Genomic DNA, 144,179 nt, shown 5'->3' with positions numbered 1-144,179 from the left:
CCTGCTCTGTGAGCTGCTCCCTGCGGCCCATGTCCTGGGCATGACCCTGCAGAGGAAATCAGTTCAGCCTGTTGGGAATAACCACCCCCTTTCCTACCCCCCCCCCCAAACACACACACATACACTGCATCCTGGCTCTGGGCACAAAGAGCGTGGATAAAGGTGACCCTCCGATGTCGCCGTGCACCCCACAGCCCCTGGGCTCGAGAGCTACTTCCACCTCTATCATATCGTCATCACCTGGCCTTCATTCTGCAGGATGTTGTCCATCCCTGTTACGCCTTTCATTCTATGTCACACATTAATAACATAGACACAAAGGTTTGCATGCAAAGACACAACTGTGAACTAAAGTAGCACTAAAGCAATTGGGCATGAATCATTTTTATTGAATAAAACTAGATGATAAACGTTTCTTTAATAATTTAATGATTATGTAACAGTGAAGTGTCGTGGACATGGAGAGAAAACAAAGATCTGACCTTTTGTCAGTGTCAGTGTGATCATCCAACAGCCTGGAGTTGGAGAACTTATAAGATTGACCGGCCTGATGAACACAGCCAGCTAGCATGAAGTACAGAGTCGTACTTCATACAAGCTGGATGCCTTTGTCTGTCTATCACAGCCTCGGGCCTTTCCTCTCACGTACAGGGTGGCGATTCAACCTGAGGTTTGCATTAGAATAGGAGAAGGATAGCTAATTTAATTACCCGCCATGAATGCACAGAGATGATCCCATATGCAGAGGCAGGACTCCTCTCAGAGGACTCCCTCACATCCTCCAGTCTATGTCCAGAAGTTGGAGAGCCAACTGAGGATGTGACTGACATGTGCCGACCCACAGGTCAGCCGGCTGGGCTGAAGAGGTGCATTCTGGGAAGCTTAAACCAATCTGCTATAGTGACGGGGGTTGAGGTCTTGAGGGGAAATGGGAAGCGGGGTTGGTGTCCTCTATCTGACCTCATGTGAGGCGTCTCAGAACCAAGAGCGTGTTAGCACCAAGTCAGAGTCCAGCCACAACATAAAGACAAGTGGGAAACCAATCTGACACAAAAAGACCAGTTTCTCTTAACAGGGGGTAGAAGCTGTTTTGCTTAAAATTCCTCTACAGTGCTTTGCAAGAAAAATAGAACAAAGAAACGGAAAAGGTTTGCACTGATTTGGCTGCTTGAAAGCTTGAGATATATGTATCATGGCAACTCAATTTACCCCCCGTGACCTTCAAACGAAAGACGCTTTTGGTTTGACTGTGTAGACAAACTAACAGTGACAAGTTCTGCACCCTTTGTTAATTTAAATTTGGACACAGTTTTCCAATGACTGATTTATCATACAGTATTTTCTGCTCTTATTGCAGTTTTAGAAATTAGGAGCACTTGTATAATTTGACACAGGACCCTAAAGACTGGCAAGACTCAGAACGTACAACCTATATACAATACTGCATGAGCAGTCACTTCACTGTTTTACACATTTACTTGTTTAGCATTCATTTAAAAAAATTGTGTAATCAGTGAATTTCTCTATCAGTTAGCAGCACATATTATTGCACGGCTTGATATTTTAGCTGTTTCATGAAGCCCCTGCAAAACATCTGCACAGAAGTCTTATTTGCATTGCAGACTTTATTTCCATTCATTTCCTGTAACTCCTTTCTCTTATGTACTGACCCTAATGATGATGTGTTTTTATTTAAACTTTGGTTTTCTCTGCACCTTTATTTGTTCCATACCGAACCTTTCTATCACCACTCACACTCCCCAACTTCATCTCTTCATCAGCCTCATCAGTCTCAGCAGAATCATTAGCCACCGTCACCACCATCAGTGTCTGGACTCCTTAGGTGGATTTATGCTGTTCCTTTTCAGTGTAGTTGCCCTTCGATCACAGTCTTCCAGAAGAGACTAACTGCCAAAAACCTTCTGATGGACTAATTATCACACATCATCTGCAGTAATAAACAACAGTCATTCACTTGTCTCTCCTGCTCTTTTGCACTAGTTACAAAAGAGCTCAATAGAAAGCTTGGCACAGCAGCACAGCAGAGTATGTGTATGTATTATGAAGTTCAGTCTGTCGTGATGAATGTCTGTGCTCAGACTGGCCCTTAATTAAGGACAGACCGGTAAGTTAGTGCCTTGCTCCTTACTCACAATCCCCAGTGATTCTGTAAACATGCACCTTGGCAAAAGCATCTCGATGCTTTAGCTAGCTAGGTTCTGATTCACAGACACATGCCTGTGCTAAAAATAAATTACATTTTACACTGGACAGGGATCTGTTGATGAAAAGGTGACGCATACTGATGGGACTAGACTACAAAATTGCTTTCAATTTCCATTGAAATAAATTCAGGCCATTGCTTTTGTTAACTGGTGGCATATGTGGGTAAATATGTTGGGTTTTTTTTAGAACTACAGATCTATCAAAATACCGCTGTTATCCTTGCTCCTATCTAGGCTGTTATTGGTCTCTTTAAGTCAAAAATAAACTGATGTTATGTAGAGGTCATCCACTTATTGATACAACTTAGCACTTCATTAGAAATGGTCATAGAGAGTTATTTGCATGAAGTGGAAACAGCCTACATGATAGCCCCCTGTGTTTGTTTGTCTTGACTATGACTTGCCAAAGTTTTGAAATTACGGTAATGAATTGAATGAATTTATGAATTAAATTTATTTTCTGTGTGATTTCTGCCAAGATATAGAAGGGACAGATTAGTAAAGTGTTCAAAAACAAACAAATTGGAGGATTGTTTCGTACTAATCCTGCTGCTGTTCTTTTTGTTTTGAAGTTCATTGAATTTTTGTTATCTGGAGACAGGACATGCACCTTCTTCCTCCTCAGGAACTACTGCAGGTTTCTGAACATTTAACCATCTGTGGCACCAAGACTTTGCCATGTCCATGCAGGACGTTATGAACAATTCTGTCCATTTGTCAGGTGTCAGAGGGCAGTGCTATCAAAATATTTTAAAATAAAAGTAAATATAAAATAGTGTAGAGATATATTTATCATCTAAAAATAGTTTAAAAGTTTTTTAGCCATTAAAATATTTCACAATTGTTTTAAGTTTTTTATAGATGTAAAATTTTTCTTTAGTATATTCTTTATACATTTATTATTTACACACACACACACAGACACACACACACATGTGCATTTGTATACCTGTGTGTGTTTGTGTGTACATATACATAGATTGGTTGAAATAAAAATCTTTATTTTATACTCACCAATAAATAAATTGTTTCACATTCTTAAAAACTAGAGTGAAATATTAGGTAGAACCAGCCGTCTGCCCTTTAATTGTGTATCCACGCTTATGATCAGCGTTACTTTATTCCCATTATTCTCCAGATATAAGATCGTTTTTTTGGGGGGGTGTTCGGGTCGGAAAGAGCTTTTCTAGTGTTTGACATTTACACACTTTAACGGTTCGATTCTTCTCAAAACAGGAGTTTGCATTGCACTATAGTAAATTTAAAATAAAACGAAATGAAAACATGAAACATTCTATTTGACAAAAAAAAATTACATATGGTACTTTTTATGCACCTTACTGTGACATTCATGGAGGAAAATAAAAAAGAACAGAGCATCAACTCTGAAACTCAGCTAAATTTAAATTAAAAAAAAAAACAAACTTACCTACCTCAAAGACAGACAAAAATTTTACTAGTAATGTATTATTTTTATATGTATTTATCTCCTTAAAATGTGGAGGAATGCTGTTTTTTTCATTTATTGCTGGTTTTTCCATTAAATTTTCATTTTTTAAAGAAAACTTTAAAAAATAACAAATGTTTTGTCTAAATGTAAATTTCTACCACCTTATAAAGTTTGAGCTTATTTTTTTTAGTCGTTATTCATCCTTATCGAGGAGACTCGCAGACACTACGGTTTTTAAGAAGAACTACTCTTGTTCTGGATCATTGTCGCGGGTTTTACGGGACTGACGGACAGACATTCAGCAGCGGCTCCGTCTTTAGCGCAACATTTAAGACAAGGAACTGCTTTCCTGACGCACTGGACTTCTTCGGTGATCGACCTCCTCTCTCTCTCTCTCTCTCTCTCTCTCTCTCTCTCTCTCTCTCTCTCTCTCTCTCTCTCTCTCTCTCTCTCTCTCTCTCAGGATGTCTGTCAGTTTTATCCTGAATACATACAGTACTTGTGAAAACTGACTATGTATATACACAGGAGTTTTAACTAATTCAACAAACTTTTTCTGCTATCGTGTTTGGAAATCTAAGATGTTTAATGTTTTAGAAATTAATCGTAATTTTTAAATGTGCTTTCCAGTGCTTGCAGCAGTAGATGTGATGACATAGATAGATAGATAGATAGATAGATAGATAGATAGATAGATAGATAGATAGATAGATAGATAGATAGATAGATAGATAGATAGATAGATAGATAGATGGATAGATGGATAGATGGATAGATGGATGGATGGATGGATGGATGGATGGATGGATGGATGGATGGATGGATGGACGAACGGACGGACGGACGGACGGACGGACAGATCATTTCACCAGTGTCAGTGAATGGCTTGTCTTCAGGAACAGGATGAGTCGGGATGAGCTGGATGCCAAACCCCCCCGGTGCAGTGAATCTCTTTGTTCCTGTCCAATCAGACACAGCTGTACAAGCCAAGCACCACAGGGATAGACGGGTCATCCTCTCAACGGATGCTCCAGTCCGTTCTGCTACTGGTGCCCTGAGGGCCTGGGCACAGGGCATGACCCTCCAAACAGCCACCCAGGCACTGGCCACAATGCCCCCTCCCCCACTTCCCCCATGACTGACTCATCCTTTTCTTTCGTTTGTCTGGACTGGATGGACAGCAGAGGTTTGGACTCACCACAGCAGGCGACATAGAAGGTAGCTTACTATCAATGATCCAACAGCAGGGAACATTGACCAGCGTGTATTATTTGCATGCATCATTTAAGCACCTGTGACTTTTCTGTTCTGCATCCTGTCCATTCTAATTCTTACACAAACATTTTGATACGTACGACTCACACATCACCTTGAAAAGGAACTCCTTGTGAATGACATCAATCACACATTGAACATTCTGCTGTTAATTGTAATTCCTGTAGGGTTAATGCGGCTGAAACTGGTCACAAAACGTTTTACAAATGGCAAGAGGCGAGATCTGAACAGGAACTCTGACACGCCTGAATGAAGCAGTCACAAGTCTGCTGGGGATGACCAGCAAAGCAAATTACATTTGAGTTCCACCAAGAAAGGACATATGAGAATTCTGCCTGTTTTGAAAACGAAAAAGCAAATGACCTTGGGGGCTGAAGTGGCGGAATAGAAAATAAACTGTTTAGAATTACTCTTCACATTGAGAAATAGGAAGCAGCTGCAAAAATCCGAACTTACTCAGATGATTTTTCTGTGATTTGGAAAAGCTTTCAGCAAATCACACTAACCTCTAGGCTCAAAGAGCAAAAGCATGAATTGTAATGTTTTCAACATGTCTGTACTTTTCAAAAAGAGATATTGGAGGTTCAAGTTAAAGTGAAATTTTTTTTGTGAGTCATGGAGAAGAAGTCCTTCGGCAGATTCAAGAGCAGAGGCACAACTGAGATAACTCATGGTATATGACAAAAGCTGCAAAGATTAAGGGTTTTAGGTAATGACAGTGAAAGCTGCAGAGGACCAGAAGTGCCCAAACACTGTACTAAATGACACACTGGAGACTCCGTCTGCACCAAATTTCAGAAAATCTAATTTATGGGTACTTCACAGCAGCTGGATTTGCACTTCCGACCAGAGGATACTATTACCAAATAAGAGGGAGAGGTTTCTGTGATATGCAGGAATTTGCACACTCTCATTCTTGCTATCTTTTTCTCTGCAACTCATAAATATTCAGTACATCACATAAGTAGTTGCACAAATGCACCCGTGCAAAGAAGAGGTATGGTAACTTGTTTTGTATTTTTCCACTATTTCGACTTCTTGATTTTTCTTTCTGTAACTGTAAACCCATAGGCCAGCCAGTTGTACATGAGTGGCACTGAAAGGGAAATATCAGTCATTTTAACTGCTAATACATATCATGGCTCAATGGATCTTTTGGAGCTAAATAACAGAGTGACTTGCAAAGCCAGACTGCTAAAACATTTATCTGTAATACTACTTGGATCCACAATCTGGAGCCCCTCTGCTGATTGTAAATTAGAAATCCACTTTCAGGATGGTAATGAATAGAAAATGCACATTTAACCAAAAACCCAGAATCCCTTCCATGTATTCTTGTTCATTCGTTAGAGTTGAGATGTTACCCAGTTTAAGGACACTACTGACGTTTTCTTCTGTTTTTAATGAACAGTAATACATATCTCCCCCAATGTAAACCAAATTTTAACTGAGACAAAGAAAAGAATTTTTGACATCTGAAATTCAATGATGTATTCCAGTAAAGATTTTAATCCCCGCCATGGAAAGTCGAGTCAGCCATGAACACGATTTGTTTCCCAAGAGCCACAATTCACTTAGTTGTTTAGGGAGTGTAACCTTACAGAAACCTAAATGGGGGGAAAAAAACACTGAGTTTGGCAAATGTACAAGATTTTTCTCTATCTTTCTCAGTCATAGCTTCAGCACTTTCACATTTTAAATAACTCATAAAGTGTGCCTATAATTACAAAGTCATTTGATAATAACAAAGTCAGACTAAGACAAACAAGCTGATGTTCCCAGCCTCACATTTCAAATGCCTTCTGAAAGCCTCTGTCAGATCAAAACCAACAAAGCAGCAGTTCTTTTAGATTTAAATCATCACTAGTTTCAGGTATGCTTGTTCCTCCTTTGTCAGAGGGTTTCTTAGTATTGTGTGGAAATCAGACCGTCTTTGCCACATATTTGTCAAATGTTAGGATAGTGGAAGTGACCATTATAACCTTGGTTTGGAGACCTGACAGTGAACTCCCAGACAGCTTCCCCTCCAGCCTCTACAGGCCCCATTATCTTACTATTGCCTGGGGAGCGATCACCCCGGTTGCCCTCCCCTTTTCTCCTCTTCCCTTTCTCCTTCTCTTTCACTATGTCCTTCACTCTCTCTCACTTCCTCTTCCTTTCATTTTCTCTCTCTCTTTCTCTTCATGCTCTCCTTACCCAGTACTTTCAAGAGCTCCCTGTGTCACCAGACTGATTAAAACAAACACTGACCCTATTTTGGTATCTAATCCAATTGCGCTCTTTTTCTTCTCACTGGCCCTGGAGCATGCAGAGTATTAGGTGTCCTGGGAACCCCCCTTTGTGACTGATCTTAGATTTCAAAAGCTCAGGAACATCACATACGGTTGCCAAAGACTAAATAAAGCCTTATTAATATTGCTGTAAGTATTCATACGTAAACAGGACTTGGCATAAATTATGATCCAGAGCATTCCTGACATTGGATTGATAAAAGACAAAACTTGCATGTGTATATACAAGCCTTGCTTGCATGTCTCTATGCTAGCTTTATTTTGTAAGGGATGAAAGTGCAGATTTTAGATAGCGGAGCCTGCTGGTTTGGTGCTGACTGGGGGGTGAATGAGAGAAGACTGCTGCTTATTGTTTTATTAACAAGGCCATGTTGGCCTCACCAGGTCAGGCCTTTACCTTTGACCTCCAAGGAAAGAGACTGGAGAGCCACGGCCTGTGGGTTTCAAACAGCAACTGTGCTTGAATGAAGTCTGAAAGTGTTTCAACAAATTAAATTATTTTTTTATCATCTCGCTTTCAAGACTTGCAATAGAGTTTTAGTTTGCTTTGTGTAATTTTTATTTATTATATACATTTTTGTGTACGTTTTTAATTGGGGATTGGAACATATTTCTGGTACAGATATTCATTTTATGCCGTAGTTGCAATGAGAATAAATGTTTATGACTTGCTACCTCTAGTTCTAGAACAGCACTGTGTGTGTGTGTGTGTGTGTGTGTGTGTGTGTGTGTGTGTGTGTGTGTGTGTGTGTGTGTGTGTGTGTGTGTGTGTGTGTGTGTGTGTGTGTGTGTGTGTGTGTGTGTGTGTGTGTGTAACATCAAATATGAAACATTAAATATCAGTCGGTGCATGTCCAATTATGAAACAAAAAACTGTCTGTCTGAGCCAGAACAGTTCAGTTGAAACTGTGTTGGTTGGGTGGAGATGATGAAATTACAGGCAGCTTGTGTTTTTGAGCTGTCGTAAGCGAGCAGCAGCAGACTGACATTTGTGATGTGGAAGTGGTTTCAAGCTTGTTAGTAGTAACAGTGACATCAATAACGCCATCTAGTGGTCAAACATTATATCAATCAGGACGTGGTCCTGTATTTATCCAGTGTTGTTTCTGATTGCAGATCAGTGAGAACAAACGTTTTCCTGTACTTTTTCAAAGAACAGATGTTCCTACATAAAATATGCCAATTAAATTCTCCATATTATTAGTAAGTGCACTGAAGAAGCTTTGGATATTTCACGATTAATAAAATATAACTTCACATATTTTATCAATTGCTGTGCTTAGTAGTACATTTGGAGTGTATATACTTCCCATTTCATTGCATTTGCATTTCTATGCTGGTAAAGTTCAAGGTTAATCAAAAGGTTATTTTATTTATATTAGTAGGTTTGGTGTGCTGTTTAAAAAGAAGCATGGAATTTATTTTGACACACACTTCCTGATAACGGAGACAGCAGACACACAGGAGGGAGATTATTTGTCCATCCTAATGTTAGTCATTCTGTTAGTAACACACATATGTATATGTGTGTACAGGCCCGTGACTCACACACGCACGCACGCACGCACGCACGCACGCACGCACACACACACACACACACACACACACACACACACACACACACACACACAAGGGGCCTGTAAGCATGCAGATGAGAGGTAGAGCAGTGAGCAGCTCCTTAATGGTGAGCACCAATGAGTAAATTATAAAGGGGATGGTGTGTTGCTCAATGACACCTCGGCAGTGCTCAGGAGGTCAACTGACACCTCTCAACTGCCAGCTCACACTTTGAAATTTATTGGCCAACGAAGGCCTTGAACTGGCCACCTTCCGTCTCCAGCCCAAGACTTACAATGAAACACAAAATAAAATAAAAAGTGCTACAATAACGTTACAAACAAACAAACAAATGAGAAACAAACCAATAAACAAACAAACAAACAAACAAACAAATATCCAATAGAATATGCAGAATGAGATAACTATATGGCTAATTTATTCTCTGCATCTCTGATATACTGTAAACTTGTCCATTCACCTTATTGACAAAGATAACTGTGCAGAACAGAGTCGTAGATAATTGAAAAATGTCCTGAAGCCTGAATATGTTTTTGGTTACCCTGGTCATGGTTGAAATCGTATCATCAAAACCATGCAACATTAAAAAAAAATCACATTTTCTGAAAGCACATGTACAAAGAGCCAAGAGAGTAATAACTTTATGCAGATAAACATCCTGTCAAACAGGCACCTTCAATGTACAAAAACCAGCTTTGATTATGGCCAGAAACTGTTTCGTAGGTTTAGTGAAATATGGCCAATTTTTACCCTCTTATAATAACCATTTGTTTGTCATGACGAAAACCTTGGAGTTGCTATTCCCTAAAACTTCAGTAGGCGACTACAGGTTGAAATATATGACAATAATCATTCCAGCTAATGGCCGTGGACCTCAGAGCAAAGGCATTTTTTATTATAGAACCCAGAACTGTACATCAAACCCAGAGACTAGCCAGATTTTATGACCAGGTCATTTCACCCTTTACTCTGTTGTTTATGGGTTTAATGGTAGACTGTTGCCAGCTTTCATGGCTGCAGTGGCAGACTTTAACTCATGCAACGTGCCACCAACCCCAAAGTTGAGTGTCTTTACAGCGAGAATGACACTCTTGCATAATAATTTCAACCTTCCTGTAAAATCACCAGCTTGTGAAAACGATGTTAAAGTTCATTGTTACAACTGTTTTTATATTTGCTCCAAGCTGCAGGAATGCTTGAAAGCTGTTTTTTTTTAAAGTTCACAGAAAAGGGATATGGAGCTCTTCCCTGTTTGTATTTGAATCAATTATGCAATAGGGTGTGAAGAAAACAAGACAGTAAGTGGAGAAAGATAGAAGAGATGGGGTGGTGGGAGGAGAGATTGAGCCAACAAGCAGTGGGAATTGATTTCAGCCGTGGAACAATGGCAGAGATGAGGTAGTTTGTCTCAAGGAGACAGAGACAGAGAGGAGGTACGCAGACAGAGCTGTCTGCTGATGGAGGTGGCAGCCAGCTGTACTCTCTGTAGGTTTCATCTTGGTGTGTGTGTGTGTGTGTGTGTGTGTGTGTGCACCTTGTTAGATTCATATCTCATGATAACAATAATAGCACAAGCCACTCTACTCTCTTCTGCATGAGAAGAAAGCATAGCTGCTTATTTCATTAAAGACTGAGTATTTCAGTATAACATCACCTCGTTTGTCATGTCCAATATTTTCAAACACACTCTGCTTGAGATTCTATAACTAAAATGAACCTGTTTTTAGATTCAGCATGCTGTTGGCCCAGAGTATTTCAGAGCCTGCAAGCAAAACAGTTTCCTATGGCACGTTATGTTAAGCATCCCCTTTTATAACTGAGAATCATTTCGGTGCTGCAGTGTTTCCTTAAATTGAGATGACACTTGCATTTTTATTTAAATGGATTCTATTTTTGTTCTTAGGGTTAGGGTTATGGGTAGGGTTAATGGCTCTCACTCTTGCTGATGGTACATAAAAGCTGAGTGTGTGTCTGGTGCTGGTGTCGTGGTCGGTGCTCCATGTTTCAGCCCAGATGGCGATGCCCTATGTCCACAACTGATGAGGACATGCAGGCAGGGGAGGAGATTGTAGTAGTTTTATATAACATTTATTATACAAACTTTGGTGAATGTTCATGAATATTTTTTATTTGTTCAAAGAAAAAAAACATACTGAATTAAATTATAAAGGACAGTGGGGCTCCGCCTTTTCTGACCACATCCTTATTGTTATTTCTTTCTGCATCCTAGTGATGCTCGAAATATTCCCATCATTCACGTTATTTGCTGCTGTCATAAATGTCAGCAGTAGAGGGCGCAATGTTATTACATTGAATCTTCCACAAACAGTTTTCACCAGTCTGAACCATTAGAGGCATCCAGGTGACCACAGAGTATGTTCTTATAACCTAATGCAACCAAATCAACAGCACATCTCTCAATTCTACCTTTAGTAAGACGTGCTGATTACTTCAGGTGGTGATTCGACAGAAAGGTGCTGATTTGAATATACTGTATGTGCAGCGCCACTAACTGCAGTCATAAACACACATCTGAATTCAACTTTTTGGGAAATTGACAACAACAACTGGCCAGTATAGGCTTTCTAAAAATGGAATACGTGGCAGAGTAATCATACAGGTGTAACTATTAGTTAGTTGTAACTCTTATTAGTCATACAGGTGTAACTAATAAAGTGTTGAGGGTAAGGTGTGTAAATGATGCACAAACTAAACAGCAGTGCATAAAAAACATCGCATATGGACAATGTCTGTTTTCTCCATTTGTGCTATCATGCTTTGTGGAGGAATACTTTTCCAATAAAATTGCAAGAAAAACACTTTGATTCAACAGCAAAAATGAAATCCACACAAGCATTTAATGCAGCAACACAATCTTTTGTCTTTCAAATATAAATACTATACTTAATTTTAAAAAAATTGTGTTTCTTTTTTTCCTCCCAATTTGGGGCAGCTTAGTATTAACTCATAAATCTCTAGACAGAGCTGACCGAGTTATCAGGGACAGGCGATCACCAGTGATTTATTTGGAAGCGGCAGTCTTTAAAGCATACAGACCGATGAGATCTTCACCCATGAATAAAAACATCACACTACACAGGAGCTCTATAACTGGGTGACCTAATCTAAGCCTGGACTCCTGCAGATATTTGGATGTATTACATGCTGTGGTTAAGCCTAACCAAGAGACAGAGGCATAGAGACACAGATGTTGTCACACAAATGAACACACCCCAACACAAATGCATCCTTACTGTCCGCAGGCAGTGTAGATTTATGACAGTAATACATCTGAGTCACTGCAGCCAGGGAGAAACATTTTGTTCACCGTCTTTTATGTGATTACATAAAAGATGGTGGGTACTGTGTCTTTAGGCGCTGTAGTGTAGTTTGCTCCTGGCTCCTGTCGCTGTGGATTAGTGACTGTGAGGTAAATGTTCACCATCTGAAGGCGACAGGGCCACAAGTTGGTGGGTTTAGTTATATCACATTACTGTGTGTACAAATGGTCACCTGATCACAATGGTACAGGTTGATTCAAGGTTCTGTCTTTAAGAAGATGGAATAAAGCTGTATCTTTACATTTATTTAAATGTCAGTTGCTAGAAGAGCAGCAGCTCCTATTCAGGTGTTCTGTTTCTTCTCCAGGAAACCTGCATTAACACACATTAATACCTAAAGCATTAGTTTGACATGATCGATATTATAAGTTTGATTTCTTCTCATTTCTACAAACTAGTTGGAAGTGTTTTGGCACCTTTGTTAAACTGTCTAGTCTCAAGTTGCAGGAATCTCTCAAAGATTTTATTTTTTAAGACTCATACCAAATCGTAGCGCGACAAACATTACAAAGAGGCGAATTCACCAACACTTTCCCCGTGATAATCTGATACTGGGTGGGAAACGGAGGTCATGATGAGTAAGCTGTCATTGAATATTTTCAGCGTCTAACATGCTAGTAGCACATTCCATCTCAAAATGTTCTGGTACTTGTGTCTGAATGACTCCTCTCTGGACACTGATATAACCCCTTGAGTTCTCCTCTGAAACACAAAACTGAAAAATGAAAATAACCGGAAAACAATAGCATGCAAAAAGTAGACAAAATCATCCAAACTTTCCAGATTCCTATTTAACGAAAACAGAAAACAAAAAGAAAGAAAGAGAGAAAGAAAAAAAGAAAGAAAGAAACAAGCAAACAAACAAACCAATTAAAAAAGCAACAACAAACAAACAAACAAATTACATCATTTTTCTAAGGGATGGGGGGCAGAGAAACAACAGTAAAACAACACCTGTAGCATGATGCCATTAAAGAGTTATTAATTCTTCTTTTTACGACATCCTCTCCTTACATAAAACAAAAACCAGGCACGTTCCTAATTAACAGTTCAGAGATCACATTCTGCTCAAGGGACCTCTACTATCACTCCAGTGATCCCCTTGCTGATGTGTTCTCCCTGAAAAAAGAATTCAATACATAGCAAGACACTTACACACAGATATAAACATTTATATGGTCATGCTATGTAGTACAAAGAATAAAGGAATATAAAAGAGTAAATATGAGATAAATTATATACATTATTCTAACATTTCCCTCCTGTTTATCACATATTTGCTCAAATCCTCACATCACTGCATCAACTTCTTCATAATGATTTTCAGCTGTCAGTTCATTTTTATGAGCACAAACACGTTTACACTCGGGGATCATATTTTCACGTTTAATTCATAATCCTCACTGTCATCGTCGTTGTAGCCATCAGGAGCGAGCAAAGGGGTACATTTGAGCCATGCTTTCTTCCATAGGCAAAATAGCTGTGGTGATCAAATGGTTAACAAGAGAACACAGACAAGGTATACAACAACATCCACACAAAATCATAATTGCAGTGAGAACTGCAATTGAAACTAAAACTGAGGTCACTGAGGCTCTATACTTGCCAAAGGCATTCATCCATGAATCCCACATGGACGTGTCAACTCCAGAGTGTTCTTTCATTTTGCCATTGAGAGTCCTAAGTCCATCTATAGCTTTGGTGAGGCTTCCGTCAGCAGCTGTGTTATTGGGGATAAAAGTGTAACACCCCTCCCCAAACATAAAGCAGACCCCTCCCTTCTCCGCCAACAACATGTCCACGGCTATTCTGTTCTGGAATGCCATAAGAGAGGTTGCTGATAACTGATTGTAAACAGCCTCAAACCCACTCTGTGTCCAGTTCCCCAGTTTTTAAACATTAGTGGATGTAATTTATCCCGTCTACGCTCTTATTAATCGTACACCACCAACAAAACAAGGAATCAAACCCTCCTGCTACCTGATCAGCTAATTTGTTGCACTGATGGCATCAATATAAGTACGTTCATTATAATAAAGTGAACGTTTTTGCATATGTATAATTGGGAAGTCACCACACCGCCACCAAATAGCAGCTCTTACACCAGCTTGTTGTGTATAATTATTCATTCTAGGTAACTATGTTGTTACCATAGTGCTATTTACACACAAAAACAGGGAAATAAGGGTCAGATCCCTGGGACCAGGCCCACAGCAGTAACCCTCAACAGGATGTGTTAAACAGTGTGGCATCTGGGGGCCATATTTCACCATCAGGAAGAGAAAAGGTCAATCTAAGTTGTTCTCCTAGATGACTAAGGGTTACTCTATCTTTAAAAATGTAGCCTCTTCACTACGACCAGGCGACCAGTACTGGGTTGTAATAAGAGCTCTCCAATCAAGTCGCAAAAAGTCCTATCCTACCATCCCTCCTGTTGAAACATGTTTAACACCATGGCTCAAAAATAGTCGCCCATTTGTATAGGTTTTTGGGTAGGATAGGTTTATTGCTGGGTCATACATAGATGTCTTTTCGCAAAATTGCTCCATTCTCTTTCCAGATTTCTTGTTCAGATTCAGGACTTTATTGTTGCATTTCTTTTAGCATTGCGTCATCTAAAGTTGATTTTTCTTTTGTAGTTAACACATGAATCTGTTCTGCTACGGCTACTTTGTCTGTTTTTATCTGCAAACGCATACCCTCTGTATAAATTGTCATTTATTATTTTTCATTACTTTACATACTTCAGTTAACACTTCTACTTCAGTTGCTTGAGCTGAATAATTAGACGCTAAATGTTCGGCTTTTAACTACATTATTTTATTGCACCCTCCTATCAATCATGTTTAGTGCCATCTTCAGGAAGTGGTAACAAAGGAGCTGGATTTAACGTTGTGCACCTCTCTATAGTCAGATGAGGTTAAGATAACAATGTTGCCATGCAAGACAGATGTCTTTCAGGTGATAAAAATGTCATACTAGTCTGCAGGAGCAGAGCAGAGCCAGCATGTGGTACCCTCAAAATCAAAGGATGAAACAAGAGTATCGTAGCATTTTTTTTTCCTCACAGCATGGATACTACAATGACTACTTTAACACAGTGTGGCAATGCACATGCCACACTGTCCAATTTAGATGAGGCATACGCTATTGGCTTCATTTTATCTCCATATTGTTGTCCTAAAACTGAGGTCATAAAATGACCTTTACAATCTACCATTTGAATAAAAGGTTTACTGTAATCTGGCAAGGCTAGATTCCAGTGCTAGATAGCAAAATTTGCTTTATTTTACAAAAGGCATCTTCAGCCTCTACTGTCCATTTTAGAGGTGATGTTATTTAAGGTTTGCATCAGGGATCAGCTCTGAGCCCCTTCTTGTTCGCTATGGTGATGGACAGGCTGACAGACGAGGTTAGACAGGAATCTCCATGGACTATGATGTTTGCAGATGACATTGTGATCTGTAGTGAGAGCAGGGAGAAGAGGAGGAGAAGCTAGAGAGGTGGAGGTTTGTCCTGGAAAGGAGAGGAATGAAGGTTAGCCGCAGTAAGACAGAGTACATGTGTGAGAATGAGAGGGACCCAAGTGGAAGAGTGAGGTTACAGGGAGAAGAGATCAAGAAGGTGGAGGATTTTAAGTACTTAGGGTCAACAGTCCGGAGCAATGGAGAGTGTGGAAAAGAGGTGAAGAAGCGTATACAGGCAGGATGGAACGGATGGAGGAAAGTGTCAGGTGTGATGTGTGATAGAAGAGTTTCAGCTAAAATGAAGGGAAAGGTACAAAACTGTGGTGAGACCAGCGATGTTGTTTGGTCTAGAGACAGTGTCACTGAGGAAAAGACAGGAGACAGAGCTGGAGGTAGCAGAGATGAAGATGCTGAGGTTCTCTCTGGGAGTGACCAGGAAGGATAGGATCAGGAATGAGTACATCAGAGGGACAGCACATGTTAGAGGTTTTGTAGTTAGCATACAGACAAACAGAACAGAATGAAACGGATGGACAAAGACCAGGTAAAGTTGTCATTAGCAGTGACGTGCAGTCAGTGGACAGTCTTACCTGCCATCATGAAAGAAGAAAAATGGAAAATGGAAGAAATTAATTAAATGGTTATATTTATCTAGTAATGTATATTATAAAGTTATTTTCCATGTAACATCACCAATTTTATATTGTTTTACTCAAAATCACTGAATTTTCACATTTACCGCTGAAATACAGTACCTGCCAGCTGTGCCTCACCATGGATTGAGCAATGACTCGACTAGCTGTGCTGGCATTCCAAACAGTAAGACCATAATGCTATCTCTCTATATGTCGCTATTAAAATATTCAAACATGTTTGCTATATGAAGTAAATTTTCATAGTTTAGCTAATGTATATAATGTGAAGTGTTTTTTTGTCAACAACTGCATGTGTGTAACGTCTTCTTTGAGTTGAGCGGTCCTTAAACGGCTGGAAAGAGGCACTAAGTGCGGGATGCAGTTCTCCTGCCTCATGGTAGGGGGTGCTGGTGATCCTAGGAATTCTCCTTGGGACTTCTCCACTGCAGAATAAGTGACAGCAAGCTACATTCTATAGTCAGCAAGCCAAGTGCAGCCGTTTTTTTGTTTTTTTCCACTCGCCTTGCCTTACTATATAAATGGAGGATTACATAACTCAAAATTTTTTCGATGCTTTTGTTCAGAAGGAGCTGTGCACTGACCTCATTTATAAGTAAAAATAACATAAACAAACATGTAGGTAAAGACATAACAAGCTTCTTAAATCAAATGTGCGTATTTGTGTCAAAGTTTGTATGTTTAAATAATTCTGCTATGATGAGACTTTAAACATAACCCACTCACTGTTGCTAATTAACCTCTGCTGCATAGCGGTCACTACAGAGGATGGCTACTAAAACATGACTTTCTCTTTGATGTATTGGTTTCTATGGTGGAACTGCATATCAGCCTCTAGAGTGCTCTCTACTCCCATAGTCCATTAAGGTCAATTCAGTGGTGAGTCAGTGTAACTGAGAGTAAATTATCTCTGAATCCAAGATGGTCGCTAATCAGCTCCATCTGCTGACCACTGCTAGCATATCCTGTCAATTCTTCTATGCTTAAAGAGCCGCAGTGGTAAAAAAAAGAAAGAAAAAAGATGATATGCAGTAACATCCAGGGAAGGATATTATCTGTTTGAAATCTGAAATTTTTATGTTCAAGATGTAGAAAATCACAATTATCTGTGTGTCCATTGAAGTGGACTTTGTGCAACACCCAGTATATTTTTTAACACGTCATGTAATTGTGTCAGTGTCTCTTGTGACTGTTTGGTTGTAAGTCAGTGCATAAATTTTGTATTTATATGCTATTCATTTAAATTATAGGTTTTTGAGGGGATTAGCAGTAGTTTGAGTTACTATAATAATTAATTTTATCTTATTTAGATGTCAAACGCAGCAAAGAATGAGGCAGCCTACAAAATAGTCAAGGAAATTTCGTGTAGCTCCAATGAATATAAGTGTAGTGATAACAGTGATGATAAGTGGAAGAAAGGAACAGCGGCATAGGAATTGAGGATGATGGAGATACAGACGAATCCAAAGGTGTTTTTTGATAACTTTTGCAGCATTCCACTCATCGACGCCTTGAAAGACCAAAGCATCTATGGCACAGGTACATGTAGAGCAAACAGGCTGAATGGAGGAAATCAGAAACTCAACAGTACCAGACAACTGGAAGAAATGGGAAGAGGAGCTTCCTGTGTTGTCACCAATAATGAAGCATTACTGTCACATGTTGGCTCAAAAGTCCAGTGAGGTCTTGTCTTGTGCTGTCCAGTTTCGTGAACATGTTGCCAACAGATGGGTCAAGAAAGAAAAACTAATGATCATGGTTCAATAACCCTTCTCTGTGGCCCTTTAAAATCAACACCCAGGTGTGGTTGATCTTGTTGACAAATGTCTGTCAATGTACCCCAACCGATGTTGAAACCAGAGGTGGTATATCACAGTGTTTTGTTTTTGGTTTTTTTGGATGTGACCATCGTCAATACCTGGTGCCGCTACTTGATATACGGTCTTGAAGAGATGAGACTCCTCTTCAAAGCTTCTGTGGCTCATGCACTGATAAATAGTGGCACCCTCCAGCAAAGCAAAAGAGTGGGACCCCACCACCTGTGATGCAGAGAACTGTCACCAAGGTAGCTTGTGAGGTCAGGGTATCACTGAGGTGAAAAATGCCAACAGATGCCATGATGCTGCATTATACGGAAGACCAAATGCATCTGCATCCAATGCTGTGTACCCCTCTGTGCCCTGGATGCTTTCCAGACTTTCATATAGCCTAGGTGTGATGAACATAGGAGTGTATGGAGATGCAAAGATTAAAATATCAGTGTTGACATTTCCAACAAATTGTTGAAATAGAACATAAGTTCCTTCATTTAACAGTAAGTTCAAAATGCTTTATGTTGAGTGCTCAGGCGCATGAAGTCCACTGGAGTGGACATGTTTGTAACTTTATGAAAAAATAACATTTTTTGGAAAAAAAAAAAAAGTTGAACATTGTTTTTCATGTCCTAAGAAGATTAAAAACAATTGAGAAAAAAAAAATCTTGACCAAGCCTTTCATGGTGCATGCATCAGAGGGTTAATTAATGTGAGAACTTAAATTGTCACGATCAGTTTTTCTAATACAGCAAAATGAATAATCTAACTAGAGATTTGAGCAGTTTTGCAAGACAGCATATGCATGTCACATTCTTACTCAGAGCTGAGCCCCCTCAGGGTCCATTCCTAGAAATCTCCCAACCCCCATCTCTGCTTAAAAATATTAAGCTGCTGTGTGGATCTATAATAGTCGTGAATGTTTTTCTGTTTCTAATGGTCAGACTATTGACAATACAGTAGAGTATTATTCAAGCTTGTTAGTCATCATATCTCCTCAATGAAATTACTAACGCCATCTAGTGTTCAGACACCCAGTACGTGATCCTGGTATTGATAAGGTGTTTTTTCTGATTGATGGTCAGTGAGAACAAATTATTTCTTCTATGTTTTGAAAGCTACATGGTTGAAGACTACATGTTCCTACATGTAAAATATGACAATTAAATTCCCTACATTATTAATAAGTGTGCTGATGAAGCTTTGAACATTTCACAATTAATAAAATGTAACTTCATGCATTTTATCAATTGGTGTGCTTAGTAGCGCATTTGGGGTGCCACTTAGCACAGAAATTGATAACTGTGCAGAACAAAGTTTTGCATAAGTAAAAAATGATCCAAAGCCTGAATATGTTTTTAGTTACCCTGGTCTTTCTGGTATCATCAAAATCATGCAACAACAAAAAAAATCACACTTCTCTGAAACCACATGTACAAAGAGCCAAGAGAGTAATAACTTCATGCAGCCAGATAAACATCCTGTCAAACAGGCACCTTCAATGTACGGACACCAACGTTGATTTCGACCAGAAACTGTTTTTCGTAAATATTTAGTAAAATATGGGCAATTATTTCTACCCTCTTATAATAACCATTTGTTTGTCATGACGAAAACCTTGGAGTTGCTATTCCCTAAAACTTCAGTAGGCGACTACAGGTTGAAATATATGACAATAATCATTCCAGCTAATGGCCGTGGACCTCAGAGCAAAGGCATTTTTTATTATAGAACCCAGAACTCTACATCAAACCCAGAGACTAGCCAGATTTTATGACCAGGTCATTTCACCCTTTACTCTGTTGTTTATGGGTTTAATGGTAGACTGTTGCCAGCTTTCATGGCTGCAGTGGCAGACTTTAACTCATGCAACGTGCCACCAACCCCAAAGTTGAGTGTCTTTACAGCAAGAATGACACTCTTGCATAATAATTTTAACCTTCCTGTAAAATCACCAGCTTGTGAAAACGATGTTTAAAGTTCATTGCCACTGCAATTGTTATATTTATTCTAAGCCTGAAGGAATGCTTGAAAGCTGTGTTTTAAAAAAAAAAAAAAGCTCACGTGAAAAGGGATATGGAACCCTTCCCTGTTTGTATTTGAATCAATAATCCAATGGGTTGTGAAGAAATCAAGACAGTAAGTGGAGAAAGATAGAAGAGATGGGGTGGTGGGAGGAGAGATTGAGCCAACAAGCAGTGGGAATTGATTTCAGCCGTGGAACAATGGCAGAGATGAGGTAGTTTGTCTCAAGGAGACAGAGACAGAGAGGAGGTACGCAGACAGAGCTGTCTGCTGATGGAGGTGGCAGCCAGCCGGAGTGTATGAGGGCGTCTGAGCAACTGAACGATTTATCACCGCTACCGCCATCCTTGTTACTGATGAAGACATGAATCTGAACGTGAATCAGACAAGAGAGAGGGACAGTAACAGAATACCTCATCCAGCCATACTGTACTCTGTATGTTTCCTCCTGGTGTGTGTGTGTGTGTGTGTGTGTGTGTGTGTGTGTGTGTGTGCGTGTGTGTGTGTACCACAGAGTAACAGCTTAAACTTATCCTTGTCTCCACCTCATCAGATTCATATCTTATGACAACCATAGCACAAACCACTCTCCTCTCCTCTGCACAGCTGCTTGTTTTTTTTCTTGACTGACTATTTCAGTATATAACATCACCGAACTTGTCAAAGCCAATATTTTCAGACACACTCTGCTTGAGGTTCTGAAAAAAACAAACAACTTTTTTTAGATTCAGCATGCTGTTGGCCCAGAGTATATCAGAGCCTGCAAGCACGACACATTATGGCACATTATGCATCCCCTCTTATAACAGAATCATTTTGGTGCTATAGTGTTTTCTTTAATTGAGACCACACTTACATTTTTATTTAAATGGATTCTATTTTTGTTCTTCCTCTCCTGTTAGTGTCAATTACAGGTTCTGCAGGAGTGAAAAAACGTCTCTCACTCTTGCTGATGGTACACAAAGGCTGAGTGTGTGTCTGGTGCTGGTGTCGTGGTCGCTGCTCCATGTTTCAGCCCAGATGGCGATGCCCTCCCTCCGCAGTAGGTCTCAGCACCCTCTCTCCAAAAACTGAAGAAGACATGCAGGCAGGAAAGGAGAGTGTAGTAGTATTTATATAATATTGATTGTACACACCATGGTGAATGGTTATGAATATTTATTATTTGTTCAAAGAAAAAAACAATTTGAATGAAACACGTTGTAATATAAAGTGGGGATCGGCTTTTTCTGACCACTTCCTTGTTATTTCTGTCTGCATTCCAGTGTTACTTGAAATAATTTCACTTCTCTTTAAATTCACATTATTTGCTGCTGGCATAAATTTCAGCAGTAGAGGGCGCAATGTTATTAAATTGAATCTTCAACAAACAGTTTTCACCAGTCTGAACCATTAGAGGCATTCAGGTGACCACATTGTATGTTCTCATAATCTAATAAATCAACAGCACATCTCTTAATTCTACCTTTACTAAGACGTACTGATTACTACGGGTGGTGATTCGGCACTTCAAAGTACTCTTTCCATCTCCCCATCACAATTCGGCAGAAAGGTGCTGATTTGAATGTATGTGCAGCACCACTAACTGCAGTCATAAACACACATCTGAATTCAACTCTTTGGGAAATTGACAACAACAACTGGCCACTGTAGGCTTTCTAAAAATGGAATATGTGGCAGAGTAATCATACAGGTGTAACTAATAGCTGTAACTAATAAAGTGTTGAGGGTAAGGTGTGTAAATGATGCACAAACTAAACAGCAGTGCATAAAAAACATTGCATATGGACAATGTCTGTTTTCTCCATTAGTACTATCATGCTTTGTGGAGGAATACTTTTCCAATAAAATTGCAACAAAAACCATGTTGATTCAACAGCAAAAGTGAAATCCCCACTAGCATTTAATGCAGCAACACAATCATTTGTGTTTCAAATATAAATGCTATACTTTATTTTTTTAAAAATAAAGCTGCCCCAATTTGGGGCAGCTTAGTATTAACTCATAAATCTCTAGACAGAGCTGACCGAGTTATCAGGGACAGGCGATCACCAGTGATTTATTTGGAAGCGGCAGTCTTTAAAGCATACAGACCGATGAGATCTTCACCCATGAATAAAAACATCACACTACACAGGAGCTCTATAACTGGGTGACCTAATCTAAGCCTGGACTCCTGCAGATATTTGGATATATTACATGCTGTGGTTAAGCCTAACCAAGAGACAGAGGCATAAAGACACAGATGTTGTCACACAAATGAACACACCCCAACACAAATGCATTCTTACTGTCCGCAGGCAGTGTAGATTTATGACAGTAATACATCTGAGTCACTGCAGCCAGGGAGAAACATTTTGTTCACCGTCTTTTATGTGATTACATAAAAGATGGTGGGTACTCTGTGTCTTTAGGCGCTGTAGCGTAGTTTGCTCCTGGCTCCTGTCGCTGTGGATTAGTGACTGTGAGGTAAATGTTCACCATCTGAAGGGGACAGGGCCACAAATTGGTGGGTTTATCACTTCAACATATGCACAAATGTTCATCCGATAACAATGGTACGTTTTAATTAAAGCCTCTGTCTTTACGAAGAAGGAAAAAAAGCTGTATCTTTACATTTATTTAAATGTCAGTTGCTAGAAGAGCAACAGCTCCTATTCAGGTGTTCTGTTTCTTCTCCAGGAAACCTGAATTAACACACATTAATATCTAAAGCATTAGTTTGACATGATCGATATTAAAAGTTTGATTTCTTCTCATTTCTACAAATTAACTGTAAGTCTTTTGGTATGTTTATAAAATTGTCTCTCAAAGATCACAGTCTGGTGATTTCATTCCAAAGAAATGTTTAGTTTTCTACTTTTTGCAATGCAGAAACAAGTTGCTTATTATACTAAAAGACTAACTCCTACAAAGGCACCAGTCAATGCTTGTGTAGCATATTTTCATATTCACAAAGAGAACAGAACAATCAAACAAATGTGATATTCCTGCTGATATATTAAGTTGTTTTTCTATTTCCAGAACCTCCTCCTGTCCTCGTACACCCACACACACATGCCAGACCACCACAAGCACTGATGGAGAAATTTAGTAGTTTGAGCAACCTTTCATAATGTAATATTGTTTATTGAATGATGAAAGAAGTCAATACAATATGAACATGTTTTGGATGTGAAGAGTGCGTGTCATTCTACAGAGGCCCTGCACACATCAGCGGTGTGAAGTGATGGATGAATGATAGATTTCTTCATGCAGTTGAATGCTTGACAGAAATATCTGAAACATCAATTAAAGTGGCATAAATCTGTTTTTGCTGCTAGTGTTCTCTGACCAACTGTCACCTCTCCATCTCATACTTTACGACGTCCGTAGTAAATTCAACCTCCCTGTTAAAAGTTTCCTTGTCTGTTTTTCTGAAAGGGGACCAGACCACTTTAAACTCAGCCTCCATGAGATCCGTCTGAACAGTTAAATGCTGTTTCTCACCTATAAATAAGCCTCTGATGCTGAATCTCATGCCAAGCATCACACCCATCATCCATCATCAGCTTTATTCTGTATTTATTGCACCACGTCAAGGCAAATCTTTGATATTGATTCTTCTCCTGCACATTCATCACAAGTGTCGATACTCCTGTCTGTCCTCTCTCGATCGTGACTTCTGTGCCAGCTCCTTTGTCAAGGGAAGGGGAGTGAACGTCGACCAGAGTGCTGATGAGCCTCCTGTTATTTGAACAGCAAGGATGGACAATTTAAAGGAAATAGGCAGAGGGCAGGCAAGGAATACTGAATGAGATATGTCCTTGAACATTATAGTATGTATAGGACATATGTGGGGGGGGGAAACATCTCTCTATGAAGAGGGCAGCTGCCAGACAGACTTCCCTTTCTCCTTGTCAACAGAAAAGCTGTAAATGATCAGCAGATTGACGTCTCTCCTCATTTCTTAGCAGGACTCTCATACCCAGAGGTGTCTGGGCAAAGGTGTCAGTGCTTTGACAGGGTTAGGACTGCACCATCAATAGCAGGCAAAGGGGGAGAGCAAAGAGGAAGCTAGATCACGAGTGCCAATGAGGCTTAGCTGCTCGGCAACACCCCCCGAGACACGAATCAGATTTAGGCCACTGGTGTTCGTCAGCATGTGTTATTGGTGACCTGGCAACCTGCGATCCCCAGAGATTTGGAGATGAGAGCTGGAGCTTTATAACGATGGTGAATGGGAACCGCACAATATTATTTACTATGTCAACATCACCACCATTAATAATGTCTCCCCGATACAAAAAATACCACTGAAGCAGTGTGGTGGCACAACATGTAATCTCCCATCTGTTCCAATGCAATATTTCCCATCCAGAATCAATATTTGATAGTGTACTTTCAAATATTGATATGGGGGGGTGTCTGCCTCATCTCTATTTACTGGATTATAGACGTAATAAAATATTTGTCTGATGAGTTGTTAAGTCCTTATATGCAATTAAAGTACAGTACATGTTGGATCCAAGCGCCTCCCTGCTACTTCCTCCTCCACTCACTGTGTGAGCCGAATAAAAATAAAATCATTCAGCTCAAGGTCAAGATGTTTGAGGTCGGACCAGAGCCGATGCTGATTTGAAATTCCCTTTATCAGATGAGAAATGTGTCTTTTTTCAAGCGCATCCCTGCCTCATCCCACCTGTGTATATTCATGGAGGTGACCACCACACAGGACACACACTTCCTGCTGCTGCATCATTTAAAGTTGCAATAAATGCTACCAGTGGAGTCACACACATTAGAGGTGACGAAACACCAGCAGGAGACAGAGGGGTCCAGTAGCTCATTCACAGACATGTGGAACAACAGTAGTTTGAAGGGAGGGAATGGGGGGGGGGGACTATAAATGAAAGAAAATCTTCACTGGATGAGTAACCGTCACATGATTGGTGGTTGCCATGGCAACTGATCCCTGCAGTCAGCTCTTCAGAACGAGTCACATGAACGATATGAAGGGGAAAGGGAGGCACACTGTGCATACACAGTGTGGGTTGATGCAGTCATGCTGGTGTGTGTGCGTGTGTGTGTGTGTGTGTGTGTGTGTGTGTGTGTGTGTGTGTGTGTGTGTGTGTGTGTGTGTGTGTGTGTGTGTGTGTGTGTGTGTGTGTGTGCGTGTGTGTGCGTGCGTGCGTGCGTGTGTGTGTGTGTGTGTTCTGGGAGCGTCTTGTGATGGAAATAAAGATTTAGCACATGTTTTAGGATTATTTTTTTTTTTTAGAACTCATACCAATCGTAGCGTGACAAACATTACAAACAGGAGGATTCACCAACACTTTCCCCGTGATAATCTGACACTAGGTGTGAAACGGAGGTCATGACGAGTAAGCTGTCACTGAATATTTTCAGCGTCTAACATACTAGTAGCACATTCGATCCTGGTACTTGTGTCTGAATGACTCTTCTCTGTACACTGATATAACCCCATGAGTTCTCCTCTGAAACACAAAACTGCTAAAATGAAAAGAACAGGGAAACAATAACATGCAAAAAGTAGACAAATCAAAATAATCGAAACTTCCCAGATGCCTATTTAGCAAAGAAAAGAAAAAAACATAACATATTTATAACATTTATAATAACAATATTAATAGTTACAATATTAATATTAACAATATTAATATTATGTTTATTATTAATGCAGTATTGATATTTTATTATGATTAATATTAATATTAAAATAATAATAATAATAATTATTATTATTATCGTTATTATTATTATTATTATTATCATTATTATTATTATTATTATATACAAGATAATTAGTGTCTAGTATGTAATTAGACTTGCTGGGAAGCATTTTAAACCAGTCCAAGCATCAAGCTGCAGATTCAATCATTCGCTTGATTGATCGCAGGCTACCTATGAATGCTCTTCATCACCATCCTGTGAAAACTGCAGATGTTTGTTTGGTGGGATTTTTTTATTTATTTATTTTTTCAAGTGATGACGTGAGCACGATTGGATGAGTCAGACCTGCGTCAGACTTGGTCGTGACTTTCCATAGTAATTTCTCTACCCTCCTTGGCGTTAACATAACCACGTGGGAACTAGATCTGCGTGCTACTTTTAAACAGCGCTGCAGATCATCCTTAAGTGACGTAAAGAATCGCAGGGAGCAGTTACCTGTACAGTAACCCAACTTGCATGCGTTGAGCTTCTGCGTCAGACTTTACGCGCCACGCGTCCTGTGTGACTGGAAGCTGTTATTTCGCATCTCATTGCGCGCAGAGATGCTGCACACAGAGACGGTGCCTGAATGAAGATAGCGAGCATCACTTTGGATTGCTACTGCCGCTCGGACAAGCACGTTATAACGCGTTGTGCACACTATATAAAGGTAAGAATGAAGCTCTGTTTCATGTTTGATGAATACATTTTTCGCCCGAATAATCTATACACTAATTTACCCTTGCTTTCAATAAAAAAAAATCTTTAAAATGACTAAATGTGGCGACAATACGCTTTCACCTCATTACCTGACATCTGGTTATTTCGCAAAAACATTTGACGTCGAGTTGCGTTCTTTGCTGGCGGTGTCTCACCGTAATTTCCACGCTCGGCTCAAATGATAAATTACGCGGCCACAGATCACCTGACTTGGTGTTGGCATCTCCGCATTGCTGTTTGACCCTAGGTTTGACCTTGCCAGGGCGTTTGAGGTTATGCCCACGTTATGGACACACGTGTAATGCGTCTGAAACATACAAACATGATGGAACTATGGCTGCGCAGGTGCCGTCTGTACCTGTCAGACTACCCGTGGCGTTTAGTATCGAGCACATCATCATTAATGAGCTGTGTCCGACTAAAGATGATATTTTCCTGTCACCATTTTCCTGACATGAATCTGATCGTGATGACTACCTGATCAGCGCAGCAGCAGATCCCATCAGCAGAGCTTTGGCACATTTTGATCATCACATCTCAGTCATGTTAAAGCAGATCCTGTTGGGTTTTTATTTTCTGCATTAGACCCACAGGGAATATCACGTCTAGCCATTTGAGATTGTAAGAGAAGAGATAGGCGACCGGTGACGCGCAGGGATGGGGTTTCAATTTGACTGGAAGAGCCATTGCTTAGCAACCAGACCAGATAAAAGTGAGAGCATCAGAGAACCTTTGCTGTTACATCATCATCAGCACCAGCCTCTCCTTGAAGAATGACAAATATACAGTTCCACAAATTTGTGGCTGTGTTAGCACCTCTTCTATTTCTTTTATAAAATTAACCATTTACTTCTCTTTGTTTGTCAGCACTCCAAAATCCAAACATTATATAGTCTTTGTATTCTTTCTCATTGTTTCCTGGACAAGGACACATTTCTTGTCACTCAGTGTGCATCGATCAGATGGGGACTGAATTCTGAGTTACTATCTGTACAGACGTCTCGCGCTGCGTCCTCTCCTGCTGTCTCTGTTATGTGCCATCTGTGAAATTCTGCATCAATCTCCAAACCTTTGCTGCACTCAATTAGAAATTCATGAGAATCCAATCGGCCATTTTATTTCAACCGGTCATTGTCATCCTAGCCCCCAAAATGTAATCAGGACAGTTTGTTACTTACTATAGCAGTTCTATTTATGAGAAAAGTAGAGCGCTGCTCCACATACCCCACACCCCATGTGGTCCACGCATCTCTACAGCGCTGCAGCTCGATCACATATTCACATTTCGTTTGCAAACATGTTCCATGTTCTGAGTGTCTATTGATGACTCAGCGTTGTGTAGTTGTAGTCTGCTTTGGAAAAGTTGGATCCTATTGTGGGATGTGCGTAGAGCTCCCAGCCTGGGAGCTGCTGCGTGTCGTGACTGTGGAGGCTTAAGGCCACTGTTGAGGAATGTGATGTGCGTGCTGCTGGTGCCGCCTCTGGTTGGGCTTAAAGTCCAGCTGACTGCAACCGTTCCTGAGAAGTCACCGTGAATAAAAGCTGAGGTCTGATTTAAGTCGACTGCCTGTGTTTTCTGATGAGAGGCCTCCTCTCCAGATCAAACCTCTCTGGCTTCTATTTTCTGCTTTTGAACTGCTGCAGTCTGAAGTCATGCGTCATCACTGCAATGCAACTAACTCGAAAAATCTGTTTTCAAACTTTTTTCAAGTATCCTCACCTGCTTGTTTGGCATTCTAATAAGATTGTCTGCATCATTCATTGTTTAGTTGACCTTTTATGTAGTTAGTTTATAGTAAATGTTAAGGGTCTCACAATGATTTCACGTGGTTTCAAATAACGTTCCACCAGATTCATTGCTTTAGTCATTTTGAGTGTTTCTTGCTTGCAGCTATAAATTTCCATTTGAGTATTAATACATTCTGCATTCACCGTATTTCCTACTGTTGTGAAGAGGAGGTGGAACAGGTGAAGCAAAGAGCAGCTCCATGAGCAGCAGTGCTATTTACTGAAATACTGAGTTTACCCAATACAGGGAGCTGATTTTACACATCCCAGCATAAATTCCTGGTTTTCATGAGTACTGCTGCATATGTGGAAGAAGCATTAAGAGTGGTTATACTTTTAGTGATGCCATTTGAGTCAACACTGGTTGGAACTGCAGACTGCTCTCATGTGTGTGTGTGTGCGTGTGTGTGTGTGTGTGTGTGTGTGTGTACGCGTGCGTACGTGTGTGTGTGTCTGACTCTTGTTTTATAGCACTGCATGCTGGCCTTCGGGAGTGTTATAATGTTACAAGAATGCAGTACTCTTTATGTCTATTTTTGGCCTGGATACTACCAGTACATAAAGCCATCTCAGGACCAGATGTATTGAAATCTTGGTGGCTCACTGTCTGTGCTAAAACTGTAATCTTTATGTGTGAAAGACAATCAGACTTCTTTCATGTCTGACCCAGCAGGTTTGAGTTTTTCCCTACACAGGAAGGTTCCCATGCGGGACGGTGGGATTGATGTGTTAATTTCAGACATGGTTTTCCTTATGGAATAAAGAGCATTAATGAGCACCAAACCACCACATGCTTTCATTAATGCACTAATAACTGTTGTATTTCTTTGTAATTGCATTAGTTTTATTGGAAACCATCAGACAGACACACTTCTGTTTATGTTGTTCACATGACCTGTGCAAATGGACTGTACTGTTAGATGAATTGTAATTCAATCTTTGGGTGTCATTCACCATTCTGAAGTGGATCAGTGAAATTCCTCACTTGTGGCTTTTAAGTGGTGTATTTTTACAGCCGTGTGAGAATACTCTATACACAGTACATCAACAATATGTTTATCTGACTAGCAAACACAAAAAACAGACAGAACATTGAACTAAGATTGATAAATATTCCTGTTTCTGTATTTTTAATTATTCCTATAAACCTTAATTCATTTTTTTCTCTATGCTTCACAGATTTAACAGAAGAGCACAACTTCCTTTGTGTGCTCCCTCCTGGTCTCACTGCGGTCCTTCTCCCTAGGCTGTCTTCCTCCCCTCCACCACCCTCAACCTGACGGAGCTCCTGTGTCGTAGCCATGCCAAAGAACACCAAGGTGACCCAGCGGGAGCACAGCAATGAACCAGTCACTGAGTCCGTGGCTGACCTGCTGTCCCTAGAGCATCCCATGGACTATAAGAGCAGTCAGATGAGCATGGGTCTGAGTCCCGGCTCCACAGCTCCAGTGAAGGCCCTGTTACCCTCACCTGACCCAGACGCTGAGGATGGCCGGCCGGCCTGGAACAACAAGCTGGAGTACATTCTTGCCCAAGTGGGCTTTTCTGTGGGCCTTGGTAACGTCTGGAGGTTTCCCTACTTGTGCCAGAAGAATGGTGGAGGTATGTAGATGGAGGTCTGCTCATATCTTGGTGCTTTCTCACAGTTCTGGCCTGTTTACATAATTGTAACTTGACCTTTTGTGTGGCTCAGTGTGCAGAACATAACACTCTTCAGATTTGAAAGTAGGCTCTTATTTGAACCACCCGTGATGAACATTTTGTCCCCCTGTGTGCTGAGTAACTGCTAATGACGAGAACTTTTATGCTGAGTCTATGCTAATCCTCAACGAATTGAGCTGCCAGACGGGTGTATTCAACTAATCAAGTAAAAAGCTAGATGTTAGGCTTTTGTTTGGGATCTGTATTGGTATTTTCCTATCTGCAGTGGATTCCACAAAACTTCTCTGTGCCAGTGAGTGATTTGCGAATGATTTGTTCCACTGGCTTACGTGTTCAGCACAAATTTATTGATGTCAAAATGCAAACAGAAAACCTTCACTTGTACAATGACAGAGAAACACTTCAGGAATAAATTGATGGTCCTGTCATCACTTTACAACATTCTGTCATTGGAAATATGTTTTTCATTGTAGATTTGTAATCAAAGTCTGACTGAACACCAGACAAAGGAAACTAGTAGACAGTTTCCAGTCTGCCCAGACATTATGATCTGTGCTGGAGAACCCTCACCCCTCTCAAATTGAAGCTGCGGTCATTTCATCTACAGCCTTCTCATTTGTTAATAATTGCATCCAATCAAATAGTTTGTCAAGTAATTGATGTTTTTTAATCAGCTCATTTTGTTACAAAATCAAAATTTCTTAAAATTTACCACAGTCATTCTGAAGAGGATATGAAACTGTTCAGGCTGTTTCAGTTGTGGATTGCCCACATGGGTTAACCTAACACAAACCCGATCCAATCACGGTACCATCGGGCAACGATGGGGAGGCCACAGGGGAAAAAAACCCCCCAACCCTGACTCCAACCCTAACCTAATCCCTAATCCTGACCCTTTTCCTGCAGTCTCTAACATGTAAGTAACACTAACCAATAACATGGGAAGTATCTGAGAGCTCACACCAAGCAGGATAGATCCTTTATTATCAAGTTATCTTTAGTTAGTAAACTATTTAACTAGGGTTCAGTTGTCTGACCGGAAAAGATCGAAGTATGTAACTAGCAGTATTACTGGCAGTACAATAGAGAATTTTTTTGGAACCACACATCCTCTAAGATATGTGCTAAATAATTCCTGCATTCAAGTGAGTCTAAATAGTAATATCTGCAGAAAAGATACTAATCCAGACTGTTTTCTTCAGACTTATAAGACACATCAAAGACAAGTGAATGCAGGCAGCAGCAGTCAGTAACTGTAACATCTAACATGAGACTGTGTCCTTGTCTCTGCTCTCCACGTCTCTCGTTCACCAATCCAGGGTTTCACCATTCGTGACATGAGCAGTGCTTTTGGCCATGTCATTTGTTTTACTGCTGAAGCAGCTGTCCGTCAGCCTGAGGCTGTCCTCTTGGGCTGTGGATGGTTATGTTACCATGGTGCCCTTCCATTTGTGACATCATCACGGGGGGATGTGAATTATTGTGTTTAAGTGCCTGCTTCTGTCTCACCCTCCATTGTCCCTCTTTCAGAGATGGTCAGCTCTGACAAAGTGTTGAGTGGAGGCTGTTAATGATGAGGCAGAGAGAAAAACAAAGTGTGAAAGAGACAAGAGGAAGTGGAGGGAGCGTTTGAGTCAGATTAACTGTATCTGCTGCAGTAATGCTTTGTTCTGTGTCGCAGGTGCATACCTGGTCCCCTACTCTATTCTCCTCCTCCTCATCGGCATTCCCTTATTCTTCCTGGAGCTGGCGGTGGGTCAGAGGATTAGGCGTGGCAGCATTGGGGTCTGGAACTATGTCTACCCACAACTAGGCGGCATCGGAATGTCCAGTCTCATGGTAAGTACCATCACGGCCTCGTTAGCCAATGAGACCAAAAACTGGAGCGCATTATGCACTAAATGTCAGTTGTGACTCGTAAGGCAGACGACTTGAAGTATTGTTCATAGAGGATTGTCTAAATAAAGCTCAAAAATATGAAAGTGCATTGCTGCCCAGCCATGTCAGTGTCAAATGGACGAACTAACCAGTAGTTATTGGGAGATTTTTCTCCAAAATATTTTCAGACTAGGAGAATGACCAACCAGGAATGACTTCAAGTGGTCTGCTGCTGTGTTCTCTCTCACCTAATGGAACCTGTCCCAGCAATACCTGTGTGGTCTTCATACTTTAGTTGTTCACCCTGTAGTCTGGTGCACCCTGAACATTAGTTGTTTTTTTTAATAAAACCATAGCAATTTTTTTGTAAACGTGAAATAGGCTTTATCTCACATGCAGTTGTTATAGACACCTCATATAAAGAAATATGATTCATCTGCCGTGATCAATCACTTATATGTGATATGAAGGTAACCCACTAGTGTAGACTCCATGCCAGAGGTAATTATTGCACACATAGTCAAGCTTTGCCATACGAAGCCAAGACCCTGAAATACTAAATCAGTTTTATGGGACTGGTTCTGTATCTACTGTGCCAATTTTCCCACTTTCCTTCCTAACACTTAACACATGTTGGACATGCCGTGTGCTGAGACAACAAACGTGTAGTGAAGCACAGACTGCTTGACTCCGTCTCCCGGTTCATTTTTCTAACACTGTTTTACAGCCAGCAGCGCACAAAGACCAAAGTCATCATGAGTATCCATCCTGAACCATCTTGTCCCCGTCCCATCAGCATCATCAGCCTAAAACGCAATCAGACACTGTCTGAGTTAGTCATTCAGTAATGTACGGCTTCCATCCTTCTCTATTAGCTCACCTGATTCATCAAATCTGGTTAAAGAGATGTGAGAGAGACCCATCCAGGGTCAGCGAGGCATGGATGCCTGGATGTGACATCAGGAGATTCAGCAGTTATAAATAGCTTTTGATGAAGGACCCCAGTCTCCAGAGCTGAGAGCAAACAGCTCAATAATTCATACACACTCTGACTTAAGATATATGCTCAGCGTCTGTGTGTGTGTTAAGCATTCTCCTAAACACGAGTGCAGACTGTTTGTCTATGTGCTGCTTGTCTCTCTGGTGTTTGTGTTTTTATTAGTTGTGTGGTGACACGGTGACTTTTTTTTTAAGAGTGATAATCTGAGCTGCTTTCTCGTACTCTCCTTCAGGTGTGCGGCTTTGTGGGCCTGTACTATAATGTGATTATCGGCTGGAGCATCTTCTATTTCTTCCAATCTTTCCAGTATCCACTGCCTTGGGCTGAGTGCCCCATCCAGAGAAATGGAAGCCAAGCCAGTGAGTGCGCAACACAATGCCCTGCACCCCCCATTTGCAGTGCATATACTGTATATACATAAAGAAATTATTATTTACATACATATTGCACGAACGAAAATACACCCAGGAGGCAATGATACTGCAAAGTCCTGCTACACGATTGGCAGTCATTCTAACAAAAGCAGATGCACACACACACACACACACACACACACACACACACAAACACACACACTGATCTGTCGTAGGGCCGTCAGGTGGTAGGACAATGTCGACAGTGTCAGCTGGTAGCTTGTGACTGAGGCACATGCAGATTTTGGCAGCATACAGAGCTATTTATTCATAGGGCAGGACTCCTGAATGCAGCTGGGATGCTGTGGAGGATTTAGTTGAGGTAAATGTAAGAATGACATTATGAGATTATGTAGTTTTGCTTTTGTTTTTTGGGGTGGGGTGGGGGGTGGTGCTGAGGAAGCAACTTCAATGACTTAGAAAAGTAAGATTTTGCCACAAAATGTAACAGATTTACAACAAAATAGCAACAAAACACAAAAGAGAAGATGCAAGATTCCTGACATGAGAGTTGGATTTAAAAATAAATCATTAAGTCACAAAAATAACTGGACAAGACAAAAAAAAAAATCAGCATAACTTCTTCGACATGACACAAACAGGAAGTCTTCAGGGACCTGAGACCAGCTGGCAGAAGCTGTTTTACTTATTATTACTACTGTTAATATCACTTGGTTTTTCCAACAAAGCTGCCTTTGCATGATCGCTTGACCTTCATAATGACTAATAGTTGATGAGACATCATTGCAACATCAATTTTGACCCTTAAATGAATCCATAAAGTCTAATTCAAATCCATCGCAATAACATTTGTTATCTCACTGTAATTAATTTTTCATGAGCTCAATAGATATAATTAAATTAAAAACAGGATATTACTTGAATCCAGACCGTATGTTTTTGTTTGCTAGATCTTACTGAGATGTTATTGTATCATTTTTGGCCAAGCATTCTAGGCATAATCCATAAAATTTGAAATAAAATTTTTATTTATACAATCACATAATAATAACAAATGTTTTCAAGAATTCCAGATCATCAAGATCACCACCGTAACATAATAGATTTTTCCTTGGGCTATGGTCTGCCATCCAAAGAGGAAGCACCAGCACATTAGTAGCATACTGTAGCAATCAGATTTTGACCTGGGAATATAGTTGACGGTAAAAGAAATGAGTGAAATAGCAGTGAAGAAAAAGTTTCTTTGAAGACATTTTGGAGCCAATTTTAAAGCTGTCTCTTCACGCAACACACAGATATCGTAGACATACATGTAAATCAACTAATCTAAATTCACATAAACTTCTGCACACTGTTTGTATTTGTTGTATAAGCATATAAGTCTTAAAAGATTTAGAGTAGTTACACATGACTGACAAATAATTTTTTTATTTTAAAATGTTTTTAAAATGTTTAAGACAACATAAAATGTTAACCATGCTCACACAGTCACATCACATGCTTTTATATTTTATTGTTAGATATTTGGCCTCATTTCAGTTAAAGAAACTGAACAAAACTGAACAAAATATGATTAAAATATGTCGCATGTTTTTTAGTCTTTGTCATTTCATACTGGGGTTTTGACATGCAGCTGTATTAATGATTGTTACATACTGTTTTTACATGCTGTCCAGAGTAACGTAAAGCGATTCTTGTCTGTTATGTTTAGAACAGTTTGAGGCAAAGAGTGTGGGTGATTTGTTCCTGGCGGCGTGTAAAGGCTTCACAGGCTATAAACAGTTATTAACTGGGGTTTCACTATGGGGCCAAGAGTTATTTTCCTCCAGTTAGGAGATAAAGGGTTCCGAAAAATTTGTGAGCTTAGCAGTAAATGAAGTCTGTTATTACTTGAGTTGAGTTGAAATTCCTGTGTTCTGTTTGAAAGTCAAGACTCGAGGCAAGACTCAACCGCAGCAATAAGGAAAAGGAACGTCTCCTGTGCTCCCTGGAAACTGAACAGGAAAGACTGAAGTAGCTCTTTTGTTATGGAGGTTATATGGATGAAATGTCTATGCTATTAGGTTGCTGCCAAACCATCCCTTTCAGTCAATGCCAGCCTTTGTATGAGCAGCAAATTGATATCACTGAAAGACAATGTTTAAAAAAAAAATTAATGCAATAAATATGGATAGAGGGTTGCAGATTAGTTCTTTAGATAAATGTATTTGCTGTTGGACTTTATAATATTCTTGAGTTTTTGAAAATGCTGAGATCGCTTTTGTAACCTTTGTCATCCCACTGGAATCTGACTTCATTAATTCAATTTAAACAGAATTGAATTGAATTAAATTGAATCGTTTCTAATGTTAGTTAACAATTTGAATGTGAGCGTAATGAGCAGAGCTCCAAATGATTACGTACACGGTGACTGAAAATCACATTTTAATTGAATTGAATGACACACACGCACGCACACACGCACGCACACACACACGCACACACACACACACACACACACACACACACACACACACACACACGCACACACATACATTATTCCCCGGAATGAAAGGTTGCTGTAATGCATCATGTAGTAATTTAGCAGCTCATGCAGGGAAAAAGACTGCAGACGTTTGGTTCTGGCTGGAAACACATGTTTTTTAAAAAATTAATTCTGCAAATATTTTATGAGGAAAGAAGTACTAAAGATTGAAGTAAAGCTTTGTGTTCACACTGACAGATTGCTTCACTTATTTTAAAGTAACTCAAAAATAAAGTTTTTCTGACTTGATAGAAAAAAGAAGAAAGAAACACTGACATCACAGGACATACCACAAGACATACACTACACTAACAGACACATGCAGCACTAACAGGACTTATATACTAAACTATAACAAAAATATAAACAGTGTAAAATTAAAATATAAACAGTATAAAATTAAAAAATAAACAGTATAAAATTTGATTAAAATATAAACAGTATAAAATTAAATTAAATCCATTCAACCGCGTGCATGGAACAATAAGTGAATAAGTGAACAATAAAAACAAAAACAATAAGTGACTGAACAATAAGTGAAGACATCGTGTGACATCGCTGTGATTATAGAAATACGGGTTCATACTTTTCATCTAATTTAAAAGGAAGACATTAAATTGTGTTTTTAGTTTTTATGTAACTGTCTCTGGCGATTTACAAAAAAATTTATCTGGTGGATAAAACCACAGAGAGACTGGTGTCCATTGCTGATGTTACATATACAGGAAGACTCTGCTGTTGCTGAACTATTTGGTCCATGTCCCTCTCTCTCCTTGATGCTGCTGTAGTGGTGGTTCCCGAGTGTGAGAAGAGCTCGGCCACCACTTACTTCTGGTACCGTCAGACTCTCAACATCACCAGCTCCATTGATGACACGGGCGGCCTGAACTGGAAGATGACCCTGTCCCTGCTGGTGGCTTGGATCTTGGTCTGCCTGGCTGTCATCAAGGGCATCCAGTCTTCTGGGAAGGTACGGAGTTTCCATGGCTTCAGGGCCGTGTTACATTACACCATCATAAAGGACTTTGTACCACTCCTGAATAAAGATGTACAAAATAAACAATTTGAACCAAAGCTTCTCTTTAGAATTTCTGTTTATGGATGATTCATCCAAATGTGAGTGTTTTGATAACACTCTCTGGTCAATGGTGCAGCGCTAAAGCCGGTCACCAGCACTAGTTTATTTTTGGATTTCATCTATAATATGGCAGAAAGCCACATGCAACATTAATGAGCTCAAAATGAATGATGCAAAGACCAATCGAGGATAGCGATAGAAAATGCGCTGTTTGGCAACAACATGAACAACATCCTGTAATCTGGGTCCAGAGAGTGAGTCATAAACCTCAGTGCGGCAGCCAGTCCACATTTCCAACAGCAAACTGCGCCGATCGCCAGGGTTTGTCACGGTGCTTTAAACACTAAAACTACTGATCTAATTATCACAGTCACAAAGTCCTACAACCTTTCCATGAAATGCTGCAAGAAGGATTTTTGGCTCATTGTTCCAAATTTCCAGGAGTTTCATACGCATTTGGCGAGATTTCACGATTTCGGTGTCAAAGAAACACAAAGCAGTTTGTGTGTGTGTGTGTGTTTCTCCCTCCTAGGTGATGTACTTCAGCTCTCTCTTCCCGTATGTGGTGCTTTTCTGTTTCCTGGTGAGAGGTTTGATGCTGAGGGGAGCGGTGGATGGCATTGCTCACATGTTCACCCCTAAGGTTAGAGACAAAATGGTGGTACACAAAAAAAAACCAGTCATAAATCAATCAATCAATCAATCAATCAATCAATCAACCTTTATTTGTATAGCACTTAATCACATCAGCAGACATTTCAAAGTGCTTTCACAGACAGAGAAACCCAACAGAACCCTCCAAGCATAGCGACATATTATTATTATTATCAACAGAGCTGTTCAGATCCATCCATAGAAAATATCATAAACTTCCACTTTGTGTTAAGTCTCGTGTTGATGTTGCCCTCTATTGGTAAATATATGTAATTACATAAGAATCAACTGAGACGTCACATACTGTAAAAAAATATTTCCTCTAGATTTTTTTCTCATGATGTATTTTATAGTCTGCTGACATCAGATGTTAAAGGGGAAGGACAGACAGAGACCTGGTATGGTGTTAGTGCTCTCTTAATAAATTCTGACTTTACTGTTAAAATGCAGCTTAAAAAATAATCTTTTTGACTTGCAAAAACCCATTAAGGATTATTAAAAGCAGCATTCAGTAAGGAGATGAGCTAAAGCAAGAAAATACATTCTTTGTGGTGCTTTTTAATGAATATTTTTCCACATTTTATTGAATATTTTTCTTATTTCTGTTCCCACAAATCACATGTGGGATGTTATTACAAACACATGTTGCATGGTCTAGAAATGTGTAATCCTGCAGAAATTTCTTTTCCATTCAGTTATCAATTCCACACTTTCCTCAAGTAGTAAATATGTATATTGAATTACAGAGACATAAAATCAAATGCAGAAAACACATGATTTCATCAGTGGTAGATAATAATATGAATATCTTCTTCAAGCCACAAGACCATCAATATTTCTTAAGGGTGAATGATGATGATGACAATAGGATGCAATTAAATCTTTGACATTTTTTCCTTATCTTTTCTCCAGCTTGAAAAGATGTTAGAGCCACAGGTATGGAGGGAAGCGGCCACACAGGTCTTCTTTGCTCTCGGTCTGGGTTTTGGCGGCGTCATCGCTTTCTCCAGCTACAACAAGCGTGACAACAACTGCCACTTTGATGCAGCGCTGGTCTCCGTCATCAACTTTGTTACCTCCATCCTGGCCACTTTAGTTGTGTTTGCTGTCCTGGGGTTCAAAGCGAACATCATGAACGAGAAGTGTGTTGTTGAGTGAGTATGTCACACAATAACACGAGCTGCCCGATTCTCCTTCTCCGTTGGTCATTTGTTAAGATTTTTCTGTTTTTTCTTTTCCCATCATCATGTGCAGAAATGCAGAGAAGATCCTGGGTTTCTTAAACTCTGGTGTGCTGAGCAGAGAGCTCATCCCTCCCCACATTAACTTCTCTCACCTGTCAGCCGAGGACTATGCAGAGATGTACGGTGTCATTAAGACGGTGAAGGAGGACGGCTTCGGTCAGCTTGGCCTGGATGCCTGTGTGCTGGAGGACGAGCTCAACAAGGTCAGACGAAGGGAGAGTTCACAATCCAAAAACAGAATAAGACTGAACATTATGAGAAGCATATTTGTCTAGGATGCAGTTTATGTTAAGAAATAATGCATAGTATGTAGTTATATATTGTACAACAAAAGGAGATTTGAAATACCAACTTGAGCAAAGTATTGTTTTCTGTCGCAAAAGTAAATTAATGAAGCAATAAATTTGATAATTTAATTGCTTTAGTCAATATTTTTAGGAAATCTTAAAAGGTCTAATAACTTAAATGTGGTAATGTGATGCTCTGTAAGATAAAATAAGCAGCAGACAGCATTTAAAGTTCTTTGAAATTGCAAATAATTAGTGTTGACTTGATTAAATGAGAAAATAATTGACACATAAATCATTGCTGAAAATAATGGCTAGTTGCAGCCCCAGTTTTGTCGACCGAGTCTGTTATTATCATAAGTACAGGAGATTATTGTGCCTATGATGACTGCTACACAGATGAACACACAATACAGAACATCAGCTTCATCAGTGAAGAAATCTACTTCACAGTTTAGGTTGCTTTAGGCGACACCCCATCATCTCCACTGACACAAGTGATTCTGATTCTTGTTGTAATCTCACTGCAGTTCTTCTCATCCAGAGTCAGTCAGTCATGAAACCTCAACATTTCTTCTCATGGCTGCTAATGATGCCACCCTGTTGTCACGGGGCAATAATCCCAGTTTAGGGTCGTCATTTTCCATCATGTCCAGTTAAACTACCAGCCTTGTTTTTTATTACAGATGGTTTAGAAAAGGCATCATTAATGCTTTGCTTGTACCTTGCCTTTTATGTTGTTGACATCAGCTGCATATTTAAACAGATTGTTTAATATAATCTACAGGTTTTGGTACAAACACAGTCACCTTGACTGTCTTCTCTTTAGATAACATATTTCAGTATTGGGATTTTCCAAACAGGATCACTCTTTTGCTTTGACCCTTGTAACCCTCCATCTCATTTTCTCCATCCTCCAGGCAGTTCAGGGCACTGGCCTTGCATTCATCGCCTTTACAGAGGCCATGACACATTTTCCTGCCAGTCCATTCTGGTCTGTCATGTTCTTCTTCATGCTGATCAACTTGGGTCTTGGAAGCATGATCGGCACCATGACTGGCATTACCACACCCATACTGGATGCTTTCAAGATCCGCAAAGAGATCCTGTGTGGTGAGCTGCCTGCCTTCAATATATAAACTGTAACAAGATTTACAAAGAAATACACGGTTTTTAAATTAATTTTGTTGCATCCTCTTTTTGTGTATAGTATCACAAATTCTTCAAACAATATCGAAATCAAGAGATTAAAGAAATTAAAAGATTAAAAAATCAGGAGGAAGTCACCAAACGACTAAAATTAATGCAAATGAACCATTACCACTGTCATCCGTGAACATTTCCCTTATGCCATATCAGATAGTCATCCTCAGTGATAGTTGTTTAATAATCAAGACAACAACTCCCATGATCCAACAGTAAATTGCTCCATCATCACACTTTTTTTTTTGTTTTTGTCATTGGTTTGATTAAGAGACCCTTAGCGTTAGAAAGTACAAACAGCAGGTTTGATTACTCATTTAATCAAACCCAAATATTTTTTATTTGATGAGATTTATACTTGGCGATTGCATGATTTTCACTTCTTTTTCTCAGTGGTTTGCTGCATCATAGCCTTCCTGTTGGGTCTGCTGTTCGTGCAGCGTTCAGGGAACTACTTTGTCACCATGTTTGATGACTACTCTGCTGGCTTGCCTCTTACTGTGGTTGTAATCCTGGAGAACATCTCCGTTGCCTGGATTTATGGCACTAAGAGGTAACACAAGTTGACTGAAGTCATTTTTGGACATAATTTCAGGGATTTTGGTCCTAATAAACATTTGCCGGCTGTCTTCATTTTGGAAAGTGCTGTAATATGTGATCTGTTATAAAACTGGGACACTGTCCTCATTAAATCTGAGTAATTGTTGCCACACTTACACCATGAGCCACTATATTATTCCAGGGTGAAATATTTATGTTTGGAACGAAATTAATGAAGATTTAGACTTAAATTTTTCCCAGAAAATGAATTTTAACTACATTTGTTCAGTCTCTGGATTCTCCTGTAGTACCTTGTTGAGCTTCAGTGTGTTGCTTTTCATGAAATGTGAAGTAATCAGGAGGTTAGTGTGAACTCTTTCGCTGACATGTACATTTTCTTAATGATCAACTTGAATAACCTACAGTCATCATCAGGTTGTAATGACCTTTTGCCCGATACCTTTTGACAAAGTTTTTATCACTCTAGACTTTTCATGGTGTTTAGAACTGACTAGTAAATATTTGCATCAATTTGTGATATGGAACAGGCTGGAGAGTCAGGACGAACACTAAACAATCTGGCAGAGAGCAGAAGGCTGAGCTGGCTTTTGAAGGGTGGCGACAGATTGGGGAATGGCTGCAGGTGTGAGGAGGAAAGCAGGTGCAGGGAATGAACCTATTGTAGATGAGGCAGGATCTGGAATGATATGACATGTTAGGAAAAGAAAACAAAGAAAAGGAAAGCTTAATTGTCCGGAGAAATGACAGCCTTTGCTTTATCTCGCCATCAGCACCATCTTGGAGAAATTCACCTCTGGTGATTCGTAGAAGAAGAATTTATATATGTGCATTAGGTATTACAGAGAAATAACTGATTTTCATTCATATTTCTGACAACCAATTAATAATTAATAATTTCAGGAAATACACCAAATAACTGAAACAAATGAGTCAATTGAAGGAAACACCCACAGTTGATGCACACAGTAACATTTGTCAACTTTACTTAAATTCCTCGCCACTTAACTTCATTTTGTTTGCAGGTTCATGCAGGACCTGGAGGACATGCTTGGTTTCAGGCCGTACTCCTTCTATTTCTACATGTGGCGGTACGTGTCGCCGGCGGTCCTGGTTGTTCTCATCACTGCTACTGTCATCGAGATGGCCGTCAGCCCTGCAGGATACAATGCATGGGTGGAGAATGAGGTCAGTTTTAAGTTTGTCTCATGATTACCCGTTTGTGAAAAAAGTTGGCAAGCACCACACTTTACAAATGCCTTTCTTTTCTTTCTCCTTGTTTTTTTGTTTCAAACTCTTCTGTTGCGCATGTTTTCAGGGGGCAGAGCGTTTCCATAGCTACCCACCTTGGGCTTTAGCCATGGCCTACGCCCTCATTGTGTTGGCCATGCTGCCTTTACCCTTGGTCTACATCGCCCGACGCTTCAACCTGATCTCAGACGGCTCCAACAAGCTGTCCGTCTCTTACCGTAAGGGCATGATGAAGGACATCTCCAACCTCGAAGAGCAGGATGAGCAGCGCTTCATCCTCAGCAAGAACCCCAGTGAGGCTCCTTCTCCGATGCCTGCCCACCGTGCTTACCTGGGCCCTGGCGGCACCCACGAGATGACCAACACCAACTATGGCACTAGCACCAAGACAGGCTACCAGAACATCGGCTCGCCTGAGTCTGAGCTATGATCCACTGAGCTCTTAGATCCTCCAGTCTGTTAAACCCTGGCGCTGCACAGAGAGGGAAACAGGAAGAAAGGGATGAAAAGAGGGCTTTAAGGAAAGGAATCTACTGCCTATTATTGCAGCTTTCATCACACACCTTATCCCCCAGTGCTGAATCTGTCTATCCTCCTATTTTTGCTCCATTGCTTCAGGTGTGTGTTTCTTCTCTTCTTCCCCACTGTAGGATCCAAGTTATTAACTTTTTTTCAATCCCACTTGTAATGATGGGATCACATGAGCTCAGGCGTCACCAGATACGATGACCTTTTTCCATCTGTTAGCAGATCACAAGGGCAGATATAGATGGACACGGTTGAGCGTAGAGATCCTGAGTGCTGTTACAGATGGAGTAAGGTCTTGCTGAGGTGTGTACAGCATTAAATTGGTTTACGTTACTGAACCACATGTTCACCATGTTCACCAAAAAGGTTATTCTCATTATTTCTGTGTTTAAATGTAAAGGATTGTGATTTATGGGGATAAGATGGAGGGAGACTTGTCTCACATGGCAGCATTTCATATCTTAACAACGAGATTATTACAAATACATCCATAAAAGAATGTAATTAGTGATTCTGATAATGCAAACAGTGTTATAAGCACATCTCATCTATTTATTGAGGTTATCATGCATCAGCAATAACAACCAGTCAAGGTATGGTCCTCTGAAAACTGGCTCCCCTTCTGTCCCTGCTATCCCTTCTGATGTAGAATAATATAAATATGTGTTGTGCTTTAGTCTGAGATGTCAAAGTGAATCACGTGTATATGCTGGAGTAGTGCAAAATGTGTGAACACTTTTCATGTCTTCTTTTCCACTCCATGAACACAGAAGCACAGACAGACGCTGTGACTGAAGTTAAAGAATTCCAGAGCCATAGCACAGAGCCACGCTTTTCTTTTAAACAACCTTTCTCTCTGACAAACAAGTAGTTCCCAGGAGTCTGCCAAATGCCATTCCTGTGCAGTTCCAGCTGCATCTGGCCTAGACAAAGCCTTTCCATTTTCATCAGTCATTTCAGTTTTAATCAATGCCTTAGAAGGACAGAGGTGTTTGTACACTGCAGAAGAGGAGCGGGGTGTTTTGTGAGCTTTGTTTTTGTCTGTTCACATGTAAAAAAGGCAGACCTGAGAAGAAATGTGTGCGCCCAGGCACATGTGCATGTGAAAGTGTGTGTCAATGTACTGTTCGCTGTTGAGTAAGAGCTCCTGGTGACCCTGCCTCTTTAAAAATAGCTGTGTTACCCAAGGGAAGCTGTGGCAAGGCAGCACAGAGATACAGATCCTTTCCTGATGTGGAGGAGGAAGAGGAGAGTGGACACCTCGCTTTGTCTGGTCCATATGCATGTCGCTGTTTGTTCAGCAATACTGAGATGATACATTTTATCATTCTTCGACACTAGATGATTCCATGGTACACTGAGCAAGGGGTGCTCTTCATATATCATTGTCGAGAGGATGATTTTTGGGCTAAATTGCTGTAAATTCTTCAACATTGTTTCAGAAGCACTGCAATCTACAATTTCATGTCTTATTGTGGGAAAACTGAAGCCTTTATTTAATTTTTAATGTACAAATTTGTGTGACAATGTACGTTTAGGGATTTAATGTGGGTATAATGTGATATGTGTTTGTAATATGTTGTAATACACATATTTGACCACTAGAAGTCAGTGGAGCAGCAAATAAATCACTGTCCATTTGGCTGCCCCTCCCTGAGACAACACAAGCACTTGAGACTGAACACATTTAGCGTGAAGCACAGTCAGTCACATTGTTTGGTGCCTAAGCAGCATATATGTTGTCTATTTGCCTTATATGTTTTTTTGGTTTGTTTTGGGGTTGTTGTTGGGTGTGTTTTGGGTTTTTTTGGTGGGGGGGGGTTGACAATGTAGTGCATTTGTGTGAAGATCGGACCAATATATTGTCTAATTCACTTAGAGCACTTTAATTATGTTGGCTAGAGACCCTGGAGTTGGTTTGTTCAGTACAGATTCAGCAAATGCTTTACAGAGTTTACACATCACGACAAGAATGTTAAAATATAAGTACTGAGCAATATTTGTAAGTGTAGAGAGAGAAGAGAAGGCTAAATGTCTGGTTTCTTAATTTACATTTAATTAGATTTTACTATTATTTATCCTAAAAGAAAAAATGTTGATGCATTAATTGTGACATGTGACCAGGCGTGATATATGGGACGGTTTGTATGATTCTATATTGAAGGGTTGAACTACTGTCATTAATCTCGTTACTAGTTTTTTATATCACCTTATACATTATTAAAAGTTCAAATAAAGGCTTCAAATAGACAAAGTCCACACTAAACATAATAAAAGGTATTAAAATGACTCTGTGGACGACCGTAAGAACAAAACAATAGAAAAAGAATTGGATAATTTCACACTTGTCTTCCTTGAACCACAGGCAAGATTCTAGTTCCCTTCTTAGATTTGTTGAAAAAAAATTTTTAAGACATCATTGTTGAATATGTTTCAGTTTATCATGCATAAACATACACACACAAATTTGCATGTACATATACACACCCAAAACATTTTTAGCCAGATAGCTTGCTATACAGAATGTCAGCTGAATGTACCACCTGTACTCACGGATGGGTTGGGGTTACAGTAAAGCACATTTAGGAAAGCACAAAACAGTGACAGCTTCGAAGAGTTTCAGATCGCTGTGAGCACCCTGTCCCACCAGTTGATGGGTTTAAAAACAGTTTGGGTGAACTGGATAAAATCACTTAATAAACCTGCACAATGAAATGCACTGTCATCTTTTTTAAAAATGCACCCTTTGTTTGTTTTGCACGTATACTAAAGCTACAAATTGATCTGCATACAAAGTGACGTATGTCAACCTGAGCTGCTACTGATGTGGAGGATCCTGCACACACACAGCACAATCAAGACTCCTGAGTTCATGCAACTTCACCCTCACATTTAAACGCAACACTTAATGCACAGGGTTCACTCATTTCTTTACTCTTTACACACAACTGCCACATTGAAAAGCACTATTTATTCTGCACACAGAAAAATGTCTCATCATATTGGGTCAAAAATCAAAGGAGCTATTTATGCTTATTGTAAACGAAGATGTCAGCTCCAGGGTCTCTTTCCATTTGTTGACTGTGTTGCATTATATTCTACCAATTCTAGAACTTAACTGTTAAATTACTGACATCAACTTGACGAGTATAGATTAATAGTGGAGTTAATTCTGTGAAAATAGTCTTTTTGTGACCAAACAAAAATATTTATAGTATTTAAGACAATTTATTCTGTACATATTGATGTAAATTCTTATAAAGTCCCGCTATCTATAGTAAGAATATATATATACTTGATCTGTAAATAATAATGGTATATTTTTAACTATTTTTTGATTTTTGTACTGTAGGTAATGTTACTTTGGTGTTTGTTGATTTCTGGTGTTCTCAATCAAAATAGTTGTAACTCTGTTGGAGTGTGTGCATATATAAGTGTGTGTGCATGGGTCTGGGTGTGGGTTTGTGTATGTGTGTTTAAAGTAAAAGTATATGTAGGTTTTGTTGTATAAATGTGTGTATTCTTCCGCCTCTATTTTCCTCTCTCAGTATTGTGTGCTTTTGATGGGATGCAGTAGGTTAATCCTGATCCTACATTGAACTGGAACCTTGTTGTAAGTTGTCCCCTCACTGGAAGTGCCAGTGGCTTCCAGCACAAAACAAGTAACACATTCAAATGAAATGTTTATCCATAGCAACAAGTAGGATTCTTCTTCAGTTTAAGGGAATTATAGATTGTAAAAACATGACGGGAAATTAAAATCATTGGTTTTATGAAACATATCATTTTGCGTTTGTGTAATTTATTTTGCTTCATGTGAAAATCCAAAAGGTTGAGATTTTTTTCTCAAACTAAAGTAATAAATAATGGGCTGTGCGTACGTAGGGTTCCAGTAAAGCAGGATTTGCTTTACTGCTGCCAATGACGATGATGATGTTTAAGTTTTGGCGACACAGATTCTGTGTTTTTGTCTTTGTCCTCCAGGCTGTGTCACACTTCCTCTGAAGGACTTCAAACCTTTTTATATCCTGTAAACAAAACGTTTCCCACCACAATCTTAACAGATGAGGTACCCGAAAGGGGCTGAGGTGGCTTGATGATCCAATACAGTCTCTGCATACTCACTTTAATAGGTATTCCACCTGCAGATCTTTATCTAGAATCAGCTTAATCAGCCAGGCCGCTTCCCATTTTCCCACTGCCCCACCACCTGATCCAGGAAAAGACTGTCGGAGGACATTTTTCACACTTTGAGCGGCATTTTCCTGGCTGCTTAGGATTGTGTGGGCTGAGATCCATCAGTCATATTTTCACATGGCTCTTTCAGCTGCTGTCAGCTTCCACACCAATGGCCAGATGGTTGTGTGTGAGGCCTGTACAGGCGACTAACCCGTTAGACACGACAGCTCATTACTGTTTGACCAGCTATTCTCACTGCAAATAACACTGAACTTTATCAGCATTTTCAATGGAGAATGCAACATGACACTCAGCAGGAAGAAATACTGGGATTACATGCTAAGGAGATGCAGTGTGTTTTTTTAAGCACATACATATAGATATAGAGGTACAGATAGACAGCAGTCAAAATCAACTGGTAGGTACTGGTACAGCAGGTCATTGAGAGGTAGCTGTTTCTGCTCCCTCTGTTTTTTCCTGTTGTGCATCGCTTCATTATGAGCTGTAGGGGTCAGGCATCTGACAACGTGAATGGAAGAAATAAAGGATGAGATGATTTCTGGAAACATCTTGAAGTGACCAGAAACATTAGTGTGATCAAATAGATATTAGGATGATGCTCTAAAACAGTCATGGTCATTCAGGGTGTAAATTAAATAAGTTTCAGTTATAGAACACAAAAGCCTTTATCACAATTCATTTCACAGACAATATCGTGTGCAGAAGAGCATTGAAATTATCTTGTGTTCATGTCCTGCTGGACCTCAGTGCACCTTGTCTTCCCAGTTAGATGGTTGAGGCATCTAACCGTTGATACCCACCAACGACCAGCTCCTTTAAAGAACTGTAATTTTGGCCTGAACTATACGAAAAGAGAACATTTCATATTTCACATCAAGTTTATTGAAGAATACGAAATTCCTCTGAACTGACAACCAAGATAAAGCATCCTGTTTTTACCAGAACAGGATTTACTGATCTATGAAAATGGCTGCTAATGGATAGAAAATAAAGTAAGTCATCATAGAATATCAAGATAAAATGCTCCATTGAAGAGAAGAAAATATTTTTAGATGCGGAGTAGTTTTTCGTGTAAAATCCTATCTGTAAAGTTGAGAGGTCAAAGCTAAACAGGAAGATGGGGAAAAAAATGGTAGGAAGAGAAAGGGAAAGGGTAGAGGTCAGGAGAGGTCATCAGAAAAACAGGTTAAGCAACAAATCCAGACCACAACAATTATATCTGTAAATCCATTGAAAAACCAGGGCTTAAAAAAACATGTTCACATGCAGTCCTCAAAATGAAAGTTTTTCACTCTCTGCGTGTGGTCCACAGAAAGCAAACTATCTGAGTGTTGCATTGTAAAACAGAAATATAGACACTGATAAGAGCTGCTGCTCTTAAAAACATTTAAAAAAACGTATCATGTCTACAGAATCGTTTTCAATCCATTTCTCAGCTGGGGGATATTATTATTGTCGTGTGGTGAAAAGACAAGTTCCATTTTGTCAATACTCAGATGGCTGATGAGGCTGATCTGATTGATCACACAGAGGTCGTCTTTGGTTGCTATGGTTTCAGGTATACATTACAGTTCTGAATTGAAGCTGCTTAACATTTGGTTGTGCTCACACCTGGCACATTGATGTGGAGGAAGATCTTGAAATCTTCACTTGTGAATAGATTGGCTGGATTGTGTCACCTAATGATCAAAAATGCTGCTTCTGGGACACTTTCATGCTTCACTGTAAATTTATCAAAAATAGCAACAAAAACTTGTCCTCCTTTAGAGCTGAGACCAGATCATCTATAGATCTAACGTCATGTCTAATACTGTAGTTAAAAGTCAACTGAACCAATGAAGGTATATAAGACCTGTCTGTCACCTCTGTATATTGTAGAGTATAACTTTATTTAACTTTATTTCCATCAGGGAAATTAATTTGTAGTTATTATCATTTAAAGATGTTGTCAGGTCACATCTTGAGAGTTATTTTACCTTTGAGTGATAAATCAGTAAAAAAGTAAAGTCTCCGATAATTTTACCTGAAGTGAGATGACTTAAACAGTTAAAATCATAGGTTTGGTATTATAACACTACTCTGGTTTGTGTCAACATCAGTTGGTCATGTCACTGAGTATAGGTAGATATCACCAAGTGGTTAACTACACTTGCTAATGTTGTTGGGTAATGTTGTTGGGTAATTCTTCAGTTCATTACACTAATAATTCTCACTATCTGAAAGAGTTTCTTTGTGAAGTCATGTTTCATTCAGGCCAGAACAAGTGTTCAGCAAAATCAATTACTTCTTGGAAAAGTGTAATGGATGTGAGTTTGGATTCAGTATGACATTAGTGATATCAAATTAACAGGATAAGGAAAGAATTCAGGATAAAACAGATTTTTGAGGTTAAAGTCAAAATATGTCCCAAACAAACAAAATTGGTTTTTTTTTCTTCTTTTTTTTCTTTTCAATTTTGTCTTTCTTAAAGGCCACTTTATAAAACAATGGGAGCTGACTGTTTGAGTCAACACAGGCTCACGAGCGCAACATTTGAGGATGTACTCATATCAGTGTCTAAGATAATTCACAGTTTTTCTGCCTTAAGTTGTTCTTTATGCTGTAATGTAAAAAAAAAGGTCTTTGAATTATGTTGTCTAACCTAAAATATTAAAAGTAAACAAGATATTTTTTCCACAGTGTGCAGAGAACCACACACAAACTTGTGACAGAATAAAACACAAATTTGCAAAATACATCTAAGCATGTGTATCTTTTCGTACTGAATAAGGAAATGTGGATGCTTTGGACCTATGCTTGGGCCTGCCCTGTAAAATGTGATCCATGAGTTGGAAAAGTCCTGAATCCAGTCTGGTACCCATTATATATGTGGGCTGTTTGTTTTTGCTGAAGAACAGCTAGTTCCAAATATAAATATGATTACTTTATCAAAGTCAGATAATTCTCCCTCATGCATTCAGAAGTTACTCTGAAGTCTGCAATTAGTAAACAGACAGAAATATGAAATATTTAACAACTTCACATTGTACATGACAGAAGACTTAAAGACACTACAATATGTCTGATGAATAACGGTGGCGCCTTAATGATTCCCAACCTACCTAGGGATGGCTTCATCACTAATGCATTAGCCATTTAGTGTTTGCTGGCCCAGTCATAAGGGATGATTGGACCCATTCAAGCATTCTGCTGGAGTGCAGCCCTAAACCCACTACATAATGACGGCTGAAGAGCAGTGGGCGCTGATTAGACTGCTCCTGAGAAAAACACATGTTCTTATTGATTTCACAATCATACTGTGACTTCATTATATACAAGTAATTATGGTGCTGTGGGACAGATGGGTTACAGTGTAGATTTATTGAAAAATAAATATAAGCCTGTCATGATAACATGATATGCATTTTTAAGGAAAGCAATAGTACCTAAAAAAAAATATTCAGAACATCCTATTTTTCACTCTTACTATTCTTTTTTATCATTATTCCCCTTCAAAGTGTTAAAGGAAATGACCCCATGTATCTAAGTGGGCCAGGCATTTCATGGACATGAGAGGATACAGTGACGAGCAAAACGCTCATACTAATGGCTGTGTTATTTCCTGCCTGTCTTCAGGCATAATTGTGAGGCTCTTACTGTATACAAGACACTCCTCCCATTACTCCCTCTCACATGAAGTTACTAAATGGTAGTAGAGAGCTTTAAGGGAGACAGTCGACATAACAGTTAAAAGTTTCTTAAAACTTAAGTGCTGCTTAGCTGGCTATAGATTTAAAGTAGAGATGGATACTACAGTAGAAGTGTCACCTAAATTGCATTGCTCGTCACTCTGATAGATGATGTTGTGTGCAACTTTGTTCGGAATGCGCAGATTTTCAAACTTTGTATGCACACATCAAATGATCAGCAAATGTAACACGATGAAGATTAGGGGCTTATCGTAACTTACTTAATTTTTAATTGTGTTCAGGAGGAGGAACATTGTGTTGTGTTGAATAAAGTCAGCTGGACTAGTAAAAGCTTAGATGTTTCACATCTCATCTAAGAGACTTCTTCAGTTGGTGGGGGCTCCAGATGATTATCCTAATGGGAGTTGTAGGTCATTAAGTCTCAATGAGGGTATTTAGCATAAAGCCCAGCAGACACATCATTGTCATGCTATAGTTTGGGTGGTCACTTTAGTCACAAACCCACTTGTCCTGGTGTGCAGCACAACAGGGAGTGATGTCCATTAGCAGCCAATAATATAGGAGTCTACTGAACACATAATGTTTCTGCGGCAAAGGGACATTCCCTTGAGGATAGTTTACTGAGAAATAATTCCCCCGCTCTTCACAGATCATTATGTCTATCCAGCTCATGGGGTTGGGCTTGGTTATTATTTTGGGTTTTGTCCTTATGGTCAGCAGGCTTTCCACTTTATTCACAAGCATTAAACCCCATGAGTGGTAGTGAATATTGCTTCTATCTGCTGCTCTAACACTCACAAAGCTGTAAATACACATTTGGTTTCAGTTTAAAGTATAAATTCTGATTTATCAAACCTTTGCTCTCATTCCCATTATTTCAAATCCTTTTTTCAAATGGTTATGGTAACATTAGTCTCACTGATTTTGAGAGGCTTGAAATGTTTTACAGCAGGGTGGGACATACGAGCATCACTATTGTCGTATACTTGGGAAAATATAAAGATTTGATTAACATAAAATCTTTTCTAGGAGAAAAATAAAAGCCTGAATCTTTACTCTGCTTGAAACTATCTTCTGATCCAAAAAGGGAAAAACAAATAAATAAAATAATAGATTGTCTTTTATTTTACCATATAAATGAACATGAAAATAAAATCACAAAATCTGTTCAAATCTCTCACATTTTTCTTTTCCCTGTCTGGTTGTTTTTAAAAATCACACGGAACCACAAAGTCATCCATCCATCCATCCATCCATCCATCCATCCATCCATCCATCCATCCATCCATGATCGCAATCATTGTGCATATCGGGGTCACTCACGGGTCTGCTGGAGTTGGCTATGGGTGAGAGGCTGGGTACACCCAAGATAAAACACCAGTTTATCACACAAACACACACACACACACACACGCACACGCACACGCACACACACACACACACACACACACACACACATACCTTCACACAATTTGGTGTGACCAATTCACCTCAGCTGCATGTTTATAATGAGCTTTCTATCGCTTATGTTGGCATATACTGTATAAGAAAGTCCACATACAGTAACCTGTTACTGGTCATACCCTAAATAGCTTCCTCTTAGAGCCATAAAAAAGTGAGCATTATTTATTCCACTGGGTTATATTCCACCAGGGTAGAATAGAGGTCAACATAGGGCATTTTCAACAATGTTACACAGATGAATGAAATGGTAAAATTGCTCCAGCTAAGCCTTTCTCCATGGAAACTGGGTTCAATATCGTCATGACAACCTCCAATTCAGGGGGAAAAAAGCAAGGAATAAGAAACAATAAAAGGGGACCAATGAGGGATGACAAGAAGATCCCTGACAGATTCTCTCCTCAACTTCCAGCTCCACCTCTGTGAGCTCATTTTGTTTCATGAATCACATTTTTTTACAAAATTGTCAATCACCTATCCTCTGGCCGCACCTGAATAACTATTGAAGTTATTCAAGTGTGGAGGAAAAACTCCGAGCTACTGGCATGATGACTGAAGTGTTGATAGAGTCATCAAAAAATGGCTTTGAACTAAATCAGTGAACGGATGCAGCTGCAAAAAGATAGCCTCCAAGCCCAGAGACATAAACAAAATGTGAAAATCTGAACATCTAGATTTCCACCTTCACCCAAAGACATTGATTGTTATTATGTTTGTGGTGTCGTGAACATTGGTTAATGTTTTTTTGTTTTACTTAACAAGGATAACACAGATAATTCAATATTTCTTCATATTGTATGTCCTTTGTCAACTTCTAAAACTAATTAAATTGGAGGTTTAAAAATCAAAACAGCTACAAGCAGTGATCTTGAGTTTGTGTTCTAGCTATAGCCACAGAGGAAATTGGACTCAAATATTACAAGCCTTTACTTTAAAGCATAGTTTTCCCAAATTGCCCATTCAAAACACGAGTATGGGAATCAGCAAACAGTCCAGAGGAGAAGTCCAGAGTATGTCCAAAAAACAAGCTGTCATAAGATGCAAAGCTTCAATGAGCTGACACAAAGGGACGGGAACACACACTATCAAAGCACAGGGTGAAGGTGACGACGCATGAGCAGGAACAAGGAGCAGGAGCAACGAGCAGGAGCAGGAGCAGGAGCAGGAGCAAGGAGATCTAAAATGAGCAGAGGGACTAAAAATGACGGTAAGATATTGGGCATGATGTCTGAAGAGCAGGTTGAGGGATGAAAGTCTCTGAATGTACCACACAGAAACCTTTACATGTTGATATGAATGTCTGTCAAGCACAAGATTTGGTTCATTTGAACCCTTACATTATAGAAACCTTTCTTCACTACTGCCTAATTTAAAGGTTTATGTTTTCAGATGTGTCCCCTCCAGTCATCCAGGATTAAAATACTTTTGTAGGTTTCTTTTTTTACAGATATGGTGTCAAGATGGACACATAAATCTATGTGTTAAAACCTAGAAAAACAAACACACCATCTGCTCCAACACAGAAAATGAGAAAAACTGTTGACCATCCCTTTAAAACCCTTCAGATGGATCTTGTTTATGAGACAACTCAAATTATAATCAACAAAAATGTGTGAACACTACCTTCAGATAACATTTATTTATATTTCAGCCAAGGCAGACAACAAGACCCTTTAGTTTTGCCTTAATATTTTCTTTCCTTCACACATTTGCAGTACTAAAAGGCCGGGTCTGCTTTCATGTTTATGCATCCTTGATGATTTAGCCTCGACGTGACACCTTGACCCCTCCTTTTCCTCCTTTTATGATCACAGATGACTGCGATACCTTCCTCATGGGCAACCACAGTAATGATGATCACGCTGTGCTGAGGTGAGAGGACCGAGTTTCTTTGCCTGTGAAAGAGAGGGAGGGGAGGATAAAGGCAGCCGAGCTGTAATTAGCATTGCCTGTCATTCCAAATCTCCATGGAGATGTGTTATGTATGCCATCTACATCTTTGGCACATAATCGTGGAGGTGCAGGAGAGCGGGAAGAGAAATGGCTGTGAGTGGCGTTACACGGCTTTAAGCAAGTAAAAGATCGACCGCTAGACAACACCACCATAAAAACCATTCACGGCAGAGCAGCAGCAGCAGCAGCACGCAGCTGCAAACTGTGCTTCTAATGGAAAAATGTAAATTCTATAAACCAAGCTGTGAATGAGAATAAAGAAAGTGACATTAATGACGAGATTTTATCTTCAACACCAGGGGGGAAATTTATTATATTTTTATTTTTGCATAAAACACATGCCTGCATGACACATCACATAGACACACACTCACACACCTCTAACAATTTAATTCCATCACATTCACCTATAGAATCTATCATGATGACTTGAAACTGATGTGCTGTGTGCTTTTCCATCACATTAGACTATATACAACAGGGAAAGCTGGAGGGCTATAAATGCGACTTATCAAAATAATATTTTCATTTTAGGATAATAACTATTACCTGATGCATGTTCATATACAGGTGAAAAATTGATTTGAGGAATGATCCAGAATATTGCACTGAGCTACGTGGAGTAGGTACAACTGTGCTTATACATAACAACGGACCTGTAGGTCAGATAGACACAAAACTGAAGTGTAATGAAGATGAAATAAACTTTCCCTTTTTTATTAAACATAAGGCCACAATGGTAGACTGTGATGAATATATTATGAGTCATAAAGAGAAAGAAGCCACACTCCTCCTTCTTGGTTTGTGGCAACATGTCACATGGTTTCTACAGATCTGACACAACCAGAAGTGTAAAGGAATAAATCTAATCACAATACATCAGACACTTAAACTCCCATCGCTCGACATGAAGCACAAGTAAAACTGATGACATTGCATGTCTATTTTGTACTACCATTCAATTACTTTAAAGGAGTTTCTGTTTGGTCCAACTCAACCAGCATCAGTTCTCTACAGCTAATATATCAGACAATACTGTTCCACTTCTTACTGTACAAGGATTTACAAACAATGTGTTGCCTGAGCAGCATTCATATCACATGGTTTCTCAACCCCCCCCCAAAAAAAATAACAACTGCATTTTGTGTTTTTCGTCAGCGTTAAAAAGCACTCACAGGACAGAGACTGTACGATCAATGAAAAACGGACCTAATCCCAGTTCACAGTAACAGTTTTGCTGTACAAACCTATATTCACAAGTGTTTGCATGTTCTCACTTGACTGTTCACAACATTTATGAATGTGACACAATAACCTTTGTCATTGTTTTGGTCACTTTTTTAGATCCAAATGGAGAGTGAACTTGGTTTTGTATATTCCCCCCAAAAATTAACATCACATTAACTGATGACAAGCAAAGATGTGGCCAGATGAGTAAAACCCAGTCGCTTCATGTTAATGCCTCTAATAACTTTGTCACACAAAAAACATAATTTTGACTGACAGAAACACCAATCAGAAACACCTTTTATCTCTCTCACCAGCTTCAAACTGGTGAGAAAAACAGAAAAAAAGACTAATCTGTGATGTGGAATAAAGGATTTCAGTACTGGCAGAATATTATTCATTTCTGTAAAGGCCCAGCTAGGACATTTCCACTGAATGTTAAGCATATAAAGTTTTCAAAATGCATCATATAATGCTAGATCATGCAATACATGCAAACTGCTGTGACATGGAAATGAGTGTCCAATTTGATTTGGTACCACAGGGTTTTGGATGTATGACTGAGACAAAAACAAATCTTGTCTTGAGTAAAAAAAAATTCTGATTTGAAGGTCCTTCAAGAAAAAACAAAAAACAAAACAAAAACAGAGCTCAAGCTCTACACAGCGAGTTCATGCTCTTTCTCCTCTTCATAACCTGTCAGGTCAGAGTGTTGACCTCTGGCTGAGCGTAGCTTCCAGTAGCTGCCAAGATGTCTTTACAGCTCTCTGTCACAAAACACAGAAGATAAAAAACATTTAGTGAGAATTTAAAAACTCAAATAACAGGTGTGGATGTGAACTTTACATTGTGTGAAATGAAATGTCTGTGCTCAATCAAAGCAGATCCTCACTGGGCAGCGTACCAATGAAAAGGAAGCAGCACTTTAAGAATATTGTCATTATGGTTCATTCATTCATTCATTTTCCTAACCGCTTTTATCTGCTGTAGCGAGGAGCTGGAGCCTATTCCATCTGTCTTGGGGTGTGAGACGGGGGAGACGCCAGTGCACCGTAGCATTATGGTTCAATCCTTTCATTTTTAATAATTTCCTGCCAAATATTCAACCTATACGATGCACGCCAACCTGTCTCTATAACTCTTGGTGATATCTTAAAGTAAAAATTTTGTGTGACAGAAAAACCCAAGTGAATTTAATTTTAGAATGATTAAAAAGAAAATCCCAAAACTTGAGACTTACTTACATACTTACATACTGCAGCCTTGTAGTACTTACTGATCGAATTATTTGGAAATTTTACTATTGCTTAGGTTTGCCTGGTTCTAAAAAGACGCAGTTTTCCTGAGACCACTATGAGACCACAGGCTTAGACCACCTGTGTTGTTAAATGAAATGTTAAATAGAGTCACTCGGAAACATTGAGGCTCATCTCAGCATTTCTACTGTGTTTGTCTGTGTATCCGCCTGCTGCTACCTCTCAGCAGCACTTCAAGGTTTTTGCAGGAACCATTATGCACTCACCGTACGGAAGCGAGCCGCCAGGTCACACTGGTGAGACAATGTGCCTTTGGGCAGCCCAGGATGCTGGTTTTCAACATATACTGTAAATTGTGACAGTGGGTGCTAACCTTGTCACAGTCTCTCCGTGACAACCTTAATGACTTCACATCATTTTGCTTCTATTGCATTTTCTGTCAGTGATAATAATCTGATCATCTTCAGACCTGCTGCACCCATCAGTCACGTCTTCTTTTCCTGCATTCTGCTCTATAATACTATTCATCCCTTGCATCCTGAAACCGTGAAATTAAGCAGACACCATCCCCTATTGGTAGAGCTCTGAAGAGCTGAGCTAGAATGCTGCAATCTTTTTCTGTCCAACCTGTACAAAATGGCTGCAATCACATAGGCAGCCTTTTACACGTTGGTCCGGTTTTTTTTGTTCCATTGTCAGACAGCTGTGAAAACCCACTTGAACCCTTTTTGTAGGTGATGCGAACAAAAATGCATCATGTACGTGTAATGTTCGCTAACTTATTGACCGGGTGTCATTAACTACGTACTCACCAGACACAGGACTCTGAATTTAATTACCACATCTCCTCTCTGTCATAAATATTAGCTTTGACATGTTCTGGCTTTCCTCAGCTTTGGGTTGTTTTTGTCTCTACAATCAGAAGACAGCTGGCTTGGTAATCTTGCAAGCTGAGCAGATAATTTAAGGTATTATTAGAAAAATCAGTGTGAAACAGGCTGTGAACAATTTGTGTTTCCCTCTTTTTGTGTATTGGTGACTGTAGAATTTTATGAATACTGTATTCTATTTCACAATTTCTTATCCTTTCAGCATGAAAGGAAACATCCCTTCTTTGTGACAGAGATCAACCAGTTTTTTTGGTTTTTTTGTTGTTGTCATCCTTCAACATTGCAGAAACACAAGAAATTTAGGAATTGACTTCTGGGACATATAAAAACATCCTTTCTTGTAATGGGTTGTTGAAAAATGCTTGGGTATACATTCTCAGGAGCGAGGTTACAGTAAGTGCCTCATTTATGTGTTGTTTTTTCCTCAACAGTGACGTGATAATGAGCTTTGGTAGAAAAAAAATGCATGTCTGTTAAGTGCAATTTTGCAGGAAAACACCTTCAGTGTTGTTTGGCTGTTTGCAGATGGAAGTCAGGATGTTGACTGGGTGGGATGTGTGCTCAGGATGTCACGAATGAATCCATGACTGCTAAATATAACCGCTTCTTACAAGGGATATTGAACACAGGGTATATTGGGAAGTTCAAGAATGAGTTCTAGTGAACAAATGACAGAATGATAGTCAACTAAGGAACCTTTACTATCTTCTGACATCACCCATTTGAGAGCTCTGAAGTCAGAATTTCAAAACATTAGTCATGCATGTTAAAAATCTACAGTTCAGTCATCACTCAAGCACGTCTTCAAGCAATCAGGAGGCCTACAAGATTTAATCTACATGCCTGCACACAACAGATTGTTATGTCTCGTAACTACTGTCTCTGATCTAGCAACTCTGGGTGAAGATGGCCATTCAAGAAGAGCCCCTTCACCGGGTACACACCGACAGATAGATGATGCAATTAGGACTAAAAAGCTCTCCCATTGATTTCCGTTTGATCTGTCCTGTGAATAATGACTACAGACTGCTTTAGCTGTATGGGTTTAAAGCTAGTGAAGGGGAGTGAGTGCAAACAGAAGTTTTCTCTCACCTTCTGATGAGTCTAGGCAAATCTCTCAATGATTTACTGCAAACACATTGTTTATGAAGTCAGACAGCAAGAATGAACCTTTGCACACAAAGGTTTTCATCTATATTCCTCATGCTATTCTGTCATTCTCACCTGTCACAGTGAGCTGTCACATCTATCCAGTATCTGCCCTCCCACTCCAAATGCACACCTGATCTTCACAGATTTACAAACTCCTTCATTCATTTATTCATCTGCTTCTGCAGAGTCATCAGCCACCAACACTAGTGATAACGTTGGTGATGCCCTCAAATATACCTTTCATCAACTATGATCATCTGGTTGAAATGTGCAACAGCATCAATCTACTTTAAGACTGACGTTGTTAAGGAACGAAAAGACCTACTGAAATAAATATTCCTGCTGAGAGTTGAATGAGATTTGCATCAATCATTTCTTTAACTGTTTTGGATCTAAATCAACAAACAAAAGTGTTGAGTAAATTTTAGCAGTTGTGGAATATTTTATCTATTTTCCCTTTGGACAGAGCCAGGAAAATTTTTCTGGAGTATTGCTATAATGCTATTTCATTTACAGAGTGATCCATTAACCATAGAATGGCAGAAACACAACAAACATTCGTAACGTGTAACTCACCAGTGTGGACATTGGGGTCACCAGAGGTCAGGAGGAAGCAGGTGGCCTCTTTCTTGGTCTTGTCTCGTCCTCGAGAACACCGTAGGGACCATTTTTCACTCGGGGACAGTGGCTGGGTCAAGCTGCAACCTTCCTCCTCTGAAAGGGCTACATTTGCATCCCCATTCTGTTTGGAGTCTGACAGGAAGACAAAAACAAATGGTGACGTAAATGTCAAAGCTTTAACAAGGGCTAGCCTGGGGGCCCAGACAAAGACAGAGGTATATTGCATAACGTCTATATTTTTCTGTGATGTAATTTAATTTGATTGAGATATTATAGGGAGTAATTTGATCCCGGTGTGCTTCTGTCTTTATGGCTCTACATGGCTCATCTGTCAGACAAACCATGAAAAGCATCAGGAAAAATGAGACTATAAATATTCTGGCTGGTTCTATCACATTTTGACTCAATGCCACAAAATATTGACCACTGATTAAATGGGTTAAAACAAACATATTTCTATTATAAGCCTACTGAGTAAAGAACGTAAACAGCAACATGAAGGGTAAGTTCCATCAAATATACCAGAGGCAGGAACAGTATTTAGCCATGCAGGTAGATTTAGTAGGGTAGAATTTCATACTTACTTACTTCATACTGACTTAATGTCCTACTTATTTATCTATGTATTGTGTATTTATAGGGAGATATACACTATGCAAGAGCTGTTTGATCCTAGAAATGCTGTACTTAAGCAGATGCCAGTTTGCAGCACTCATATCGACAGGAAGTGAGTGTGATTTTGTTTCTACTGTTCACAACACAAACAAGAATCACTTACTATATTGGATTGGCATCACAAAACATTGATCCCTTAAAAAAGATTCATTTATACACTGTACCTAAACTTTATGCATGGTTAGACACAACAGCTATGAGAGAAAGCATTTTTCTGTAAATTGGATGAAATTACCCTTTGTGGTTTCATTCAGACCAAATTAAGAGTTGTCATTGTGTAGCAGTGTGGGAGGACACAACTGGGAGACTATCATCAGTTGGTTTGTAAACCCTGACTGAAACTCCGAATAAGTTGTAAAGAGCTTTAGCAACATCTAAAAAAGGGCCAAATAATGTATTACACCCTGACCTGAGCGGTTCCTGCTGACAATCTCCTCAGCAGCCAGTGGGCACGTGTCACTCTGAGTGCTGTCTCTACGGGAGTTTGTTTCTGATTTCCCAAAGGAGATAGAGTCGGTCGGGGCATCTGGGTTCGGGTTGTGCTTCTTCTTCTTTTTTGGAAGTTTCTGTTTGGCCATAGCCAGTGAGTAGTACATCCCAAAGTTATTGACAATGACAGGGACTGGCATGGCGATGGTCAACACCCCAGCTAGGGCACACAGTGCCCCAACCATCATACCCAGCCACGTCTGAGGATACATGTCTCCATAGCCCAGAGTTGTCATGGTGACTACCGCCCACCAGAAGCTAATGGGGATGTTCTTGAAGTGTGTGTGTTTGGAGCCCGTAGGGTCATCAGGTTGGACTCCAATTCGCTCAGCATAGTAGATCATGGTGGCGAAGATTAGGACACCCAGTGCCAAGAAGATGATGAGAAGAAGGAATTCATTGACACTAGCCCTCAGTGTGTGTCCCAGTACACGTAGGCCAACAAAGTGCCGTGTCAGCTTGAAGATCCGCAGGATCCGAACGAACCGCACCACACGGAGGAAGCCTAACACATCTCTGGCAGCTTTGGATGACAAACTGCTCAGGCCCAACTCCAGGTAGAACGGCAGAATGGCCACAAAGTCAATGATGTTGAGCGTGTTTTTGATAAAGGCCTTCTTGTCTGGGCAGCAGATGATACGCACCAGGAATTCAATTGTAAACCAGACCACACAGATGCCCTCCACAAGGGTGAGGATCGGCTTGGTAACCATTGATGACCTCTCAACCTCCACTGTATCATTTCCCATCACAACCAGCTCCGTCCGGTTCTGCATTTCTATGAAGGCTTCGTGAGTCTCCAGGCAGAAGGTGGTGATGGACACCAGGATGAAAAAGAGAGAGACCAATGCAACTCCCTGCACAAGAAAGAACAATTAATAAACACAATAGCAATATGAAATCAAAAACCAAATCAATAATATAATATCAAGTTTTGTTTTATTTGCTTGAAACGCTTTAAATCAAAGTTTGCCTTGTCAATTCAAGCTATATGTAATAAGATAAGAGATAATGAATGAATAATATATTCCTTTCTTAGTCACACAGTGAGGAAATTGCCATTATTAGGACAACATAAGTGGGGTAAGACACAGTTATACAGAAGAATAAACACTCGACAAATAAGATAAATAATAAGAAAGTAAAGAAGCAGTAAAAAGACCTGCCAATCAAATTTGTAAAGCAGCGCCCTTTTAAAGATAATTCTCAGGACGAGGCGTCAAGTGTGTCAAAGTGTCAGCAGTTTGTCAAAAAGCAATGAGCACGCTGAAATTGAAGCACTAAAGTCATCCGCAAAGAAAAATGACAAAAAGTGATAAAACATGTATTGTGATGGATCACTGTGAAACTCTCGCATAAGCAAAAGATCCCAAAAAGCGAATACTGTATTCTTTGAACTCTGACTAGCTCAATGTTCAAGAGAATAACTTGACATTGAATGTAATTTAAGTGCACAACATACATCCCTAAAACAAATAAGCCTCTTATGATATGGAAAATATTTTGTAAAAAAATCACATAGTCCAAGTGAAACCCAAGAGAAATATCAAATATAATGTACTTGCTTGTAGATCCACCACCATTGTCTCCTCATGACATCATATTACCTGCCCGCATAAGATTGATGATAGTAACAATCGGCTGTCAGATAAGGAGCTGTAGATATCATTTGTTTTTACAAGTTAAAAGTGCAGTGTGTCTACAGGAGAGTCTGGAAAGCAAAGGATCATCCATCCATTTTTTGTAACGTTTACCCTGTGCAGGACTGCAGGGCGGCTGGAATCTGTCCCAACTAACCCTAGGCATGAGTCGGTCGGTCTGTCTGTCTGTCTGTCTCCTGACTGAACACAATGGCTATGCCTGCCTGTGTTTGTGTTAACAGCGTGTGCTAACTCAACTCTGATGTGTCTCCATTGTTTACTAAAGCCAGGATAAATTGCAATGCCTCTCCAACCTTTCTATTCATCCAGCTGGATAAATATGTACATGAGCCTTGCATGCACTTTTCAATATTCTCCCTCGGGGACTTGTCACATACAGTATAATTCAGCTTTAGAGTGTTAGGCTGTATGATTAGAAAAACTAATAAAGCATGTAATATTCAATAAGGGCACGGATTCAGTAAGGACCAAAACAAAGTACATAAGAACTGAACAGTTTATTGAGTTTAGGGAGCTGGACAAATAGGAGCCCATATTAAAAATGGTAAAATGTAAGAACTTGCCTGTATATAAATATGCAGTTCACTGCATATTATGTACTTAAATAAGGATAACCTTTCATTCGTGACAAGCTCCTTCAGGTTTTTTTCTCCTGAGACAAGAAGAACTGAACCACAGAGTGAAAAGCCTGAATTCGATCCCAGGAGGAGGTTGGGGTTCCCCCTGAAGGACATGGTTTCCCTGGACATCACTGACAGGACGGTATGAGTCACAGAGTAAATCACAACAGCATGGAAGCAGGACTGAAAACAAAGACTTATTAATCAAGCACATTCAGGGGCTGAACATTTATCTACACCTGTCTAAGTTTATAGCCAGTAAATAATCTGTTTATTCTTATTCTGCATATCCATGACCAATTCACTGTAATTCCTTATTCTTCTTAGGCTACATATAATCACATTATTCCCCTCACTATATTTACTCATTATACACATAGAGTACATACAGAGATATATTTATTGAGTTAGCTGTTACTATTCTTGGAAAAATGGTATTATTAGAAGCTGCTATTATTTTTGTTCCAAGAAAAATAGAACAATCAAGAATATATCATTTGCATCGGTCCATGGCATCAACTTTTTGTCTTATTTAATATATTTTACTAAATTTAAATATGTTTGCCTTGTTTATTTTAGGGCTGATACACAAGGAAGACACTTTCATGTTTACAGTGCAGTAGTTTACATGTTTAAGTATCTTTGAGCCCAAAGCACCATGATGTTCATGCAGTGATAAAAGTCATTCTGAAGCCAGGTGAATATTAGCAAATGTACTTTCTTTCCTTGGAACACAATTGTAGCTTCAGTGGGTTGAGGTTGATAAAATCAATACAGTATATAAAATTATTTTACTATTATCATTAATAGCCATTATTTTTTCAATACATTTTTTTCTAGTGTATATCTTTCTGCAGCACACTTACCAGCTACAGATGTCTGTTCTTTTGCTGCAGTAACTATAGGATCAGCAAAGCCATATGTGAAAGTAAAATGTCTTTATTCTACTATGTTTGTTTGACAGTTACATGAGCTTCAAAATCAGTTTTAATTTTCATTAAGATTTAAAACGTTCATTTGCCTTGATTAACTGATGGTGTTGCCAGCGGTGACTGATCCTTCCTCCTCTCCTGATGAACACTGATCTCTGACCTCCAGTGACTAATTTTTTTGTCCGCTTGGGGTTTGGAGAGAGAAGCTGTAATTACAAAAGTGTCAAATTATCACGGTCTCAACTGATGTTGGCGACTTTTTGCAACTCATAGCTGCGTCTTTTCACATACAGAGACAGCTAAAAATAACACTGATTTGCAGTTGTCTCTCCTGCAGCTAATGACGGTTGTATCTGACTGCGTACTTTATCTGCAGTTTGTTTCTGATCAGTTTATGTACAATATAAAGACAACACACAACAATCTAAGGACAGTGAGCAATAGAGCCAAGAAAAGCAACTACAGATATTAAACTGCATATTTCTTTTTCCTGATTGTGAACACATTGTTTATATAAAAGCAATGATGCTTTTAGTAAAGGATCTGAATGCTCCTTCCATCATCTTTGTCCTTCATATGAATAGCCAATAAACATTCCCATTGAAATAATGAATGATTTATACAGGTGTGATGGGCCCTGGCCCTGCACAAGTACACTTCAGCTCAGTCTCTGAGGATGTGATGCCAAAACACTGGCGCCTAAAAAGACACCCACGAGACATTCATAAGGTCATCTGGTGTCAGAATCCAGACTGAGCAGAGGTCCCCCAGAGGGACACCCACCAGGTCCCAACTGGGTAAAACAAAGTCAGGGGGGAACAGGGCATGATGCACAACAGGCGTAGGTGCTGCGTGTCTTCGCAGCATCTGAACAATCCCACCCAAACCATGACCCGCAGCTGTTCAGCATCACACTTTGTTACTGACACGGACACGCTATATAGAAAAGGCTCAACATGCAGCCTGGCGAGAAGTTCACAGCTGCAGACACTCGTGTTTCCTCAGAATTCATGTCACACTGATTCATGCCTGAGAGGCAGAGCACCTGAGGACAAAGAATAATTAGTGTCCACCAATCTGCTTGTCACGGCTTGGTATCTGTAGAGTCATTCATCATCAAACCTCCATATGAACCAGAAACAATGGACACAGCCACCCCAACCACTAGAAAAATGCAAATTGTGCAGAAGTGGATAGACCCTAAAATCACTCACGGCAGAAATCAGGTTGAAATGAGTTCAAGCAAACTGCAGAAATTTGCAGTTTGCTCCAAAGTAAAAAATCAGACTGGAAACATGAGACAGAAATATAATAGTATTATTAATATTAATTAATTATTATTAAGTATAAAAATAATGAGTGAATATTTAGAACTGCTCAGCAGTCAAAGACTTTCAAACAGCCGGCCACTAGAAATAATGACTGTATATATTTGATTAATATCTGAAACCTGCAGATATATTACTGTACATAAAAAATAAGGGGCACCCAGAGCTCATTGTTTTCCTTTCCCTCTTGAATATAAATGGACTTTCTACAGTACAATCTTCACTAATGACAAACCTGCAACTTCAGAGTCAGTGGCTCAGCGCTGTGTATGAAAACATTGATGTTAAATGTCTTCTAGAAATGGAAAAATCCCAATGTTCCCTGAATATTCTCTTTGAAAGTAAGATGACATTCAGTAATGTGTATTTATGGGGTGTGTGGCCACAAAAGAATTCTGAAAGTCTGTGCAGACTCGGTAAAACAATCTCCGATCTCATGACAACACGTCTATTTTCAGCAAACAAGCAGCAGCATCAACAACTAACTGAATCAACACAGGATTAAATCTGCGTCTCTCTGAGAGTTTCATGTTGCAGAGGTCTTATTAACGAGGCTGAGCAGCTTTGATGATGTGCGAAAACTCAAATCCTGTGTTGTGTTAGCAGGAGAAGCAGAGGAAGGTGTTGAAGCTGTGAAATCCAGGAGAGGAAGAAAACATTCAAAACATTCTTTTATCAGCGGTGTCACATTGATAAAATATGATGTGTGAGAATAAGTTTCATCAGCAACCAACAGCAAAGCAACTCATTAAAGAATGCAGAGCTAAATCAATTTTAAATCAGTGTTAGCTGTTGAAGATGAGGTGATGTCAACATTTAACCTTTCAATCTCTGACTCTTTATATAATCTATGACAATTAACTGAACAACTTCTAATTTGACATAAAACTGGAAAGAAACATGCTAAGAGGTTGAATCCAGGTTCAACATTTCTATCTACATTTTGCTGTTAAATATTTAGAAATGTTTCTTATTAATAAATGGATTTTAAAAAATGAGAATATAGATTTCAAGAGTCCCACACATCTCAATGAAGACAAATTGGATTTTGTCTTCATATGGGTTCAAGTAAGGTGTTGGTTATTTCCTGTGTGAAAAGACATTTTAATTGCTCACCAATGACTTAAGTCCATCTTCACAGCACTGATTAATTACAGGCAGCCAGGCAGTGAAATAAATAACACCACATGGAGAAGACTGAAAAAGTAATCTTGTCGAATATACCAAATTTTAGAATAAAGCCCAGCCACCGCTTCATGCAGCTCTTAAGGTGTTAAATATTAAATAGCTTAGTGTCACATATTTCTCTTCATTAAATAGTCGTTTAGAATTACAGGTAGTTATTAAATTATTAAAATATTAAAACCTTGGCCTTGTGTCTAAAACATTTGATGTATGAATGAATGAATGGCATCTAATGCGTAGGCTAAAAAAGGTTTTGGAATTGGTTAGGGTTAGGGTTAGGGTTAGGGTTAACCCTAACCTTGTCAAGTTTGACTAATATGTGAAGGTTATACAAGAATATTTTTTCTGTAAATGGAGTTTCTGTTCAAGCAGAAAGGATTTTACTCTTTACATCTCTGTACCATCTCTGTTGGTATCCTTTCAGTAAAATCATTAGACCAATAATTCAATTCTTTTACCAGTAAAACATTCATTTAGAATGGACTTGTGTACCCTGACAACATTTCCTGTTCTGCTAAATGGATTCTTCCCAGATTTCAATCATGTGTTCCTGTTGAGGATTCCCTAGGTCAAGGCTTGGAGATCGGAAGGTGGCCGGTTCAACAGCGCAGACCAAAAGTATGGAGTGTAAGCTGGTAGTTCATCTCCTGAGCACTGCTGAGGTGCCCTTGAGCAAGACACTGACCCCACAAGTTGGTTTTTTGGGTGCTGTGTGACTGCTCTACAATCCTCCTCTCCCAATTTGTATGCCTACAGGTACCTTGCATATTTGTGTGTGTGTGTGTGTGTGTGTGTGTGTGTGTGTGTGTGTGTGTGTGTGTGTGTGTGTGTGTGTGTGTGTGTGTGTGTGTGTGTGTGTGTGTGTGTGTGCGTGTGTGTGCGTGTGTGTATAAATATATGTAAATGGCCACCCAAATTCACAACATCCTTTAATGGGTTCCTCCATGCTGTATTTAACCATTCTACAAGATGTAATCGAAATCCATCAAGAATCTCTGGTCTAATCATCTTAACATCAATCAGACTAAAGTGATATACTAACCCCTGAGGGGGAAGCACCAATACGAGCCTGTCAATGGCTAAAACAAGCCGTTTCATTGGCATTGTTCAAGGTCTAAAATGATTACAACACCCATCTGTAACTACAAGACATCTATACACCAAAATAAGAACAAACAAATCCCAGCTTTAAAATCAGAATTCGCCTTTAACGGAACAACTGTATACAGTATGTTTCCTAGCTTGGGACCTGACCTGAGGTCTGACACTTCAATACTCTGACTCAGTTCATATTTGATGGCACACCAGGATAATAGAAGCAAGGACATGACAGTTTGGTTAAAGTTGATGGGGACAGCTTTAGTTTTGCTAATATTTGGTTGCACAAATATTGGAAAACTTTTGTGTGATGTTCTGCACAGAAGTCAGGGAGTTCATATTGAGTCAGATGTCTGGAGTTGAGAGCTCTTAGTGATTTAACACCATCTGACTGCACTGAACAGTATGGTGCAGCCATATGTGATCCTCTCATGTCTCTGAATTTGTAAGTGGTACCATACTTTCACAGAGATGCAGCTCCCATCTGGGTTGATGGTGAGAAGGATGTGGCTTGAACGATGAGCAGATTAACGGTCGTCCTGCTTTCAAGAATCACATTACCTGAGCTGTTGATGTCTAAAGGCCATAAAGGTAACGTGAGTCCCAGAAAATGCATTCTGCATCCTTTCAGAACGCACACAGAGTAAACATGTGTACATGGCTGAAGTGGAAATGGATGTGGAACATTAGGACCAGCTCAATATGCATCTGTTGGCGCTCATTCACATTACACACTTCCAGAAAGATCTTTTCAGGGGTGAGAGACAAGATAAACTGGCAGGCAAAGCGTGGTCCTCTTCTGGCAACAGTGACTCAGAGACTGGTGCTCTACAGCGACAGCCTGCAAATGCCAACTGAACAGGAAGCTCAAATAAATACTAATTGTAGTCTGATTTCCATGCAACATGAACACCATTCTTCAACAACACTGCAAGACTCTGAATAGATGTTTAACTCAACAAACAAGCAAACAGAAATTAGAGTGTGCATCAGCCACTCAATGTATTTTTCTTTTAGATGAAAGCTTCTGGCCCTTCGTCTGACAACTCCCGCTATAAAGATAAATGCTTTCACATTTACTTCACTAAGCACTCTGTTGCTTTTGTTGCTAAGCCATTAGGCACAGCCTACTCTCAAAAGCCTACAGCTGGCTCCTGTCCCCTGTGGAAGAAATGAGAGCAAATTGATTTTAATTTACAACACAGCCATGTTTATCTTGTGGATAAACCACAATGCAGTGTATCGTGTTCATTACGAGAAACCGGATAACTATTTTTTTTTGGTATTAAAATCCCAAATGCACTTCAAACACTTCATCTGTAGTATGATGGTGATCTTTAAATGAATTATTGACAAATGAGATTGTCAAATCAACCTCAACAGAGGGCAATGCTGTTTCTCTCAATGTGGTATCGGTCCAGATGCTTAATGCTGATTTTAATTGATTATTTTTCTCTTGTTTATGCTTGTGTTCTATACTTTCCATTGTCTGATTTACTCTTTCTGCATGATCACTTTTGCAGCCTTTCAGACACTCATGTTCTGAGGACCTGTGAGTGCAAACCTTGAACAGGTTGTGTAGGAACACTTCAATCGCACTACACTTTTGCCAGGAAACTGAATTTTCTCTATTTTCATAGATTTCATAACATATTTTGATGCTAAAAGCAAAAATTACTCACATAGCTGAAAGAAACATTTAGTTGTCTGCAGAGAGCACAGTCCTTGAAACATATTGGAGGGAGAGAAACTTCAAAAGTTATGTTACAACAACTCACTGTATTAGTCTCTTTGTTAATGGATAAAAGTATACTCGATGTTGTTTAATCATCTTAAAAGTAATTATTTTTAATACTAATGTACATAATTCTGAACTGATTGGATTTGCTTAAGAAAAATATATTGAATATCCGCATGTTTTATCTGCGATTGGTGCTCGTGGTTACGTTTCAATCAGTCACTATTGCTCCAGCGCTTGTATTTGTATTTCAGATGTTAGAGTTTTACACCAGTTTGAACATCAATATGTGACCACAATAGAACACTAAACCTAGATTACATATGGAAATATGTTTTTGTGTCAACTAAACTCAACTGGCAGGAAAAGCTTGAAGACAAAGGTTTGCCTCCCATCTGAGAGGCTTCTTCAATTCTGAATGGCTGGCTAGGAGTTCTGGACATTGAGCATAGTGGATGTTGTCATGATAATTCAGTCATAATGACAGTTGTTGAAACCAAGGAATATCAGTTTCACCTATGAGCTGTGGAATTTTTAAAAATAATATGAAGAACAAAAACAATAAAAAGACAATTTGTTTTAATTTACCCATCATTATCATTCTTTTACACCAGTAGCAGCAGGATCTGTGTTAAGCAGATGTCAGCAGACAACTGAAAGGTCTATCAGGTGACTGTTTTACGTCTCATCTTAAACCCAAGGGCTATAATAAGATAATAACAAGATGCAGGCTGAGGTCAAAGGTCAGTTTCCTCGATACCTCCGCACCCTTTATAGACCTAACTGTGTGCACAGGTATAAAGTCTTGTCCAGCAACAATGTAATATCAACACAGCACAGTGGAAATAGTCCTGCTGATTAATTTCCTGGGTGGGGGATGAGTTTTTAATTCATAAAAACATTTCATTTTTAATTTCATTTTCGACAGTTGTTTCATCTGCACCGGTAGAGTACAGTATTGGTCTGTATTACACACACAAATTGGAAATTCTTCAGCCATCTATTTAGAAAAAAACGCAGCATTTGAAAAGACAGGATGCTCCCTGTGCTACTCTGTTCAGGATGCTGCGATCCTGGTTGATGTGTGGGTGAGTCTAGGTCTATTCCTGGAAACACAGTCAATGAAACAGATGGGATGATACAAATTGTGGTCAGAGAGCTGCCAATACAAGGAAACTCATCAAGTTTCAACTCAAATTGCCAAAAACTTCCCAGAGTTGTTTCACACTCCTACAAATCCAGCATCTTACAGCATATTAGCGGCCAATCATATCGATGTTGGGATGAATTTCCTATTATCATCACCACTGACGTTCTGCTTCACCAGGGTCTGGTTTGCTTGAGTAGGAGGATTACACAACAACTAGTAACTACAAGTATGTTATAGCTACACAGTAAAGCGCTGATGTCAGCATCTGCTTTAACAATGTCAAGTACGTGTGCTATCAAAATGGATGCTCTCTGGGTGTTTGGAACGCTAAAGACGGTCAAAACACACGGATTTGCCCCTTTATCTATATCCACTCCATAATTCAATAGTTCTTTTTTTGGCACATGCCCCGCTCTTTCTGTAGGCCAAATTCCCTAAAAATCCATCAAGTAGTTCATGCATAATTGATAGAAAGGCTGAAAAAAGACATTTCCTATTTTCATTTATAATCTCATTTCTCATCCATCCTGAAAAATATGTATGCTTGACTCATACAGTATGTCAGTGTCGAACACAGTGGCTGCAGTCTGGAACTTACGACAGGTTGTTGGGTTACATAAATAATACCATTTTTCATCTAGCTTTAATTTTAAAAAGGAGGGACTATCAATACCTGGTGCAGGTATTGATGAGACATAAATCAAAAAAAGGCTTCTACAAATTATTGATTTGGATTTCATGTTACCTATAACGGTTCATTCACTGAGGAGCACCAAGTAAAGGTTGAAACACCTGATTAGCAGGATCACCACCAACAACCACAACTCATAGTATTCAAACTGAAATGAACGCAGCAATAATGAATGAATGAGTGACATGTTGAGCTTGAGAATGGGTTCCGGAGCTTCCAATGGGCTCTTAATCAGCTGATGACCTCCATTATTGTAGTATCTCCTCTGGGCGTTTCCTTGAAACGCTCTGATGGTGCTGCCAACAACAACCTTCAGTCAAAGCCTGCATTCAAAATGCCACAGCAGTTTGTTGGAATTATATCTTTCTATGTTATGTTGGAATTATATCTTTTTATGTTATGTTGGAATTATATCTTTTTATGTTATGTTGGAATTATATCTTTTTATGTTATTTTGCTGTGGAAAGTTACTGAGCTTAAAGTTCATCTTAGGTCACATCACGTGACAGTTAGAACTGCTGACTTATGCTAAATTGCTTGCACAGCTAGTCGAGCAGAAACTCTTGCAAGGCCGTCTTCCTCTTTCTTCTCTGATAATTGGCGTATATCTTCTTAGATAATTGGCGTATAGCTACGATAGTTTTCATGACCTGTCTGCTTATCACCTCTTGCCAGGCCGTCTGCAAGGCCGTCTTCCTCTTTCTTCTCAGATAATTGGCGCATCATGACATCACCTGAATGTAACCCACTGTCTTGCCTGCTATCTTGCAGCTGTTGTGATACCAGGTGAACCCCGCCTTCTGATGTGCATAAAATCCATGTGCTGCAAGTGCATCCTCGCACTCTGCAGGAAGTAATCTCCCATGAGACAAAGTGCCGAGAATATTCTCTTTGCAATTGAAAAATAAACTTTGAAGCGTCGACATTTCACTGAGTGTTTTGTTTATTTAACTCTGTTCAGAAATTGTCCACAACCAAGAGAAAACGAACACGAAGCTGGAGGACCAAGGGTCTTTAGGACCATATTATTTGGCTCCACTTCAACAAGTTCCACTCTTTTGAACAGGACTAACCACTGACCACACTGGTCACATGACCAAAACCAGGCTTACTGTACACCCAGTCTAAACCACATGTAAAGGGGACTCGACTTCACTCGACAGGATCAAATATATGTTCACACTGCCCTGAACAATCAGATTTGTTTCACATTACGGAAGAAGAAAACAAATAAAGTCACATTATTCTTGTCCTGTGAATGGAACCACAGTTGGGGAGGGGGGGTTCTTGTCTGTTCATGTGGACTTTGATTACAAACTGAACACGTGTTCTTAAAAAACACATAAAAGATGGTTGAGTGGCATTTTGTGGGGAGCTTTAAAATGTTAAGAAGTACATTGAACGTGAACATTACTGCAGGAAAACTATATTTTACTGGAGTTACAGGGAATTGTGCACATAGAACATAGCGTTCCGTTGGGTGACTTTTCTCTAAATCTGTTCAGACAGTCACACTTCTTCCTCAAACACCTCCAGGACTGCTACACGGATTTGAAGCTTTTCGTCCCTGATAAGTTAAGAGATGAGGACGAGAAGTTATCTGATGGAGAGAAGTTATTTTTGTGAAATGTGTGGCAATAAATACAAAACCAGACTTTACTGACAGCAGCGCGTTTGGATGAACTTAATGGCGTGATCTGTTCAATAAAAAATGAAAAATCACTTTGGAGCTCGATGTTCCTCTCACAGCTCGGTGAGGTGATGGATGAGAGGATGGAGACTGTCTGAGGAACTCACCCTGGCTGCTCTGGACGAGTACGGGTCGTCAAACAAGGCCCAGATCTTCGGTTGCCAAACTTCGCAGCAGCCCCTCGACCTGTCGGGACAGTCCTCGATGCCGAACCGCCTCGGGATCTCTCTGTCGTCGTCGGTGTCGTCCGGTTCCGGAGGTTCAAAAGTATCCAAGGCCTCCTCCGCATCCCGGTGCTGCCGGTAGGTCATCCAGCAGCACGGCTCCACGTCGGTCTCATCAATCCCCCAAAACGCCAGCTCTTCCTCGAACAGCGGTCCACAGACGTCCGCCGGGCAGTGCAGTTTGCCAGTTCTGTAATAATTGAGCACGTAGGCGAAGATTCCCGGGTGTCTGTCGAAGAAGAACTCAGAGGAACTCGGTAGAGTCGCGTCCGAGTCGGAGCTGACTTGCGCGTCCGGTTCTGCCAGCCACGCCAGACGCGTCCCCGGTAGGGTCCTGAGGGTGCTCTTGTAGGTTTCATGTCTCGTTCCTCCCACGTTGATGATAATTTTGTCCGAGTCTTCTCCTCTGGCCATCTCCTCCTTCAGACATGATTTAGATGGAGGTTTGTTGCCCGATTTGCGCCCTCGGTAAGATGAAACACACACCGAGCTGATCATCGAGAAGCAGGGACCCTCCGGCTGCTTTGCGCCTCCGTTACGAGCTGGTGTCAGCTGGCCAAAAAAAATCAAATCAAATCGAAACAAAATAAAATAAAAATCAGAAAATGCATGTGAAGTACGCTCTCATTTTCAGATCCCGAGTCATAAACTGACCTGTTAAGGCTCATGCATCCAGAAACAGGCGAACGGTCCGGATGGCGCGCAACAGAAACCACCTGTTACAGTCTGGTTCCGCGTCAGAGCGCAGGTGGCGCTTCTGCCCGACAGATCACACCGCAAGGATTCCACGCAACTCCACGTCCATCAACAGGATTTTGATGCCAATATTCAAGCAGTTAACCCTGAGGTCATCGATTGTTATCTAAATTCTGCAAAAGTCCAAATTCCACAACTGTTCCTGAGAACTTTCTCTTCCAAACGCGCCGATCCAGCAGTGCGTTTACTCACGCACACCGAGGTATCCCTCCAGGTGCTGTTGCGTGTCAGACGTGGGGTTTGTTTTCCTGCTGGAGGATCTGTTGCTTCTCCACCAGTGGGATCTCTTCCCTTAGAGACACAGCCCGGTTGGATGGTGCGCTCAACAACAGGCTCGACAAGTTAACTCATTCGCTGCTGGAGGAGGATGGCGCATAATCGAACCACTCCCTCTAATCAGAATAGTCTGTTATGAAATTGTGTGTGTGTGTGTGTGTGTGTGTGTGTGTGTGTGTGTGTGTGTGTGTGTGTGTGTGTGTGCGTGTGTGGTTATCAAGGAAACGTGTAATATAACTGAACTGATCGTAGTCAACATACTAGACAACTAGCAGTGATCACGTGGAACCTGTTATGAGGTGTACCTTTGAGTGTTTCATGGCACAACACGGCTGATGGAGTGTATTATATGAAAAGGTGCACAAATATCATTAAAACAAATAATAATCCATTTAATTTGACAGTTTAAATGCTCCTTAAATGCTGCCCAGAAGGTCATTTAAAGACTTGAGATTAGAGCTGGTCGTTCCCAGCAGCCACAGATCTTTACTGTAGTGATGAAGGAACTAGAGAACATGAGCCAACAGGTAGCTGTGAGTCCGTGATGTGGTTGCTGATGTGCTGCTGACAGAACCTTAGACTGCCACCTAGTGGAACTTTGTTGAACAACATGTTTAACAAGCCTGTGGAGGATTTGGCTTTTGGTGGCAGGAGTGTTGCTTGAATCTACTTTAGTCAAATTAATTTTACCACATTACAAAATACTTGAGAAGAAAAGGTGCTTTTAGAAATGTTGGAATTATATCTTTTTATGTTATGTTGGAATTATATCTTTTTATGTTATTTTGCTGTGGAAAGTTACTGAGCTTAAAGTTCATCTTAGGTCACATCACGTGACAGTTAGAACTGCTGACTTATGCTAAATTGCTTGCACAGCTAGTCGAGCGGAAACTCTTGCAAGGCCGTCTTCCTCTTTCTTCTCTGATAATTGGCGTATATCTTCTTAGATAATTGGCGTATAGCTACGATAGTTTTCATGACCTGTCTGCTTATCACCTCTTGCCAGGCCGTCTGCAAGGCCGTCTTCCTCTTTCTTCTTGATGTCCTGGATCTGCATGACGGTCAATTGAGAAACAGCAGTTTGATGTTTTTCTACCTTAGTATCTTTTTCTTTGGCATGTCTCCTCAGAAAGTGTCTCAGGCAGGAACACCACCGGTCATCCGTCATTTCAGCCAGATCTGGTATGTTTTCCATGGCGGTAACCACTGTTTTGGGAATCCCCTTCAAAATGGAAGCTCGAAAGACTGAGTCATGGAAAGGCGAGGTATTATGTAGAAAACCTGTTTTAATGTGATATTCAGTTTTGGCCCGATCAACGTAAGTAGTCGCGTCCTCTCCAACTTTTGGAGTGAACACCATGTCATGGACAGCACACAGAGGCAAAGGGAAATGTGCGTTAAGACCTACGTCAATGCGGTCCAAATTTTCGTGGTCTAGAGGTTCATCTTTAGCCATACGACCCACCCCTGTTTCCTCTAGAACCTGTGGTAAGATAGACAAAGGACATACTTTAGTTAAAATCATTTGCATGTCACCACCACACAAGTCGTGGCCCATAGCCTGACGCTGCACGGATGCAAACCAATTGCGTCCCCCCGATGAAATAGGTGGCAATGTCTGAAGCATGGCATTGAGATCTGCTGCAGGGAAAGGGCGGTAGACGGCAACACGCCGTCCGGAGTTGGGGTCCACTGTATCCATCAATGGAGCTTGTACAGCGGCTCTGGATCGAGTCACAGGTCCCTCTGAGGTGGGCTGACAGGGAGGCGGGGTTGGAGGCCGGGGAGGGAGAGAAGGGAGGGGAAGAGCGGAGACGGGAGGTTCCGCTGCTGGAGGCCGGGGAGGGAGAGAAGGGAGGGGAAGAGCGGAGACGGGAGGTTCCACTCGGGAAGAGAGGCGACAGAGCTGTTCCTGAAGTGCAGCCACCTGTTTCTGTAAAGTGGAATGTTGTTCGTTGTCAAATGATACCTCATGATGTTTGAGTGACGTCTTGAAGTGTTCCTCCGCTTCTTGTTCTGCTTGTAGGACCCTCTGACGGAGTTCGTCTCTGACGCTGCGGGAGGCATTCCCTCTGCGCAGCAGCTCCGTCTTGAACTCACTCAGGGCAAGCCTCAGGTCCGGATAAGTTTTACTGGTCCTGAGGATTTCTTCAAACTCATCTTTAAGCTGTTTGTTAGCTCGTTCACAGGGCGCGGCCATGATTCTGACATGTTCCGGTACCACTTTACCTTCAGTCGCGGGTGTGGGCGCGGATGGGGCGGTCTGATCCATGTGCAGTTTCCCGCTGGTGATGTTCCAGACTGGTGCCTGGAAGTATAGTGACGGCGGGTCTGGTCTGGTCTGAGTCAGAGTCAGAGTCTGTTGTAATTCTGCATAAGGATTACTGGCAAACGGGTTAGTTTTGGAAAAAACAGATGCAAAATTCTCCCCCAGATAAGGAGGCGGGTCAGGATTATTCCAAGCACACTTTTCTTTGACCTCTTGTCTACTTACTCTGACTGATCCTCCCATTGACAGCAATCGTACATGTGACTTAACTTTTTCCACCTTTACATATGACTCTCGTGCCCGCCTTCCTGGAATACTGATTCTATTTGTTGCAGAGACAGTTGTGGCCAGTACATTTAACTTTTTAATGCATGCTTTTTCAACCTCTTTCATCAGTAAGACGAATGATTTTTTGGATGTTAGCGGTGGTAACCATCCTTTTTTACAGCAATCTTCAAACCAATCTTTCATTTCAGACTCCGTCTTACTGCGGATCTTTGTGGGCAGTCCCTCGGATGCCACTAAAATAGCAATTTTTGCTTGATTTTCTAATGGTGCACCATCTGGGTCGTCTGGAATTAAGTTCCAGTTGAACCAGTCTGTTTCCCGATCGAATTCACCTTCCATTGTAAATTCTATTAGGCCTTTTCCCAATTTAGTTAAGAAAATTCGGCGTCGTTTCCTCCGAGAACCTCAACACGGAACTCAGTATCACTCGACCCACGATCCCGGATCGTTTCACTAATATTCCCAGACGGGCGTCCCAGACGCAAAATCTCTAGCGCGCAGGATGTCCCAGACAATCCTCTCAGTCTACTCAGTTATGGAAGAATTTACCAGACGTTTTTAGCCAATAGTTTGCTTTAACCTCTACAGCCTAATGTCATCAGCTGGGGCAACCCCACAAACTCTTTGAGCGACCGCAGTATTAAAACAACTAGGTTTGAACGTCTGTAAACCTAGTTGAGTGTTCTTACTGTAAGAATAATTTAGGTGTAAGAACCACCAGACGCTGACACAAAGTATAATTAAAAGACCGATCAATCCAAACAGCGTCCGGTTTGACATTCACAAAAAGACGTCTATTAAATCAAATCACTGGTGTTCGAGTCAATGATTCTAGAACGTTTTCCAAATAGGGAAAGACAGATTTTAACCTTATACTGACAGGCAGAGACAAGGCCCTAAGAGGCAAAGTTCCTCTTACCTTACAAGTCGGGGTACCCTTTGGAGTTGTCTCTGTCCGGCAGGAGTCCAGCCAAGATCACGTCGGGGTCACCAAATGTTGAAGTGGAGCCAAATAATATGGTCCTAAAGACCCTTGGTCCTCCAGCTTCGTGTTCGTTTTCTCTTGGTTGTGGACAATTTCTGAACAGAGTTAAATAAACAAAACACTCAGTGAAATGTCGAAGCTTCAAAGTTTATTTTTCAATTGCAAAGAGAATATTCTCGGCACTTTGTCTCATGGGAGATTACTTCCTGCAGAGTGCAAGGATGCACTTGCAGCACATGGATTTTATGCACATCAGAAGGCGGGGTTCACCTGGTATCACAACAGCTGCAAGATAGCAGGCAAGACAGTGGGTTACATTCAGGTGATGTCATGATGCCCCAATTATCTGAGAAGAAAGAGGAAGACGGCCTTGCAGACGGCCTGGCAAGAGGTGATAAGCAGACAGGTCATGAAAACTATCGTAGCTATACGCCAATTATCTAAGAAGATATACGCCAATTATCAGAGAAGAAAGAGGAAGACGGCCTTGCAAGAGTTTCCGCTCGACTAGCTGTGCAAGCAATTTAGCATAAGTCAGCAGTTCTAACTGTCACGTGATGTGACCTAAGATGAACTTTAAGCTCAGTAACTTTCCACAGCAAAATAACATAAAAAGATATAATTCCAACATAACATAAAAAGATATAATTCCAACAGAAACTAAACAGTGAAGTCTCAGTGGCTCAGCGGTAGAGCGGACGTCTTATGACCGGGCATCGCCCAGACATCGGCGGATCAATTCCTGCTCCCGCCAGACATCCTCAGAGTGTAAGCTGACTGTGGCAGGTGTCAGGTCACTTCCCGGCCACTGCCGAGGTGCCCTTGAGCAAGGCGCCGTCCCCTTATATACAGTATATATATGCACAGTGAAAAGAGTAATTTCTCCTAGGGGATCTTCTTCTTGTTTATTTCTGTATTTTACTATTAATGCCTTCATAGACTGCCACAACATGACTTGAAGTAAAAAGTAAGAGTCATGAAAACATGCTGGAGAGGTTAGCAGTCAGCCTTGCAAGAAACAAACACAGGGAGAAAAAAGATTCACTTTTATAAATCAAGGAAAAACTCCCAGATTTTCATCTTGATGAAGTTTTCCGAATTACTTGTTCGAGTGTGTTCTTTAAAAATTCTGGTTTTCTTGAACAATTTGGCTGAGCTACGACCGTTTCACATTCAGTCAAGTTGTATTGTGTGAAAAAGTATTTCATAAGGAAAATTAAAATAGAAACATGTAGAAAAAGTCTCCACTTACATTCATTCTGTAGAAACATTCTCTAAATATAATTTTTAAATTTAACCTGAAATCTTTTGTATAGGATGCTCCAAGAGTTTAGCATTTGAACTAAAGAAAATTGCCTACAGTTCTGAAAGACGTTGTAGAATTTTTGGTAAGAGGACTACAAAAATCTTGTTTCAAATAACATAATTTGTTTTTCCTTTAGCTTGTTTCTTCAGTAAAATATTAATGATTTGGGAGGCAGCAACTCAGTCCACAAGGACTTGGCTTGGGGAAGGTTCAAGTCCCGTGTGGACCAAAGTATGGAGTGTGAATTGGTTGCTGGAGAGGTGTCAGTTCACCTCCTGGGCACCTGCTGAAGTCCCTTGAGCAAAGCACCAAACTCCCTGAGCTGCTGCTAGGGTGCTGCTTTGTGGCTGCCCTTCACTCCACCATCTCTCCATTAATTGCATGGTACACGCGTGCATGTGTGTGTGTGTGTGTGTGTGTGTGTGTGTGTGTGTGTGTGTGTGTGTGTGTGTGTGTGTGTGTGTGTGTGTGTGTGTGTGTGTGTGCGTGGTTGTCTGTCTTTGTGTGTGGCTCCGCGGTGCACTGGCGCCGTGCCCTTGTCCCCCACCTCACGCCCTATGCAGGCTGGGATAGGCTCCAACTCCCTGTGACCCGCTGCAGCGGATACAGTGGCAGAAAATGGATAATGGTACATCATCTGATTGCTTTCTTAATATTTTAGTTCATAGTAACTATGTTGAGCAAAAAAAGGAAGTGGTCAGACAAATATGTGCAACGTGAATTTACATGTACTGTTTAACGGAACGTGATGGGAGTCAGCGTTCTGCATGATTTGCAATGTCAAGTTGAGCAACTCTAGTCTCATACTGGCAAAGATAAAGGAACACTTCCTTAAACTGCATGGAAAACAAAAGAAACAGACTTTGCTGTGAAAATGACGTAAGAGTAGCACTTGCCGAGGTGAAGCCACGCATATCTGAACTGGTCTCTCAATAACAACAGCAAAAGTAATGCTGATTTGCAGGTAGGTCATTTCATGTGAGTTCATGCACTGTCTTCATTTTGTTCTTTGAAAAAGGTGACATTAATGCACAATTCATTAAATTAAACACCAGTTATGTCTTATATTTGAAAAAAAAATTTTTTTTTACTAAAGAAGGGTTTGGTGAGGGAGCATATGAAACCTGCAGGGTTCTTTACCTCCAACAAGGTTAAGAACCACTGCTCTAGGTTCTTATCTAATTCCCAGAACGTTTGAACTTACTCCAAAAATGTTCTCCTTCAGCAGAAAGTGGAGAAGTGAACATTTTTTACAAATACGGTCAACATTTTAAAGGTCAGACAGGATCACCGTATCTGAAAGCAAACTTTATTTGAGCCATTACCTATAGACACTCTACAGAATAAATTTGATAAATGTCAGATGTCCTTGTGAAAAGTTTAGATGCACTACAAGCTTGAATGACAATTAGTTAATGCTAATATTGACTTTAAACTGCAACCCATTTATCACTCTTTTGCATGTGTAAGTTCTGCATAAATCAAGATTAAAAAGCCATGAAGTGTTATCACATATCAAGGATAAATAGGGTTGAAAAACATCAAACTAAAGTGATGCAGCCAAAATATTTCTATAAACAACATGGTAACGTCTGTGACTTAGTCCACTTCCTCAATAGTAGGGCCCTTAGAGCTTCCTCCTTCCTGGCTACCACAGCTTCCAGATAAACCCTGGTATAACTTGGTCACAATCGGTTTGCACACCTTCTCAAGTTCATTCTGCTGATGCTCGTACTCGTCTTTCTCTGCCAGCTGGTTGTTTTCCAACCAGGAGATTGTCTGCTTGCACTTTTCAACGACCATCTGTTTATCTTCCTCACTAATCTTTCCTTTCATTTTCTCGTCCTCGACGCTGCTCTTCATGTGGTAGGCGTACGACTCCAGTGAATTCTTAGCTGCGACCTTTTCTCTCTGTATATCATCTTCAGCCTTGTACTTTTCAGAGTCCTGTACCATCCGCTCTATCTCCTCTTTGCTAAGGCGGCCCTTGTCATTGGTGATTGTGATTTTGTTTTCTTTGCCAGTACTTTTGTCGACAGCAGAGACATTCAGGATTCCATTAGCATCAATGTCAAAAGTTACCTCCACCTGTGGTACGCCGCGGGGAGCAGGAGGGATTCCTGTCAGCTCAAACTTGCCCAGCAGGTTGTTGTCCTTGGTCATGGCTCTCTCCCCCTCATACACTTGAATTAGCACACCTGGTTGGTTATCTGAATATGTGGAGAAGATTTGGGTCTGCTTGGTAGGGATGGTGGTATTTCGTTTGATCAGAGGCGTCATGACTCCACCTGCAGTCTCAATACCAAGAGACAGAGGAGCGACATCCAGCAGCAGTAGGTCTTGGACATTCTCTGAAGTGTCACCCATGAGGATAGCAGCTTGGACCGATGCACCATAAGCCACAGCTTCATCTGGGTTGATGCTCTTGTTCAGTTCTCTACCATTAAAAAAGTCCTGCAACAGCTTCTGGATTTTTGGAATTCTTGTGGAGCCACCAACCAGAACAATTTCATGGATTTTTGATTTATCCAATTTGGCATCTTGCATTGCTTTCTCCACAGGCTCCAGGGTTCCCCTGAAGAGCTCTGAGTTCAGTTCCTCAAAGCGTGCCCTGGTGATAGAGGTGTAGAAGTCGATACCCTCAAACAGAGAATCAATCTCGATGCTAGCCTGTGTGCTGGAGGACAGGGTCCTCTTTGCCCTTTCGCAGGCTGTCCTCAGCCTCCTCACTGCTCTCTTATTTTGACTGATATCCTTCTTATATTTTCTTTTAAATTCTTCCACAAAGTGGTTGACCATCCGGTTGTCAAAGTCCTCCCCACCAAGGTGTGTGTCTCCTGCAGTGGCTTTCACCTCAAAAATACCATCATCAATGGTCAGAATGGACACATCGAAAGTGCCTCCACCCAGGTCAAAGATGAGCACGTTGCGCTCTCCTCTTTTACCTTTATCCAGACCATAGGCAATGGCTGCTGCTGTCGGCTCGTTGATGATCCTCAAGACATTCAGTCCAGAGATCACTCCAGCATCCTTGGTGGCTTGTCTCTGGGAATCATTGAAGTATGCTGGAACAGTGATGACTGCGTTTGACACCTTCTGTCCCAGGTAGGCTTCAGCAACCTCCTTCATCTTAACTAAGACCATGGATGAGATTTCCTCTGGGTAGAAGCTCTTATTCTCTCCTTTGTACTCCACTTGCACTTTGGGCCTTCCGTTATCACTGATCACCTTGAAAGGCCAAAGTTTCATGTCGGACTGGACAATGGCATCATTAAACTTTCTCCCAATGAGTCGTTTGGCATCAAAGATGGTGTTGGTGGGGTTCATGGCCACCTGGTTCTTGGCAGCATCTCCAATCAGCCTCTCTGTGTCTGTAAAGGCCACATAGCTGGGAGTGGTCCTGTTGCCCTGATCGTTGGCAATAATCTCCACTTTACCATGCTGGAAAACTCCAACACAAGAATAAGTGGTTCCCAGATCAATACCAATAGAGATTCCCTTAGCTGAGGACATCTTGTGTCTTGATTTAGAGCTCCTAGAAAAAAATAGGATAATATCACATTTTAACTTTATTTAGTACATAAGACTGCACTATGTACTGCAAACACTGACATTTAGAACTATATTATGTATTAAACCAATTGCATTGTTATTACTACTAGTAGTTCTAATTTCATTTCTGCTATTGATGATATGTTTTGCTGCAGTTGGATTTGTTGACCGTTTCCTGGTTAGTAATAGGAAGAGGTAATAATATCTTTGAAATTGTGTTAAAATACAACTGTCACACATTAAAACACTTCAGTGGAAGATTCAAATACTCATTTTAGCAAAAGTATCCAAGAATTAAGAGTCAAATGCACCAAACAAATTGAAAGTAAAAGCATCTACAGTAAAATTAGTCTTTTCATGTATCTGTTCTAATATGGCTGGTGCATTAATGTGGATGATGGAATTTTCTGCTTCAGGTACTTAAGGGTAACTTTATTTTAACTTTCTTATATTGAGTAACATAATCTACAGTATATCATTACATCATCATTTGGGTGTAGCATTGCTATCCTCTGACGACTAACTATATATGAAAAGTCAGCTTTATATCAGTTCAGAAAAACTGTTTTTCAGTTTTTTGCTGATGCATTTTCATTTAAACCACATGGGTTCTTACACAGTTAACCTCAAGCAACAGGAGACATTCCTTAACACAGGAAGGAACTCCTCAATATTCATTTGACAGTCCAAATCACCAAATTTGGAGATGCATTGCTTTCCCTGGAGCGGAAGGACATGCAAGTTGTTATAAAAAAACCCAACAACAACGAGTGAGACAGACTGTCAGAAAAATATAGTTAAGTATGAAATATAATATTAGCCACTAAGAATAATCAGAGTAGAAGTTGTTTAAAACATGCTTCTTCCAGGAGACTATTTTGAACTTGTATCCAAGTACAAGACTTTTATCATACCAAGTTACATTGGACCCCTGCTTCACGTCACAAGTTTAATCTAATGGCTCCACCATGAAATATAAATAAATGATACGGTGATAAATTTTATATGTACCAGTATGATTTATGTCCTCCCTTAATGAGAAACTGTTCAATTTTTAAAATATCACAAAATTCAAGCTTCAAGTCTTTTTAACAGATTTAATAGAGATTCTAGCACTTTCTTTAACGTGTTGAATTACTCTGAGACTATCATTAATAAAGGGCAATATATAGAACTGACACTGACACAGTATTACGCCTAAGGTTATGCATTTGTCCAAACTAAGAAGCATCTGATGATGCTTCCACTCAAAAAACAACCTATAACGAATGGTTACTTACTTGGACTTTCAGTCACTCTTGATCAAAGATGTTGAAGGATCTCTGCCTTCTTTAGTAGTTTCCTTTGTGCTTCTCTTCAGCTGATGCTTGGATTGACTCTGTCCCATTGCTTATATTGTTGTAACCATGTTTCCAGAACATTCCAAATCCCCTCCCAACCCTTCCTTGAATCTCAGTGACTCAACTGTTAATATTAGCTTCTACTGCAGCTGGCCTGGTGCGAGGAAGCCCGTGAATATTCTGTAGAGGGACAGAAGTTTGACACTGGGCCAGCAAAGCTGACTGTGAGGGAGCACACTGTAGTGAACGCAGCATAAGACAACCTGGTCTCAAAATCACTGACTGAAAGAGCCCTCATTCCTTTATTTTTATATAAACACACAATCGCAAAGTCATTTGTATCTGTTAAAAGAACTTGCTTTATTGCTGATTTAATGCATTTTTACATACAATATACACATAAGTTCATAAATCATTTGATTAAGATACATAAGATAACCCTGTGGGATCCAATTAAGATGGCAACAATCATATGGCAAACAAAGTCACACAAATATCTCAGAGTGACAATAACACCAAAAGCAGTGGAAGGAAGACAATAAATGTACTACTAATCGATATGATTATACAAAAGTGGAATTCAACTAAGGTCATGACTGTTTTTCATGTGCTGGAATTTATTTGAAAGGCACATTCCCACCATGGCCTTGGACATATTCTCCAAACAAACATTTTATACCCGAGCATGCTGCTCATCAGTAATACAGATCTAAGCTGGAATGTGAGTAAGCCAATGGAAACTTGGTATTGGATGAAGGAAGCAATAATAGTGTAGAAAATGTTTTATGAGCTTAATGCTTAACATTTTCAGTGTTTCCTTTCTTGGAATGCATGCAGTCTGCCATCTTTAACATGGCATCTTCAATTGTTGGCACAGCCAATCTGTTTGGTTTGCACTTATTGAGTAGAAATCCTAGGGTGATGTCAAATAATTGTTTGAGTCAAAAATTAAAAACCTCTGAGTTTTCTTAGCGTTTTAGAATACACAATATTAGATCATTTTGTTAATACAATAAGAACTATATTTAATCAGTGCGCTTGTAATGACAAGAACAGCTGGATATTACCATTAAGGGCAAGTATGCAGATATAACACAAGATTATTACACATGTACAGAAAGCCAAATCACTAGGTCGTGGAATGCACATTAAAATCAAAACTTAAGTCTAATTCATTCTTCATTTGACAATAGGTGTAGGGTAAACAAATAAACTACTGTGGTCTAGAAACAAAAACATCAGCAACTAAATTAGTACATGTACATAAAAGCATGCAGTCAGTCTTCTCTCTCCAACACATGACAAGGTAAAATGTTAGTTGGTTATTATATGTTCTCTACAAGTCAATGTAATATAAGGAGTATTATCAATAAGTTACATTCAGTAAATGTAAAATTTGTCCATTTAATAGCATTTAGAAAATAAACTATCTCTTTTATCCAATGGTAGCTGTGTGTTGATGATCACATCGTCAGTCAAACAGTCAGTCTCATTAATACCTGTGAATGAAATAAAACATCAATGCACATATGCCTTCAACACAGTATATATACTTGATATATCTGCTTTATTATGCTGCACTTATTGGTCGGAGGCCAGACTGAGCTGCAAGCTCATGTTTCATGTGCCCTAACAGATACTGTTCTTGTTTGAGGCAAGCCATTCACAAGAGCTAATCTAATACGTACGCTGCAGGATTGATTCCATGACTGACTGCCTCGTCACTGGTCCACATTTAAACAGACATGTGTCTTGCTGCTCTTTTTAGTAATAGGTGTAATTTTTCGCATATGGTCAGTAAGTCAATTTAATCTTATTTATTTGGTTCACCCTATGAAATTAAGCAGGATTGATCAGAGAATCTGTTACTACAAACCCTACATTTGAAGAAACTATTTTCTAAAAAACATTGTTATGTAATACATAGCTGTAATTTGAAAAGTTTTGTAACCAGGCACAAAGTTTCTCTTAATTGAAAAAGGATGCATGCATGAATTGCTCAGATTAGTTGAAGGTCATGTTTCATCACTCTAATTGGTTTGAAGTCCATCCAATTGTGTCTACAGACATTTTGGTTTGAGCCTTGATAACTGGCCAAGAAATTCAACCATGAACTGAAAAGCTCTAGACTATTAAGAAATTGCTAATGAGTCTGGACAAAAGGAGGTTATTATGGCAACATGTAGCAGAAAAATATGGGAAATTAATGATATTAAAAGACGATAAAAATTATGGATGAGGTGAAGGTGAACTTACCTGTAATAATTAGGTTTGAAGGGGCCGTTCTTATTCAGACCCATGTATTTCGCCTGCTCATCAGAAAGCTCTGTCAGATGGGCATCAAAGTTTGGTAGGTGCAAACTGGCCACATACTCATCTGGAGCAAACACATATTGTGACCTAGATTAGAGGGGTGGCCACTGGACGGTGTCACTTTTAGATAAACTCACAAGGTGGTGACAATGAGTAAAAGAAAAAAGGTGGCAATAAAAACAGACTTTGGGATACTCGAATTCTGAATTTGAATCAGAGGTTTTTTTACTTACCCATCTTCTTGGGTAGGAGATACACATCCTGTTTGTAACGAGCCTCTGGAGCATTAAACAACTCAATCAGAGCCAGGGCCTACAGACCACAGATTGGTTATTAATATACAGAACAACAGGATTAGAAGTACCCCAAACACAGTTGGTGGAGAACTCCTCACTAACCTGAGTTGTAGCAGTGATGGACAAAACAAATGTAGGCACTGTAGAACAGCTCAGATTCAAGAGTCGACCCTGAAATAACAAAATCCATGGATGAACTGTTCTGTAGGAAGGGATTCTAAACAGTAAAGCTGAAGCAGTAGTTCCACAATAAGAGCTAACACAGACGTAAACAGCTGATTCCTGAACTCCACAATACACAGCAGCTACTGACTGACTCCTAAGGGTCGACCTGCAGGCCTGTGTACACTGACTTAACATGAAAAAGACCCATAGGGATTCAACTATAAAGACTTTAGCTTGCTCTATATTATTATTTTAACAGCACAATGTATAATGTAGACTACGATTTGTGTGGGTTTAAGTGCTGTGTGATAAATCTAGTGGAATACTTGCAGTTAAGTATTAGAGTGCAAGCAGATGTTACCTCTGCAAGCAGAACAACCCTCTTTCCATCAGGCCAGATGATGTGGTCCACCTGAGAGCGCACCCGTTCCCAGGTCAGCTCAGGGCTGCGTAGGCTTGCCTAAGAACCAACAAGAAGGGTCAGTGACAATAATATGACAATAAATCCTTGTAGGGGCATAGACAGATATGTCTCCAGTCTGGAGCTCATTACACAGAGGCAGACAATATTTATAAACTAGGCCTTGTAGAATCTACTGGGTTGCATTTTATTTCACAGCACAGGATTTTATGTAAGAACAATGTAAAATGTACATACTGTATACTGGATAACTTTCAATATCACAAGAAAAATACAAAACAGAAAGCTGATCAAAAGGTGAGAAATTACAAAAATACATGAACTGACTAAAAGCTCAAACCATGAGAGGACATGCTAGGAAGCTCATGCTGCTCTGCATCTTTCTCTGTTTTCTCAAAGTTAAAATAGAGTTTTAAAAAAGATTCAGACACATATATCCACACAAAGATCATGCATTTAAATATGCACACATTACCACATCAATTTCAGTATTGGAGTGTCCCATGTTGCAAACAATGCAGCCATTCTTCATTCGGTCAAGCTGCTCTCTGGTAACAACATTCTTGTTACCTGTAAAAGAAATGTGGTTTAATGTGTAAAAGGTTATCACCGATTGCAACAATTACAGTAAAAAAAAACCTAAATAAATGTGTTCTCTTTTGCAATAATTGTTACATAATTGTATTAAAACCGGGAATCTTATATTGTGTTAGAAATCTGATAAATGGACCCCAAAGCATTCTGGAATTTTGGTGTCTTTCAATTTGGTAATATAAATAAGATACAGATTTTTTTTCCATAAGCATTTCTTATCATAGCACAAGTAATGGAAGTTACTGTATGGGACTCAGTACCAGTACAAGTTATCACCACGTCCATCTGGCGGATGACCTCGCTCAGCTTTACCACTCGGAAGCCATCCATGCTGTAAGGATAGATAGATAAATAGATAGATAGATAAATAGATGGATAGATAAATAGATGGATAGATGGATGGATGGATGGATGGATAGATAGGTAGATAGATACTTTATTAATCCCGAACATGTACAGTTTGATTAGCAAAGCAGGACACAGAGAAAACAACTGAAAACTGTTATAATAAAGAGGATTCATGCAAACGCAGAGACAAAAGCACAGCTGTGGGAGTGCATTTATTGATGGGGCAGCGAAGAGACGTCGTGGTTAGTGACTCACCATGCCTGCAGGGCACAGATGGGATCGATCTCTGTGATGCACACAATCGCTCCAAGGGCCTTCAGAGCAGTGCAGCAGCCTTTTCCTACCTGCAAAGAGGCCAACGCATTAGTCGTAAACAGAGTTATACAACTCGTGTAACCAGGTCAGAGTCATCCATCAAAAGTGAGATTTGTGATAAATCAAAGAATTACTCACCTCTCCATAGCCACACACAATGACTTGTTTGCCTCCAAACATTATATCTGTGGTCCTCTTCAAGCTGTCAGAGACAAGCACATACTTTTGTTCATCTGCACCAACAAAAAAACTTTTCACACCATGAACACCAACCTAAAGTAGCATGCATGCAAAAATGTAATTTAAGCATTCTAGATTATTTCTTCTCACCCATCCAGGATAGATTCACGGCAGCAGTACAGGTTGTCAAATTTCTGCTTGGTGACCGAATCGTTGACATTCATGGCGGGGACACACAGCTTTCCAGCCTTAGATAACTGGTACAATCTAACAAGACACATAGGGAAACATGTTCAGGCAGACACGTGCATATTTCCACGGACAAACTGAGCTGCATTTCTGTTCAGAAGTATCAGGCTTATTGATTACACACAGTTGTGCCCTCATGCATAGCTGATGTGACCTGCCATGCTCTCTAAAACAGGATCAGTCACATGACTTTCTCAATCCACAGATTCAGTGTGTATTAAGAATACTTTTTGTATAGACTATCTAAACTGATACTGTGTGCTGACACAGTATAAACATCATACATCAAGTGGCTTAAAGCTTAAACCTCAGCTCCAAATAGAAGCCAAAATGAAGTAAACATCTCATGGAAATTCTATTTTAGAATTGGCTGAATCTTAGCCAAGAAAAAATAGTGGTATAACAACATGAGTTCATTAGAGACCAACCCATCAGTGAGATGAATTCTTTAAAAAAAGCTATTAACCAGTATGTTGTCTATTGATTGCTGAAAGACAAATATTCTTATTTTGTCTCAAATACTGTCCCAAATTGTTGCTAAAACCACAAAATAAACTATATTTCCTTTAATTCTCAATTCTTTAAAAACCTGCAAACACATCCAACCTATGGCCGTTTTCACCTGTGGACTCCAGTGACACTCTCCTCCACTATGCCTCGGACCTTCTTGAAGACACTGGGATACTTCTTGTACACCCAGTGAGTGAGGTCTCCACCATCGTCTAAGATCTATAGAAAACAACTTCTGAGTTAATGGCTTAACAAAGAACCTTCATAATCCATAAAGACACATCAGAGACCACACTGGTGTAAAAATGAATCATAGAATTAACAGGCTGATACCATATTGGCCTGCCAACCATCTGTGTTGACACAGTGATCGATGCACCACCAGAAGTCATCCTCTGACTCACCCTTCCATGCAAATACAGGTACCCCTGCAAAAACAAAACACACACTTAATGGTGAAGGCAGTCATCAGAGCATAGCGGCCAAATACAGGAGCAGCTGGTCCATTAGGGCAACATTTCAAAGGGAAAACACATACTTCCAATTTGGCCCTAGAAAACACAAGCCTCTTTCAATTTAAATTATATTCTAAGAAATGACTGACTTTGCTGAAAACATTGATACTGTAAGTGATGATTTCACACTAAAAGTCTTAGAGAGGGGAGGGCCTGACCTGTTTCAGCCAGAGCAGCGGCCACCTCATTCTGAGTAGAGTAGATGTTACAGGCAGTCCAGCGGCACTGAGCCCCCAGGGCCACTAGAGTCTCAATCAGGACCTAAAGTGAAATACAGTAGATGGATAGATGAGCAGCATTTAAGGGACAATAATCAGAATGATCTGCAGTGAACAGGATGACAGGACGTACTGCTGTCTGAGCAGTGATGTGCGTACAGCCAACAATCTTCGCCCCAGCCAGTGGCTTCTCCCCCTGGGCTCTCTTCCTCAAGGAGATCAGAGCGGACATGTCTGCAGAGCAAACGACAGAGTTAGTCAGTAGGACATGAAAGGACATTGAAGTGTGTTTTGAGAGAAGACGCCTATCTTTACAAGGTGTATGTTCAGTGAAGGTTGTAAAATTCAGACTGATTAAACAACAGCTCGAAACAACTGTTGCTGCCCAGGGTTTGAGCTTGAGGAAGAGTAGTCACATCTATATCACGCTTATATAGACAATGTAAACAGCTGAAAACTATCTGTATGCAGAGCTAAAACTATAAATTAAGACTCAGCTCAAACCTGTTAACTTTTTTAAATTCTCGGCACCGTTCTTGACAGAATAATCCAAAAAGGATATGTCTGACTGTGATACAGATTTTTTTTGCAATTACAAATAAAACAAAACAATACTTTCACAAACATTTCCATGATGTTAGGTCTGGTATACCTTGTTCCGCAATTTCAATTTCACGGCGGCCAAATTCAGCCTGCTTGATGTTCTTCACACAGAAGTCGCTGCTGCCGTGGGTGTTGACCTGGGCTTTGTCTCGTGGGGAGGTCTCATCATCCGAGCTGTCGGTGTAGGATGCGGCTGTGAAATGAGAACATAAAAGGTCACTATTGTGAAAAAGCATTCATAAGAGCCAGTCCTGAAATGCACACTTGAAATCCATTGTGAATAGGATGTAGAGTGTGTGTGAGCTGCCTCTGTGTGTGTTCTACTATGCGTACTTTTTGCAGACAGGATCGTACAGTTGATTATTGAGAGAGAAGAAAGTTTTGTTCCAGATAAAACCATTAAAAAAAATATCATGATGGATAATTTAGCTGTGCAAAGTCAGTAATTGAACTAATTTGTAATTTCTTGTTATCATACAGTGCCTTGCGAAAGTATTGGCCCCACAAAAACCTGTTGATATTTTGCCACATTTCAGGCTTCAAACTTGAAGTGGAACCAAATTTATACAACATTTTATATTGTGTTTACAAATTTAAAAAAAATGAAAAGTAGGATGTGCAAATGTGAGACCAAATGACACACAGGTGCATTCTGTTTGTCACTGTTGTCATTTAGGTCAACATTGGATCATTCAGAAGTCATCAGGGAACTTCTGGAGTCAGTTAGCTGAACTGAGAGAACAGGGGACCAATACTTCTGTACATCCCACTTTTCAGTTTTTTATTTGTAAAGATAATATAAAATGTTAAATAAATTTGGTTCCACTTCACGATTGTGTCTCATATGCTGTTGATTCATGAAAAATATTTTCAGGTTGTTGTTATCTTTAAGTTTGAAGCTTGAAATGTGGCAAAATGTCAAAAAGTTCTTGTGGGGGGCCAATACTTTCGCAAGGCACTGTATGTATGATATAGACAATAATGGCTTTAAAAATAGACAGAGGAAATAAAGTAAAGTACCTGAGCTGTAGCTATCTGTGGACGATTGTGAGATGGACCGGGAGAGGGACCTGCGGCCTGCCTTGGTAGGGTACTTGCTAAATTCTTGTTTGTCCTCTGTGTTAGCAAACTGGATCTAAGGAGAACCAGAGCAAAGCAGTAGACAATGTAAATATAAGAAACAAAGGCAATTGATAGTTCCCTGTCCTAGTGGGTTGTTTCCAAATACAACAAGAACTTATGCAGTCACAGACTGCAACATCACACGACACCCCTGAATTCAAAATTTCACCCTGACCTACTTACAAAGGTCAAAGATCAAAGCTAGTGCTCTGACCTACTGTCATAGATCAAAGCACTAGCTTTGATCTATGTTCTTACACACTGGCCTTCTCCCTCATCTTTCTATCTTACCGGTTTCTGAGTGTACAAAAGTTTTAAATTGACCTTTACCTAGTTTTCTCAAGGTCAAGGTCATCATCTCATTTTCATCCCCTTTGCTGCCTGAGTAATGTGCTTTTTGTTTCATCTTTCTATCTACAAAGGTTGTGAGGATATTTGGTGGTCAAACGGACAAACGAATGGACAAACGAATAACGAACGGACGAACAATACATTACCGCTTTGAAGCGGGATGTAATAGCAGTCAACGATCAATCTATCGGTCTTGTTTAAAGAACCAACACATAAGACAACAAGTATAAATGGACTAAAATAAACCAAATGAATGTAAATCAGGCTCATACTTTTGGTGAACAGGAACACTCATGAACTGAGAGATGTCAATACGTAGTCATTTTTGCAGTGCAAAGGAGAAGTCTGCTTCAGATCAAGCTCAGAGTATTTGACACTACGAGTGAGTGACTTTAGAGGCCAAATGTTGATGGCCCACCCATTAAAAAGACAGGAGTGGTACTGATATATTCTATTATTCTTCCATTGGTTGAACACATAACATCTTTTTTTTTTTAATTGGGAGGGCAAGATACAAGAGCCCACCAACCATGATAGAGCAGAGAACAAAATATACCCCTATCATCACACACGATTACATATATTGGTAATTTGTTCACATTCTTTCAGCCACTAAAACTGTCCTTTCAGAGGAAAAACATTAAATAGCAGGTGGATCAAGAGAAAAACAGCTGAAAACTATTATTAGATGATCTCTCCTACTCTGTGATTTATGCTTTGTTCAAATACACAGGCCTCCTGTTGTTACTTCAGTTCACTGCGAAGACCCAACCCTTCAAAGGGCCCACGATCAAAGACCTGGAAACATAAAAAGTGGTTCAGAACACAGATAGCTTGTATATTTGTTAGATTAGCCCTTAATAGAAGATTAAAGTCACAGCACTGCAGTAGCCGCTGATTCGATAATTCATTCAGTCATTCAGCTACTAAATAAAAACCAGTGCCTGGTGTGAATATGGCTCACTTGTCAACATTAGAAACAGAAAGAGTAGACCGCATAGGGCCCTGGGGTGAGTAAACTGAGTCACCCAATGCAGGAGTTAGTGGTTGGTTAGAGATCTACACTTGATTCTGTCACACACAGGAGCCTCAGTGGGCTGGAGACTGCAGCTTCTGTCTAGTTTAAAAGACACAGAAAGTAAATGGGCAGATGAATCACTCTAAGACAGCGGTCCCCAAACTTTTTTGTGCCACGGACCGGTTTCATCTAAAACAATATTTTCACGGACCGGCCTTCATTTGCTCGATAATCATTAATGACGCCAGGACAGCTTTAGTCTAATAATAAATTATCCGCAGTAATTTTATGTAAAATGCAGACATCAACAGACAATAAGTAATCTTTTTTTCATAAAATTGATAATCAAAACCTCTGTAAACAAAATAATTGTAAGAAATAATTACATTTAAAACTCGATTCAAGTGACTGCACTGATGAGGTTTATTTTGAAATATAGCGACTTACAATCAGTGCATTCAACGTAGGAGAAATACTGATCATTTCCAATAAAAGGGTGAACAAGTTAATCAAATAATAATAATTACAATTATGAGAATTAGTGGATGGGGACTGCTTATCTAGGGGTAACGAGAGACAATGACACCTGAAGTGTGTTCTGGACGTCCGGTCTATTCCAGGTTGGTTTCTTTATAGTCCGCACAGATGTCGCTTTTAAAAATAAAACATCTTTAGCCCGGTAATCAATAAAAAAAAGAAAGTCCAACTTTCTGTGCCGCCCGGCACCTAATGTCCCGCGCCCAGGTACCGGGTCACGACCTGGTGGTTGGGGACCACTGACGTAGACAGATGTAACAGAGAATTGGGTAATTTTTCCAAATAAAACATCTTTCAAACTATGAAATAAATAAAACAGAAGTAATGTAAATTATTTTTTCTTTTTGTGCAGCCTGGTACCAAATGACCCACGGACTGGTACCAGTCCTCGGCCCGGGAGTTGGGCACCACTGCTCTACGACATCAGTGATTACTGCAAATAAACATTTTATGGCCCTTTATGAAGGTTATACATTTTAATAATATTTATTGTCCTCAATTTGAATGCTTTGGTTGTTATTTATCTTTTCAAAGAAAATTCTAAACTGCGTTGGCCTCTGTGGGGCATCAGTAGCTTCGTTCACAGGGACTTGGTTTGAGACCAGAGGGTGGTAATGTGGACTGGTAGAGGGAGAGGAGCCAGTTCATCTCCTGGGCCTAACCCTGAACCTAAACCCCAACTAACTCCCAGCACAGCACCATGTGGATGCCCATCACTCTACTGTGTGTGTGTGTGTGTGTGTGTGTGTGTGTGTGTGTGTGTGTGTGTGTGTGTGTGTGTGTGTGTGTGTGTGTGTGTGTGTTTCAAACCTTTACATAAGTAAAAATTACTTGAGTGAAAAAGGAATTTCTCCAGTGAGGGGTTAAGAAAGTTCTAAGGAAATTTCAGTGTGGATTTTAGGTCTGAACCATCAGACATCCTTTGGTTTTACTCCCTATGACTTTCATTGGTCTGTTGATCTGAGAATGATGTACATTTGCTTTCTAAACTGAATGCAGAATTAGCAGGAGGGTGATAGTAATACATTAATAATTTAACAAAGGAGAACATTATTGCTTTGTATAAAAGAAACATGTAACCCATTGTATTTCCAATAAACCCTACTGGTACCTCATAGGATTATGGGCCATTGTGTTGGTTCAGATCCATTCTTTAAATCTAATGTTGTGCCTGCCCGTCTCAGTGTATACTATCACAATAGTGTGTATAATGCTGTGTTATCACAACGGGTAGTCTTTCAACATGCCCTCTCACACATATTTATCTTGAATTAATTCTTCAGTGTTATTTCCTCCGTTTCCTTTTCACAGATTTTCAAACTGTCCCATGAATCTTATGTTGGTTTTTATACGCTTTTATGAGTTGTATGGTTCAAAAGTTAATGAAACCAACAGCAGGTCATTCTGTCACTTAGATTTAAGGACACCAGATAATTTTTTAAAGAACAGTCTTATTTTTGGTAGTGGACCAATGCAACATTGAAATAAATTCCTCATATTGTTTTGACAATTTAGGGTTTTTTTTCTAGTGCTTTGCCCCAGGGATCAGGCCTTTCAAATGTCCTTATTTCTTCCCACAAAGCCATTGAAATGACCATAGCATGTGTTTGGACTACAAACAAATGTGCAAGACAGCAGAGTTGACAAAACACCAATACAATAAATCTGAGAACACAAAACCCAGACTGAAAACAGTGAAATGCATAACATTTAAGTGTCATGACTGCCACAAACACAGACATCAAACTGCAATGGGCTGAACAGCTAAAGTTGTGACAGGAACAGTAAATACAAAACATAAAGATGATACTAAATGCAAACTGAATGTGATGATTTTGGAGGGTGAGCTTGCAGATGGATGAAACTGGCATTTGTGACTCCTTTACCTGATAGTCACCACACAAATAAATACGAAAGCTAAAGAAGACTGAATTGGCTTCATATGGACAGAAAAACACAATAAAGAATCCACAAGAAAAATACTTAATACTCCTGCAATAAAAACACTATTCACTTTTATATCTCGTAATCCCCTTTTCCATGTGTAGTGACACCTTGGCTTCCATAATTTACCCTGTCAGGGTAAAGAAACTTAAGAAGCTTGCTAGAAACTGTAAAAGGAGGAGAGCTCTGCATGTCTCTGTTTTCACAAATGAGAGAGTGCTCTGTCTCGTACACTTTCAAAATACTTGTTTAATGTTTGCTTTGTATCAATTTGGACTCCTGGGAATTCCGAAAAACGGTTTTGCACTTCCTCTTGTGTTGCCTTACCTCAATTTCATAGGTATTTAACTGTCTATAAGTTATTGTGTCTATTGTTTCTCCAGCATTCAGGATGATAACAGGACATTATTAATCAGTTTAAAGATGAATTACTTCATATTACTTAAGAAAGCGCACCATGTCTGTTATGGTGATGCAATGAACTATCCTAGGGGTTAACTCTGAGAATAACCTTGGCCTTTTGAAGAACAGGTTGTACTATAGCAAGCAATTCAGCTGAAACTTAAGTTACATGTCAGAAAACATCTGTGTGGGCCACAATGTTGCAAAACAAAAAGAATTGTTCTGCAACATGAATGAAATTAGAAAAGTTGTGACAGGCAAAAAGTAACTAACACATCTGTGAGTGGGATATGCAGTATCTTTAAGTGCAGGATAAGTTCCAGGTGATGAATTAGTAACGACTCACCCTGTCTCTCCCATGCCCATGTTTGTATGCCATGGCTGCCAGTTGCTGTCTTGTCTCTGCAGTTTTCCAGTCCACTTCACTGTTTCTGTGTCCTCTGTGTGATGGTACTAGGTGTCCCTGATGCTATTATCCCAGAACACTCCCAGACAGAGCTTGGGGGAGGTTCCCACCTATTATCATGATTTCTAATAGCCAACCTGGAGAGGGAGAGAGAGAAAGAGGTCTAGAGAGACAGGGGAGGTCGAGTCCCACTCAGCCTCTCTCCCTCTGTCTCTCTCTCTCTCTCTTCCTCCTTTTTTTACTGTCTGATTTTGCCCTTGACAAACAGCTGCTTAAGTCAAAAGGTTTTATTTTATCGTTATGTTTTAATGTCATGAGAGACAAATGAAGGACCAAGTAGTCAGAGTTAGTTATGTAAATTCATGCAGACACACACGCAGGAAGAAATCCTGAGCACATATTTACTGCAGCTTTTACTTTCAGGCTGTTGATTTGGACTGATTGACAGGAGGAATTAAAGCCTGTTTCCATTAGCCTTCTGCTGCATCAATACACACTCCATCCTGTCCTATTCTACAGCTAAAAATATGTGTTGTCTCATAGACTGCAGACCCAATCACAAGGCAACATTTGCTATGTACACGGATACTACATTTAACTGAAGACATCCTTGTGTTTGACTTGTCATAGTAATCCCAATCAAAGACAGAAGCTTCAAGTTTCTGGGTTCAAATAAAACAGAAAATTCATGGTCAAGATAAAAAAAGATTTTTAGACACAAGTGAGTGTATTCTGTGTCCTTTGGTGTTGCTAATGCACTCACTTAGATCAAGTTTTACACAATGGATTAGAGTGTCGTAAAAAAAGAACACAAAACAAAAACACACAAGTGCGCTAATCCAGAACACTGCATATGTTCTGGATTAGTATGAATCTCAAAATAATCCTATTTCATGATTTAACACAAAAGAATAAATAAAATGCTATATGCAGAATCATTTAGTTCTTGGAACTGTTGCATAAAAAGCTAATATTTAGATGGATAATATATTTAGTGTGGTAATAACAACAGTTATGGTCAAGTGCTCCTCAAGTCAAAAGAACAGCTGAGATCAGATGGAAAATGATGAAACTAGTCATTATGGACGTGTTATATTTCTCATCTGATTGTGACTGTCCTCTCCTTTGAAATTGGTCAAACTGTGCAGCAAACTGAGTGCTAGACTTGTGTGAACTACGGTAGACTGTTTCAATAAACACCTCAAGAAACTGGTGTCAGTGTTCTGTTATTAAACTGGACTTAATGATGTATTTATAACATAGTGACAGAATCTTTATGCATGGTATTAAGCTAAAATCTATAAGACTCAGCATGCTAACAGCTAGAAATTATCTTTCTTGTAATACCACTTTGTGCCTCCAGAGGCAGAAGTCTGTTAGCTCCTCCTATCGTGCCTATCCTGGCAGTCTCAGGGCGTGAGGCGGGGGACACTCCGGGCACGACGCCAGTGTACCGCCACAAAGAAACAAACAATCATTCACACACACACACACACACACACACTCACTCCTACGGTCAATTTGGGACCGGCCAATCAACCTAAAGCGCATGCTTTTGGAGGTGGGAGGAAGCCGGAGAACCCGGAGAGAACCCACGCAGACACGGGGAGAGCATGCGAACTCCGCACAGAGCGGGACTCGCTTAAGTTTTAACTTAAATCACAAGAAATGAAGAGAAGTGTATACTCCTCATTCTCGTTTTCAACAGCCTCTCTGGGGTCAGGTTGCGGGAAGATGTTTGAGCAGGGAAGCCCAGACACTCCTCTCCTGAGCCACATCCACCCACTCCTCTGGGGGGGGATTCCAAGGCACTCCAAGGCCCACTGAGAGATGTAATCTCCCAGCGAGTCCTGGGTCTGCCTCTGAGTCTCCTCCCAGAACGAATTTTCTCTCAACCCAACTAAGACAAACTTATTTCATTTTATCATCATTCAAAAAACCTCAACTTCTTCTTCGTTCTTCTTCAAACAACCTCAACAAAAACCTGAATAATCCTCATGGAAAGCATCTTGTCTTGCATTTAGAACATAAACTCTGGTTAGGGTGAGATCAAAGTGCATTTGACTGAAAAACATTCTTGCTCTTCATATCCTTCACACCCTCTGCTGATGCTTCACACTCTATCGCTCATCTGTAGCTTCAACTCTTTTGTGCACCTCCTTCCATATCTTCTCATCCCCAAACTCAAACTCCTCACCAAAGCGACCGTAAATCAACTGGCCAGGCCAGGTCAGGTCAGGTCAAGTCAGCTGAGCCGAGCCTTGTTGCCTGCCATGACTCCTGTGTCATACAAGGTCGCAGTGAGGGAACAGTTTCATGGCCAGCTGAGCTAATGGCAGTTGTAGCCACCCATTTGATCCAAAACTGAAGCCCCATACACTGTAGGGGCTTCAGGTTTGCATTATTATTCAGATACGGGGTTATTTATATTGTGGAAAAAAACAACATTATGAAACTCTGATGTTGGAAAACCAATAAAATGAGTTAATAAAAATGAAGCTTTGGAGAAACTCTAAAAAAAAGCCCACAGGGATGAGATAGAAATGATGTTACATGAACAAATTCACAGATCCAGTCCAAATCCTAAGGGGGCGTATTGTGTAACAGCTGGATGGACTCAGAGAATGGAGGCAGAGTTGTGGTGCGCTTTGACTCACCCACCTACAGGCACTCACACATCAGTACATTCACATCCTTTGTAATTACCTGTGCAAAGAGAGGCTATGGTTTCAATTATGTTTGTTAGGTTGTTTGGTTGCTTGAGGACGATAGAAGGTCAGACAATAAGAGATAAACGTTTTTGTTGCAGATAACAGATTGTTTTTCTAATTTTCCTCAACAATGTGGGGTCATAGCATACATTTTCCCGAGTCATGCATTACTATTTTCACTAAGTTATGTAGAAGATTAAAGTTACATGATAACGAATGTCAACATTTTACAGATTTCTGTTACAGAATTCATATTCAGTATTTGCCGAAACAAAATATGTACATATCTGGAGGTTAATCATTAATCTACCTGAAGAATGTGATAGTCGTGCAGGATTTTTCCACCTTGTGGAGGTATGCATTCTGCGGAGTGCCATTGTAGTCTGAAACATTTATTCCCTCTGTTCATGACATTTTTTATGTTGACAATATGACAATACAGGAGCCTCAGTTCAGCAGGCATCCCACACCACTAGTTTTATCCACGCTATTACTTGCGGTATTTGCTCTACATATTCATTCTTACATGAAAACAGGTGATCTGGTTTGACATGGAACTCTCACATTTATTCATAACATACTGCTTTGTTTTCATGAGCAGAGTGAGCATTCCTTTCATCCAATATGTTTTCAATCAGGCTCCCTGGGGAAAATCACTCTCCACACATTATTGCCTCAACAGACAGGGGGTCTCAAAGAAGCCTGTAAGCCCTGCTGCTGGGAAAATTCTTTTTACTGTGATTATTTTTTCCACCTTTGCCATCCATTTTTACACCAATAATTTTAACTGTGGTACAGAGGCAGCTAATTGTTTGTAACTGTTAGTAGTAGACCTGCCCTTTATAATAATAATTATATAATATTAAATGCATGTAAAATTCTCTTTGGTAATGATATTATTTTGTAGTTTTTGTGTAGACAGGTAGACTTACTCCTTCAGTTCTACGGTGATTTTTACCACCACCGAGGGGGGCAAATGATCATCAGCTTGTTTGTTGGTCTGACTGTTGTAATATTACACAATAATATGACAGGGTTTCATTAAAGTATGTGCTTGAGTCGATCAATGATTTATTCATATACAAAGAATTTGTTTTAAGTTTGGAGTACGTTCACGTGAACATTAAACATCGAGAATTCCCTCATTCCCTCTTTTACCTGGTTAAAAGGAATCTTCTCATAGTCTAAAAACAGGTAAAGAGGTTTCTTTCCAAAACCTAACAATGATGATTCTGAAAACCACAGCAGGTATCCATTCACTGTCTGCACCATGTTTATCCACTGCCTACTTCCAGCGGTTACAAAAACAATAATGGATCTGTCCAGGTATGAGCTCCCTGTCTTCCCCTACGATGATTGTTATGTGCTGTTTCATGACAGCCAAGACGTGACAGCCAGGATTTTTTCTTGTAGGTACACAATGTACTGGAAATATTATTAGTAATATAACATCCTTATTACAAATTATGATACCTGACCCACATGCTCACGCTTTCAAGACTAATATTGCTTTTCATTAGATACAGGTGATTTTTTTTGTGCATCAAATTTTCAATTTCAAAAAATTAAAAGCTCCACGACTGCAATCCATGCTGGGTTGAACTTCTTTGGAGAGTTAAGGTTTGTCAGAGCTTGCATTTCTTCACTTGACAGAACTCTTGAATGTGAGGTTTAGGAGCTCAAAGTGGCTTGTTGTCATTCCCTGCCTTGAGGATGTTGGCATGATGCGGACATTTTGATTAAAATAAACAGGAAGGCTCCACGATAGAATTTATTTTTTTTTTTTTTTAAACAAATCTTAAAAGCTTCAAATGATATTTAATCTTGATACCTGAGCAGCAGCACAGGAAAGGCCCAGATCTATCACCTGAGTCACAAAAAAAGCTTTTGGTTTGTGGTGCAACTGACTGCATGCATGACCGTGGAGTAGGATGACTGTAACACACAGTAGGCTGCTGGCATGTCTGCGGCTGCAGCGTCACTTCCATCAGAGCATCATTGACCTCTGTGGACGTCAGGCTGCAGATGCAGCGCCTCTCTGCAGCCTGACGCGCCGCGTCCTGCTCATGTCTGTTCCGCTGGTTCTTACCTTCTTGACGGATTTCAGAGTGGGGACTGCGGTGAACGCCGCGGAGGGCAATTCCCCGACATTCATGTTTACATCGCTGGTATTTTTGCTGACAGTCATTGCTGAATATTTTTCCGCAACGTTTTCGGTTTCTTTCACGTATTTCGTGGCTTGTTTAACCTCCGTCTTGCTGTCCACAGCCGCGTCGGTCATGTCGTCCAGGTGATCGGATGCTGCCGCCGGGGGGGGAGAAAAAGCCGGTTCAGACTGACGTTAGCGTCACCTTCCCACTCTTTTCGGTAAACTTCGAGGTTTTTATTTTGCCCCGATAGCCGCTGAAGGACTTCCAGCAGACCTTAACGACAGTTCGCCGGGTTCCAGATGGATTAACTGTGTGTCGTCGCTCCACTACTTTCTAACGGAGCGAGTCCTCCGGGTTAGCTGTCATCTACAGACCGCAACATTTCCGAGAGGAGGGGGCGGTTGGCTGAGGCTGGCACCTGAGCAAGTGGGCGGTGATCCTCCAGAAAGGGCCGGTGCAATTTTTTTATTTTTTTTACAAATAGCTCTTTAATGAGTCGTTTACAAGGATATTACTTCCGTTTATTCAATTGTTCTGTCGTTTGTGTTTATAATTCTGCGGATTTTGGGGCCTTCAGTTTAACCTCTTTCGGCAAGTACTGATCCCGCCTCCTTTGCCCCGATTGGATGACCGTGGTGAAGTCTAAGATTGTGATTGGTTGTTTTCCTGGGACCCTCACACAGCACTGACTGCAGGCAGCATAAATAACTGAACCTCTGTTGAAGCTGGTGACTCCAAACAACTTCAAACGACTCTATTGTTTCTTCAAAATTTTCAAAAATTAATTAAAGGACATTTACATAATTTAAATGCATTTCCACAATTATCTCTGAATCGCTTGTTTGGTTACATAAAACCATAAATATTTAATGACAAACAGAAATACAGTATTTACTCCACTCCACACTTCGGTAGCATACTGCACTATCTTGAAGCATTGATCAATTGAATCAATATATATATATCAAATATATATAATGAATTCAAGCTTTATTATAAAAGCGACCGCAGAATTGCATTTGATGGGTAAAAAAAAAGATATTTCTAAAATGAAAGGAAATATTTTTCAAAGAAGTCACTACATGAATAGAAAATGCGACATGCTGTAATGAGAGGTGTTTTTATACAAACACTAACTGCAAACCAGTTCAACTAAAATGAATGTGGCTTATCAGTATATTCAATACACACTAGGAAAAAGGAATGTCTGTACAAAAGCTTGTTTCACATTTCTGTTTTTGCTCAGAAGACAAAGGTAGGGCATGTGATGCTGAATCTGTCACCCATTTTTAAAACCTCTACATGGTTTGGAAAAACAAAATCTAAATAATACAAGGCATTGCATGAAATATATAGCACAAAATCTAACACCAAGCTCCATTAGTCTTTAAAAAAATCTGTACCATTTACAAAAAAACTCAAAACAAACTCAGCAACACTTATTTACAAAATGACAAATTCGTCAAGTTTTTTTTGTTTTTTTACAGACCCAGGTCTGGCATTGGATGGCTTCACAGCTGTCATCTGTTTGATTAGCACTAGTCAACTATGACTTCATGCTTTATTAACATACACATTTTTATGACAAAAAAGCTGATCCTAAGGGTTTGACCAGCAAAAAACTGACCATGGAAGCATTATCCATTTTAAGAGAATAAGACCAGAGCAGTTCAAAAGCTCAGCAACCCCCCCCCCCCCCGCACCAGTCTGTTCCCTGGAAGATCACTGTAGGAGTTAAGAGATAACAGAAGAAAAACAGTAGTAGTGCTGTGGTCTGGTGCCTGATGGTGGGAAAAAAGGAAATAAAAGGAGAACATGTGGCAGATGGATTTGCTGGGATGAAAAGTCTTGGACATGATGGAGTTCACAGAGGGATGTGGTGATGTTGGCCGTGGTGCTATGAGACTCGGATCATCTTGGCCACAGTTTCGTCTGCTGCCTGGGCTGCATCTTGCTGCTGCTGTACAGGTGGTGGAGAGGGGATCATCTCAATGAATACAGGATTTTTATTCTAGTTCCTAACAGTAAGCTAATTTCATATGACTTTAAATCACCCTTTCAAAGAATCCAGGCAGTTTGATATGCCTATTGGACAATTTATCTGGCAATGATATTCTTACACCAGCAAGTTAATTGACTTAACTAACTTAATTGATTTAACTGAGAAAAGATGTGGGGATGCTTCTTTTCACATAACTTCTCACCTGCGCCAGGGCTAAAGCCATTTCCTCCTTGTCCTTCGGTGAAAAGAAACGTCCTCCATCTCCTCGCTTACGCTGCATAGCATGACGGTGACGAGACTCGTGTAGGTATTTCTGCCAAAGAGATAGGAAATGTGTGAAGGAATTGCAGCAGTACTTGCAGAAAGATCACTTCGCCCACCTAAAAAACAGAGTTTTACGGTCATCGACAAACAAAGGGACTTTAACAATTTTTTAACATGTCATTCTTTGTCAGGAAGATACTTTGAAAAGTTACAAGAACTTCAAAATATTAAATTGGGATCACTTTAATATTACTCTTACATGATTTCTTATCATGGGAAATCTTTGGAAATCAGGGACAATACATTCATAATGAATGAACAAGTGGTAAACACAGAAACGATGGCCTACCCTCCTCTCTTTGGGGATCTTCCCCTCAGCCTCTAGCTTGGCTCGAGCCTGTCTTCGCTTCAGAATGCGATGGTACTGTTTGGCATTAACATACAGAGGCTCCTCCTCCAGCATCTCTGCCCCTGGCAGGGGAATACGCTGCATGGTAGGAACTGCACCACTTCCAGGCACCATCTGATAGAGGGATAGATAAACAGGGTCACAGTAGTTAGAACCTCAGGAAATAAAATCACACAAATATATCAGCACACTCACAGAAACAAGCAGCTACTCAGCAAATAGCATTCAGGATCCCATCAGTATCTATGCTGTTACCAAATACTGCGAGTTGTGGATCATAACGCTGCTTTCAAACTCAAAAATGCTATTTCTAACAGTTTCCGCAGGGTTTAAAAACTTTTCTAGGAAATGAGTGCATTCTCCCCTAGAGAATATTTATCCCCCTTTTCTAAAACGCCCAATTCCACTTCCTACACAGCGAACAGCACTTCTCAGAAGTGCAGAAAATTTGGAGGTGGTGTTTGCAGAACATTCTTGATTGGTCAGGTTTTCACAGGCCTCTATTTCTGTGGCCATTATTTTAAAGGCTGCAGCAGTAAATTATGGAGTTATAGGGGAAAAAATATGACAAATGGACTGACGACAAAGTTCAGGCCACAGTCAGATAGAAATGACATGAGAAATTGGACATTGCTTTTTTTATATACTAGAAAACACATTCATTGAACTTCCAAGATAGAAACACTGGGCTGAAAAGCCAGTTTTGAGACTTAAGGTTCTGGGTGCTAAGGATGTTAATGGAGCCTCAGTCTGCCCTGCTCAGCTAATCAGGTGTTCAGTCAGTCTAACTGAATGCTTCTCTTCAGGCTGATATTGAGTGGAGTTTTTGCAGAAAAGACACAAATTTATCTGAATAACTAAGAATCTCAAACGTTCAAGTTTGTTGCCCCAACAAGTGCAGGAGTGTTGAAGGTGGCGTCAATAAAACACAGTCTGAACACTGATACATTCTATCAAGACAAAAACAGAGTGAAAACACCCGGCTGGTGGTCTATAGGATGCTTTAAATGAACATACTAATATGCAGCTGGAAGCAAAATTAATCAGCCTCTATTGACCTATTGTTTATGTAAAGCATGTCCAACATTCCTGTGGAATCTTAACCTATTTCTCATGGACAACAACCTCTACTTCAAGAATATTCACGTGCTGCTAGAGAATCATTGAGCTGCCACTCTGCAATAATGTGGGTTGGTTGCTGTTCTCTGAATACGCTTCATTCTTCCTCACTGCCAATAAATCTGATATTCAGTGAGGATGGATTAATTTTGCTTCTAACTGAACTCAATTACATAATTTACCAACAGCATTGCCTTGGAATTTTGATGCCAAGATCATTTATTCCACTTTATATTTAAAAACTATAAAAACCACTTAACAATAAACTATAAATTGTCCATTCTTTATATCATCACAATATTATTTCAATAATAGAAATATGTCATACATTACCTGGGCTTGCTCTAGCCATTTGCCACTTCGCCATAGGCGAAGTAAATTCCAGATTGGCTACAAGGTTTTTAGACTGTGTAGCCACAGTGGTGTTCTTATTTTTACGGGAAAAAGGCTAAAACTCGCTATTTCCGCGAGCGAGCGGCGCTAGAGCCGCTATTTCCTTTAGCGAACGGCGCTAGCGCCGCTATTTCCTTTAGCGAACGGCGCTAGCGCCGCTATTTCCGCATGCCGACGGAATTTAGACAAAGCATGCCTACGAAAATAGCCGAAGTGACCCGAATGGTACTGATCATTGAGTTGTCTGTGTAGGTTCTCAGTCATCCAGGTCATAGTTATCCAAAAGCTGTTGAGTCGATCCACTGGACGTTAAGAAAGTTCTTGAAGACGTTTCGTCTTCAGAACTGAAGAAGTCTCTTGGATGAGAGACGAAACGTCTTCCAAGAACTTTCTTATCATCCAGTGGATCGACTCAACAGCTTTTGGATCCCGATCATTAAATATGCACTCAGGTATGATATTGTTTTTTTACAAGCTGAACCCGTGAATTGGTGTACAACAAGGCGAGGACGATCAATCAAAAGAATCCAGTGCTTTATAGTAAAGTTAGTGTTAAAGTCCTCATTAATAAACAAATGGTGAATGCTGAGAGGGGGGAGGAGTGGTGACAGACCGATCAGAAAGGTAAATGAGAGATATTATCAATACTTGTTTGACTTATGTTCCCTATGACCAGCAGGAATAACCAGCGATGCATGTAAATATGTATTCACCTCGCTTGCTATATTTCATGCCTTTTTAAATTCAAATGAAAAATAATGTTATTGAATTAAAAAAATAAAACAAACTATGGCATACCAATGGTGTTGGTGGTGGTCAAAGTTAAAATGTCTTCTAGTCTAAGTAAAATTTACAAGTAAACACTGAGTAATATTTTGTATGACTGTATCTTCACATAGTGAATGGAAGTTTTCAATTGTTGAATCTCACATTTATACCTGCATAAAGTAGGACAGAAATAAAGATAGTTCAGCTTGAACTGTTGACTTTAGTGTATTTTTGTAGGTAAACTGAACAGAAGGTTTTGCCCTCGGAATGCAGGGCAAGGCCCCCCGGACACCACCACGCCCCCCACGACGAGCGTTGGTCGTCCGCGCGCTGCACCACTTTCTTGGACACCGAGTGTGGCTTTTTGTGGTTTACTCAATTCTTTTACACTGAGCCACAGTGGCTTAGTCATACTAGCTCCTAGTGCAAGCCCAGATTACACATTAAAATATATTGGAGACACAATGGCAGATGTGATGATCTACACTGAAGTTATAATGATGCTTGAAGGTTAAATCGGAAGCCAAACATATGTTCAGTTGTTTTAGATTTGACTGTGAAGGATCACCATGACCCAATGAACAAGAATCTTCATCAAAATGTTGTAAATGATGTAATAAATGTGAATTGATTAAGTATATTTGGAGCTAATAAAAGCATAAAATACCCCATTACACAACACACCCCTGTATGAGACTAGATTTTAAAACTAAAAATTAATGAAAATAAGGTAGTAAGGCATTGGGTACCTCTGCACAGGGTCTTACCATGACCATTCCACCTGCATTGACCATGTTACCAGAGACGGGCAGGGTGACGGTCACAGTGCCTTGGCCGCTGTTCGTAGTGTTGGTGTTTGCACCCCCAGCCTGAACAATCTGGGCTCCTGCCAAGCTGGCAGCTGGAATTGTGATCATTCCTGCAAACAATATAACCACGGCTCTTACTCAAAAACAAACTCCACTGTGCTCCTGTTTATAAGGTCCACAAAGTAAAACTGAAAACACCAGAGGTAAGAGGAAATTGAGTTTACCCTGCTGCAGGACGGTTCCATCTGCATTGACAGGCTGGTAGACAATGGTCTGCCCGTCAGCAGTCTGTGCCACTTGTTGGCCCTGAACGCTGATCTGCTGCCCCTGGGGGGCAGAAAATTCCCAGTAATCACACAGATAATATGATTAGATGGCTTTTCCACTTAAATGAACAGAATGGCACACCTGGTTCTGCCCAGCAGTAATAGCCGCCTGAGGCTGCTGGATGATGATCTGCTGGGGCTGACCCTGCTGGCCCTGGAGCTGGAGCGTCTGACCCCCCTGCAGTTGGATCTGACCCGGCTGCACCAGCTGGATCTGCACATGGTCATCGCAAAAAGAATGGTCTCAGCTCATTTAAATGTAGAGATCTCAAACATTTGGCCAAATACACTCAGGAAAGACTGCATGGAAGTCTGTATCAACTTATTAACCTTAACACAAATAAAATAATTTGTCAAAAGGAAAGTGAATAATGTGCAATGGGATGCTCGTAATTACACCAATCAACCAATATTGTTCCTAAGAATACTATGTATGTATACATAACTGTGTAGGTTGCACAGTACATTTCCTGTGCTGTCATAATATAATAAGAACATGTATCATAATGAAGCAGGTGAGCTTCTTCCCTCACCTGCTGTAGTCCCTGGGCTCCAGATACTGGGACCTGCATTATGGTTTGACTCTGACCCCCTGGCATAGCCTGAACCATTATGGGTTGTCCTGATGAAGTGATGAGCTGTCCACCGCTCACCTGGACCATTAGAGGCTGTCCCTGGACCTACACAGAGATACAGTAAGCTGTTACAGTAGCACTGCCTGTGTTACATCAACATCACTTCAAACTGATTCACAGGACAAGCAAATGCTGTCAGATCAGAGACATCCAACATTAGAAAAACTGTATCTGATTATTAGTTGTCAATATTTGTTTTAGGAAGGGAAAAACAAAACAAATCTGTGAAATAACTGTAGCCCATAAAATACATTGTGAATTTTAAACTGTTTTTGTCATGACCTTAGACAAAATACAGGATTCTCCTGTGTTGTTTTTACTGCTTTTGAGATTATTGTAATTTTTTCATTTTCATTCCAGAGATTTGCTTAAAAGCACAATAGTAGAACTGCTGCTGCCATCACAGGTATTTGCATTCACATCTGCAACTTCACTAGTACTGATGGTCCAAACTATATCCATAAATGAGTGAGTGACCACAATAGATGGACAGATGCTTATGGCACGAATGTCACCATGGGGAAAAAAAATCAAGATGGAAGGATATCAGTGACATTTTTCAATGAGATGGGTCTGATATTGGTAAAGAGGTGTAACAGGCAGTGGTGGGTCAATGCTGTTCAATGCTGGCTCTTCTTTGAACTGCAACACAAAACTATATGACTCACACTTCAAAACTGTCCATTCTCATCAGAAAGAACAACTTCCAACTTATAAACTTGCTTTTTAAGGCAAGGGAAGCGAGACCATAGCCATCTTTTAAATCCAAGGTCCATACACAACACACTGTGCTGAGGAACATGCGATTCTGGCAGACATGCGCGGGGAGAGCGGATGAAGCAAACAGCACAGACACGGGTCACTAAGCCCTGATTGTGGCATGCAAACTGGAATGCTGTAACATTGCCATGACAACAACAGGCTGGCTGTGACACCACTACCTGGAGTGTCTGCACCTGCTGGCCTGAGGCCGTCACCACTGGCGCATCTGTTTGCAGCTGCACAGCCGTCACTGTGCCCTGTGTCTGCAGGTAAAGTAGGACAATACAGTCTCAGACAGGTTATTATCAGGAAGTAGTTTGGATCTAGAATCCACTGGAGCTCCTTTTATTGAAGTGCCTGTTAGCTGTGATCTTACAGAAGAGGGTCTTATTATTGATAGGACAAAAAAAAAAAGTTGTATTAAGCAGATTTATTTATTGTAGATTCTGAGCTCACCTGCGTTTGAATCTGTCCATTAGCAGCCTGCACAACTATCTGCTCGCCGGTAGTAGTGGTGGCAGTGGTGTACTGCTCCATGTCTCGGTATTCTCACGGTGATCTTCCTACAGAAAAAGGCGCAAACGTTAAGTCATCTTCAAATTTAAAACCAGCGTAGTCAGTCGTCATTAGAAATGAATCCCAAAACCTTGGTGACCACAATAAAACCCAGGGTTTTCTGACATTTCCAGTGGGGGTGTTTTAATATTTTATTTCCAACTCATGCTATTCGTTAAGGGGACACCTTGGCGGCCCGTTCAACCACATGTAACGTAATGTCAGCTATAATCGGAACTGATTAAAAAATTAGCTAAATAAACGATGGGATGTTTGTTCTTGACAGATCAGCTGCTGCTTTGCTTTGAGTGTTTATGACCAAGTTGTTGTTTCGTCCGCTCACACAGCCCTCGTCCGTAGCAGCTAGCTTAACATTAGCTCACAAAAACCTTAGTAAATTTCACAACGGTTGTTCCAGGGATGCTGGTTAACAAATAAGTCAACAAAACAAGTCCCGGTGAGGCTGGTTGTTCACCGTATTTGATCATATTTGAGTTACGTTTACTGGTCGACATGGTGATATCCAACCACTCCTTTGTTTGAGATTCGATATTTTTTGCTAACTAGCTAATGTTAGCTTGTCGACCGCCTCGGATCACGTTTCCTCACTGAAGCCCGTCAACACTTCTAACAAGATGTTATTTACAGCACAGCCCGACTGAAACGCACGGCTCCAAATCAACATGCCGTTCGTTTTTTCGCATTTAACTGTGTTAGTAATTTGGTTGGTCCATAGCAAACCAATCCGTGCTGACAACTACCAATGCCTTCAATCGGGTCTCCCTTACCGTATCTCTGCTGTCCGTTTTCCCTCTGATTGGCTCTACAACAGCTCGCGAAAGCCCAATCAACAAAGTGTGCGAACAAAATGGCGCAAATGAAAACTGGGCGGGTGGGAGGTGGTCCGCAGCTGCGTAGAGCGCGATGACGTGTCTGTTGGCGGGGTGCGGAGTCCGGTGTGACCGGCAGGTGTCGCTATTTCTTTAGACGTCTTACTCAATTCAATTCAAACTAGCGGGAACCTGTGGAAATTCCACGATAAAACAATATCAGACTTCATACCAAGCATATGAAAAGAATAAATAGCTACCTTGTTCTATGAAGCAAGATATATAATAAATAAAAATAGCAAAATACACATTGGTTGATATTATTGTTATTATTATTATTGTTGTTATTATTATTGTTGTTGTTGTTGTTATATTAATATATTATATTATTATTTTTTACTATTATTTATTATTATTTAGATTATATTTATCTATTATTTATTATATATTTATATTTGTATAAAATACATTTTTGATAGAAAAAATGCTTTAACACACTGAATGTATAACATACTTTTTGTATATCCCACCTTTCTTTTTCTTGGCAGTTTTCCTTTTGTGCTTGGTATTGATTGGCTCTGGCTAAGTAGTACCGTATTGGCCCGTACATAAGACGGTGTTTTTTGCATTGAAATAAGATTGAAAAAGTGGGGGTCGTCTTACATTCGGGGTCTAGACATTATACCCATTCACAACGCTAGATGGCGCCAGATATCTTTAAAACGAATGCTGAACTCAACTCCGCAGGCCAAAGCGAACCTTTGTCACGAAGAAGAAAAATAAAACATAGTGGTAAGAGAGAAAAGAGAAGAAAATAAGAGAAGAGATAACAGAAAATGGAGAAACGTAGCAACAATCTGGAGACAAGTGGGTCGAAGATCGGCCAGGTTAACCAGCAGCTGAGGAGAAGTTATGATGCAAAATTCAAGATGATGGTGATAAATGAGACAGAGTCTTCAAACAATTGCAATGTGATCGAATATATTGAATATATTGTTATAATCATTTATTTCAGATGTACTGTAATTTTTTTCTGTATAAAAATTTAAATTGGTGTTCAAAAAGTCTTTTTTCAAACTTGAGTCTTGAAAAAGAGGGAGTCGTCTTATAATCAGGGTCGTCTTTTATTCGGGCCAATACAGTACTTCTCTTTTTGTGACGCAATCCTTTCCTCTCTGTCAGTCGGAGTTTCCTTTAGAATTCGTTGTTGTTTTCTGTCTCGTTCCTGCTGTTTGGACTCTGCTCAAAAACATGAAAATTTGTTGGAACAGTCCTGACACTCCAAAATTATGTTTACTAGGAAGTCCATGTATAGTTATTCCTTCTCCTAACATAGCAAATACATTAGGCCATATTGTTCACATGATGCCTTCTGGCAGATGTGCCGTGATTGGCTGGGTGCCGTGATTGGTTGGGCGTTTGATTGACAGGTACTGGGTGGAGTTGGTGACAGCGTGTGACTTTTTCAAATGAGCTTATTCAAATTTATAGGTGGGAACTTTACAGTGTATTTGTCCCCAAGGGGTTGAAGAAACAATTAATTAACAGCTAATTTAACATATAACAGCAAATTTAACATTAACAGCTAACTTAAAATATACTGTATCATTTTATTCATTATAGTCCTGTGGGAAGACGTTTCTCTTGTGATTGACTGTTATGACCTGTAGTTCTCTGTTGCGCCCATCAGAGGAGAAGTTAAACTAGGTTGTGTCCCCAGAGTTTGAAGCGTTTGCAGTGTTCTTGTTTTATTGATAGGCGATTCCGATTAGACAATAACCAATGTTCATAAAACAAGCTGGATCATTGCGCTGCAGAACTTGTCTTAAATTGCATTGTTTTGAACTGCATTGATGGGATTCCTGCGTTTATTGTGCTAAATTAATTGCACCTCCAATCCAATAGGGGGCAGAATAGCCAAATCTTGACGTCGTGAGATTGATGTCTGCGGAAGTACTTCAAGGAGTGTCAGGGTGCTCAAGTGTGACTGCAGGTACAACTTGTACTGATAGTCTTCTGTAGAGACATTTTGATTACTAAAGGTTCTGCCAGTGATTTTGTCCTCATGGCCCGACCTCTCCACGTCGTCCGTCTCCTCTCCCGGGTCGGCGCTCCGTCTCCCCCAGCCTCCATTAACAGTTGTCGACTTGCAAGCAGAGGAGCCATGGGACAGAACCACGGGTATAGGGACAGGACATCCCACAGAGCTCCCAGGCACAGCGATGGGATGTCCGATGAAGGAGTCGACATTGAGGATGTGGAAGAGAAGCTTCAGGCGTTGGTTGAGTAAGTGTCATGAAGTTAAGGTGCGGTGCTTTTTGTGATGGGAAATTAAAATGTTTGTGTGTTTTTCAGTGAAGAGAGAAGGAGACGAACCACTGTGAAATACCACATGATGAGAAGGAAGGTGAGTCCACGAGGAGCTCCTCAGAGGACGCTAAACTGGGATGCGATTGAGCAAATCAGGTGACTTGTCCAACAGTCTCGCAAGAAATAACTTTTCTGTTTTTCAAGTAATTACACATGATGTTTTAAAATCAAATATTACTCAAAATAGATACCTGAAGCAAGAGCGACCAGATGAATGGACGGTCGATCGTCTGGCTGAGGGATTTTCTGTCACCCCTGATGTCATCCTGAGAATCCTCCGGAGCAAGTTTGTTCCCACTTCTGAGATAAAAGCCAAGCAGAATGCCAAAGTAATGCAAAATCACGGTCAACAGGTGCAGCAGGTAGGTGCTGGGACCCATCTGGGCAAACCCACGCTTCTAGGGAAAAGCACACAAACAGCACTCCCACCAGGAAGTGGGAAAGGCACACTGGTGCCTGTGACTGAGAAGACGCTGCTGCCTGAGGTGTCGACATCACTGACAGAGACGGTTGCTGTTACTGTGAAGCACAGACGGATCAGAACTGGTTTTATTAAAGATACCCCAGTGACAGAAGAAGACACAACCAATTACATGAATTCTACAGAGGACAGAGAGGATGAAGAGACCTGGGATGGATGGGTGGTGACCGAGGAAGAACTGGAGAAGTTCAGGGAAATGGAAAAATCTCCTGTCAAGCAAGTTGGGAATGAGTTCTTTGATGTGGAGGGTAATTTATTGTATAGAATCTGAGAAGTTTCTGTTAACTGTTAGCCATGCCCATTCAAGTGTTAGCAATGACAACTATCAGATTTGTTCTTTATAGTATTAGCCTGATCAATGTGCTGAACTTACTGCTGCAAATACTTCGTGGACAAAATAAAAAAATCATTCTTTAGTTTGTAGTGTCAATCACTTAGCTTTGTCTATGAGGCTTAAATTTTCTCCTGTTTGCATCAGTAATCCCACAACCTGGGTGCGTCTGACTGATGAAAGCCTGAGACTAACACAAGGTAGTTTGAGTTGTTGGTGTGATTTTCGTTCTGGTTCCATTCATCCTCTGCTTTTTTTCTTTTTTCTTTTCTTTTTTCACATTGCTGACAGAAATAAGGACCATGTGATATAAACAGAAACATACGATTTTATTGGAAAGCCCAAAGAAAATTGCCTCAAGTATACAGGAGGGAAACAGCAGATACAAAGATGTAACCTTGTATATTTACAGAACCTTCACAATGACTCATTTGTAAAGAAGTTTATAACTAAGAAAAGTGTGTTGCCTAAAAGTAAATCATGATTAAATAAGAACTCGTCAGCTGTCCATGTAAATCAGCTATGATAACAGTATTCAATCAGCATTAATTATTTGGGCAATTATTTCAAATTACTCTCATGACAACATGAAAAACAAGTGTTTTACAATCCTCTTCACAAATAATTGATTAAAAAATATGGAAAACGACATGCAATTCAGTGGAAAATGATGGAACAAATTATTCCTTTGCTACACAATTTATCTAAGACTGAGTTTTAGTGTCAAAGATCCTACTCTTTATGAAATTGGTTGCACTTTAGTTGATATCAATCATCAGGAAGCAGGCACTTGTATAACCGCATCCAGTTTACTGCAACTCGAACTGTTGGTCACAGATAAATTAACTTACATGAAAGCAATATAAATAAGCAGGTAATTGTGCAACAAATGTTTAAACAGACAAGATCATATGAGTTATTAAAATATTCGTATTTACTACTAAACTATAATTTTCTTTAATTCCTGAACATCAAAACATTTTTTTCTTCACAAATTTAGAAGTTGGTTAATACAAAACTGCTTCAAGGATGACAGGTGTGAATATAAACAATGATTACAGCCTTATCACATTATTCCTTAGGACACAGCTGGGAAAAATGCTCAACTACAAACTCCAAGCATACGTGCTTTATGCAGTTACAACTGAAGACTTGAATATCGCAACAAGTCTGTCTAGAAAAAGGTACTTCACTGTATGCATAAGTTATATCTCCATCAAATGGAGCAGCTGGATACATGAGAGCAATCATGCCAACAGCATTTATGAACATGCATGGACAAAACAGTGAATTTTAGAAAGTTATTGCTGTCAATCTATCAGATGTGTCCTATTCCTTTAACCATTGGTCACAGTGCCATGGGTTACCAAAATTGTGCAGGCAGTTTTCCAAACACAGTAAGACCAGAACAAGAGATTTCACAAGTAAAAAAGCTCAAATTTACACTCTTCCGTCTGCAAACATTTTCACGGGCAAATACTTTCTTAAAAGTGGGAAATAATTCACACCCAGCGACCACCAGCAACCTTTAAAGTTCCATCTAAACCGATAAGACATCACAAAGTGTCAAATACAAATCATAACTATGCACAAGTAAATCAGAAAAACGCTATTTCCAGGTATTGGAAGGTGCAGAACCCGTAATATGAAGGGGTGGTTAATTTAAAATAAAAATCTTTCCTTCACAATCCAGGCGTCTGGCCCTGTCAGCCATTAAAATGAATACATCAGTTCTCAAAATCCCTCAAAATAAATAACAAGAGAACTCATTCAAGTGAAGCTGTAACTGAAGCCCGACACTACAAGACCTCCTTCATAGTTGTCCTCGACTGTGACATTAGTCCCAGGAAGGCTCCTTACATTCGTTAAACTTTACAGATGACAGCAGATAGCCACAACATCTTTGTCTGTTAGCTGAAGTCAAAGTCTGTGCTAGAAGATGAGAGGAAGAGAGAGCTGGAGACAAAAGAGTAACAGGGAGTGTTTGGCCACCAGGTGGACTGGAAACCTGTTGCTCAGATGAATGACAAGTTGTTCCTGCTACTCAAGCATGTCCTGTTTGCAAAGATAAAAATACATGTCAATATAGGTGAGCAAACAAAGAAATAGCTATGCCTAACACAGCATAGTTATTAAGTTTATGAAGTTGCTAAATGAGGACTGTGACATTGACAAACAGCAAAACCACACTTCTCCCTCAGTCACAACGTCAAATTTCATTACAACTCTGACAAAGCCACAATGTGGTATTTATTTGTAGGCGTGGTTTAACAAAACTCAATAATGATGCCACTGAGCGGTTTCGCAGATTATTTCTGGATTATCTTTTGTCATAATGGAAATATCACTCTAAACATGTTTGACTATGATGTGACCAGTCCAAAATCAAATAAATGCAACTGAAAAATAATGTTCCTTATTTTTGTTTTCTGTCTGTTTTTTATTCTCTGAATTTTAACTTGAAATTATTTGTTCCCAAAGCTTAATGACATAAAAACATGCTGTTAGTTTGCTTTCAAACTACCCAGTCTGGTACCCATGCTTGTGTATTATCACATGTGAAGGAGTAAAAAAATAATCACTATACCTCATCTGAGTCATCGTGAAACACAATTTTGCCATTTTGGGTGTGGTTGGTCTCCAGCTGTTCATCCATCCCATCAGCGGCATTGTCTTCAATATTCTGTTGCAGTACAGAGTACCTATGGACCAGGAACCTGTAGAGCGCAATCACCGAAATGTCAGGCCCCATAAAATGATGCAGGAAAACACATTTATCACATGAAACACAGTAACTGTGGCCTACATTTTTCCCTCTCTGTGGAGATATACACTGACCTGCCACCGCAGACATATTTCTTGATAAACATAAGTCCTCCTACAATGCTCAGCACAATGACTATAATGACTGCTATCACTATGAATACAGTCTTGGAGTTGCCACCAACCTGTCAAAAGAGCAGCAGACAAAAAACATAAAAAAGCAATGCCAGCTGGAACACAGATCTACTAGGGGCTATCTCATAAAGAACGCATATAATGCAAATATCATAGTGTGCAGAAGTACTTACCCTGAGTCCTGGATTCAGTAAGTCGCTGTCACACCTCGCGCTGAGGTCAATCTCCTTACGTTCAGGTATTTTTCCTCCCTCACATTTGTCTCCAGGGATTTTCCGGTAGCTGTTAAGAATGTGCCAAATTTCAGGTTTATATAAGAGGACTTATACTGTATACTTATATACATTACCTTTCATTTTGGTTTGCGTGAAAAGTAAAATAACATATTTTGCAGCCCAAAAGGTTTATAACAGAAATAGTCAAATGAATCCTTGTTCAAACGTAACAAACTACAGTATTAACAAACAATAAAATGTCTGGCTCATCCAAATTCAAAATGTTCCACAAAGAGTCATCAGCTTTAATCATGACAATGAATATAAAAATATTTCATGTTGTCTTGTCACCTGTGTCAGCCTACCCCTCCCACTGCATATGATTACTTCACTGGGTTTCAGCATTGTTATATTTAAGTCTGTGTTTGTGCTGTTGAGGAAACATGATGAACATTTGAATTTTTTGTCACCAGTCACTCATCATCACTGAAAATATGATGCTAACTCTCAACCTAGCTCAGTTTAAAACCTAGTTTCGTGTGTGAAACCAATTTTACTACTGCAGAAAAAGAAATTCACTAAAAACAACAGAGTTTATATTAACATCACAGCAGAAATTTTAATTTATAAAAGTCTCTACTAAGGAAAATGTCTAAAACACACAACTCCGTAATGAAAGACAAATATTAAGCAAACTGGAGTTTGTTCAACTCGACTCAAACATTATCCCGACTCTCCTCCCTCTTGTCAGAAAGACACCATCTTTATTTTTAAAATGTTCAGTGATGAACCAGCAATGTGACACACACAGATCCAGGCCTTACCCTTGAGTCTGCAGTTGTTCCTCTCTGCCGTGCAGACAGAACTCCAGCACTGTTCCTATCAGGTTTGGCTGCTCTTCGCATTCTGAGCTGTTCGTCTTGCGGGAGTATCCAAAGTCACTGCAAATAGACCAAAGACACAGGAATAGTGTAACAGAGTTGGTGTATAGTTCCTCTTGTCTTTCTTATCGGAGTTATTGTTGTCCAAGTATTTTTTTGAAAATCGTTAACTTGAATCGACAACTCATTTACATTACCACAACTCCTAATCCAGTGGTTCTTAACCTTGTTGGAGGTAAAGAACCCTGCAGGTTTTCATATGCTCACTCACCGAACCCTTCTTTACAAAAAAAAAAAAAAAAATCTTTTCAAATAAGACATAAGTATGTGTTTTAAGGTGTATTTAATGAATTGTGCATTAATGTCACCGTTTTCAAAGAACAAAACCAAGACAGTGCATGAACTCACATGAAATGACCTACCTGCAAATCAGCTTTGCTTCTGCTGTTATTATTGAGAAACCAGTTCAGATATGCGTGGCTTCACCTTGGCAAGTGCTACTCTTAGGTCATTTTCACAGCAAAGTCTGTTTCTTTTGTTTTCCATGCATCTTAAGGAAGTGTTCCTTTATCTTTGCCAGTGCCAGACCAGAGTTGCTCAACTTGACATTGCAAATCATGCAGAACGCTGACTCACATCACGTATCGTTATACAGTACATGTAAATTCACGTTGCACATATTCATCTGACCACTTTCTTTTTTTGCTCAACATAGTTACTATGAGTTAAAATATTAAGAAAGCAATCAGATGACGTACCATCATGACAGGCATAAATCGACTACTGAGTGCGCAAAATCCCCTGTAGCACAGGTAGGCTAATCGATGTAGCGTCACATGATCACCTGCAGCCAGTGATGGCTAAGGGGGGCGTGTCATCACGAATTGACACGATGTGTCAAACGTACACAGTGGTTCGTGTATGTTCGGCCGCCGTCTCCGCCGAACCCCTGAGACCGACTCACCGAACCCCTAGGGTTCGATCGAACCCAGGTTAAGAACCACTGTCTTAATCTAATTAAATTTACGTTAGTATGAAGTTAATGTGTGTTTGTGAATCATATTTAAATGATCAACCTACATGCATTATATCTACTTAACTATAACATATTAATTTTAATCTCAGTCAGAGGGCCGCTTCCCACAGTAAACTGTTTTCTTTCAATAGGTTCTTTCACTGATTATCCTGGTTCTTATAAAAAACAATATATGAATACATTTGTTTCACAATAATGATAAAATGTTGCCCTCAACACATGAAAATCAAACACAATATATTAAAAATTCTAAATAGCTGTGTTTATGTAAAAATTGAAAATCTTAAAGTCCCAATCTATCAAAAGAACCACTGAAGTCTGAGTGATGATGCTGTAATCTGAATATAAACAAGTAAAAATAAAAGTAAAAGGCACACCTTGTGTTCCTCTCATCTCAGACCTAATTTATGTTTCCAAATATAAAAAACATACTTTACTAAAGTATAAGAAGATACCTTACCAGTGTGTGGTAGACATTAATTAAGAGAAGACAGACATGGAACAGTTCAGATAGCATTCTACGTCAGCGGGATATTTCGGGGGGGTTTGAGCATAAAATTCAAATGGTGCAACCCAAATCCACACTACTCAATAGTCCTACGCAGGTTTATGCCTGTCCATACTATTGAAACTGAATAAACGCACCAGAGATAGAATGTATGCTTAACACAATTATCAGATGTGCTAGTGATGACTAGTGATGTGCTAGTCTTGGTTCTAGTCCCATATTAAAGTGGTTAAGTGTACAGTGATCCTTTGTTAATCGTGGTTAATGCGTTCCAGGACCACCCGCAAATAATGAAATTCCGTGAAACTGTGACGAACAATTTATTTGACTATTTTCGGAACACAGCGCACTTCAGAATGCTGTCAGCCAATAGAATACGCATACGGTGTCATGTGACTACCTACTAAAAATCTGTGATTAGGTGAAGCCGGGCATCTTGAAAGACTTTTACGCGAGGGATTACTCTATATGAAATTAAAAATTGTTTGCTATTCGTACAGAAGTCATTTCATCAGAGTGCAGCATGGACCTGGGACACAGAGAATGTCTTACCACATGAAGTCATCCAGGGTGCACGGACATGGGGTTGGTTGGGTGTTGATCTGGTAATCCCGTCCTTTCCAGCAAACAGAGTCTTTCTTGAGGCGCAGGAACCGCTCTTTGTATCCCAGCATGCACCCATCCTTGGGGTCACTGATGTCATTGGAATGTGCCAACCATTGCTCAAAGTCTGTAACGTTACCTACAAATTAATAGTTTTTGGTTAATGTGAACTCATGGCAAAGTCAAAAAATATTGACAAATTAAATCAGTTAGTTATATAAAACATATCCTCAGGTGGCTCACAGTCTCTGGTGAGAAGATCTCTGAAGTCAATGGTGATGGAGACCCAGTACTGGCTGATGAGGGAGTCTCTGTAGCCCCAGATACTAACATTCATGGAGCGAGCTCCGGGCTCTGATGCCAAACCAGTAAAGTAAATTGGTTCTTCGGTAAAGTTGTACACACTCCAACACTGTCCTTCATCAGTCGAGAATCTGTCAGGACATTGAGGAATGTGCAAGCATTAGCAATAAATATTAACTCTTCAATGAAAGGGTAAACATAACAGAATTCTGTTGCATCCAGTATTCACACTGCTGCATAAAAAGGCACAGGGCTGACTACAAGTGAATTAATGCTTTAATACAATATTGTCAGCCTAAATGTAATCCAAACATATATAAAACACAGTAACATCCATTTTACAGCATCACCACATGAAGGTCCATCCTTTAACTGTGCTATTCAAACTTACTTGATCTGGTTGATAGTTTCAATAGGGTTGTGTTCCACAGCAACCAACAGCCCTCCAGAATCCAGAATGGCATAGTGATGGGGCCCATCAAGGGCCTTCAACCACGTATACCCCCCATCATCAGACACATACACATCAGGCTTCAACACTGACATGGCATCACCAACACTTCCTGATGGGACAATCAAACATGTTTAGTATACACCATTAAACAACTTAAATAAGTTCTCTAAAAACCAAACATGGACCATTCTTCATAAATACTGGTCTGAACTTTGGATACTAACCATGAGCTAAGACGAGACCCAGTGCATTTGGTTCACTGAGCGGTAGCATGGGGATGTTTAGGTTCACAGCTGTGCTGTAGGAGGCGTGGATGTGGAGGCTGCACTACAAACGTAAAGACAAGCAGGATGTGGCGTCATGAGGTGTACTCTGAACCTTCTGGCAGTGAGACCCAAAAGTAATTTTTACTACACTCAATTTAATCGCCACTTTGAAAAATACAATATGTTCCTATTACCTCAAGTTTTTAATCACACATTTTTGGCTTATTTCTTTTATCTGTGTACCATATGTGGGTCTTTGGCTGTAGCATCACACTTGCTGTTGGCAGGTTTCCTCAGGGGAATCCACTCCCCTCCTTGATCAAAGGACACCACAGACTGCACAGAGTTATCTGCGACACAACAGGGACGTAGCTTTAAGAGATAATGACCACTTTGCTGAGGCTTATATCTATAATAATGGATACGCATGACGCTTTGATTCAAGGAATAGCAAAACGAGTGTTAAACCCAGTCTACCCTAACTATTTTAATCATGCAACCACAAACCATTAGTGTAAAAAGGAAACTACAAAATTTGTGTCTGAGACCACAAATGACCACACTATCAGCAAAACTCAACACGTGCCGATGTGGATGGGATTTATGCTCCTTTTTAGCTTGTGACTGGTGAGGTGAAGTATTTCTGGGTGCTTGTCAGCTAGATGCTTCACAGAGCGCAAAACTAACACTAGGAAGCAAATTAAATATTTACCTAACACCCTTCACCTATTATGGAATTGACAAGTCGTATGTGTGTGTTGTCTTCTAAGAATTTAAGGACAGGCATGTGTTGCTACTTCTTTCACCAAGCACAGACACATAAACAGAGATACCTTCTGCCAGGACACTGGTGGTGAAAACTCCTCGCAGGGAGGTGACATTAGTGAAGTCGGTCTCGCCACCGGTGGTGGTGTAAAGGTGTCGCTCCAGTGACTTGGAGTACACAAAGCCCCTGTCATCTGATGCATAAATGGTACCAATTCCTGAATCTGGAGGGGGAAAAAACACATTGACAAACATTGTATAGAAAATTCGAATACAGGACTGCCTTGATTATAAAATTTGCCTGAATGGAAAGTATTTTTATGGACTCTATATGGTTGACAACATTATTATTAGCACTCCATTATCACTGCACAGTAATCAACAAGTGAGGTTACTATTTGGACTGACCTCCAAGCTCATCGACATGCATGAAAACCATTTCATCATTTGCTGCAAGGATTGAGTAGAACTGCTCGTGACCAACAGGGGGCAGCTGAGCCATGTTCCACGAGTCGCCCTGGTCCCCTGACACATGGATCATCCTCATGGTCCCCTGCAGGGACGGGAAAGGAAAAGAAAACAAAAGGAAGGATTATGGAGGAAGAAATGTTTCAGAATAAAATCTGTTCTTCAAATATAAAATGTGTTGTCACTGAATATTATAATACTTTGGCTCTAGATGCCCCAAAAATTATTTGTTAAAGTGAATTTATTTCTTTGGACACAGTGTATATACACTAACCTTGCCGGTCATTACAGAGGCAAAAAGGAAGCGCCCACCCACACCGAAGGAGTAGACCTTATCGGCGATCAAAGTGTCAAAATTTTCACCATAATTTGTTGTCCTCTTTAGTTCCAGCATTCCTCTATCGACTGAAAAGAAAACACAGTAGGCATGAAAGTATAATAAAATACAACAAAATTTACAAGAGAAAGCAAAAGTTCTGTTTAGCATTCAAGAGGAATAAGAATCTAAATCATAAAATAAAAAAAGACATGAACACTTTGCTTCACTTGGTTTTAGCCAAAAAAAAAAACATGCAGATGTTAGCTGTGATCTACATGTAAATCCATAAACCTGATAATATCAAAGCGGATCTGTGTTTAAACTGGGTACGACAAATTTTCAGGTCATGATTTTTAAGATGGCGTCACTTACAGCAGGATCCATTGGTGGTGGATGAGAAGAAGATTGTGCTTTTTCTTCCCCTAGAATAAGATTAGAAAGCACCATAAACTTAATGAAAGCAGACCCAACAAAGAGTCCAAGATATGTAAAGAGAATGCAGACTTTGATGATGATGTGATAATGTTAGCTTACATCTATGACTGAATAACTGAGGATTGCTGTGGTTCTTTCATCGCCAAAAATCCATTACATGTCTAATGAATCATCTCATGGTCTCCCACAAGCAAGTAGGAGACCGGAGTTTATTAGCAAAGATACAAGGTTCACGTCTTTAAATCCCCCCAAACACTCAATGGCAGTGTTGTAATCCGTCTCCAAATCTCCAACATAACAACTCAAGAAAAATGCAGCACATATTATGAGTGCAAACACACAGAACAGAGTCCTATAAACATTGAATCACCTTGATTTCGGGATCAAAATGCAGTAAAATATATTTATTTGTAAATCCCATGTCGTTATTCTTACCAACCACAGCTGTAACAAATAAAGGCTTGCTGCTATTCCTTTATTGATGAGTAGAAATCAGATCACTATAATGCAGTCTCTTTTTACCATTCTCCAAAAAAACCCAAATTTATAATTGTCAGTTCTTAGAGGGTGGCAAGTCGCCAATGCATCCAAACAATAAGCCCCGATGTCAAAGGAATACAGCGATGGGTTGACAGATTGAGTTCAGCTGAGGCACCAGAGAAAATGAAAACGAAATCACATGTTCTGGACTCTGAGACATTTCTGTAACCTGGACCCCTTTGACTTTTTTCAGTCCCAACAGGAACAGATCAGGGTACATTTACATCAGTGCATAAAAGCGTGCACTTCATGTACTGAGGCTGCAGTCAATGTTGGGCAGTGGCCTTGGGTTCAATTCCACCAGAGACCCTTTGGTGTATGTTTTCTTCCTCGCTGTCTATCGCTTAATATAGGGAAAGAGACAAAATAAAAAAGGGGAACAAATCATCTAGTCTTTACTTTTTTTCTTTTGTCTGCATGTATTTTCATAGTTTAGCACCATAAAAGGTGGTCAACTTTTTATTAGATCAATGCTTGTTTTAGTCTTGCAGCAAAATCTTTTCTTCTTTTTTTTGCGTGCATGTGACCATCACCGGCCCTCTCTGGGAACTAAGATGTCGATCTTTATTAAAATTTCCTATTGCAAGCCAGAGAGGGAAGCGCTGCACCATCATCGACTGATTTCAAGAGAAAGTTGGGCTCCATGCACATTCTTTATACTTTTTATTGTTCTCACTTTACTTTCAATCTATGACCATGAAGGTTTTGTTCAGTTGTAAAAGTAAGCCTCACATGACATGTCTTATCAAATAAAACCAACATATAGCCATGCCCTTCTGAAATATGTACTTTCTTTGTAGTCCAGGGTTTTGACTTCAAAAACATTTACACCCCATTTGCAAAAGACACATAATTCTGAAGCTGGTGCAGATCTGGCCTCTAGAATAATAATAATAGAGGACTGATGCTCCATGAACTGTTTAGTACACAGAGTTCTCTCCAAGACCTTGGAAATCCAACCTCAAAAATTGAAACTAAAAATGTATTAAGAGATACAGCAGTTACTAGGTAATGCCAACCAGGAAGTACCTCACAGACAACACTGTGGGAGGGTTTTTCCAAAACAGAGCTAATATTACAACCACTGACCGCCACGACACTTTACGCTCTATTTTGCAAAGGTGCAGCACCAATTAAAACCAGAAAAAAACTTCAAATATATCCGTCTCTGGTCGGTTATCATCATAAATCTTAAACTTAATGCCAAGTGGTAACAGGTTAGGGCAGGTTTAAAGACGATAAAACAAAATTAACTCCTCACTTTATCGAGTGGAAGGAAGAACTGGAGAACTCTATCGTCTCCAATTACTTGTAATAATTAGCTTGTTGGAGGAGCAAAACAAAATACTTCATTACTGATTAACAGAAACCTTGGCTATTCTTACTCCCCTGTATGTCAGTGAAAAGAATGTCTCTCTGCCACAAAGATATTTGTGGTTAGTAAATGGCACTACAGTTTTTTTCCCCTGGGCACAGGAAAACTTTGCTAATAACATAATTTGGTCTAATCTCTTACCACTTCACCAAGCACACCCTGTCATAGATCTTTCTCCAGGTGCTGCCAAAATCTTCAGACAGCCACAGTTCATTCTAAAGTGGAAAAAACAGCTTTATTAAAATTACTTACTCGTATTTCATTAACAATGATATCACACTTCACACAAGTCACACAAAAGAGTGCTGTTGATTAGCACCATAGTTATGTCAGAGCATATATATATATATATATATATATATATATATATATATATAAAAGATTAACAACCTTTAACCATGAGGAAGTGAATGATGCCCTTAAGAGGCCGTTAAAACTCTTGTTTGTCTGATTTATGATACAACTTCTACCAATATGTGATAGACTACTGAAGCACACCAAGGGTTGAATAGCAAGCAAATAGCAAACAAATAGCAAGCAAATTGTGGAACTGAGGTAACCTCATGGAAGAAAGTTGAACCTCATTGAAACAAAACAAGAAAACAAGTCTGGCCACCATTTCACTGCTGTTTCACTTCATAGGATTACCATGACCTGAATAACTGGAATTTTTACCAACAGACAGCGGTGAAAATTCCACACTTACACATGCAGGTTAAGCTTGAATCTAAAATTTTTATTTTTTTTTCGAACAAAACATCACAGCTTACATCATTACTGGTGGCCTGCAGCACATTCGAATCTTCAGGATTGTAGGTGATCTGCCAAATGGGAATAAAGGGCAAGTCTAGGGGGGTAAAAGTCTTTCCAAAGTCATGAGAGACAAAGATCCTAGACCCAGGACCTCCAGACACATCTCCTGTAAGGATCACCTTTAGGCCAAGATAAAAAAAAAATCAGATGGATCAAAGTTGATAAGACATTAGTTTAGGCCCACAGTATTGTAGCAGTAGGCACGTGGAAACACACTATACTGTAATGAGGAGTTGCCTTACTTTCCCAGAGTTCTCTGGGCCGATAGCGATGCCAAACTCTGATCTGATGAAGGTGTTGTTAATGAGGTTGGTCACATCTTCAAAAGTCTTCCCATAGTCCTCACTGGTACATAAATGGTTGCATTTAAATTTGATCGCCTATCAAACATGAAACTGTCAGTTTCTAACAGGTGAGATGATAAGACTTTTACCTTCGATAGAGTCTGGACTGCCCAAATTTCATCAAAAAGAAGGGCACCCTAAAAGTGGTCAAAGCCAGGATGACCTACCAAAAAAAAAAAAAAAGTTCATTTTGAGGAACACTCTGTACAGATATTCTATTAATGAGCATTAGGAAGTGATGTGTGGGAACAGCAGGATTTTTTTGGAATCAGAATACACCGTTTCTTCCTTGCTGTTTACTGAATAATGTTGAAAAATTATGTTTCTAATGTCACCCTGGAATAACCCTGTGTCAGTCTTGTTAGATGCAAATGGAAATGACTCACCCCTGTGCCATCTCCAACCCAGGCCAGCGACACAGACCCACTCAGGTCATTGAGGGTAACCTGAAAAGAAGGAAGCAAAAAAAACAAATGGCAACACATTAAAACTAGAGGTATGTCTGAATCTCTATATGTATGTTACTATTATGAGACGAACAGCCATTTGAGCCTGGCTGATAAGCAGTGGTTTGACAACATCTTTCTGAATGGTCGTCAATTGCTCCTACAGTGGCGCTGTGTTTCCCCATTACGTCTGTATAACTGATCACAAAGATAAACACAAAAGAGGAAGCCCACTTATCAGAGCGAAAAAGCATTTCAACATACTAAGGGCTCCAGGCCAACAGCACTCAGCACACATTTCTGAATACAAGTGCTCAACTTTAACATTAAAACTGTAGTCAACCGTCAGTTTTTCATCCAGGAAATAATTTAGTGAATTTATCAGCTTGGCTCAAAAAAATCTACTTTTGCTTTTATTTTTAAAAACCCTGAGATTTTTTAACTATACGAACAACTACAAATTCTTTAAGATGTCAACTCATGTTGACATCAAATTTACTCCAGGTGAACATAACAGCAGAAGACTAAGAAGAGAGTCAGGAATGTGAAATGAGGAAGTGTGACTAGGCAAAATGTACAAGGATGCAATGTAAATTCAAATCACATGACAGCGAGGGGACAGGGAAATTAGCTGCACAGGACTCAACTGTGGTCACTGTCCGGTTTTGCGTAGCACACACCATAAATGGAAAATTCTTTGACTGTATGCAAGATGAAGTTTTTGTCTCTTCTCATGCTGGTTAAATACTCTGCAAAAACCTAAATCAGGGACATATTCGGTGACCCTGACCCTAACACTTCTCTCCTATATGGTTTGAGTGCAAGTACTGTATTAACATAATATGGAAGCATATCTTTATAATATGTGTTATTCAGGAACGGCTTTAGTAATGCAATGCTGATTTATCACATACCGATAATTTGAATTGATTGATATGCACTATATTCTCATAATTTTGTCAGTTTGTTGCTGTTCCTATTACCATTCCTGGCTGTATCTATCTATGCGTTCTTATTATAAATACATAATTATTTCTAATTATAATTTTCATATTGTCTTTATGAAGCACTTGCATGTGGTGTCGTTGTAAGCAAATGACACTTTTGCTTGCATTATTATTATTATTATTATTTGTAGTACTAGTGGTAGCAGTAGTATTGATCCTAAAATAATTACAACACCACTGGCCATGAACTGTAGAATTTCCCTGTAAACATCCACAGTCTTAACTGTCAGCATGAACGCATCTTGAAGACGAATCAGATGTAGGTCATAGCCATTAAAGGCGCATTTGGGAGGCAGCGCTCCAGTGCAGCCTACACTATGAGGGGGAAACGCGGCTGTGGTTGTAACGCTGTAATAAAGCGGATCTTAAATGAAACAAACAAACTCCACTCCCGGTGTCACACTGATGTCTGATTAGTCCCATATCTCACTGTTACCTTGGGTTTCACGCGTGGAAAACAACCCCATCACCAGCTGGGTGTCTGAGGACACTCAATAGCTTATTAGGCCTGCTGGTGCACCTGGTTCGCACCTGCGCGTCATCTTCCGTGGGTTCATTCCATGTTAATTGTCAGAGACGCGAACAGTAACCGGATCTGGGTCGGTGGTAACTTACACGGTGGGTGTTGACGGCTAATTTGGTTTCATATCCTTTGAGAGATTTGCAGGATTCGTCCTCTTCGGCGCTTCTTCGATTTATTTTGTGCTTTTCGGAGGCAGCTGGCAATGCAGGTGGAGACCTCTTGGAAGCTCTCCCTTCAGCGTTTACCTGCTTCACAAACACCGACTGCCCGACGGGTTTGGATCCCAGCTGAAAATGCAAACCGGCTGCTACAGTGCAGACGCATAACAGCACAGTGCATGGTAGCAAAAGTCCCATTCTGGTTGCTTGTGTCACTGACAAAGAAAGCAATACGAATAAGGAGAAAAAAAAAACAACAACAATAAAGAAACACTTGAGCTGGAGTCTTTGTTTAAACCAGTCTTGTATGGAAATTAAAGGTCGCCAACCAGCTCCACCGCGGATGACATCAACAGAGGAGTAGTCCTGACAGCGACTATTTCGGGCTCAGAAAACACGGAGCGTCCTTAAAGGTCCGACCGGGTCCCGCGCAGTCTTGGGTAAAATTGTCAAATCAGAAAAGAAAAAAAAAAAAAAAGGTTTTTTTTTTTTCTTTTTGCGTACACAAACCAGATTATTTCAGACCTTCTATCCGGACACCAACTCCTTAGGCAAACCAGTACACTGTCACGATCACTAAAATTATCCGAGACTCGTTAATGCTGTATGAAGAGAAGGTCCGCTGTGATTGGCTGATAGTCTATCCTGGTCCAACTGCATGCTGTTCTGATTGGTCAGATTCTGAAAAAGGCGGAAGAGAAACAACATGATTAAATAAAAAAAAACCAAGAATTCTAGATACATAAAGAAAGAGTATAATGTAAGCCGACCTAATTATACCTTTAATAAAATAATGAGAAGATACATAAACCCAAATAATTTTAGATAAGTAACATTCAAGGCGGACAAGGCGGTGATGCGCATAGTGCACCTGCTTTTACACTACCTCAGTCACGGAACTTGATTTACCTACCGAAAGGTAAATCAACTGAATGTGAGCGACATAAATATCATTTTACCTTGTATTTTTTTATACAATTTAGTTTTTAATTTTTTTTCTCGCAGATTGTAAGACATTGAAGTTTGTTTTTTTTTAATTGTCCCCACCTACACGCCCTCCTTCAACAGGTAAAAATATAACAAACGACGTCAAAGTTCACGTAAACAATTGTATTTACTTTATCACTTATTTGCTTGTTTGCATGTGTAAAAGCAAAGCAAGCTTTTTGATTAATCCCTTGAAATAAAAGTCACATCCAGTAGTAACTTTTGCCATTTAGAAAAAAAAAAAACGGAATTTCACATTTGTGTCACATTTTGCCATGTAAGGAATTAAACATCGGGATCTGTCGTGATGTTGGGGCAAATCTTTCCACCAGTGGTGGAATTGATTCATGTTCACAAAAAAAGGTCTTGTCTCTCCAGGAAGAAAAGAAGAGAGCTCATGTTTGATATTAACTTCAAAACATTGTTATCTGATGGTTTACAAAGTATTCTGCATACATTTATACAGTAAATTGCTCATATTTAGTTGAATCGCTTCAAATTCTGATCTTGATTATATTTGTGCATGTGATGGAACAGTGGGGGCCTTGACGAACCCATGACAACACATCACATGTTGCAGAAAGAAAAAAAAACTTCAGCAGAGTTACTGTACGTGCCATTTTAAATGCAGATTACAAATTATAATCCAGCCATAACATTACGGAGTTTCCCTTGTGATAAACCAAATGCTGTCTGTACACCTGAATTTAAGCAGGACATTGTGGCTCAGTCAGAAACTGGAACATGGGAGGAACCAGATTTTTTTTTTAGCCTTAGGTGTGATACAACCTGTTCAACAACTTTGAAGCCTGCATAAACAAAGTAGGTGTTGCCTTTCTTCAGGTAAAACTGAAAACCTGTTGAACATGGGCAGGTGGTTCATCTAAAGAATTAAGCACAGATTCAGGATGTTTTTCGAATGAAATTTGCCTTGTAGCATGAGCAATAGAATTTGTTAGAATAAAATTCTATTTGTAAAGTCATTATTTCCTATATTCATCCATGAAGCAAGCAACCAGACCTGTAGATCAGGATTTCTTCACAGAGAGACTGTACAATGGTGTTGCACCCCTCCCCCACAGTGGCCCAGCCAACTATTAGAAGATGGAATACAAAGCCACTCTTATTCCTTTGAGATGTACGCTCTTAGAAAGAAAAATCAGTCTTTCAACAGGAAGCCAGATTTATTTTTTTGGTTGTGTGGTGTTTTGAGATAAGGTGGACAGAAGAATGCAAATGAGTTTATGTAAAATTTACCAAGCTACGGATTGACCCAAATTAAAGCAATGAAGTGCAAAGTCTGTCTCTGAATGAGCTCAGCATTCACTGATGGGTGTCATGGGAAGCAAATTACTTGAAGTGAACAAGATGGAAATACTGTAGTGTTTGTTAACAAGACTCATGTAACATCTATGGAAATGGTGACCTCTAGTGAAAATAAGTGACATGAACTTTGCTTTTGAAAGGGGTTACTGTATAATTGTTACCCATGTTTATTTGTTTTTCTGCAAGATGCTGTATCTCAAAACCTTATATTTTTTGATGAATTGTTGTGTAGGTTGGATATTGGGCTAAGAATTTTGTGTCAATGCTGTGATATATGCAATTTCCTCTGGGATTAATAAAGTATCTATCTATCTATCTATCTATCTATCTATCTATCTATCTATCTATCTATCTATCTATCTATCTATCTATCTATCTATCTATCTATCTATCTATCTATCTTTAACATTTGCCATATCAATAAAAATTAAAAAAAGGCCAAGGGCACTAACATTGTTAACATTATTAGTAATCTCAACATTCTTCTCCTTCTCCTTTCGTCTTTTCCCTTTAGGGGTCGCCACAGCGAATCAGCTGCCTTCATCTAAACCTGTCGTCTGCATCCTCTTCTCTCACACCAAATACTTTCATGTCCTTTTTCACTACATCCATAAACCTCATCTTTGGTGTTCCTCTAGGCCTTGCCTTACTCTCTGGAGGTATTTGGCTGTGGATAACTTCCTTGCGGCCTCCTCACGATTGCCATTAGCCTGTGGGATTCCAAGTATTTGTAGGTGTCCTGGTTGTCTCCTATCCTGCCCCGGTAGGTCAACCCTTTCAGTTCTGATCATCTTGCCTCTTCTCGATACCATCAGGCCTCATTTGTCTAATCCAAATGGCATCCCTATGTTGTTGCTGTAGATCTTGGTGGTGTGAATCAGTAAGTCGATTTCTTGCTTATTCCTGACTTACAGCTTGATGTCATCCATGTAGAGGAGGAGGCTGATTGTTGTGCGGCTTCAGAATCAGTATCCGTAGCCACTCTTTGTGATGATCTGACTGAGGGGGTTCAGGCCTATGCAGAACAGCAGCGGTGATAGTGCATTCCCTCGCTATATGCTGCATTTGATGATAACATGGGCAATTGGCTTGAAGGTGGCCTCTAGGGTTGTCGTCCACATTCCCAGTGAGTTCTTGATGAAGGCTCTTAGTGTCCTGTTGATCTTATACAGTTCCAAACATTCCAGTATCCACATGTGTGGCATTGAATCATAGGCTTTCTGGTAGTCAATCCAGGTGGTGCACAGGTCGAACTGCCTGTTCTTACACTCTCTGTCCACTGCTCTGTCCACCAGTAGCTGTTGCTTGGCTCCCCTGGTGTTACTACCAACTCCTTTCTGTGCCCTGCTCATGTATTGAACCATATGCCTACTGATGTATTCCTGTGTGGCCTCAGCATTTGTGTAGTGAGACCGGTATCAGCCGGTTCTGCTTCGTGGAGCATGTTTCACTTCCTTATAAGACAATATACGTTGTGCCTTTCAATTGTATTAAGGTGTTACTATATATAGAAATGAAAGTATATGCATTGTAACTTGTGTCTAAAAAGGATGTCATCTGAAGGTTGTTTTACTGAGAAGAGACAGGCCTGTTAGTTTCACATGGGAACTGAGTGTGGTGTAATATTGCCTGATATTAAGACACGCCTACTGAAGAACATAAATACTAAGTGATTTCTGTATTTCATTGCACACTAGCACTGCATTTTGGATAAGCCTATTGTGCCCAGAATATTCTGTAATAAAGTTTCGAAGAATTTTTCATCTTTTTCCAGTCTTTCTTCGTGACCAACATTCTCACTACCCAAAAACAAACGAACACGCGGAGGCTCAAGGAGAAAAGCTTCCAACCCTACTCATCTTAGCCGCCATGATGCCTGACAGGAGCTTATTGGCTGGTAGTTGGATGGGGTGAATCCCTGCTGTTGGTCTTTCATGATCAGGACTGTCCTGCCTTCAGTCAACCATTCTGGGTGCGTCCCATCCCTTAGCAGCTGGTTCATCTGTGCTGCTAGATGCTCATGGAGTGCTGTCAACTTCTTTATCCAGTATGTATGGATCATATCGGGGCCCGGTGCTGACCAACTCTTCATCTTTGACACTCTTTCTTGGATGTCTGCCATTGAGATAGTTACTGGCTCTTGTGCTGGGAGGCTGCTGTGGTCAGCTCTCAGGTCCACTAGTCACTGGGTATTGTTGTTGTGTGATGCTTCTCTTTCCCATATGCCCTTCCAGTATTTCTTCACCTCAGTTCTTGGTGGGTCTGACCGGCTGCTGTTATTTCCCTGCCACTGAGAGTACACCTTTGCTGGTTGAGTGGAGGTCTTTTATTCTCCTCTATCCCCTTGGTGTATCTCTTCAGTCGGGTAGCCAGAGCCGTTAGTCTCTGTTTGGCAGTTTCGAATGCTTCAGGTATGGGGAGCTTGCTGTATTTCCTGGGTACCCCTTTATTCACCATGTTCCCTTTTTGCAGCTCAGCTAGCTGGTTGACTTCTCTCCATGTAGCCTTTATCTTGGCCTCTAACCATCTCTTCCATGGAGGGTATTGCTTGCTATGCCCTGTATTGATCTCATATCCCAGCATCTCGAGGATTACTGTTGCTGTACTGTGAATCAGCTTGTTGGTCTCAGTTATGTTCCCTGTGGGGATGGTTCTTATTTTCTATCAGATCTTCTGAAGGTACTTGACAACATATAAGAGTTGCCAGGGGGTATGACCACATGTCCTCACATTACACAAAAACATCTAGAGCAGAACATATGCTTAAGGTCTTTACAGCTTTTTTGTTGTCAGAGCTATCAATAAACTGTATATATTGTTCAGCATCTTTGAGAAAATGAATAAAATTAGGTTTTTTGTTGCTGAATTTACATTTATGAATAAAGAATTTAGCCAAAATTATTAACAGATTTATAAGAAGAAGAAAAAACTTTTGCTCTTTCTGAGAGCACTTGTAAAAACAGAAAACAACATTTTCCCAAGATAGAGTAAAGTCTTTGGAAACAGTCTATAATGAATCTGCTGAAATCCTTCCAAAGTTTTTTTGCATAAGGGCAATGCCAAAATAGATGTAACACAGTCTCTGGCTAGTCCTCACCGAAAGAACAGTCTGTATTTATGTCCCTTTTGAATTTAACCATGTAGTGATTTGCAGGATAGTATTTATGAATAATTCTGAAGGAAACTTCCTTCACCTTATTGGAGATGAGATATTTATGTGGAATCATCCAAACCTTGTTCCAATCAATGTCATTCACAAAACGATTCCAATATGAAACAACGTATGAAACAGAAACAACATCTTTTTGGAATAGAGCACGTACAGTATATGTCTGTTATTATTATGGGGAAAAGGTCGAAAAACAAATTTTCCCTATATGAGAATCAATTGGATTAGGTACGGAGATTGAGGGGGGTGGATTAGGAAGATTTCTGAAAAGAATTAGAGTACCTGATGGGATAGCGTCAAACACTATGGCAAATTCCCTGGGAGTAACAGGAAAATCATACTTAGATAAAAATTCTCTATAAGAAAGCAAAAGTCCCTCTCCATTAAACAGCTGACTTACCAGAAGAATTTTGTTCTGAACCCATCTTTCCATAAAAAGTGATTTATTCTTGAAAAGAATGTCTCTTTTTATTCCATATTAAGTACCTGTGAGGCGAGAAGTTATGTCTATAGATTACAGACCGAGATAGAAGAACTTGCCTGTGAAAAGCTGACAATTTTACAGGAAGTTTGTCTACATTATAATTACAACTGAAAATAAAATTAAAACCACCAAAGCGAGAGAAGATGTACTGAGGAATGAAGTTCCAAATTGAGACAGGATTTTCGAGGAAGTGTCGAGCCCAATTTATTTTAAATAAGTAGCAAAATCTAGGGAGTTAAGCGCGTCATCTCTGCAGCGCCCAGAGCCGTGACGTCATAGACCACGTGTTTCCTACGCCTCGCTAAAGTACGGAAAAAGTTTGACAAGCCCGAGGACCCTGGAGGAGCAACAAAGAGAGCGATAAAACGACCACCACTATCCAATTAACTCTCTTCTTTAGTCAGAGAAACGATGGCGTCTGTCGCCCATGTAACGACACTGACAGGAAGCGTTTTACCGACATTTGAGTGATAAAATGTCGGTAAAACGTATCGACTCGTTTCACTCATCCGCGTTTTGTGCTCAGAAGGTGCTGATGTCGGGCTTCAGTCTGGACCTGGGTCCTCTGGGAGAACCGCTGGCTTTCATCCGCTTGCTAGAATGGGTGAGTTTCTTCATCTTTTTTTTTTTTTTTTAACCCACACAGTTCATGGAAGGGTCTCCTCCACGTCCGTGGGGAGAAAAGCGCCTCTCAAAGTGACTGTGGCCTTGTCTTGTGACCTCCTTCACGCCTGGAGGAGTTATGCAGCTCAGTCTTTGAGCAGTTTCAACGCTCTAAACATGGGATGTACCAGAAGTGTAGGATATAACCACACTTCTATGCAACACGGAAGGATGCTGCAGTGTATGTGTAGTCACTCCTGAATCAAATATTATCACTATGTACACTCAGAGAATTTAAAAACACAATACATTCAAAATTGTAAATTGAACAGTTTTTATTATAGGAGAAGAACAACCTGTGTTTTGCACCTTGTTACAAAAAAACAAATATGGAAGAAAAATTGCACCAGAAATGCAATTATCTTAAATTTCTCCTATATTTTTACATTCTAATCATCAGTCAATAAGTTCCTCATCAGCGCTGATGACTGGTAGTCTTCTTCCTGGTGGAGTGGCTCATCTCCCGGATGATGATGATGATGATGATGATGATCCTGTGCAGCAGCTCTGAGTCTGTGGAGGATCACAGTCCATCAATCAACCATCAGAATAAGTGGTTTGGTTGATTGATGAGTCCAGAACTGGATCCAGCTTGCCAATGTCGTGATCTCTAGCAAATGTCTCCAGGCATCGCAATGTACTCTTCATTCTATGCATCTTTTTCAGAGGGATGGATTAATGTAACAAGGAAGTGGAAATTAGTGTATCATTTTGTCTAATACTGGTTAAATAAAGGTTAAATAAAAATTTTAAAAAATTGACCTCCCTTCGTTTGGAGCTATGCTGTCTCCCTTCTTTGGTGCTCTGCTATGGCGGTAAACTCACAGCGGTAGCGAGCTCTCTCACTTCCTGGTACGCTGACAGCGCAGGGTAGACAAACGATCTGATTGGCTGAACTGAGTGCCACTATTATCTTATTAACTGGAGGAGCAGCGCCCGCCGTCTGTAGCCGCGAACTGCAAGTAAAAATGCACCAAGAAAATCTACTCTCGCGAATTTACCATGGTGTGGTCACGGGTCCAGACAGACCCATCACGTGGTCTGGGTCCGGACCGCGATCCGCCATTTGATGACCCCTGCTCTATGGAGAGAGAGAAAGAGCGAGAGAGAAGAGGGAGAAAAAAGGCGCTCCAGATTTTTCTCCCTAGTCCCACCGGTGCTCCATAATATATTTCATAGTCGCACTGATAAGAATTTGGGCGCATAAGCGACCAAAATGGTCACAATTTAGAGCCCTGTTTAGATAGCTTTGCATTATTTATGCTTTTTGACTTGTAGGTTTGTCCAGTTGTGAACTGTGCACACTATTTTTAGCAGCATTATTACAGACATTTCCTTTCAGTTTTTTTGCATAAAATAAAGGGAAGTATGTATGTTCAGTGCTTTGTTCTGAAAATACCATACATTGGAGATGAAATCATCTGTCTGTGGTTGCAGGTGTTCTCCATATTTGCCTTTGCTACGACAGCAGGATACAGCGGTACCACCAATGTCAATGTCCAGTGTGATAAGATCATCTTTCAAGATGTACAGGCAAACTTTAGCTATCCATTCAGGTGTGTGTGGTGCAAACACAGTCTCACATTCCCTCACATTGAACAGCATACTGGAAAGTGTGTGTTGACTTGAAGGGTTACCTTTTATCTTAATACCTGTATTCTGTTTTTGTTTTTTCTTTTCACAGGTTGATGCAGGATCCTTTCAATGTCACCGACTGCAAAATCAACCAGACAACTTTCACTGTGTACCACTTAATGGGAGATCACTCTTCTTCAGCACAGTTTTACGTCTGTGTTGGAGTGTTAGCTTTTCTCTACTGCACTGCCACACTTGTGGTCTACTTGGGTCTTCAGCACAAATATAGGGAATCTAATCGAGGTCCAATTGTGGTATGTTTCTTTAAATTCTCTCTGTTTTTAAGTAGCCCTCTTGTTTTTCTGTACAGTAGCCTAGCAGTGGATAAAGAAGGAATACATTTCAAACTGAGCTGTAATATTAAAACATGAATTGCTTTATATGCGTCTACCGACCTGCTGTTTAAATTCAGTAGTGATTGAACCGATTGAAACAGATAACTTTAATTTCATCTATTTATTGGCAATATTTCTAACTTTTGAAGCATGTAAAATCTTTGCATCAGACTTCATTTACTACAATATGTCATCTTCCTCATCCTGGAGTCCAGCTAAAGGTCAAACAAAGTGCATTTAAACAGAAGGGTGTTAATGAAACGGTGTGGAGGGCTTGGTTCCCAAGCAGCAAATGAACACATTACCCAGGCTCCATGAAAAATCAATGTGAAAAATTCAGACTGCAGTAATTTTAATGGCCGTATACTGATACCTTCTTTTTTTCAAAGGACCTATTGGTAACTGCATCCTTTGCCTTCTTGTGGTTGACATCATCCTCTGCTTGGGCTAAAGGCTTGACTGATGTCAAATGGGCCACCAGTCCTTCAACCATTGTAACCTTTCTTGACGTTTGTAAGGAAGTCACTTGCACCCCTGGTGCTTTGCCTCACATGGGCCGATTGAACGCATCTGTGGTGAGTTTAATGCAAACTATTCTTTTCCAAATGTGCTACAACTTTCATAGGACTTCTGACTTATGAATTATTGTCTTATTCTTCTGCAGATTTTTGGTTTTCTTAATCTTATCCTCTGGGGTGGCAACTGCTGGTTCATTTACAAGGAAACACCTTTCCACAAATCAGCCACCCAACCTGCCCCTGTGGAGGGGGGACTATCACCCTCTTAATTGAACAGACTCCTTTTATCATAATTGTTCAAAGACAAAGAGCTTTATTTGTCGTTATACACAGCGATGGTACAATGAAATTGAAAGGCCAGATGGGAAGTCGGTCAATGTGAAGTCTTAGTTTGAGCATTTAGTACCAAAGTAAAACAATGGAGACTGCAAGGTATACATTACCAAGACTGACTGTTCCTGAATTTTCCCTACGTATTTTCCCTAAATACACAGTATAGGGTATGCACATTATGTCACAGTGCGTACGAGTCGCTATGTCTCCCACCACTCTGTGACATGAAGCTTTTTCTGCTCCTAGGTCTAAAAATTATATATCTGTGAAAGAGATAAATAAATTCAAAATTATGTATCTGAAAAATTACATATCAAATATATGTATAACATATATATATGTAATATATCTGAATATGATATATCTGTAGAAATTATATATTTTGAATGAGCTGGTGTGTGATCGACTATACAATTAGATTCGAAAAGAATTGGACCCATTTTTTTCTGGACTGTCTAAAGTCAAAGGAAAGACGAGCAACTGGTTTATTGTAATTTGCAGAAATAACTTGCACTGCAGATCCACAGTGAAATGTGGATCTGCAGTTTAGTTTCTGTAAAACAGCAACTCCTTTAAGACCTTATCACATTTGTCAAGAAGCTCATTGTAGATAAAACCAACAGCCTCAGCTTAAAAGGTTCTCCTAATGGTGTGCTTTTATGTAAATGAGGTATATGGTGTGTCATTGCGTGTCCTCACTCAGGATAGAACTACATCAAGGCTGTTGCATGTGACCATGTTTCACTTAGATATGATTAAAGAATAATTATATGAACATACTGTATAACCGGAATAATCATCAGTGTCCTCTTAACTTTAGATTTCCCGATAGATCACAGCTTGTGACCTGTTGGGAAATGTACGTGAATACCCTCTATTTTATATTCATCTCTAAATACTATACTATATTTGATTTGTTCATAATGAGGACAAAAATGTTATTCTCATTGTTGCTTAGTTTGCATGTGTTTACACATATTTTATGTCAAAGTATTACAAAAAATAATTGTCTCTTTTCTCAAGTAGTGTGTCGTCCCATGTTGTCCACACTGGGTTATTCACGATAATCATGGTCATATCAACCTGTTACCACCCAGTGGTATTTCTGTACCATACAGTGTATAATTTCAGCTATTAGTATTTCTTAATAACATGTCAGGAAAGGACTATAGAGAATAGAAATTGTAAAATACCCAATCAATATAAAATACTTGTGCAAATTTCAGTCCGATCGTGTGCCATGCATTAAGTGTCAAATAAGTAGGTGCAATGGATTAATACTAAATGATTGTTCAGTGGGAAATTATTTGGTTGAAGATTTGAAGAGTGAATTTTATTTGTAATATTTAATCTAAAACTAAATTTACTGTTTCTGCCTAGCAGCTGACTGTTGAAACAGTTCATTATTTACTAAGTTGTTTGGTATGATATCTGTATGTGGCACAATATTTGCTAAATATTTTTAATGTTTAAATGAAACAATGTCTAAGGAAAAAACACAGTTTCCATCATATTAAAAAAAATCCCATCAGTTGCTTTAGCTGTGAGTTTATTTTGCTAAAAGCAACTGACTAATTTCTAATGTCATTCTAATTAACTGCATTCTTTTTATAGCTTTTCCTTTGCTTCTGCCTCTGGTTTGTTGCAAACAAAGAAATGTTTTTTCCTTTGTTAGTAGCGTTGTTACAATTTTATAATTTTTAATCTTTCTTTTGTCATGCCGTTAGCTTGATCCACTACTGTGGTGAGAATTTTCATTGGTACTAGATTTTTGTATACTGTCCAGGAGGGTTCTGTGTGGATGTAAAATGCATCATTAAAAGGAGGAAATGGATTGGTTGTGTCTAATTATGTCACGGTCATACTTACTGTTCATAAATGTTTAATTACACTGAAGAATGAATGAAAGAAAAGTTCTGACATTTCACAAAGGAGCAAAATGCACTGATATTTATTTATAATGTTAGGCTTTCAACAAGGAAGGTCAGGTAATATGCACTGCAGCTCGATAAACACTAGATGGCTGCCTCTACCAGGAATCTTCAGCTGATACTGAAAACATCCACATGCACAAGCAAACCCTCTCAGATGGTCCACCTCTCCATCAGGAGTCCTATCAAATGTCACGCTACGTTCACAGTGCTGTCAGTCAATAAAATGTGAAAATAAATCTGACCTGTTTGGACCGATTTGCCCCTCGAAAGTGCAACAACAGCTTCCAGACCTTGGTCTTCCACTGATATCAGCTACCATTATTGAATTGGCGTTGGGTAATACAAATTTTAAAAGTTTGTATATACAGTTATGACTCCTGATCTAAAATATGTTTGGGATTTGGTAAATAATAAAATAAAACATTGTCACCTTAAATTGATAACTGGATATTTTCATTGACTTTAATGTCCTCAATAGAAAATCGCATTTCCTCTCAGTTTAACCCTGTCTTATGAAAACTACAACAAAACATAATGCAGTATTTAAACCACCAGATAATTCTCAACTGAAGTAGTAATACAATTAGCACTGATGCTGAGGATTCACTGGTCTTCACGCAGAAAGCTGCTGACCCCGGTGATCAGTCCTTGAAAGGTCATGGTGCCAGTTTATGTAACAAACTTTAACCAGCCTGTTACGTTAATATTTAAAAGTCTTTGTATGGTTATGATGAATGATGATGCAGAAGAGACATTTACGTTGATCTATCAGCATTTATTTCTGTAATAGATCAGAACACATCACATGAGATCAGGGGAAAAGAAAGCTGGCATCCCCTTTTTTCCAGACTTCCATCATGCGAATGAAAATAATCAAATGTACCTCTAATATAGGCTACCCACATTTCAGAACATCATAGACTACTGTGTGAAATACTGTGCTTGGCTTATACAGCAATGCTGTGATCATACCATTTATGCAGTGACACAACATTTGCTACTGAGTACAGTTTGCTTGTGGATAGTTTTGGATTTATTAACATATAAACTGCTGTCTCAGCAAACAACACTAACAATTGTATGTTATGTGAGAATTTTTTCAATTAGCCCACAGCTTCAACAGAGGTTGTAATATTTATGATGGACATTCATAGAGACCTTTCTTAAAACATTGGTGAGTTTTATTTTAATGCCAAAGGTCTTACAGGTGTGGACAAACCAAAATTGAACATGTAAGTGACAACAGACTCTGCTAAAGAGGTTATCCTTCTACTCTATATTTACACAAAAGGTGCTTGTTTTGAAGAATTTCATATTTGTGATCACTTCTGTCTATTTTTTGTTGTGGTAGTTGTTGGCTTAACAGGGGTAATGTAACAGTTTTTCAGATTCTCATGAATGTCAGCCAACATCTGAAAGAATTGAGAGAATCAGCAACAGGATATATTAGAAAATGAGGATGCAGAACAAAATCACATTAACCTACCTGAAAATATATTGCACGCTTTCTTTTAATTCCATTTCCATGAAATACAGTCATCCCTAACAATTCCATGCCTTTCCTTCTAACTTACAGGAAAATGTCTGAGGTATCATCAGCTCTTAGGTCCTATCATGCCATTGTTCCTAAATGTAGGATCACAGGTCAGATCGAAAGCCTCCCTCAGAATAATACTGTACCAAACTGCCATCTTCCATCACCTCCTCAAGACATGGGCCTTCCTACCTGGTCAACCCTGTTGGGCAGCTGGGAAATGTTCAACTGTAGGGGCTGGAGCTTCTGCATAAAACAAACACAGACAGGTTGCCAGAGATTACTGAGGAGTAATCCATTCAATCCATCATAGACCATCCTCGTGAGGAGAAGGACCAATCACACATGCCCCCTTCTCAAGTGCCAGTAAGTGATACCCTCTCTGATGGGGCAAAACTGTTCTGAGTCTATTTTCTCAGGCACAGATCAAAATACAGTACATGTATTTTGATCCTAAACGAACTTGACTGCGTGTTTGTTTTTATGGTTTTACAAAAGCATCTGGAGGTGGCAGTTTTTGTTTATTTCTCACTTTCACAGCCAATAATGAGGCCAGCCTTTAAAAAAAACCAGTTGGAGAAGAGGCCTGCTGTAGACAGCAGTACTGCCAACATAGTGTCTAAATGTGTTTGTATGGTTCTGGTCATACGAGTAGTCCTCAACTTATGAGCATTTGACTTATGAGGATTCGAAAACACGAAGAAAGACTTAATGCCATATCTGCGTTGGCACATCCCCAACACTTGTCTCCCCAAGCTTCAGAGATGTCTCCACAGAGACATCTCTGAAGCTCTGAGATGTCTCTGTGAGCATCTCAGAGCTTCAGACTTTGTACTTTGGATACTTTACTGTTTATTGTGGATGATAAAACAAAGGCTAGTAAAGATAGTGGTAGTGGTGACAATGTTTCTGATGACAACTCTGTGTCTGACCGGCATTATAACTCCTCCTTTTTCCTCCTCTTCCTTTGATCTAACATTATGCTACATGCTAAAATTCAACTTAGAATAATTCAACTTACAAACAGCCTCTCAAAACCAATTTTGTTCATATGTTGAGGACTACCTGCACTTGTTTATGTCCTTGCATTTTTATACACAGATTGCATTTTTGCACATATTATGCTGTTTGTATCATCTGCAAAGTGTCTATTTTTTTTCACATGATCAATGTCTCAGTTGACCCCCTAGTGTAATGTAGAATTACCTCTGTCTACTCACCATCCTGTTAAAATGAAAAACTAATTCATTGCAAAGCAATTAGATATCTGAATCTCATTACTGTGCTGTTTTCTGTAATTTTACTATACATTTAGGTAAAAACAAACTGTGATTCTGTTGTTATTTCTTAATGCTTGAAATGCTAATTTATTGGTATTGCCACACCTCATGTCTAATAGTTTGTTTTTTCTTATTTAGTAACATATGTCATTTCAGATCCAGTCCCTTATTTGCAATCAGTTCATTCCCATCACCTGTCTTCTCTACACACACTCCCTAATCTGCCTCAACCATATGCCAGCTCAGCCTTCTACTCAATGCCAGATTGTAGTGCTCGTACTGACCTTCCAGTTATATCTCTTGTATATTCGGATTTTTGTGTTTGACTCTTCCTGTTTCACCGGACCCTGCCTGCTGTTTACCCCTCCTCGGATTTGTCTACCTGGTTTATTGGATTGCCTTCAGTGTATGACCCGCCTGATTACTGGACTCTGCCTGTTTGCTTGCCGTCAGCCTGATTCGTCTGTTGTTTGGACTGATTCTCCAGTACAACATTTCTGCTTGCCTTATTAAACCTGTTTAGAGGTTTGACCCACCTGCTTTGCTGTCGTGCTTTTGGGCTCTGACCACCCATCCTGTTCAAGCCCTGACAGGTATATTTTTAAACAATAAATTATTCTCAAATTCTTTTCAATTTTCCTTTGGATATTTAACTTCCCGAAGTCTTCTTGATGGTACTGTACAGTATCACTACTTAGATATATATTTTTAAGTGTGTGTGTGTGTGTGTGTGTGTGTTAGTGTGTGTGTCGTGACTGCCGATCTTTACCACTAGGTGGAGTTGGGACATAGGTGTTGTTCCTCAGACTTTCTGAACATCTATCCATTTCAAGTGTTGTATAAGCACACATTATGTATAAACCTATTTAGACTGTTCAATTCTATCTATATACATGTCCCAACGTTCTGTTTAAACACTCCATAAGATATCGGCCAGATAATCATGAAAATCATTTAAGGATTCCCTTCCAAGGTTTTATCTGAAAATTGTGAGAAAGCAGTAGAAAGTGGAGGCAGACAGCATAAAGCTTGATAATTTATTAAGTCAAATGATATACTGTATCAGTGTTTTCAATTTTAACGCAGGCTAGGTTCCTATTATGCAGTCAGAGAAGCTCTGAAGCAAACCATGCAAAGCCATTTGTCTTTGGCTGGGAAACTTCAGATTTTATGACCGTCCAAACAGCTTGTCTTTAAAGCTGTGGTCAAAAGTAAGTGGTGTTGAAAGCCACATGGTAGAAGCTGCAAACTAAATCCACCATCTCAAAGATTTTTGTTCCATAATTGCTATTACATGGTGAGATGAATGGAGATGGATATACAGTAAATTGGGCAGTAAGAGAATACTCCTTTTCCCTAATCTGTGAGAATTAAGGGAACAGTTAATGACCCATTACCACATATAGCAGTGGGTCTGCAGACTGCCCAGAATTCAAAACTTAAGTTGCATCTTGGAATGCAATTATTGTGTTATTACATCACAAATGACAGAACTTAAAACCGCGTAGTCCTGAGAAGAATTATTATTAGATTATTGTCATTGTCTTGGAATCCATTCAACACCCACTTTTTCAGGAATTAACTTGTGCAGGTGGGGTGCGCTCCTGTTTTCCTATATCCCTGGAATTAATGAAAATATTACTAGGCATTTTTTATTGAGAGAGAAGTTGTTGCTACCACTGCAGATCCATCATGTCCACCAATCTGATAGAGCATAGTTCTTTCATGAGGACAGTCAAATACTGACTAAAATAACAGGTGGCTACATACTCACTGTCCATTAAGATATAACAATGTTCAATGGTTACACCCCTGCTTTGCAGTATGTGATACCCATAACCCATATTATTATTGATATTGATAGCCTATGACCTATATAGAAACAATCCTACCCCTTTTAAACAATTGTGTCAAGACTTGTATGTTGAATCAACTAACAGTAGCACATACGAAATGCAAAATGATCAACATCAGATTACACAAGATTACAGTACACTGGTAGAACATAGCAGTACACACCTAATCAATACTGAACACAGAAAAGTGAGTCTTAATACATATATATTGTATATATAGATATATAGAAAGATTTGTTTTAGGGAAAACATAGCTACTCCTCACCTCTATATTAGGACCTTGGCAATAGCACTTAGTGTTTTTCTGTACAGAACTGCCATTTGTATTTCGATCGACAACCCAGAGGACACAACCACCCATTGGCCTGGGCAGATTTGACTGGAATAACATTGCTACTTCAGGGCAAACACTTGGTCATGGCTGCAGTGTGGTAGCTCAATGCATGCTATTCAACAACCATAATACATAACTCTACTTTTTACTCAATGCAGATTCTGGCATTCAATAACGTATCATGCTGTCCTGAGTGGCCAAGTCTTAAAACCTTGGGGGGTTACACTTATCTAATTATAAGAAAGGCAGGAAACAGCATGTGTATTTAAGATCTGGCGCATAGATCCAGACTCTTCACCATCTACAGCCAGTCTGCAGACGTTCTAAATGTGGCATGATTTAAGTGTGACTTGTGATATTTTTGATTCTTTCTATTTCTTCACCTGTTATTGCAAGGAATGAAATGATTCATACACCACCTCAGTGTTAGGAGTGACTTGTTTCTCACCCACATGTGAGATGAAGCGGTGTAACTGGAAGTACAACATAAATTTTGCATTAAAGATTATAAAAAAGATTACACTTAAAATACATACATCTGAACATTTGATTTTACTGTTCGCACTAACATCTGCTGTGTGATTTGTTGAATTAGAAAACTAAATAGCACTTAACATTACATTTATGTTTTCCAAAGTCTTAAATTGGGGCATAAATATATAGTCAAAGCTCCAGGTATTTCCCTCACAAATGCATTAATTTATAAGGGCATCACATTTGGCCTTTATAGGCT

General features: G+C 39.8%; 8 protein-coding genes across 21 annotated transcripts; 3 read left to right on the top strand and 5 right to left on the bottom strand.

Moving 5' to 3' along the window:
• The first annotated feature begins 26,314 nt into the window (after positions 1-26,314).
• Positions 26,315-46,324, top strand: slc6a17 (solute carrier family 6 member 17). The gene is made up of 12 exons (XM_068341704.1): positions 26,315-26,498; positions 29,516-29,938; positions 31,680-31,837; positions 33,109-33,235; positions 36,563-36,744; positions 37,385-37,495; positions 38,419-38,660; positions 38,761-38,953; positions 39,958-40,150; positions 40,634-40,793; positions 41,824-41,986; positions 42,117-46,324. The coding sequence occupies exons 2-12, from the start codon at positions 29,638-29,640 to the stop codon at positions 42,477-42,479; spliced, it is 2,193 nt and encodes a 730-aa protein (XP_068197805.1). The 5' UTR covers positions 26,315-26,498; positions 29,516-29,637; the 3' UTR covers positions 42,480-46,324.
• A 7,859-nt stretch (positions 46,325-54,183) lies between these two features.
• Positions 54,184-79,477, bottom strand: kcnc4 (potassium voltage-gated channel, Shaw-related subfamily, member 4). 5 transcript variants are annotated; one of them, XM_068304263.1, is made up of 6 exons: positions 75,509-75,577; positions 73,162-75,022; positions 72,391-73,059; positions 60,111-61,047; positions 58,982-59,158; positions 54,184-55,874 (listed from the first exon to the last, which is right to left on the bottom strand). In XM_068304263.1, exons 3-6 carry the CDS (start codon positions 73,003-73,005, stop codon positions 55,807-55,809), a joined length of 1,797 nt encoding a protein of 598 aa, XP_068160364.1. In that variant the 5' UTR covers positions 73,006-73,059; positions 73,162-75,022; positions 75,509-75,577; the 3' UTR covers positions 54,184-55,806. The 5 variants fall into 5 exon arrangements, with proteins under 5 accessions (XP_068160364.1, XP_068160372.1, XP_068160388.1 ...); XM_068304271.1 differs by lacking the exon at positions 75,509-75,577 and adding an exon at positions 75,123-75,168; XM_068304287.1 differs by lacking the exon at positions 75,509-75,577 and having other exon boundaries at positions 73,162-74,761; positions 74,948-75,033.
• A 196-nt stretch (positions 79,478-79,673) lies between these two features.
• On the bottom strand, positions 79,674-83,377 carry hspa1b (heat shock protein family A (Hsp70) member 1B). Its single transcript, XM_068304298.1, has 2 exons — positions 83,220-83,377; positions 79,674-81,922 (listed from the first exon to the last, which is right to left on the bottom strand). Exon 2 carries the CDS (start codon positions 81,898-81,900, stop codon positions 79,987-79,989), a length of 1,914 nt encoding a protein of 637 aa, XP_068160399.1. The 5' UTR covers positions 81,901-81,922; positions 83,220-83,377; the 3' UTR covers positions 79,674-79,986.
• A 247-nt stretch (positions 83,378-83,624) lies between these two features.
• ahcyl1 (adenosylhomocysteinase-like 1) lies at positions 83,625-101,394 on the bottom strand. 3 transcript variants are annotated; one of them, XM_068328364.1, is made up of 17 exons: positions 100,587-101,391; positions 91,027-91,141; positions 90,056-90,199; positions 89,537-89,637; positions 89,344-89,446; positions 89,004-89,098; positions 88,783-88,889; positions 88,062-88,178; positions 87,870-87,933; positions 87,672-87,760; positions 87,329-87,399; positions 86,950-87,044; positions 86,415-86,513; positions 85,991-86,059; positions 85,826-85,904; positions 85,536-85,656; positions 83,625-84,778 (listed from the first exon to the last, which is right to left on the bottom strand). In XM_068328364.1, the coding sequence occupies exons 1-17, from the start codon at positions 100,776-100,778 to the stop codon at positions 84,772-84,774; spliced, it is 1,668 nt and encodes a 555-aa protein (XP_068184465.1). In that variant the 5' UTR covers positions 100,779-101,391; the 3' UTR covers positions 83,625-84,771. The 3 variants fall into 3 exon arrangements, with proteins under 3 accessions (XP_068184465.1, XP_068184467.1, XP_068184466.1); XM_068328366.1 differs by lacking the exon at positions 100,587-101,391 and adding an exon at positions 95,727-95,869; XM_068328365.1 differs by lacking the exon at positions 83,625-84,778 and having other exon boundaries at positions 85,532-85,656; positions 100,587-101,394.
• Positions 101,395-101,526: 132 nt separating this feature from the next.
• Positions 101,527-109,602, bottom strand: nfyal (nuclear transcription factor Y, alpha, like). Of its 8 annotated transcripts, none has more exons than XM_068328367.1 (10): positions 109,478-109,602; positions 108,591-108,697; positions 108,311-108,397; positions 107,271-107,417; positions 106,820-106,951; positions 106,636-106,738; positions 106,352-106,521; positions 103,263-103,436; positions 102,852-102,962; positions 101,530-102,607 (listed from the first exon to the last, which is right to left on the bottom strand). In XM_068328367.1, the coding sequence occupies exons 2-10, from the start codon at positions 108,669-108,671 to the stop codon at positions 102,545-102,547; spliced, it is 1,068 nt and encodes a 355-aa protein (XP_068184468.1). In that variant the 5' UTR covers positions 108,672-108,697; positions 109,478-109,602; the 3' UTR covers positions 101,530-102,544. The 8 variants fall into 8 exon arrangements, with proteins under 8 accessions (XP_068184471.1, XP_068184472.1, XP_068184468.1 ...); XM_068328368.1 differs by lacking the exon at positions 109,478-109,602 and adding an exon at positions 109,189-109,459; XM_068328370.1 differs by lacking the exon at positions 109,478-109,602 and having other exon boundaries at positions 101,527-102,607; positions 106,370-106,521; positions 108,591-109,461.
• A 1,852-nt stretch (positions 109,603-111,454) lies between these two features.
• On the top strand, positions 111,455-112,788 carry ngrn (neugrin, neurite outgrowth associated). The gene is made up of 3 exons (XM_068342897.1): positions 111,455-111,805; positions 111,875-111,985; positions 112,077-112,788. The coding sequence occupies exons 1-3, from the start codon at positions 111,585-111,587 to the stop codon at positions 112,639-112,641; spliced, it is 897 nt and encodes a 298-aa protein (XP_068198998.1). The 5' UTR covers positions 111,455-111,584; the 3' UTR covers positions 112,642-112,788.
• Positions 112,789-113,019: 231 nt separating this feature from the next.
• Positions 113,020-127,608, bottom strand: sort1b (sortilin 1b). The gene is made up of 20 exons (XM_068342884.1): positions 126,993-127,608; positions 125,311-125,370; positions 125,014-125,087; positions 124,823-124,925; positions 124,538-124,699; positions 123,909-123,982; positions 121,790-121,839; positions 121,373-121,503; positions 121,039-121,183; positions 120,699-120,854; positions 120,109-120,215; positions 119,824-119,926; positions 119,537-119,708; positions 119,086-119,276; positions 118,792-118,981; positions 116,639-116,755; positions 115,773-115,881; positions 115,540-115,649; positions 115,289-115,418; positions 113,020-114,756 (listed from the first exon to the last, which is right to left on the bottom strand). The coding sequence occupies exons 1-20, from the start codon at positions 127,254-127,256 to the stop codon at positions 114,742-114,744; spliced, it is 2,463 nt and encodes an 820-aa protein (XP_068198985.1). The 5' UTR covers positions 127,257-127,608; the 3' UTR covers positions 113,020-114,741.
• A 5,720-nt stretch (positions 127,609-133,328) lies between these two features.
• On the top strand, positions 133,329-137,530 carry sypl2b (synaptophysin-like 2b). Its single transcript, XM_068331618.1, has 5 exons — positions 133,329-133,628; positions 135,125-135,243; positions 135,372-135,576; positions 136,047-136,232; positions 136,322-137,530. The coding sequence occupies exons 1-5, from the start codon at positions 133,500-133,502 to the stop codon at positions 136,442-136,444; spliced, it is 762 nt and encodes a 253-aa protein (XP_068187719.1). The 5' UTR covers positions 133,329-133,499; the 3' UTR covers positions 136,445-137,530.
• Positions 137,531-144,179: the final 6,649 nt, after the last annotated feature.

Source organism: Antennarius striatus, chromosome 2 (genome assembly GCF_040054535.1).
Source record: "Antennarius striatus isolate MH-2024 chromosome 2, ASM4005453v1, whole genome shotgun sequence".
In the NCBI taxonomy this organism is placed as follows: domain Eukaryota; kingdom Metazoa; phylum Chordata; class Actinopteri; order Lophiiformes; family Antennariidae; genus Antennarius; species Antennarius striatus.
Note: the sequence above shows the minus strand (reverse complement) of the source record. Positions and strands in the feature narration are given on the sequence as shown.

Bases quoted from the DNA above. Each gene is read 5' to 3' on its own strand.
- slc6a17 (XM_068341704.1), top strand. From the start codon at position 29,638: ATGCCAAAGAACACCAAGGTGACCCAGCGGGAGCACAGCAATGAACCA. The intron at 36,745-37,384 runs GTACGGAGTTTC...TCTCCCTCCTAG, and splicing joins GCATCCAGTCTTCTGGGAAG to GTGATGTACTTCAGCTCTCT. The intron at 40,151-40,633 runs GTGAGCTGCCTG...TCTTTTTCTCAG, and splicing joins CCGCAAAGAGATCCTGTGTG to TGGTTTGCTGCATCATAGCC.
- kcnc4 (XM_068304257.1), bottom strand. From the start codon at position 76,435: ATGGAAGGTGAATTCGATCGGGAAACAGACTGGTTCAACTGGAACTTA. The intron at 61,048-74,947 runs GTAGGTCTTAAC...TTTCTTGTGCAG, and splicing joins AAAATTTGGACCGCATTGAC to GGAGTTGCATTGGTCTCTCT. The intron at 59,159-60,110 runs GTCAGGGTGTAA...TCTTCCTGTCAG, and splicing joins TGTCAGCAGGAACCGCTCAG to ACTCCAAACAGAATGGGGAT.
- hspa1b (XM_068304298.1), bottom strand. From the start codon at position 81,900: ATGTCCTCAGCTAAGGGAATCTCTATTGGTATTGATCTGGGAACCACT.
- ahcyl1 (XM_068328364.1), bottom strand. From the start codon at position 100,778: ATGACCGACGCGGCTGTGGACAGCAAGACGGAGGTTAAACAAGCCACG. The intron at 87,400-87,671 runs GTGAGTCACTAA...CTATCCTTACAG, and splicing joins ATCTGTGCCCTGCAGGCATG to CATGGATGGCTTCCGAGTGG. The intron at 87,045-87,328 runs GTACTGAGTCCC...TTTCTTTTACAG, and splicing joins CGTGGTGATAACTTGTACTG to GTAACAAGAATGTTGTTACC.
- nfyal (XM_068328367.1), bottom strand. From the start codon at position 108,671: ATGGAGCAGTACACCACTGCCACCACTACTACCGGCGAGCAGATAGTT. The intron at 106,522-106,635 runs GTAAACTCAATT...TATTGTTTGCAG, and splicing joins TGGAACCGTCCTGCAGCAGG to GAATGATCACAATTCCAGCT. The intron at 102,963-103,262 runs GTAGGCCATCGT...TCTCTTTGGCAG, and splicing joins AGATCCCCAAAGAGAGGAGG to AAATACCTACACGAGTCTCG.
- ngrn (XM_068342897.1), top strand. From the start codon at position 111,585: ATGGCCCGACCTCTCCACGTCGTCCGTCTCCTCTCCCGGGTCGGCGCT. The intron at 111,806-111,874 runs GTAAGTGTCATG...TGTGTTTTTCAG, and splicing joins AAGCTTCAGGCGTTGGTTGA to TGAAGAGAGAAGGAGACGAA. The intron at 111,986-112,076 runs GTGACTTGTCCA...TACTCAAAATAG, and splicing joins GATGCGATTGAGCAAATCAG to ATACCTGAAGCAAGAGCGAC.
- sort1b (XM_068342884.1), bottom strand. From the start codon at position 127,256: ATGGGACTTTTGCTACCATGCACTGTGCTGTTATGCGTCTGCACTGTA. The intron at 125,371-126,992 runs GTAAGTTACCAC...CCTTCTTTTCAG, and splicing joins TAGCCGTCAACACCCACCGT to GTTACCCTCAATGACCTGAG. The intron at 116,756-118,791 runs GTAAGACATTCT...GTCTATTTGCAG, and splicing joins ACCCTGGATGACTTCATGTG to TGACTTTGGATACTCCCGCA.
- sypl2b (XM_068331618.1), top strand. From the start codon at position 133,500: ATGTCGGTAAAACGTATCGACTCGTTTCACTCATCCGCGTTTTGTGCT. The intron at 133,629-135,124 runs GTGAGTTTCTTC...CTGTGGTTGCAG, and splicing joins TCATCCGCTTGCTAGAATGG to GTGTTCTCCATATTTGCCTT. The intron at 135,577-136,046 runs GTATGTTTCTTT...TTTTTTTCAAAG, and splicing joins CTAATCGAGGTCCAATTGTG to GACCTATTGGTAACTGCATC.